At 45.3% G+C, this 121,896-nt stretch overlaps 2 long non-coding RNA genes across 3 annotated transcripts; both read left to right on the top strand.

Moving 5' to 3' along the window:
• The first annotated feature begins 18,760 nt into the window (after positions 1–18,760).
• LOC133281280 (uncharacterized) lies at positions 18,761–56,935 on the top strand. Its single transcript, XR_009747451.1, has 3 exons — positions 18,761–19,067; positions 51,036–51,118; positions 53,988–56,935. It is a non-coding gene; the product is annotated as an uncharacterized LOC133281280 (long non-coding RNA).
• A 4,114-nt stretch (positions 56,936–61,049) lies between these two features.
• Positions 61,050–76,721, top strand: LOC133281308 (uncharacterized). Of its 2 annotated transcripts, none has more exons than XR_009747460.1 (2): positions 61,050–61,158; positions 76,546–76,721. It is a non-coding gene; the product is annotated as an uncharacterized LOC133281308 (long non-coding RNA). The 2 variants fall into 2 exon arrangements; XR_009747461.1 differs by lacking the exon at positions 61,050–61,158 and adding an exon at positions 61,776–61,845.
• The last annotated feature ends 45,175 nt before the right edge of the window (positions 76,722–121,896 follow it).

The following is a 121,896-nucleotide window of genomic DNA, read 5'->3' as shown; positions in this document are numbered from 1 at the left end:
CACCCTGCCCTGGCAGAAGCAGCAGGCACCAAGCCTGGTGGTGACTCTAGCGCTTCACTGGGGATTCCTGAGCCCATTCCCTGCAGCTGGTGGAAGGACAGGCCATTGCCAGTCTTGGAGGGGCTTAGGAGGATCAGATGCACGTGCACTGCCTGGGGTGTTCTGCACACACACATGTGCAGGGGAAGCTCACACTGGCTTTGCCCCCAGGCACAGTGCAGGCACTCCATGCTTGCGTGCTCCTTCAGGATCCACGCTGCATCCTCTCCCTGCTTCTGATGCAAGGGGGGAGATGAGCACTGGCTGTGTCATATCCTTGCAATGACTTTTATGAAGCCACATGCATCCATCTCCTGCTGCTTGCAATTGCCTCAACCATTTCTAACCCCTTCAGAGCTCTGATGTTTCCAGATGGGACTATTAGACTCCCTAGGAGTGCAGCTGTAAGTATGAGCCAAAATGCCACCCGAGCACTGAGGAGCGGGAGCATCACCGACACCAGACCTGCCTTGCTTTGCACTAACACCAGAGCCTCCTTGCTTCTGTGCAGCTCTCTTTCTTCATGAAAGGGGCTGTGACTTCCTGAGGTCTCAAAATCAGCAGTTTGGCAGCAGGGCTTCATAGCAGGAAAAGCAAAGTAGTGGATGCAGTTAGTGCATGGCTGCAGTGGGATGGAACCAGCCTGTCTCTGAAACTAATGCCTCAAGTGGCCATGGCCACTTTACTGGACCCAGTTGTTTTGGAGGTGAGTTCTTGGAGTTTGGGGATGTCTTCTATGATGTGAACAGCATCCAGATGCTGGCCTAATTTTCAGGGGAACCTTTGCCATGATGATAATAATAAGCCTATTGGTGTCTTTTTTCTGCCAAAAAAAAAAGTAGCATCATTGTGCCCTTCCTGAGATGCCTTTTCTGAATATTTCCTTTCAGAGAAGTATCACTTCTTCCACCCAGAATGGATTCTGGTGGTGCTGCCAGTGCTGGGTGCCTGGAGGCAGCGTGCTGTAAGTGAATCTACTCTTTAACAGCAGAAGAGTCATACCCATCACTGACTTCCTGTGCCACTGGGCAAGTGCATGCTGTGGCGGTTTCCCTTCTCGCTGTGGTTTCCCTTTTCTCTCATGCTCTCCTCACCACTGCAATGGCTGCCTATTGCAACGAGTCTCTCAGAAAGGGTGAAACCCCAGACTGCACTCAGTCTGGTTGCAAAACTCCCAATGACTTCAAATCCAAACCCTGTGTTGCCAGCACTTTAAGGAGCTCAGCAGGGAGAGCCAACAGCAGATGCCTTGCGCTGGGAGCCGTTTATCTGGGGGCATTCAAACTATCCTGTTCTGTTTCACAGAGCTCCTCCAACGCAGTGCACACTCAGTACCCTCCCTTCCCTCTCAGCATCACAATGTGCAGTGGCTCTGACCTCTCAATGTGCAGACCAGGGCTTCTCCTTGCCTGGTAATGCAGCATCCTGATGGCAAACATTACTTCCCAGGAGAGCGCATGCTTGTTCCCAAATCACTGCTGCCTAGTCACTTGAAATGCCTATGACCAGCCCTTCAGAAGACATAGGTGTGGCTTGGGAAAGACTCTCTTGTCTACCAGGGCCTGCAGGAGATCAGGCGCTTGTTACAGGATCCTCTTTACTGACAGTGGATTTTTTTAATAAGAGAGAATAGAGGAAGTTACTTGGAATCAGAGTTCTCACATTTCTTTCTGCAACCTGGGAAACAGATTTATTTTAATGCAAAACTTATCACACTTCATAGTTACTCAGAGGACAGATCTTTCAGGAGGAAAGAAGAATTTCCTTCCCTTTTCCCCTTTCTCTTTCCCTTTCCTTCTCCCTTTCTCTTTCCTTTCTCTTTTGTTCTTGGTTTTCACGGTGTGTGTTTATTTCCTCTGGGTTTATCAGGTACCAGTTTGGAAGCAAAGGGACCCTTATGGGTATAGGTTAAAGAATCTCTGGGGAGAACCTATAGTTGGCCCCACCTTGGGGCTGGGGGATAGCGAAGTCCAAAGCACAAGGCCAGCTTTTTCTATGTGCACTGATTCACCTACCGACTAGGAATTGAGAGACCCAAATGAGGACTCCTCACATGACTTCATTTACAGGCAACACTTCTCAAAATAGCCTTTTCCCAAATAAGCCTCCATACATCAGCAGCTTCCTTAGAGCTCCCAGTTCTGTCACCGTGGCACGGACAGCACTGCTATAAGTAAAAATAGCAGCAGCAGCTCTGGCTTTATAAAAGCCAAAGTGAGTTCCTCAAATCCCTGATCCCTTCAGTGAGGGGCAGCAGTGATGACCCTGAGATCTACCCACCTCCCTTGAGCATCTCCCCCTTGTGAATACTTCCAAATAAATAGCTAAGCAGTGAGAAACTCAAAGCCTGGGAGATGTGAGAAGCAGCTTGTCCCCTCCTCCTGGGTACTGATGTGCAAATCGTGTCTGGGATTTCCAGCCAGAGCAGAGTTGTGCTGCTATCCCTCAGACTCTCACACAACCCCAATCAGAAGAGCTGGAAGGAAGAGCTGCTCCACAGGGAGCAGCACAGTTACAGGGACCCATGTGAACTGCCCTGCATCAGCAAACTACATTAGAGATGGGCTTTGAAGCCACCCTATCCCCTTCAAAACATGACTTTGAAAACTCAGACTCCCTTGACTCTGCCGGCTGGAGTCAGGCACTTTGAGGCCTTTGAGAAAATGGTTTATAGTATATAAATGAGAGGAAAATAAAGGATAAAGGCTATTCTCTAGTCTGTCTCCCCCCCCCCCCTTTTCCCTTTTTCTCCTTTCCTTTATTTACCAAAAGTACCTCCAAGGCTAATGGCATTTTCTTTGGCCGCTGGGAGCAGGGAGAGATTGAAGTCTGCAATATGAAAGCTTTTCTCTAGGTCTTTAACAACTTTGGATCACTTTGGTTAACTCCCAGCCTCAGTTCAAAGCAGAACTAGGAACTGAAAGGCTGGTTCTGTTTGTCTATTAGGAGCAAGAAATGATTTCTCATCACGGAAAGAAAGAAAGAGGCTTGAAATGCCTTGTCCCGGATGAAAAGTTAAAATCACTAAGACTTGTGTGAGCTGACAAACAATAAGATATTGCCTGCAATGCCTCATTTTGATGCTATCAAAGGGTTTCATGTGTGACCTCTTTTTCATAAAAAAAAAGGAGTTTTTTTATTATAATCAGCTTAAATTTCAAAACAAAACGACTTGGAACCAAAAGTGAAACCGGGTTGGTTTAGTCTCAATTCTTTTTTCCGACGGCAGAAATTCATCAAACTGGCTCTACAAAACACCTCCATTGAGATGAATCAGCCTTTCTCAAGATGTCTTAGCAAGACATTCCTGCCCAGCTCTTGCTGTTCCAGAAGCAGTGAGTTTCTTGGGGTAGGCGTGCATGAGGATAGAGAGGTTTGGGCAATATTAGGCTAAGGTTCCAAAATGACAATATAACGCTTAAGGAGCCATACCCAAGAGTGTATGGGGATTTCAGCCTTTCCCAGACTTTGAGGACTTGGAGGTCCTAATCAATCCTAAACCTGAGAGCTGACTGTGTTACTGCTGCTGTTCATGCAAAAGCTGTGGGATTCCCAATGCGCCTGCTCCAGTGCAAGCAGAACATTTGTTGTGAATGGCCTTTGACAAGCTATTTTGGTGTTCCCTCTCAAGATATAAAAGTACAGAAACAGCAATACCGAGCAAACTAATCCAATGCCTTTTAGCTCCTGAAAAACTCAGCTATTTCTATTTGAGCTGGCTGGATTTTGCTCTCACCTTCACAAAGCAGGTTTGCTTGGCTCAGGCAGCAGCTACTGAAGGGATATGCCAGTATCTGAAAGAAGGAAGGAGCAGGTGGATAAATCTCGGTGCTTCAGTGAGGAGTCACTCTGCTCCTGTGCCTTACTCGCCTTTTCAACAACAAGGGACTGTAGCAACAGGTCAAGGGGTGATGGGTTTAAATTTAAACAGGGGAAGTTCAGGTTGGATATAAGGAAGAAGCTCTTCCCTGTGAGGGTGCTGAGGCACTGGCACAGGGTGCCCAGAGAAGCTGTGGCTGCCCCATCCCTGGCAGTGTTCAAGGCCAGGTTAGACATAGGGGCTTGGAGCAAGCTGCTCTAGTGGAAGGTGTCCCTGCCCATAGCAAGGGGCTGGAACTGGATGAGGTTTAAGGTCCTTCCAAACCAAACCATTCTATGATTCTATGTACAGGCAAAATCATATTTTCAGTGTTAGGAAGATAGAAATTTTCTTGCCTACCTCTTGATCGTATCACCACTTTAATTGTTAAAGTCTCAAGCACGGAGTGACCTGGGGAGGAGCCACTCCAAGGATTCAGTGAGATGACTGGATGCTCTAATCTTTGTTCTTCTTCTGACCTTAATTTGCTCCATCATCTTGTGCTATTCATGTAATCTCCTTTGGGCAGAAGTTCTCCAGGAGTGGAATAACTACTTAGTTATAGAGAAGAGCAAAAAAGTATCCCTGAAGTTGATGTGTCCAGCCAAATGGTGGCCAGATGAATGAAATTTATCACTCCTAATATACAGGAGTCCTCTGGATGTATAGCTTGAACTGCTTGTAGGAACAGACTCATTTCTATATTACCCTCCTCTTCCAAGTTTCAAATGTCTCAGGATTTCTTAGCTCTGCTGGGTCAGCCTTAGGTTTTCATGAACTTGAGTCCCAGCAAAGTAGGTTGAAAGACCCCCCCCAAGTTCCATCCTGCCCATGACAGGGTGCTCTTCTTCTCAGCACCTACAAGGGGAAGCTGTATCTGGAGTCAGTACGTTTAATTTTAGCTCTGGTTGAATTTGTGGATGGTTTGGGTGAAGTGATTTGAAAAAAGAAAAGGGATTAAAGTACCCCAAAAGATTTGTCAGGGAATTAGTTTCCACTTAAGGGAAGAGCTATGCCAGGAATAGTATGGAGAGTGGTCTCTGGGGAGATAGAAAATAGAAAGGAGAGGAAAAAGGAGGATGCTTAAGGAGATGAGGCCTTAACCTCAGCTTGGAAAGTGGTAATTTCCCAGCATAGACAGGTAATAGGGATGAGGATCCAGGGAGCATTGGAGCTGGGTCTGGGGAGTTTCAGCCTGGCAAGCTGACGCCAGTAAAGAGATCACAAACACTTTCCCTCTTCTCCTCCTTCCCCAAAGTTAAAGTTTACCTGTTAATTCCCTTATCAGAAGTTTGTGCTGAGAACCCTTATCTGGATTTTACAGGCAGCTCCTGGCACCAGACCAAAACTGGAGGAAACCATTTCATTCTTCTCCAGTTGTTAAATGAAAGCTACATTCTAAGCCGACAATATTCTCACTAATGGGAAGGGACTGTTAATGATAGGAACATATGTGTTTGGCTTTCAAATGAGACTTGCCATCTATCCCCGCTCCTGACCCTGGTGCAGCTTAGCAGGGCTAAATCACTTTTTAAAGCTGAACAGAATGAACCTTAATTGAGGCATTAAAACCACGTTCATTTGATCTTCCTGGGACCCACAGCCCTGCTATTGCTCATGGCTTGGGCTCACCGGGCAGGCGAGAGGCACATATCCTGCAAGGCAAGTGCAGTGCTAGAGAGCATCTGGAGTTGTTGGTGTTTTTCCCTCCTGCTCTCCCTCTGTTTCTCTTTCAAAAGTAATTGAAAGTCTTTTGACTTTATTTATTTATCATCATGATCCATTTGAAATTGCAGGCTCCTTCATCTCAGCATTCATTTCCTTGCCCTTTAATGTGAACCTGACTCAATTCCCTATCTCCTTCAAAGCTCTTTATTAGTCCTGCAGCGTTTTCCCCCCACCTTCCTTTCTCCTAATTTCTCCTTCATCCTCAATGGAGACCAGCAGCAAAGAACCAGTCTTGGCTGGATATACCCGGCCATGCTGCTGGGGTGACCTTGGCTATAGCATTGGTGGCATTACCCTGAGTCAATTGTGATTTAGCTGAGGGAAAAGGCAGCCCCAAAACAGCTCTCCCTAGGTCTTGTTGTTGATGAAATCACTACATTGCATGGTGGAGGTGCTCACCTTTCTCTTCCCTTCACAAGGCTTGGGGGGCTCTGTCCCCCCACGTTTGTGTGTCCCTCTTCCCCTCTTACCACTTGTATGCGCCTTCCTCCAGAAAGAGTCTTTTTTATGCCTTCTTTTTGCTAGGAACCCTTCAGTGCCTCACTCACAAGGCTTCTGTCACGAAGGGCAGGCAGTACAGCAGGGAGGATACTGCAGAGAATAATTCAAAGCAAGACCCAAAAGCTCTTTAATTTTCCAACTCCCTTTACGTGGAAGGATAATGTTAACTTTCCTCTCCTCTAGGTGGGGAAACTGATGCATGGAGCAAGGAGATGATCAGCTTCCTGTAACTGGGACTGTAACCCAGCTTTAAATACCTTTGCATCCCACAGCAGGACCAGAGGTCCAGCTGCAGAGCACCAAAGGGTTATTTCTGCAGTGCCTCAGGCTCTGGTCCTGCTTGGCTCTTCCCAGGCACAGAGTTGAAGCTGCCTGCAGAGAAAACAACCAGCCTGCTTTGGATTTGTCTTGCTGGGAGCTGAGTTGCTTTTCCTGCCTTGTCTCAGAGATGTGGTGATTAAAGAGATCAACTGTGGGGCTTGGGCACAGTCAGGGGACCCAGATGCTTTGTAATCTCTCACCTCAGGGTGAGTCTGGTACAGAGGAGAGCTGTGATGAGGCAGCAGCATGATGGGACGTTGTGCCTAAGGCACTGTGAAAGAGCCCATGAACCTCTTCTTACTGATGAAAATGGCTATTTTATTTTATTTATTTTATTTTATTCCCTCCCCCCAAGCCTCTTTTCATCCCCTTATCTTCACTAGTAATTAATAGATTAATGCACGTCTCAGGAAGATAAATGCACTTTCAGATCTTCAAAAGGCAAGGCAGCCTCTGAAACCAATGTTTACAACCTCTTTGACTGGTGACAAAGCAGACAGCGTGACATGATCTTGGGCTTAGCCCCCAAGGTCAAGCTGAGATGCAGATCCTGATCCCAGGAGCAGAGTGGGTACCAGAGCTCCCAGTAGCATGGCTGGACCAGTCGGCCATGCAGTGTTTGGGTTTACCTATATTCTCTGCCAGGGTAAACCCCCTCACTTCTGCCTACTCTCTTTCTTCATTGAATGAGTTTTGGGATGGAGAGAAAAGATGGAGTCAGGGAGAAAAAGCAAGCCAAAACTCTCCAGGATTCAGGACTTTCACTCAGCCCTAAATCCTAGGGCTGGACACTCCAGTTAGAAAAGAGATGTCCAGCTCTTTTGTGCCACCGTTTTTCTCCACAAAGGGCCAGCTCACACAAGTTCTTGCACTCCTTGAAGATCTCAAGTCTGATGTAGTCTGTCTTGCACATCCCTGGATGTCCCATTATGCATTAAGGTAGTCACCATCCATGATTCTGATGCTAGCCTGAGTTTTCCAGGCATGCTTTAGATATGGGGCTAAGCCACATTCCAAATACTGAGTTTGGTAGGTTACCTGAGTGGCAAGGAGCTTGGAATATCCATCCCTGTGTTTGCACCTCACTCCAGCCCCTCAGGAGTGGTTTGGCATCCCTATTGCTAGCCTGATGCTGCAGAGAGCAGGGCTGGGGCAGCAGGTTCTCAGGGTCAGAGGAGCAGCGCTTGTGTATAGAGAACTTAAGTGGTGGCTCCAGGGTGGGAGAAAATGCTCTGTTTGAGCAGTTCGAAGGCCTTTCAAAGCTTGTCCCTGTGAATTAGGGGCCAAGTGAAGTCATCAGACCCTAATCAAAAGCAGCTAATCAGGAAGCAGTGGGAGAGCTCCCAATTGCGGCTGGTGCGAGCGGAGCTACAGCCCTGGCAGCTGGGCAACGGCACTAAAATTAACAGCAGTGCGATATCTTCTGCTACTGAGACACCCCAAGGGGTCTGTGCCAGCTCAGAGGAGCACATGATAGGTGTGGGGATCTCAAAGGGATTTCAGGGACCTCAGAAGATACCTATCTACCCTATGAGATCAGAAGCATGCTTTGAACCAGCTGTGGTTTTGTGGCTGTTCTGCTGACCCGCTGTGATGGAGGTTTTACAAGGCTCCTCTGCCTTTTGGCAGCTCGCACGTACAGTTGTTAGCAGAGATCCATGACCCCACATATCTTTACATTTGAGAGTCTCCAAATGCTTTACGGATTTCGTAGGTAAATGTCAGCAACTTGACTTTACAAGGAACTGAGTGACATGCAAGAAGTGCCCTGACATCCCAGACTTTGCACAGGCTTTGCCTGTAGTCCAGTGAAGATTTAACTGCAGTTAAAATCACTCTTTATGCCCTGGATGTAAAAATCCTTCTTGGCTGCTTTGTGATGCTCTGCAAGAAAGGGCACACTCAGCTGATGTTTTCCTCTCATGCTCATAGCTCAGATGACAACCAGTGTCTCTGGTCAGTCACTGATAGTCAATAACTTCCCACAGCCCTTATGCACTCATCTTCTGATGGGACCATTAAGAGGAGCAGCAACATTTGTGTTGCATGGTCCCCTAACTTCAACCATAGTCGTGGTTTCCCACCATACCCCTGTGATGGATGAGACTGAGACATCCTTCCTTACCCAAGGTAGGGAGACCCCTTACCTGTGACAGATCTTTGGCAAGTGACTGATGGCTTGCTGAATCAATGCTAATGAAATCCATGTAGTTATCGATCCCTTTAAGGGCAAACTGTTGTCCAAGTCTGGTACTAAGATTGGAGCTACCCTCACCTAAGCTCCATTCAGGGGTTTAGAAAGCAAAGGGGGTCACTCTGAACATTGTGACTCAATGGGAGGTTTTCCCTTACCATTTTCTGTCTTCAGTCTCTGTGTAAATCATTCTAAATCGGCTCTAACTCCATTTTCCTTTGTGTGTTTCATCCATGTAGCAAGTAACAGAGTGAACCTTGCCCTCAAGCTTTGGGCTTTTATAAATTCATACTAAACCCACTTTTGCTGATACCTTTGATTGTGACTCTTAGGGTGACCCTAAGTCGCTCATTCACCACAACCCTTCTAGACCTAAAGTCTTTCTCCTCATTGTCCCTGAAGTCAGCAGGCACTTGTATCCCATGAAAGCAGGCAGTGTATGGTCTGGAGAATTAGGGCCTATGAAGGTGCCTGGACCCCTGGACACCTCCTGTGCCATTTTGCCACTGGAACACAATGCCACTTTGTGCTCCTTTCTATTTGATGATAAAACACCTCAAGGATTAGGTACTCATCTCACTGTTAGAAGCATGTGGGGGAGAGCAGAGGTATTCTGCTGCTTTTGGAAATTCCCTCGCTTCCTGCTCCAGAGAAACATCTCTCTTCATAAATCTTATTGTACCTATAAAATCCCTTCCTGTTCTTTAGCTTCTGCTTGACTCCCTCTAACGTGACTGTTACACTATTGCATTCAGGCTGCACGATAAAAGGGACGAAGTGCATTGTGTCGGATAGAGCACGGCTGTAAATCCCTGCCAGGTTGGAGTCGACACAGATTGAATTCTATCACGGCTCTTCTTCAGAGGGTTTGCCGACTACCTTTTACATTTGCCAGGGAGGAGATGCAATGTAGTTTAAGTAACTAAAGTGAAAAGGTGCACAGTATTGTCTTAGAGCATTAGCGACTGAGGTTTGGGTCTGTCGGACCCAGAAATGCACGTGAATGCAATGGGGGAGCCCACCTCCTCACTACACAGCAAACTGACAGCAAAATCTGATATAATCCCCCTGTGTTTGAAGTATTGCTGCACATCCCCTCACCGTTCCTCTGTGGGTTGTAGGGGGGGAGTGGTGTTAGTGAAGGTTTTGAGGTGAAGATGTTAATCTAGGTCCTAATCTAACCCAGTTCCTGTTTTCTTGCATAGCCCCGCGCATAAACACAGAATTGACCCTTAAACACATCCATGGCATAACTGAGGAGATGGTAAATCAGGGATGAGGGCTGCCTGCGGGTCTCTTGTTCTGGCTTTGTGCAGTGACTTTGCTGTGTGAGAAACCTCCCGAGATAGGACCCAGGCCAACATCTTCCTGACTTTGGGCATCTTGGGACTGCCAAACGTCCCCACAACCTGACTTGTCCTCCTCCAAACCTGGGGGCAGCAATGTTCATCCCTGCTGGTGGAGATGAAGGGTTTCTACGGGTCTGAGGACTTCTCAAATGGCATCACTTATCCTGTGCCCTCCATGGCCAAGACTGGTCTCTTACAGCTAGCACACCAAGCAGTATGAGTGAGGAGGGGGGTGTTACCAGGGCACCAAAGTCTTAGGGCTTTTCTTTCTCACTTGGACACATTTTCTCTTCCCCATGTGTTGGTTTCCAGCATCCAGAGGATGACTTGCTGCAATGTGCATAGGAATACTGTGTTTTAAAACTACCCAGGTGTCGTCACAAAGATGGCATCCCTTGTGACACCCAATGTTGTTCTTTTCCCTTCCCTTGAAGCTTGTTTCCCCACAAGGTTTGTTTCCTGATCCGCCATCCTGTCTCTCTGCTGCTTTCCTCATCATCCCTGTGCTGAGCTGTTGATTTTTGCCTTGCTCATTTTGTAGATTTGGGGAAGGGGGAGGGACGCCTCAAGGGATGAATTGGCTATTTGTCTCCGCCTTGGCTTCTGCATCCCTTACTCGAGGTCTCCATTGCATCCTTGTCCCTATTGCAATTTTTCTTACCCTCCTCACGTGTCCCAGGAGAGTTGTTATTTATGGCTGGTGGAACAAAATCAAACGACACAAGCTGGTTTCCAGCCTCCAGGATGATATCCATCAGTGGGGGCTTTAGAGAAAGCCTTTTGTTTAATGACAGGATCGTTCATGTTCTCTCCTGTCTCCTGCCCCTTCTGGCCTCCCCTTGCGTCGTATCAGTGAGAAGTTCAGGAGGTACTTCATCCTCTGCTGGTGACTGATGGTTTACTCAAACCATTTCTACATGTTCTCTATTCTTTTCCTGCTGGTGCAAACCCCTCTTCATTGCTAAGAATACTTGGAAGGAGAGAGCAAAGGGTCATCCACTTCACTGTTAGTTTGGGAATGGTAAATATCACTCTATGAATGTTTGCAAAAGGACACAAGGTTTCCCTGATTTCTATCTTTCCCCTCCTATATAATCAGGATTTACTTTTGCTAAAAAGCAAAATAAAGACCCTAGAGGTTTCACTGAAGGAGGATGAGAATATTTGGCAAATCCTTCCTATTTACTCTGTTTCTGTTATGGTGCATGCCTCAAACAGTGTTTTTTTTTCTCCCAGAACCCAGACAGCACTGTCTGGAAACACATCCTGAAGCAGACTGAAGTTTGTCCTCTGTGGCTCTGACCCTGGTACATCATCTACCAGTGAGAACATGTAGGTAAAAACCATCTTTAGGTAGGTGCCTGCACAGAACTGAATCCAAGACCTCTCACTCTCCTACAGACCTTGTTTATTAGGGTCTGCTAGTTATGAGGAAGAGGAACAGGTATTTCTTGTCTGCACCTTTCACAGTGAGAAAAATGACCCATGCTGAATGGAGCAAGGACATTCAGTTTCTCCGAGGCACTGACATGTCCTATGTGGTGATATGAGGCACCGGCGATGGAAAAGCACTTCTTTACTGGGGGAAAAGCCTGTGAGCTCAGACTGTGCAATAACTCCCCTGGCCCCGAGCCCCAGGAACCCTTTTCCAGCTCTGCTTTGCATTTTGTGAATTGTTTCTAGAAATGACCCGTTTTCATGGGCTTGTCGCTGCGTGATGGATGGCTGAGGACCATCGGGGAGGATATCTGTCTCCGCCGCGGCTCTGTGAGTCAGCTACCCCATGTCTGCCTGCTGCTTTTCTGCCTTAAAAGCCTTAATATTCTCCACTCAGCTCACCTTCCTGCTCTTTCCTGGTCTCCAGATCCATTAGTCTGTCTGGGCTGGTACCCATTAAACTGCTGAACATGGGCTACTCGGAGCAATCTTATCAGTGCTGCAGCTATTAAAGGCAAAAATAGTAAGAAACCCAGCCACCAGTGCGGGCAGTCTGGCACTTGGATTAAGAGAGAAGTTTTGTGAGGGCTTGTTGTTGGTTATGGAGAAGCGCAGAAGCTGCTGTGGGCAATATTTCATTGCCATAACAGCGATGATGAATCGTTTGCTAATGAGAAATAGCAGTATTCCTGGATCCTACGAGCACTGGAAACTCAAGGTTTCCAGTGCAAATGGTCTCTTTGCCACCTCCAAAATAGAGGAAGGCTTGTGGAGTCGAGGGAATATTGCTACCTTACACCCACAAGTGGGGAAACTGAGGCACGGAGTATGAAAACTGCTCAGGCAGTCTGTGATACAAGCATCGCCTAAGGCAAGTAGATCCACACATATGCTGGGAAGATCATACTTGACTGAGATGCATTTTATACTGGCACATGTTTGTGTCATTGTCTTGTACAATTTACAACAAGGATTTCCAGGGTGTTTTTCCTGCTGCTGCTAACAGTATTGAAAGAAAAACCCCAAAGCCCCAAACTGTTGGGACCACTTCTTTGTTAGTGCCCTGGCTGGGATGTGTTATACTCAGAGGAGGTTTGGGGTCTGTTTGGGATGGATTGACCACAGCCAGGGGACATCAGTTGTTCGTGTTGGCTGTCCTACTTTGCACAGTCAGCAAAACTCCTGTTCCACAGTGTAAATGAGGCTGCAGGCAGGAACTAGATGGAGAGGACTTGGTTTCATGTGCCTTAAACAAGAAAATGATACCGAGCCCACCATGATTAGAGGGATGCTTGTACAGCTCAGCACAAGCAGAGCCCTGCAAGGTTTCCTGGGCTGATGGTAATGATGTTGGAATTTCGAGTGATGGGAAGGCAGAGTGGAATCTGCCTTTTATGCTCAATTTTCACCCATGTCCTGAAGCTTACACTCAAGATCCAGCTGGATAGTTTGAGCCCTGAGCCTTCTGTGCCACCTTACTGCTGTTTAGATGCAGATTTATCTTAGATTAGAAGCCACCTTTTCCTAACTGTATTTCTGTGCTTCTTTGCTGGGCTCATCTGTTGGAGAGAAACCTTTCAGAAGGGGATGTCTTTATGTTGTGTGAAAGAGAGAATCTTGGTTCATGTCTGTCTGAAGGCAAGAAAAGCAGCTTTAAAATCCTAACTCCACCTCTGGGTAAAGCACAAAGACAACTATCCCGGAGAGCAGCTCTTTTACCAACTTCTGCCTCTGGAAATTGCTTTCTCAGGTCAATTTGCTCTCGGTTCAGCAAGCAAAGTGTGGAAAAGTGGCCAAGAGTTTTATTGGCACATCTAAGTCATAAAGAAAACAAGAAAATTAGAGAAACTATTCACCCTTTTAACTCATGCTGGCCAAACGTTTAAATGTGCACTTGGCCTTTACCTGGGAGTGCTTTACCAATACGATAATGGAGTGTTGAAATGAAGACGTTGGACAATAGGCGTGCTCCTTGCTTCAAAAGCTCCCAGGTAAGAATTTGCTCACTTGGTGACATCCCATCCATCAGAGGTGCCGAGGTTTTGTCACAGTTCCCAGGAACAAGACAAACGGCCTCGTAAATCAGAAAAGTTGGAGCCAAGACATAGGATCTGGCTGCATTTATTGTAAACCCAGGGGTCACACGCTGAAAAACTCCGGTTTCTGCTGCCTGAGGTTAATTTAAGGCAGTTAATTCTCATTTTGGAGGGGAAGAAATCTGTTCAGTGGATTGTAGTGATTGGGGAATTTTCCCCCCTGCTGTTTGGTGTGTGCACATGATTTAGTTATTTCACACTTGGCCTTTGGGAATTACTGGTATAAATCCCTTTGCTTATGGAAATACATCACCCTTGAAGCCTGAAGATACCAGTTTCCCTGGCTGCCCAGATGGCAGGGGAGTTACCCCTTAGCCCTAAGAGACTCTTACTGGAAAGGATGCTAATTGCTGTAATTGTTTAGCTCTTATTGTTTTTAAGCACAGGGCTCTTTTGGTATTCACTGTTTTCCTTAAATCCCTGCAAAGGTGCTGCTTACAGCTAATGGGCTGCTAAAAGCCCTCCCCACCAGTCAGAAAAGGAGTTTTGGAAGATGCTCGAAGGGCTGTGGGATCAGATATGTTTAGCGAACCCGGGATTGGATTTCCAGGTGCTTAAACCCCATCATTAAAGCAAATTCTCAGACGTGACCAGACCGAATCCAGCATGAAAACTAGCTGGTAGCTGAGAAGCCTTAATGAAGACTGGAAGTCTGCCTGAAAGGGCTACTGTTTGGTGAGTGGGTCTGGGGCTTTTAATTGCTGTTCATTCAAGACCTTTGGAGAGTTTGCATTTGAATGCATATGAGACTTGGGAACTTTCCTATGGAGCAGAAGTTCCCACATTTTTCAGATTCAGAGGAGCCCAGGGTTTCATCCAGCCCGTTTGTAATCCCTTCATTTAGATGGAATGAAGCGTTTCCTTCTGATAAGGTCAAGGCACGAAAATATGAATATATTAAAATACGTGTCAAAATGAAGGTAATCAAAAGGAGAACTGGAGCAAACACTGTTGAGATAATTCACTCATTCCCACCCTCCCCACTATAAATTTCAGTGCTGTGAACATATCCTTATGAAATGTTGGTTTTTTTTTTGTGGGAAAACTCTACTTTGCTATTAGATAGCTACCCTGACCAAAATAACACTACCATCAATCCCAGCCCTGGCTCCAGGCTCACTGGCTGAGGATGCTCTGGCACTGCTGTTGCTGCTGGTGTGACTTAGAGGTCCCTGGTGAGCTTAAGGTTTGTGCTGGGGGATGCACATGGAAATACTAAGATTTGACCCCTAATGTTCCCCTGGCATCTCCGCAGGGATCTACTGGCATCCTTAGACACCATCCCTACAGTTGTGTTTGCTGTCCTCTCCCCTGTAGGGTAAGAAAGTCATTCAAGAGGAGGCAATGCAATTGCAAATGAACACTGAAAATTGATCGAGGCTATAATCATCTTATAGTATTTTAATTGTGGGTCTCTCCCTGCTGATTCCATGGCAGTCAATCATTCCCTGTGGAGTCAGCCACCTCTTCTCCTTCCTACACTTTGCCCCTCTTGGTTTGTATTCAATCTATAAGCATTCCTGTTTCATGTGTGCTCCCAAGCTGCTGTTTCCCCATCAGCACCAGCGTTTCCGTTTTCCACCATGGAGGGGGTTCTATAAAACTTGACTCATAAAGGGAAAGAGATGGGATTTGACTCCTGAAGGGAAAGAGATGGTGGATAGGTGAAGGAAAAGATAGATACCCCCCTCCCTGAAAAACAAAGAAATATGAGCAACAAGTGAAAGAGATTGAAAGCAGCTATCAATCGGGCACTGCTCCAGCTTTAAGAGCTGTTGAAACAACATAATAAAAGGCAATAAAGGAGGGATTTATGACCTACCTGCTGGAAATAGCTTGCTGCATCTATTGTGTGGGGTGAACACAGTGTGCAAGGCTGCGAGGCGGATTGGTGCCTGCCTGCCTGTTGTGCACGCGTGGCCAAGCACGTGCCCATGGCACTGCCATCCAGTTTTTCCACCCTCCTCTGAACCCCCACATTGATGGGGTTTGGCATTTTGTGTCTTAAAGACTTGGTTTTGTTTGGTTTGACTCGTAAGCCCAAGACAATTTGTTGCAATCAATGGCAGCAGGCTGGAATTTTAAGGGCCAGGTATTTTACCACTGGGGCTGGACCCAAGCTAAATCTTGAAGGCAGAGAAGGGGAAAACATACAATCCTGCCTATGGCAGCGTTGGGAAAGGCTTGTAAACTGCTGGCATGTATTTAAATTGCAGGAAAATCGGGGGGGGGGGGGGGGGGGAATAAATCTGCAAAACCAAACCAAGAAGAAGAAAGCAAGCAACTCAACATGGAGATTTCCAATGACTTCTTCAGGGCTGAGATTGCCCTTTTATATGGGAAACAACCTCCTGCCCAAAACCCACAGAGGGTTGAGGCTGCAGGCATTAGCACATAAACATAGTTAGGCAGGATGTGTCTAGTCAGCATGTGTCTGGTGCAGGTTGTGGGCTGTTGTGCCAGTGGTTCGAGGACCACTGACACCAGAGAGCTACATCTTAGGAGATACAAAGGGATTCAATAGCTGGAAGATGGTCCTTTGGGCATGGGGAATGAGTATCCTCCCTAGAAACACACTTGTGGCTGAAAGCATCCTGTCTTTCCCAGTCCTGAATGTGGAGCTCGGTGCTGTTCTGCTTCATTTTACAGCCCTGATGCAAAGTCTTCCCTTGGCATTAGTTTTCCTCTCTTTCTTCCTTCGAGCTGTAATCTCCTGCCTGTCACTCCAGCTTTCCGGCCAGGAGTTACACGCTTTTGTTTTGCAAAGCACAGTAAATCTTAATGGTGACATGAGAAGCTCTGGCATATCTGATGCTGTTTGTTCTTTTGGAGGAAGGTGGGGAGAAAAGCGAGCAGGGTTGAGAAGGGTAAATCAATCCACTTTAGAAACAGAGAGATGCAGCATGGCACAATGCCGTAATCCAATGGAACCAGCGTGTGCCGGAGAGACAGATCTGGGACGGAGAGAGGAGGGGTTGCAGTAATCCTCCATCCCTCTGAAATCCCCAGCATGGAACAAAGCTCTTGTTAGCACATAAGGATGGGGGAGTGGTAGCAATAAGCTGAATAAACACCCTTAAATTCAGCTGTAATAAAGTGATGGGAACCTGCACTGGAATGCTTTCATAAACACTTGGGGACAAGGTTGTTCTAATTATAAAAGCCCAATCAAAGGGACCAGCAGACATGAAACTGTGGATTAGTTCAGTTGTTTGAATGTTTGTGGCAGAATGGCAGTAACTTCCTTCTCCCTCACACTGCCCTGAAAGGTTTTGGATGCTCTTTATCTGGCCATGCTTTGGACTCCTGTTAACAAAAGGAGAAAGGAGCACAAAGACCAGGAGGAGAAATGGATTCAGTGTGCTCGCCCTGTGCAGGGTTATAGACTATGATGTCCATCCATTCCCTTCCCTTTCACTCCTTCCTACCTCAAAATAGTTCCTGTCTCCATAAATGCAGAGAAAGGAAAAGAAGAGTTAATTTTTTGAGAGCTGAAAACTACCAGGAAAGGATCTGGAGCCCTCAGGAGGAAAACCCAGCGATTTCCCTGCATTGCAAATTTGAGGGTCAGGTCCTCCCTAAGCCATATCTCTGTTGGAGAATATTTAAGATTGATTAATAATAACACATGCCTTCTGCTCTAATTGTTGTAATTTTAGGGTTGGTTTTCTAAACCTTCTCTTGCACACTTGAAACGTTAAAAGCTTCCTTCTTCGTAAGAAGCATAAAGAAATGGCATGACGGCAGTGGTTAGAAACTACAAGAACATCCCCCTTTTCTCCCCTGATCATGACAGCATCAAAAAGATCATCAGATCTGTCAGTAGTCTTTGAAAAGATGCTTTAGAAATATGAGTGAGGAGCTGTTTCAGACCTGTTGATACCTTATGCTTGGAGAAAACCCTGCTGATGGCTATTGGAAAGCATCCTCCTTGTTCTCCTGGAGGAGCTTCCCACCAGGTCCATCTTTCTGCTCCCAGTTTCCCTCAGTGTTTCCTCCTCTCAGGACTTCCCTTCTTTCAATCTTCCACTTCACATACAGAAACCAGCCCAAACCCATCTCCTGTCCCAACCATTTCTCCCAGCCCAATTTTGAGGCAAGAATGTGGAGTTAATAGGAATGCTTTACAAACAAGCATTCAGAGGGGAGAATGTGCCTATTCATCTCCTAATACAGTGCCTAAAAAAATGTCTTTCTTTAATTGCATTTGGAATCTATTCTAACGATTTACCCAGGAGAGTGTTAAGATGTCAAGGCTTTTTCATTAGTAATATATCCCCCAACAGAATCTTTGTTAGGATAGGTTAAGGCAGTAAATAGACCATTAATTTACAGGAACATAATTAGTAGCTTGCAGTTAGTCATGAAAATAGTCGGATTTCTTTTGGCGTTATTCAATGGCAAGATTTACAACAAATAGAGAAGCAGCAGGTCAAAAACCACTCAGGCCAAAAAGCAGCAAAAGCTATTGATTGAAGTTGCAACGATAACCTTAACTCTGCCCCAGTGCCCCAAACAAGAGAATTTATGCAAACAAAATACATTCTCCAAGTGGTAAATAATGAACACAGAAAAAAAGCACCTATTTTGAGCAAATATCAATACATGGCTATAAAATAGCTTGTTGTAAGGGCTGTGCGTATCTCACATGTAAAATTGACAGTGGTATAGCATAGAATCGTAGAGTAGTTAGGATTGGAAAGGACCTTAAGATCATCTTGGTCCAACCCCTTGCCATGGGCAGGGATGAGTCTACTAGACCATGTTGCCCAAGGCTTTATCCAGCCTGACCTTGAACACTGCCAAGGATGGAGCATTTATATGAGGCACTTCTTTTCCGAAGGGATTGTTGGTAATATTCAGATTTCCAATGAAGGCATTTTATTAGTTATTATTTATATAATTGACATGTTTCTGTTTGACACCTTGTCATCATTTTGGTGAAAGGAACTGAAATAAAACAGCTTGTATGGTCAAGGTCGTTTAATTTAGATTCTCAGAAACAGGGAAAAGAAAGTTCTAATACTAAAATACATCTCAATTCAAAGTTACCTTTTATTATTCTTAATTTTAGATTATTAACATGAAAAAAAAACCAAACTTAATTTGACGTCAGACTGAGTGAAAAACTCATTTGATGAAGGGTTTTTACACCTCCTTAGTAGGCAGGTTGGTTTCAGACAGTTCAGAAATAGGCTTTGAGCCAATTGTAGCTTTTTGGGGTGTATTACTGCAACTGGCAAAGCACAAAGGAATTTTCAGGGGTCAGGAGCTGTGCTCATAGGACAGTGCCTATAAATCATAGGCATTACTCAACAGGTGAAATAACAATGTATATTAGACAGCAGTTAATGTTGCACTTCTAAATGATAGTGAATGATCAAACTAAAATAAAAGGAACAGTAATAAGGTTATTGTGTGCTGGACCAAGAAGAGCAAAGTTCAGCTGCATCATGAGATGAATGGATTATTGCTTCCCAAACCAGACCTTTTTGTAGCAGTTGAAGTGGAAACGGAACAAATAAAGTCTCATTGAAAAGAAGGTAACAAAAGCCATTTAATTTCTTACATTAACTCCTCTTACTTGTTTGTTACTGCTGGTAATGTTGAGGTGCGGATAGGAAATACTGAGGTTTCCTTATGGGAGTTTTGCCAGGAACATTCTCTTTTACATATATAAATTATGGGGGTTTCTCTAAGTTGGAAAAATATCTGCCAGAACAATTCCTCGAAAAAGGTCCTGGGAAACTAAATATTCATAGAAACAGAATAATTTCCCCATTATTTTCTTGAATTGCTCTTTCAATGACATTTAAGAGGAGCCCAAACTTAATCTTTGCTTGTTAAGGCTTGTAACTTCACACTTTGCTATTGCATGAAACCAAAAGCATAACATAAGAACTGGGGAAACTGAGGCAGGGAGTGATTTCTTGCTAGCTGAAGGCTGCAGAAGGAGGCAGCACTATCACAGCTCCAGGTCCCTGATGGCATCATCTGCCAATGACTCCCCATGGGACCAGAGACCCCCAGGCAGCATTGGCCGGTGGAGATAGGGCGATGTGAATTCTGGCTCTGCTTTCATGCCTTTGTTACCTCTAATCCAGACAGGTTGACAGCAGGACAGACTCCTACTGGGACAGTGCCACAGCTTGACCCTGCAGATGGTAAGGATCTCGCAAAGTGTCTGTGTTGTAAAGCTCTGCTGCAGGGTGGAGAATTTTAATAAGGACAGGAAAAAATAGCGAGAGACGGGGAGAAAGGGATACACTGCACAGAACCTGACCTTATTTCCTCAGAGTGTGCGACTAAATCACACAGCTAAAAATAGGTAAGCGATTTGCTTTGATGCTGTAGGATTTTGCTGACACCACTTTTGTTACACATATAAATATAGAGATTTAATATAATATTTCCCTTACTGCAGTGTCTTCTATTAAGGCAGCGCTGAAGTCCCGAGAGCTGCTCGCTCTGGCTGCTGCTTTAAGCTGTGAGCTACAAGCACAGGCTTCTTGGCTCTGCAACTAAAATCCTGCTGGCCTTAGGGACTGTAGTGATAGGACAAGGGGTAAAGGGTTCAAACTTAAACAGGGGAAGTTTGGATCTAAGGGAGAAGTTCTTTACTGTGAGGGTGGTGAGGCACTGGAATGGGTTGCCCAGGGAAGCTGTGAATGCTCCATCCCTGGCAGTGTTCAAGGCCAGGTTGGACCGAGCCTTGGGTGAGATGGTTTAGTGTGAGGTGTCCCTGCCCATGGCAGGGGGGTTGGAACTGATGATCTTAAGGTCCTTTCCAACACTAACTATTCTATGATTCTATGGTTTTAAATGTCCTCCAGGAGGGATGTTTGGTGTCCAGCATTGTCCATTCCTGGTTCTCAGGAACAGTCACTCCAAAACCAGTGGAACTTCCAGGAGTGACTGCTTTGGGAAGTTTTGGTCCTGGTCTCCGGCATCTTTATAATGGGGAGAACAAAACCAGTTTGTCTCTAGGGGGGGTCCCAGGCATGGGGACAGCAGTGAGATGCCCAGGGTGAGCACTAAAGAGGGGAGATTTAGGTTGGAATAAGGCAGAAGCTCTTCCCTGTGAGGATGCTGAGGCGCTGGCACAGGGTGCCCAGAGAAGCTGTGGCTGCCCCATGCGTGGCAGTGTTCAAGGCCAGATTGGACACAGGGGCTTGGAGCAAGCTGCTCTAGTGGAAGATGTCCCTGCCCGTGGCAGGGGCTGGCACTGGATGATGTTTAGGGTCCCTTCAACCCAAATCATGCTGGGATTCTATGATTCTATGATTAAAAGGAGGTCAGTCACCGGTGGCGCGCTCCAGAGGCTGGTACTGGGGCCACCTTTGTTTCACATCATCAGTGATGACAATGACACAGAGAACACCTCAGGAAAGATGCAGACGATACAACACTGTAAGGAGTGGTTGGCAGAGCAGTTGGTTGTGGCACCATTCAGAGGGACCTTGACAGCCTGGAGAAACAAAAGCCTGGACTCTGCTGTGAGCCCCTTGTAGAGCTTTAGCTGGCTCTCCCCATACCTGAATGTGTTTTCCCTTCTGTGACTGAGGCGCAAGTGTTGTCCCTGCAGCATCTGAGGCTTAAAGTGTGCAAATGGAGAGCATTATTGAATACCAAACATTTATTCTGTTGCATAAGCCTCTTGTCTTTGTTCCCTGAGGAGCCTACGCTGAACGCGTGCCTCCAGACAGGACTGTCTGGGAGCAGGAGAAAAGAGATGGGATCTACTTGAATTCAGAGCTGAGCGTCTCACCAGTGCCCATCTTCTTCACTTCCCTCCATGCTTTCCCTTTCCCTCATTCCCCACTTTTCCTTTTATTAAAGAAACTTTCCACTTGCACATAGAGGAACCAGACTCCGAATGGATGCTGAGGGTAAGCAGTCGATGGGGAAACCGAGGAAATAACTGTGCTGTGAGGATGCTGGTTTCCCAGGCCTGACCTGGGAATACCCAAGGGGATGCTGCTGTTCTCCCACATCTCCTCCTGCCTCCTCACCTTTGGAAAGAGCAGCACATGCTGGGGTGAGCAGTGCTCCTTGCGGAGAGCAGTGTAAACAGAGCTCCAGCTGGGCGATGGCACGGAGGGGACATAACCCCGCTCCTGACAGCTTCTGTTGTGCTGAAACAGTTCCTTGCACTGGACCGAGTTTATCTCCAAGTCATCAGATTTACACCCGAGATCTCCTCAGCCTGGCAAATCTGCCACCGCAGCCCCGGGGTAGCCCTTATCCATGTCCCTTTGCACTGCTGGGGATTCTCCATGCACTGCTCCACGTGGATGTGACTCTGCCCGTGCTCTGTTTGGCTCAGGGGGACTCTTAGCAACCATCACACGTGCAATTAACCCCCCCTTTCCTACTTCAAGCTGTCTCATCAGGCTCCCCAGCGATGCAACCCTTACAGCTGCGGTGTGTGCTGTTTCCAGCCTGCAGCTGCAAGGAAAAGCCAGTGCTTAAAACCAGAGCTCTTCCCTCCTGGCTGCACCCAGCTTGTGCCCACCATGTGCCGTGGGAGAAGGTGCCTCTTGCATCCCCTCTTCTGCCACCAGCATCCCCATCGCTGTTCCAGCGAGCATCTCGCTGCATCCTGGTGCTGTGCAGTTACAAAAGCACTACATTAATTTTCCTACAGCCTTTCGGTCAAGCAGCTGAAAGCCTTTTAGAGACTTTAATTGAGCCTCGGAGTTAATGAAGCCTCACTAACATGCCTGCCGCATAAAGGAGTGTTGATTACCCCCTGTTTTACAGAGGTTGTGTGGAGCCTGGGTGGGTTGGGTTAAGGTTGTTTTCCCCTTCAAAACAAAACATGAAGTGCAAAATGCCCTGTCTTCTCAAGAGCAATATTTCCAGGTGGGTTTATGGAATACAGCTCTCCCCAGCCCGTGATTTCCTAAGGAAATTGCAAGCAAACTTTGGGATTGAAATGAATCTTTAGCCTCTGCAGGATCTGTCCTGCAAACCAACATCTACCTCCGTGGAAAGCAGCAGCATCCCAAGAGGAGGGATGTCTGCTCTCAGAGGGTCCTGCCCGGCCTCTCAGAGCTGCCAAGTCAATGCTGTACCAAACAGGACCAAATAACTTCCAAAGCCATGTAGTGAACTGATGGAACCTTGTCCAGAAGCTGCATGTGGGTGAGGGCTTGATCCTGAAAAGTGGTGGTGGTGAAGATCCCTCCTCCCTTGACCATCTACATGTAATATTCTGGTACCTATAGCCAGGACCACGTGTTTCTGCTTAGAGCCCTGGCCAGATACAAACTCCTTTTTTGCTGCTCCCTAGAACTTTGCTTACAAAATTCCTCTTTCCAGTCATGCAACCCTTGTGCTCACATCTGCTGTGCGTGGGGTAATGGGAATCGCAGCTGCCCAGCATCTTTTAGGTGGAGCCCATTGTATCTATGAGCTACAAGCAGAGACTTCTTGCCTCTGCAGCTAAAATGCTGCTGGCCTTTGGGAAAACACATGAGAAATGTCCTCCCGGAGGGATGTTTGGTGTCCAGCATTGTCCGTTCCTGGTTCTCAGGAACAGTCACTCCAAAACCAGTGGAACTTCCAGGGTTATTTGCTAGGAGTGACTGCTTTGGGAAGTTTTGGTCCTGGTCTCCTGCATCTTTATAATGGGGAGAACAAAACCAGTTTGTCTCTAGGGGGGTCCCAGGCATGGGGACAGCAGTGAGATGCCCAGGGTGAGCACTAAAGAGGGGAGATTTAAGTTAGATCTAAGGCAGAAATTCTTCCCGTGAGGGTGCTGAGGCGCTGGCACAGGGTGCCCAGAGAAGCTGTGGCTGCCCCATCCCTGGCAGTGTTCAAGGCCAGGTTGGACACAGGGGCTTGGAGCAAGCTGCTCTAGTGGAAGGTGTCCCTGCCCGTGGCAGGGGTTGGAGCTGGATGAGCTTTAAGATCCCTTCCAGCCCAAACCAGTTTGGTATTCTATGATCCCATGGTTTCCAGCAAATCCTTTGCATCCATGTAAGTATATAGATATCATATATGTTGAAGCATACATTATATAGATATTATATATATAAAATATAATATATATAATTATGCATATATATAAAATCAAAGCCCATGATGCTGTCCTGTCCCCCCAGGAGCTGCATCCCCCTCCCCGCAGGGTACCCCCCTTTACTCAGCCGGGCCCGGGGGAGGCTCCGGCTGCCGCTGCCCGCAGCGCGCTGCCCTCGGGCCCCGCTGTGAGCAGTGCACGGCAGGGGGCGCACCAGCTCCACGGGAGCGATGGAAGCCGGGTCCCCGCGCCGGGGTCTCTTCGGTACCCGGGTTCGAGTCCCCCCGCGGCCAGGGGAGGTCGGGGTATCGTTATCCCGGAGGAGATGCGCGGTGTGCTGAGCCGGACAGCGCTGCTGGGGGTTATTCCAGCTAAATCTGAGCTCTGGAAAACCATCCCTGCGCGGTCAGCCAGCGTCCTACTGAAACAGGAAAACCTCCCGGTACAAGCATTAAGCTCCAAAGAGTCAGGCACATTCCAACCCCCCAGAAACCTTATTTGCCCTTGTTTTCCTCTTGTCTGTGCAGCATCTGCACACAGGATTTCTATGTGCATCCCGGGAATGCCTTCCCCCCCTTTTCCCTATTTTCTGGTGCTGTTACACACTGTTCAATCTTCAACTTCAGAAGAGCTGCAGGGAATTTGCCAGGACCCCTGCCGCAGGGATTGCACTGCAGCTAAATATAGAAATGGGATTTTGGATGGAATACAGCCTTGGGTGCACTTTGGCACAAGTCTCAGTGTTTTCCTCACAGCACTGGCTCTGTGTGGAGTAGAATATTCCCAGGAATAGATGTGGATGGCACTTGGGGCTCGTGCTTTGGGTAAGTTTGCACATCAGCGTGCGAGGAATTTGCAAGTAGAACGGAGCTGAACTCAGATTTTATGTCCTGTGAAATTCCCAAGGCTTGTTTAATTCCAAAATAGAATTTTTTTTTCTGTTTTTCTTTATTTTTCTCTATAAAACCAGAATAATCTGGAGAGAAATATTTGCATTTAGGATGATTATCAGCAGCGCTGAACTGCTTTGGCTTTAGGAGCTGATAAGCTCGCTCTGACACTTCCATCTTGACTTTTAGAGTCTTTTACAAGCGCTAATGTGTTAAGAGTCCAGAAAAGAAAGCCAAAGTAAATGGCAAAGTAGAACTGTATCAAAGCATCGCAGTGTAAGTGGGATTGCCAGACTCCCGTCAGCCACTTTGCATTCACTGAAGGGCATCAACTGCCTCAAAAAGCTTCTGTGGATCAACTTTTGACCCAGCTGTGCTCAGATCTTCATTTGTGATGGAAAGAGCAGCAGGCACGTGTCCTTTTCAGGTCAGGATGAATTGTGATTTATAGTCTAACTTCTAAATCGAGGTATATTTATATGTTAATATTCGCATATAAACGTGAATGTACTTATAGATTAATTCATAGTTTAATTCTCTCAGCTGCTCAGTGATGCTTTAACAGCCAGCACACCTGTGGGGTACCCTGCAGGGCAGTTCTGTGGCTTCATTGATTTCAATGAAGACAGCAATGTTGGATCAAGTGGAGAAGTGGGGAGCAAATGGGTGCAAGGGGGATGTGGGGATGCTCTGAGGCTTCGCTGTGTAAAGTAAGGAGTTAGAGGAGCCCATGCTCAGCCTTGGTTCCTTCCTTTAGGTACACTGCGTGTCTCATGGCAGGTACAGTGATGCCATTAGGCAAATAAGTCGGTCTGAGACACACAGATAAGGCTGCAAAGGGGCTGTTTGAGCCTTCCCAAGGAGCTGCTCTTTGAAGGAGTTTTGAGGCACTGGTGCTGCTGGCAAGAGATATGAAGGACCTTGAAAATCAACCAAATGAAGTCCCGTCCCCTCATACCCATAAGCTTAATGTTATCAAGGAAGTTTCTTGTGCCTGAGGGCAGTAATAACCATTCCCTGCAGGATGCACATCATAGAATGACAGAGTGGTTTGGGTTGGAAGGGACCTTAAAGCTCATCCAGTTCCAACCCCTGCCATGCACAGGGACACCTTCCACCAGAGCAGCTTGCTCCAAGCCCCTGTGTTCAACCTGGCCTTGAACACTGCCGGGGATGGGGCAGCCACAGCTTCTCTGGGCACCCTCACAGGGAAGAGCTTCTTCCTTATATCTCACCTAAATCTCCCCTCTGTCAGTTTAAATTATGTGATTCTATGATTCCTTTTTCACCAAATTCTCTGCTTTTCACCTCACAATGCCGTTAATTCACAGGGAGGCTGCTGCCACCGCTGCCTCCCTGGGGAGGGCTGATGGGGACCTCAACGCTGTCACCAGCAGCTACCCCACTGATTGCATGGGGACTTCCCTGGGACTGCAACTGCCTCCTCAATCTCATTTCTCTGCTTTCTCTTCCGTACTTCTCCTGCTCAAAAAGCCTGTGACCCAGCTGAACTCACCAGGGCTTTGATACTGAGAAACACGGAATTGAGCACGTCACCCATCCCCTGAGTTTCCCGAGTAGGGAAAATGAACTCAAACTAACTAAAACTGCCGAGGATTCGTGTGTTGCAAGCTGCAAATGAGGAGGCAGGATGAGGAGGGAGCAGCTCAAATCTGGGCTGAGAAGGGAGGCTGGGGTTTGCTGAGCTTCTGTGGCACGAAGATGACTTCCTGCAGTGACTCAGCCTGCTGAGAACTTTTTAGCTTGCGTGCCTTGGTTTTCATATTGCTGTGCTTTTCCTAAGCTCCTTCGCAGCCAACAGGACCAAGGAAACGGGAGGGGTTTGCTGGTTTTAGGCTTCCTCAGAATTAATTGAGCACTCCTGAAATAAGCTACAGGCTTGTAGTGTATTTTCAGCTCCTCCAGGGTAAGTGACATGGGGCCTGATTAGCAGGAATGGCTGAGAAAGGCTCAGTGTTTCTGGTGCGAAATGCAGGCTCCAAGGTCCAAAGCTTGGGGGGGGGCTCTTCCTGATTCAAGGACTTCTTTTGTTGGAAGAGGTTTCTTGTGTCGAGGGTTAAATTTGTGTTAAAGGAGAAGAGAGAAGGAGGGAGCAGAACAGGCAAGAAGCTCTGGAGGGAGATGTTCACCTGGTGCATGAGAACCTGCTTCAAATCCTTGGTCCTAATTAGAGGAGGGGAAATGAATCTGGATCTCTCACAACTCAGCCTACCCCTCTTTATCACAATACACTGGGTTGGCAGCATGGATAACCCTCCCTTAAGTGTTACAAGGAAATTAAAACAGTCTCATTATATTCCACACTGGAAATAAATGTTGTTATTAATAATAATATTATTACTTTATGCATCTCTCACAAGAGAAACAGTTTCCTTCCAACTGTAGTCCAAGGCTTCTTTTGCTGGGGTAAGATGGGGAATCTCAGGGTCATCCCAGCCTCAGCTTGTGATGTTTTCCTGTTCCCTTGAGCCCCTCGTGGTCTGTGCTTGGTGCTGGGTCCTTCATCTCAGCCCACACTGCAGGACAGGCTGAGCTGCTCACACATTCCCTTTGCTTCCAGGGGTAGAAACAGCCCCTAAACATCCTTGACCTATCTTGAGCAGGGGGTTATGAGGCATAATTAATTTCAGTTTCAAAAGAGATTTGAATTCCCAAGAAGAAAAATGTTCAAGAAATGCAAATCATGATTAATCATTATTATTATTATTCCTATAAATCCCCACTTCAGCTTGGTTGGAAAACAGAGGTTAATTTAGTGATGCCTATGAAGGTAGGGAGGATTGAGTGGCCTGACTCTCCCTTTAGCCCATGGGGTTGCAGTCAGCCTGTGGAGTTATACCCGCTTAGCATCAGTGCATGTGGGCAGAGAATCAGACCCCACAGTCGCTTTACTCTGTGCTAATGGATAGCACTAAATTGCTGCTAGTGTCTCTCCCTGAAGCGTGCAGGAGACAGTTCAGAACTCGCTGTTCCTCCCTGTCTCCCTTGTGGAGGGCTTGGAAGGTTTAATTCAATCATAATCCTAAATGGAAAGTAACAGAGCAATGAGGAAAAAACACCACACGATGTCTGTGAAAAGAATTTTGTCTTCAGCGAGTTTTGATCTGGATCCTAAAAGAGCGAGACAAACCCCTGTGATTGACACCCTTGTTCCGCACAAGGTGCCTTGGAGGAAGCTTTCAGAGCTAAAGGTTTCCTTTGCTGGAGGGGGTGCGGGGAAAGTCCAGGTTTCAGAGCTTTTTGTTCTGTTTTGGTTTGTGTTTTCCTCTCTGCTGTGTAAAGATGTGAGACCCTCTGAAGTTTTCTTTCCCTGTAGAGAGCAGCCCACCTCAGCAGCAAAGCAAGGATTAACAAATCGGTGCTCTTCTCTCTCCTGACCACTGATGGCCCTCTCTGAAAGATGCTCCTACCCCAGAGAAAGATGCTCCCCTCCGCTGTAAGACCCCAAAGCACCCAAACCCTGCTCAGCCCCCCTGAGGGTGTGTGAGCCTGGAAGATGAAGGCAGGATGAGTCCAGGTCACCCTCCCGAGGTCTCAAGGAGCCCTCATGCTGCATCCCTGGATTCTTCTCCTCACTCCTGCATCCTGGGATGCTCCTCCAAGCATCAGCTTTGTGCAGATGCTGGGAGATTTTTATTGCTATTCCCCCACATGTCTGCTTGAAACCACAAGCACTTTGCCTTTTGTTATAAATCAGAGATGTCTCGTTTCAGTGATGACAACACTTCCCTGGATGGGTACGTTGCACTTTGCTAAATACCTTCTCTCTGGCTTGAGTTTTCACCTTGGGATGGTTTTATTCCATTCCATTCCATTATATGTTATAGCAGGAGCAGTGGAAACCTTCCCTTTCTCTTGCCACCAAGCACTGGCTCCAAGGGGGAGAAGGGAGGGATGCTTAGCTGGAAGCTCACCCTGTTCATATATCAGGGAGCAAACGCCGCCGACAAACTGCGAGATTCATTTTGGTGCCAGGCGACCATAAATTTATTTGCTTGTTAATGCAGCTTCTCCCAGTTCATGTTTTCCCTAACTAGGAGCATCAAAATGTCAACCTGTCCTCAGGGGTATATCAGCCTCCTGAGCTGAAGTCAGTAACGAGATTAGAGTCCACGCTGTTCAGAAGTGCTGTCTCTCTCCCGTGTGTGCCCTCTCAGTCACTTGCATTCACTTTGGTATTATCTGGGCTTTTTTCCTCCCACTGATGTATTTTTTCCCTTCCTCTCAATTCTTCTTCTCCTCAGCTCCCAATGAAACAAATGTGAGCTGACACACACACAGAGTGTCGCCTCCCTTGTCCCCATTTGTCATCTCTCCCCTGCTCCTTCTGCAGGCTGCCCAGCAGGGGGACAAGGATGGCTCCTGCTTGGGTCATGCTCCCCATGGAACATCTCTGGCTTTCCCCTGGTGAATCCCTTCAATAAGATATAAGAAATAAGACAAAGGGATGCTTGGAGTAAATATGGACACATTCAAGCCCAGGCTGGATGTGGTTCTGAGCAACGTGATCTAGTTGAAGGTGTCCCTGCTCATTGCTGGTGTTTGGACTGGATGACCCTTGAAGGTCCCTTCCAACCCAAACTATTCCATGATTCTATGCAAACATCTGGTAGCTGGGAGAAGGGCAGGTCTGTGGCTGGAGCGAGAGGCAGGGAGAAGAGAACATTCCCACCCAACTGGATGCAGTCTCTGGGGCTTGAGCATCATGAGCACTGGGAGGAGATCTAGATGGAGAGTGTTTACAAAGAGAACAATCAGCCACTGTGGTGGATTCCCTATTTTAAGATTCATCTGGATGCTAGGCTGTCTAGTCTAGGTCATGATTTGCCAAGAAAGGTTGGACCAGATGATCCCTGAGGTCCATTCCAACCTGGTGTTCTACTATCCTATCTATACCTTAACATTTGTAGTATTCACTCTTCCTCAGTATCTACAAAGTCAGCTTGGGTGCGTCTGTTGGGACAGACTCAATAAGCAACCAGCAAATCAGTGCCCTTTGGAGGCATTGCCCTTTGCAAACAGTGGGGACACAGACTCCAGGCCCTGAACAGGGAACTCAGGAATAGAATGTAGCTAAAAAGTTATTAAACTCTTCTAGAAGCAGAACCACAAAAACATTCTTTTTCCTAAGAATTTATTTTCCTGACTTTTTAATAAAATCTTTGACCTTCCAGGATGAAGGAATGAAAGTTTTTTTTCCCCTTAGAAATCTAAAAATAACTTGACATTTTTCATGGAAGAAGGTGTCTTCCATCCAGATCTCATTTGGTCTCATACCTGCAAAGCACACTCATACCACTAATTCTTTGCTTTTCTATGCATGAAATTCCCCATGAAATGAGGGAATTAGGAAATTAACTGTCTCGAGAACTCAGCTTGACTTGGCTCACTCTAATAAGATGAAGGCACACGGTAGGCACCTACATATATATTTAAAGACTATCTGTGCAGTGCAGCTGGGCTCAGACCTGGAGAACTCTTATGCTGCATCTCTTACTTCTCTAACTCCTCCCTGAGCAGCAGTTCTGATGAAAGAGGACATGTATCACAAGAACTCCTCTTTGTAAACCCAAATCTCGGGCTTGGAAAAGCAGCACAGCCCAGGCATCAGCCTATGAGAGCAGGATCCAGCATTCCCCACTGACCGTGCTCTGGAGATTGAGGTTTGGTGTCTGGTCCCAAGGCAATACATGGCTGTTATAGCTCCTCGCCAAGTGGAAGCTGAATTTGCTGCTGCAATAGGATTTTTGGCCACTTTTCAAACTCTGCTAGTGATGTGCATCGTCCTGGATGAGCCTTTAGCATTTCCCCATGCCTTTGTTTCCTCTTGCTCCTCCCTGCCTGTTGAAGCTGAAATCTCCCCTGGACAGATGGGATCTCTGCCCAACGCTTGGCAAAAGGTGGCCCTTAATTCCTGACCTTGTCCCACCATCCCACATTGTTTTCCTCCCTTTTGAATCTCCAAAAGATCCTGACCCCAGTGGGGTATCCCACCCCATCCTGCTTTCCTTAAACACAGGTAGTGCCTCTGGCCATCACACACCATCCCCTTTATAATCCCTTCCTATGCTTGTAAGCTCTAAAGACAATATCATTTGAAGAGATGGCATTAAAGTAACCTCAGCAATGGTGGTCTTGTATATTCAGTGGTGATTTTGGCTATCACCATCACCTTAGAAGCATTGTCTGCCTTTCTTCAAGGTTATAACTGGAAACTGGGTAAGACACAAGAAAGGTCTTCTGCGCTGAGGTTTGGAGGGAGGAGGATAAAGAAAACAGATGCTGCATCTAAGCTGGGATTTCCCTGAGTAAATAAATTACAAAATTACATTAAAGCATCTTTTTTAGTTGCATATAAAAGCTAGGAAATGAATGTCTCCTCCATAATTGCTGCAGAGGGCTTAAACCAGCCATTTCTATTTGCAGTTACTTATTTCAATAAACTTTTATTTATTTCCATTTGAGTTAATGTTCCTGTTCATGAATATTTTGAGGGATTCAGAGCACTGTCCAAAACTAATGCTGATTTTCACTAGGGGAAAGCCACATTCCCCCTCAGTCTAGACTGATATCCCTCCCTCCATGCCCATGGGAAAGCAGCAAGATGACTATAATAAACATTTTGAGATGCAGTTGCTTTAGCTCAAGCACAAAATTAACTTTCTGGTAGCTTTTAAGGAAACAAGTGAACAAGCAAACAAAATCCCCATCTCTTTCCATAGGACGTCATCTCAGTTGTACTTTCCCCCCTCTTTTCTAGTGGAAACATGTCATTTGTGGAAGTAGCCATACGCTCTGTGTTTCAATTGAACCCAAGTCATGCGGTTTACTTAACTAAATTAAGGAATGGAGGAAATCACTTGAACACCTTGTTCTTAAAGCTCAAAGCCAGGAAATGAGAAGGCCTTGCTGCTCATTTTAATTCTTACAAATAAGAACTTGCTCTTTCAGAGTTTTCAGAGGGAAAGAGTTTGGCCTAGCAAGAAATCAGCTCAGTCAGGGATGTGAGAGAGACCCAGTTTAGATTCCTGCTGTGAATCATGCTGTGGATATTACCTAGCTGCCCTTATCCTAAAAAGTTTCTGCTGAGGTTTGAGCTGTAATTCCACTTCGAGAACATTCAGTCTTAAACCTGAAACATGTCTGCAGAAAAAGCTCAGTTTAATACATTTCTCAATAAATAAAAGCAATTACAGACTGACCTACTTGATGATTCAGGCTGTGCTGTGAAATGTTGGACCCGTGGACTTAGTGTTTCCCTTCAGACTTGTTATACAAACACCACTTAATGCAGGAAACTTCCCCTACCCATGGCAATCCCTTTTCTCCCTTCCTTGTTTTAAATCATTACTGCTGGGGGTTGGGCTGAATTGGATCTATAGGACTCTAAATGCCCCTTCAGAGCCCCAGTGATGATTCGGAGTTAGGAAAACTATTTTGCTAAACTGCCTTATCCCTTGGGAGGCACTTCAGTACCGAGAAGCTAAATGTGTGACTCAATTCCCATCAGCCAGCTGACTGAGCTGACTCTGCCTCATTTTAGCCCATTGCCACTACAGAGCAGCTCTAGCCACCTTCCCAGCTTTCCTTGTCAATTAAGCTAATGCATTTCACTTTGCAAGAGAGCAGGATTACCAGCAAGCAGCTACCTCATGGAGGATGGTAACTTGATGGCTTCAAAGAATATACCCCATCTTGGTGACTTTTGATGGGCGGTTGATTGGTTTTGTGTGCTGGAGACCCGGTTTTGGGGATTGGGAGTGCAACTTGCCCAGGAGCAATGGGATGGGAAAGTGCTGAGTGATGGGGCTCCATGTCTCCATCAGTGGGGAGCTATTCTGTGTGCTTTGGGTTTTTTTTAAGGAGATGGTGCACAACTGCTCCTGCTTTTGCTGGCTGTGGTGAGGCTGAGGCTCATTGCCTGCTGCCAGCGAGTGGAGGGGTGCAGGAGGAGCAGGGGCTGCTGGAGTGAGCTCGGTCCGTATGTCCGCAGGCATCCTGGAGACCGGTGCAATATGGAGCGGTTCAGTGTTTGATGAATGTTGTCATTAGTGTTTGTGGCACTTACGGGCTTCCATTTATCCTGAGCAACAGTGATTTATGTGCGGGGCATATATCCAGGTAAAAAGTAGTTTAAAAACTAGGGGAAGGCCTCTCAGAGAGCTTTAGCCTCTTCCCCTCCTCTCCTTCCCCATAAACTAATCACTTCCTTTCTCTCCTCTCCTCCCCAATTCTACAACAGCAGTTCCTCCATTTGAGAAGACATTTTAACCCTAAAAAAGTGGCTTTTAAAGGTTCCTGGTATTTCTCCTTTTCCTCAGCCTGCTTCTCCATCTTTCCACCCTGCTAAAGGTGCATCTTTCAAAGCTGCTTATGCCAGGGTGATGGTGCAGTACTGTGCTTGCAAAGGGAAATGCCCATGGGAATGAGCTCAGAAACCTCACTGACAGCCTGGAACAGGAGGGAAAAAGAAGCGAGGAGCAGGTTTGATTGTTTGGTAAAAGCCCAGGATTTCAGTCCTCCTTGGCCCCAATTAGGTATTAGTTGAGCAAAAAGAAAACTCAAACCGCTAGATTCATTATGACACTAGGAAAAGTTGGCTTACCTACTTTTGTTATATAGGAATAACATTCTGAAGAGGCAAACTGATAAATGCCAAGCATTCAAAACCGAAGTCTTTATTGAACCCAAGTGGCTTTTTTTTCCCCTCCTTCTTTCTGTTCCATTTTAAGGAAAATAGACCATTTTTGTCCTGATTTGGATGGGGAAGCTGATCTCAATCTTTCTTAGAATGGGAGCTCGGCTTTCTGATGAGCTCTGCCTGCGTATGGACTCCCCAGTCAGCAGTTTAATGCCACTCCATTCATTTACACCAGTGTAAATCAGGAGTAATTGTCCTGAAATCAATGTCACCGTGATTGACCAGATTTTCAGAAGAGCTCAGCTCCCAGCTAAGCCCCTGCCACACATGGCCAGATGTATTTATTTATTTCATTTAAAGAGCTCTGTGGATACCTATCCCCTGTGAAATCGGGCACTGAGCGACAATATTGAATGCTGATTGCAGCTTGTCAGAAAATGAGGGAGGGGAGAAAAAGCAATATTTGCAAAATCCTTTGAAATAGGGTTTTTTTTTCTTCTTTGCCTTTTTAAGGAGTATTATGTTTTTCCTAGTCAACTTCCATCCTCCTCCCCCTTTCCAAGATCGCGTGCGCACTTCCTGCTTGCTATTCCTGATTCTCTCTAACTGTGAGATTGCATCTCAGCACAAAATGGATGTGAGACCCCACAGACTGAGGAGGCTGCAGGAAAAGCAGAATCATAGAGTCATAGAAGAGTTTGGGTTGGAAAGGACCCTAAGGTCATCCAGTTCCAACCTCCTGCCATGGGCAGGGACACCTCACACTAGACCATGTCACCCAAGGCTCTGTCCAACTTGGCCTTGAACAGTGCCAGGGATGGAGCATTTAGGACTTCTTTGGGCACCCTGTGCCAGCAGCTCATCACCCTCACAGTAAGGAAAGGTGATGTGTTGCCCCATAGTGCTACTAGGATAACAGTTGCATTCACTGGGTGTGAACCCTTCTGCCTAGCCCAAGGTTGGATCAAGTCTTGAGACATACTAGCGTATTGCTCCCTTAAAGGTTTTGATCTTGTTTTCCTCAAAGCAGTCATCAGGGGTCGCTCTGTGCTAGAAGAAGGTTGGGGATGGACATTGAGATCAACATGGTCATGTTCCAACCCCAGGACAGGGGGAAGGAAGACCTTTAAGGTCTTCCAACCCAAACCATTCTATGATTCTATGCGCTTTGCCCAAATGTGCCATGGTTGGATTCCCTTTTACAGCTTTACACCATCCTTAGGTGTTGCCCTTGAAGCTTGCTCCACACCATAATGGGAACCCAAGCAACAAGAGGATGAGCTTGGGGACAGCCACCAAAGGGAGATGTGGGGCAGGACCCATCAGTTTGGCATCCTGCTTACAGAGTGCTCTTTACTGCAAGCCAGCCTTGCTGCCACCTCACTTGCCAGTGCTGTGGCATTCCCATGCTGGCTGCATGAAGCAGCCTCTTGCTTATAGCCTTGTGTGTGCAGACAGGCTGAGGGGCTGCCCTGAGTGAGGAATGTAATAATTGCTTCTTTGCTTCCTTGCTATTTCCCCCCTCTCCCTTTCTCTTTGGCTTGTGAATGGACGGTAAACACCTCCGTGATTCAGGTTTTCTGTGTGAGGACGTGCAGGGAGCAGGCGGGGGAACAGGGCTGAGGGCAGCATCCTCCGGGAAGGAGGCCGATGTGTGTGTGTGTGTGTGTGTTGAACCACATGTTCTCATTTTGATTCACATTGAATATGAAAGGCAAGCAGAAACCCAATTAGTAACCTCTGAACTAGCCCCGTGTTATCTCTGGGAACACATGCCATCTGCCAGCTCCTCCGCCACCCCACGGCCCCCTCCCTCTTCCCAGCTAAATGAAACAGGTTTCTGGGCTGGAGACACCACACAGGGACCAATGTTTAATAAAACAAACCATACCCACCTCCCAGCTACCCAGTTCAGCCCCCACCCCGTGGTTATCTGCAGCTTCCTCTCTTCCCCTCAGTCTTTACACTTTGCTTCCTCACCCTACTTTCAGCATTGTTACCCCTGGAAGGGTTGAGAGTAACTCAGCACCAGTGAGGAGATCTGACTGCTGATGGCTGGGCTGACAGGGCTCAGCGCATGCCATGGGCAGCTCTCAGCACTTTGCTGTATGCTGTGGTCAGAGAAAGCTGCCTCCAGCCACAAAGAGGGAGATTCCAAGCGGGAATGAAGCAAAAACCCCTTGTAATTCTGGCATCCGAGCTTGAAGGATCTGGGCACTGCTGTGATGAAACCCAGAGGCAAGGGAGAGGCAGAGTTGGCCGCAAACATGCTGCTGACATGAACTGGCAAGAGAAGGTTTTTTCCCCAGTGCTGGCCTTGCTTTTGGGGTGGATGCTGTCACCGGGATGTTTGCATGGATGACATTCTGTATAGCACAAATATGGGCAGGGGCTATAGGTGACTGTGCGCAGGTTGTCCTCCCTGGTGTGACATGGTAAAAAAGGAAGAAGGTGGAAACAGCACAACTTGGCTGCAATGACCTGGGTGCTGCAAATGGCTGGAGTTCCCCACCAGCCCCTGGTTGAGCTCCAGGTTTGCATCCTGCTCTTAGACGCCCAGGGCATGAATGGAGCGGTTGGTGGCATCAACAGCTCACTCACCCTGAGAGGAGAGTGAAAACAAGAAGGCTCCTTCCACCATGCTGCCTGGTGGGACACTGGGAAGGACACACAGCCCAGTGCATCCCTTCCCAGGGATGGCAGAGGTTTGGCCGTGCTGCCTTCCCTCCCAACAGCCTGGATAATTGTGTGTTTACAGTCAAATTGACAGATGGGAGTTTCAGTGTTTCACAGAGGCAGATGGTATCAGAGGAGGGTGGGAAAAGTCTGGCAAGGAAATGCCAACCAGCTCTCCTTGTGCCAAAGCTGTAACATATGCCTGCCTTATGCAAAGCAGCCCCATTTTCCTCCAGAAAAGTTCAGGGAAATAGAGCTGTGAATCAATAACCCGGGTCTCCTGTCAAATGCTGCACGTGCCGATGGTCTCTGTCTTTCCCAGCTAAAGAGAAACCTCCATGTGAGCACAGGAAAGGGAAAGGCATTTAAAATCTGGACACTGGCTCCAGCTTGTGCACTGGGACCAGGCGGAGTTGCAATGGTGTTGACCACTTGATAGGTTTGGGATGGTTAATGGCAATCCTTGAAGTCTTTTTGTCTCTCTTTCATCCTTTTGCTTGTGACTCCAGCTCTAGAGCAAGGATCCTGAATCCCTCAGGTGTGGGTTTTTCCTGTAACAAGTGGTGGGGAGAAAAGAGGGAAAGTCGCCTCTGCACAGAGTCAGCTTCAGAGCATTGGGAGTTGACTGCTTAAAGGAGAGAGAAAGCAGGTTTGCTTGTGATGGGGTTTGGGGTCCTGCTTCTGTACCCTCCTGCTGCTGCTGCAGGGGCTGGGCTGTGCCAAGGAGCCTATGAACACGCTGCATTTGTAGCTATAGCCTCTACTCAGTTTGTACACCTATAGATTTCCTCCTTTACTCCCCAGGTGGCCACTACCATCCCCTTTCCTTCCTCCTCTCTTTACCCTTGTAAGGTAAAATCCCCAAGTTCTCTGGCAGAGGTTCAGTGATGCTTTTCCATCCATATTATGCACTAGCTTATGTGAGGGATGGCAGCTAAAGTACCACTGTTACCACTTCTAGGTCACGGTGGGAACTAAGCATCAGGCAAAGGACATTTAGTGTAGCACCCTTCAAATCCAAATTGCTGGGCCCACCTTGCCACCAAAAAGGTAGTAAAGGAAGTTAGAAACCTTACTGGGGGTATAGACATCAACCTCAGCTTCTTAAGGCCACAAAGGAAGATTCACAAGCCCTGAATGACCAGGACCGGGTTTTAAATCTCCTCTGAAAGCTGTTTTCTCCACTGTGGCTGCTGGCACACCGTTCAGCTTGCTGAGAGACTCCAGGTTTTCAGGATCTTTCCAGGTTTTCAATATCTTCTTCAAAGCCCCTGATATTAAGTTGTCAAGAAGGAGGCTGTCAATGAGGAGGACTCCACGTTTATGAGGAAGAATGGTAGATTTGGGAATTATCAGGCTACTCAGACAGAAGGTAGATCATAGAAAGAGGTGGATATTTCTCTATGAGGGATATTTCTCTATTAGGGACAGACCAGACTCCCCAGCAGTTGTGCCTGCATACAGGTGGAATGATGGGCATGATGAGTGCCAAGGGCTTCCAGCCTGATCCTGCATTGTGCAGGAGAAGCAGAATGAGGTGCTGGGTTCCCTGAGTACGCACCAAGTCCAAGGGGGAGATGGTGTCTCTGTGCCTGGTACTGAAGCTTTTCAAGGCAGTCACAGACAGTTTAAGCTCAATGCTGAATCCTTCAATGGGGACTTCAAGGATACATGGTGTAGAAGGAAAATTGAGGTGAGTTAAGTGATAGCAGGCCAGGAAGAGCAGCCAGCAGTTGGGTAATCAAAGAGTTAAGCCATTGCATCCCCATTGGGACCATTCCCTATAGGCTGTGCTGAAAGCCTGGGGTTTATTACCCAGCTTGTAGGATGCTGCCAAGTTTCTGCATCCCATGCAGGTGACAGGCATTTGAAACAGAGAAAAACAGCCAACCTGAGCCTGCCCCTTCCTCTCACAAAGTATAATTAATGGCAGTGAGATGAATCTCCTCTGCTGGTGCATCACATGCAGCGAGGAGGCTGAGATCCTGTTTGTTACAGATCTGGGCCACCTCTAATGCAGAGTTTGCAGAGGTCCTGAGTCCTGGTAGCTTTGGAGGTGGGAGGTGAGCAGCATGAGGATTCTGTTGAGGGTTTGCTCTTCCTTTCTTTCCCTCTTCCCCATTTCTATTTGGAGGAGTTCATGTGGGAGCGCCAGCCCTTGGGTTGGGACACAGTGTTCTTGGATGCTGCGAACATCCAAGTTTTGATATCTATATATATAGTTTTTATATATGTCTAAAGAAGCAAACTCTTTACCAATGCATCTCAAAAAGTGGTACAGAAATATGCAAACACAGCCTCCAGTGTAAGACTCACAGTTACAGCAGCAGTTTTCAGAACATAAAATCCAGACAAGCTACTGTATGAAATGCTAAGAAACTGAAGCACAGTGATCTCTGGGGAGCAGCCAAGTGTCCTTGTCCTTTCTTCGCATGGGGAGGCAGGTCTTGCAGGCAATGACAAGCTGAAACCTCGTTTCCAAGCCTCTAGTTGTGGACATGGGGTTTTAACAAAGTAAGAGCATCCGGATCCCCTCTGCGGAGGAAAGCAAAGCTCAGCCCATTCCTGCAGAGTCCCCCTTGGCACAGGATGGGACAGAGGGTGGGATTCATCACCATGGACAGCCTAAAACACTGTTAAGGCTTTCAACAGAGCATCTCAAACAAACAGATGCTGGTCTCTCTGAGGGGCAGCAACCCTGCGGCATCACCTGCTGCCCGTGCTCCTACCTTACAGCAAATTCCCTCAGGCATTTTAGCTGCCCTTAGGCACTAATCACAGCTTCTGAGACTCAAAGCTGTTGTACAGTGCCTGGTGGTGCAGGCGAGCAGTGTTCATTCCGCACAGAAGGTGCTGGGGCTCTAAAGAGCAAGGATACAGGCAGGAGCAGGATGGGGTTGGAGGATAGCGGGAGGTCTTTAGATCACACTCAAGTTATAAGGCCACGTTCATCCTTGATGAAACTGCTGCAGTCAGTGCCGAATAACACCCCTGACTGATTGCCATTTCTCAGTGATGGGGAGATGGAAATCTCTCTGCTAAATAGCTACAGCCCAAGCACTTCTGCCTCCCTGGCTGCTTTTGGCATCCTTTGCTTACAGCAGCTCCAGTGTGGGCATCATGCTGGGCCAACTGGGAAGGGTGACTGCCCAGAAACAGTGATGCTTGTTCACATTAGTTATCAGAGCAGCAGCAGTCCTAGCTTTGCTGGGGATGCCATGTGCATCCCATGCTGGAGCAGCATGGGTGAGAAGCCCAGAAGCACAAGCCCCCAGTGCCAGTGGCTGTGGGTGCCAGGGCATGTCCCCACAGGGCAGCAAGTGTCTCTGCTCAGCTTATGGGTCCAAAATCCTGTTCCCCCACAGCCCCGGTGATGGATCTGTCAGTCTGATCTGCTGCTATCCCTTCTGTTGTCTGTCCTTTCACCTCCATTTCACCTCTGGCTTTGCCTCCCCCTTTATTCTGTTTTTATTATCTTTATCTTGTAAGTCCCTATTACCTGCTTTTATCTGCAAAAGCATCTAATCTCTGTCAGCACCTGATGTTTGGATGGATGTGGATAGAACACATCGACTCTATTTTTGTTATTTCTTACTTTAATGTGAGATTTTAAACTGCTCTTCAGCTCTTGGGTTCCCTCTTGCTCCTTCTTTAACTTTGCAGCGATGCTTTTGCAGCTCCTTTCTTGCAGGATGAGGATGAAGGACCGGATTGTCTATATACTGCTCACATTCCTGTCTTTTGGCCTGAGTAAGTGTCAGCCCTCTGAGCCTGGATTAGCTAAGGAGGGGGCTCCAGAGGTGGCTAAGCACATTACATCTGGAGGGAGGAGGCGGAGAGGGACAGAGCACTGCCTAAAACTAGTAGTCCCTGCTACTCAGTGACCTTGGAGAAGGCGCATGCATTTCTCCTTCAGGCTGTCAGTGCTTTGGGAACAGGAACAGTGTCTCATTACCTACGTACATATAAATACATCATTTAGCACAGTGGTGGGCGTCTTTACTGCTATTATAGTAACAACCTGTCTCCCCACCTCCTATCTCCATCTGAGAGGCAAGAAGTGCTTCTCTGTCTGGGTATGAATAGCAGTATGGGGTTTGCTGCTGGATTTTGATCTGAGAAAGGACTCAGCTTTCCCCTGCCTTTAGCAGAGACATCCCTAATGTATATAACCCAGGAAAAAGGGACCTCCTGCTCATGTCTTGGTCCTAGCGCTAAGTGGTTCCTCAGTTTCCCCATGTATAAAATGATATTGATCTGTTATCAAAGCTGTTCAGGACAGATTGACCTTGGGTCTTCAGAGCTGCTCCATAGGACCTAAACAACTTCCCTCTCTACTTCTGACCCCACTGGGAATGCAGCACAGTGAGAATGGGACCAAAAGATGCTGGAGCCCCTGTTCATGGCTGTGGCTGCAGCAGATGCCAGGAAGCCAGGCAGGAGTAAATCTGCCACCAGTGGAGGTGAAGGGTGCATGAGAGAAGGACACTATTGCTCCTTCCCCAGAAATGGAGAAGAAAAGGGAGAGCTGGAAAACATGTTTAGTGATTCCCAACAGCTGGAAGTGGAGTTCTGTATAACGTACAGCATGGGGGCTGTGAAGGAGAGTGGAAAGAGGAGATAGATGGAAAGGATCTGAAATCTGTGGGGTGACTGAGCCTGATTTGATTGACCAGGAAACCTTTCCCTGAGCTGAGTGCACCAGCTCTGACAAACAGAAATGCTGCCCTGATGCATGTAGGACTGAGAGGTCCATGTGCTGGGAGTGCTGGAAACTCCAAGATGCAGGAAGAGTGAGCAAAGAGGGCAGGAAGGACAAATACGTGAGCTAAGGAGGTGGGCAGGCAGGCCCTGCTGTGGAGGAAGGTTAAAGTCACATTGATCTGTACAAGGAAAACATATTCTCGCCGCTTCTCATCCTCTTTTCAGATGATCCTCCATCAAATAAAAAGAAGAGCTGTTTTCCAAGCCTGGCTTTAAAGATCTCTCCATTGATATAGCAGATAAACAGCCGCTTGCTGACAGTGAAGGTGCCAAAGTGATTTTGTGATGATATACGCTGGGCTGGGAGGGAGGAGAGAGAGGAGAGGTTGCTGAACATGATAAAATGTGGAGGAAGGTGACGGGCAGGGCTGAACCAAGGACATGAGGCTGATGGGAGATGTGGCAGCTCAGAGCAAGGCGAGCTCTAAGGGGATGCGTGGCTGGGGAGGGAATGGTCAATGTCAGGGCTTGGATCTGGATTAAAGAGGGGATAGGCATTCAGGCTGCTGTGCCTTTGAAAGGTCAGTTATTTAGGAGCTTGCTGAGTAGGCATCAGGCACCCTTAAAAATAACCAGGACCCCAGTGCATTGCTGTTGGCCTGGTTCCCATCACATATTGGAAGGAGACTGATTATTTGGCTGGAAGTTCACCCCTGAGGAGGCAAATTCTCATTGTTATTCATGGCTCTGCTGCTTTTCAGGCACTTGTCATCCAGCCAGAGGGGGAACCAACACAGGAGGTATGTGGGCACCTGCTCACAGTGATGGAGGACAGTAGCAGCACTGGCCATACCCCATGGGGAGTGGAGTAGGTGCTTCTTTGAAGACAAGGAATTGCCCTAACATCACTCCAATCCCAGTCTCTGGGAATAGAAGATGCTTCGGATGGAGCCTGGAGCATCATGGCTCAACACCAAATCAAGCAGCCCATCAGAAATCCAGCTGCATGGTGTCCCCCAGATGATGGCTTTCATTTAACTGGTTTCTAACAGCAGCTCAGTCTCAAACAGACAAGGGAAAGCATCAGGAAAAGGAAAAGCTTTCAGCAGAAAGGTGGAAGAAGGTGGAATGATTTCAAAGTGAAGTGCAAGAGCTCAGGCAACGATGAAGTTTAAAGAACATTTGTGGTCCAAGATTTAGGGTCACTGCTAAAGAATTAAAAGCATTCATGAAAGCTCCTCTGAAGAGGAAAAGAGACCTCTCTGCTCTGTGCTTCTGGCTGGTTCTCCAAGGAAATCCCAGTCCTACAGAGACCACAAAAGTATTCAGATCTCAGTCCCACAGAGAAAACAGGGTCTTTACCAGCTCTGGTCCAAGCCAGGATCCTCAGCTGAGCACAGACATCTTCATTTTAGGAACAGACACAAAGCATGTTCCAAACCTTGTACCACTTGCAGTTTTGGAGTGTTTTATTCCTTGTGTAATATGCAAGTGCTGGGTGTAGGGTAAATGGGACAGGCACAGATCCCATGACCAGAGGACAGGGCTGCATCTCCTCTCCACAGAGTGGCTTGTTCCCAAGACTCATGTGATAGGAAACAAAGTTGTGAGAAGCATCTTAGGAGCAAAGGACAGGGTTTCTGTGGGGTCCTGGACTCCATTATCAGCCCTATATTTCCCTAATCCATTTAGGCCATTCCCTTCCACATCCCTTACCTCTGCACTCCCAGGTGTTTGATGGAGCTGTGTGCTTCTCTCCATACAGCACTGAGCTATTTCCATGAAAGGCTGTGTATAACTGTGAAGTATTATTATTGCACACCTTTTGGAAAGTGCCTTGAGACGGCTTGGAATGATAAGGTGTTATAAGGCGGAGAAGTTGTGCACAGATAAATTCACTGTGAAATGTGTTTTGCTAGAGACATTTATGTAGCATAGCATCTTATCAAGGAACTTTGCCCAAGAAACAAATTCTCATGCCTGTATAAAGAGACTATAATTGAACTGTTGACTCACAGTTATGGGAAAAAACAAAGTGGGGGGAAATTTCCAGGGCCTTTAGGACCCCAAGGAGGAATATAATTAAGAAAGACATAATTAGAAACCTGAAGCAAGCCCATTCACTGCAAATGAGTGCTGAAGCAGCAAGCCAGAAGAGCTGGGCTGAGGCTAAGTTACAAGACAGATGGCTGAGGATTTGTAGGTCAGTAGCTCTTAGATCTGCTGGGCCAAGATGTGGTCAGGGTACCGTATGGATGAAGGGCAAATAAGACAGGGTAGCCAAGCAAGCCATGCACTCTGCTTACCCAGAAAGGCTCGGATCCCTCACAAACAGGACAAACTTATGCAGTTTTCACATATTCTCAGCAAGACAGTGAGTCCCAGGCTCCTGTGGGACATGGGGCCAGTATAAGCTTTGCTTATTTGAGATTACACAGCCAAGAAGGAAGCAAAGTTCATGAGCAATACTTAACGGACTTCAACTCTGCCCTTGTTTTGGTTAGCCCATGCTTGGTTCTGCCAGCTTTTGCAATAGATTTCATTTGTAAACTGTTCTTCCTCCTTGATGATGATCTTTATGAGCCTCAATTTTTTTTTCCCTATCTGTCACTGGGGTAAAGAAATCTTGAAAGGAATTATGAGGATTCTCTTTATCTAACTTCCAGTTTATGGTTTAATGGTTAAGGCATAGCCTTCAAATGGAGGAAGGGCCATGTTGTGGGTTACTTACACTGGGTTTCTTGTGGTTGGTACCCAAGCTCCCCAGGTTAGCCATCAGCAAACCATTGTGATCAGTTGTAGCACTGCACCCTAAGCCAGAAGAGGTGGCAGAGCAGGTATAAGTCTCCTGTTCAGCTGAGGCCGTGAACCAGTGTTGCAGCAGCTGATGTCTATTTTCCTTAAACTCTACAGACAGCGTCTTCAGAACTTAATTTGATTTTGATTGATTTTTTGAAACTTGAAACACTTCTAAACTAATTTTCAGTATATTACTCTTGTCAACTCTTAAAGATTTTGTCAGGAAGAATTTGCTGAACAGACACAGTAATTTCGTTGCTCATTTTGGCAGATCACCCCTAAAGAGGAAAGTGGGGAGGAGGGGGTGTTATTACAGCTGCAGTTATTAGAATATACACTGCAATTACTCTGCTCCGATTTATGGGGTATTTCAGAGCAGTTTTGGAGAGCAGCCACTAGAAGCTCAAGGTGTACATGTGTGTGTGTAAAGCTAAAACCTCACCATTGGGTTGTTATTCCACTCAGCTTTGAGGGGAGTCCACTTTAAAGGTTGGGTTCTAAGATCAAAGTTCATGTCCATCTCACTGGCTGCATCACCAGGCAGGAGGAGCGCAGCACTCCCTAGGTCTAAGCTCTGCACAAGGGCTAAGGAAAAGAGCTTGTAACGCTGCAACACCACTATCTGGGGACTCCTGAAAATGTCATCTTCACTGCTGCTAGCCAAGTGTGAAATGCTACCAAGTGACTTAGTTGTTTCCCCACGTGTGGATGGCAACACGGGCAAGAAGTCAAGGTGAAATGGGACGCAGTCTATAGGGAGAAGCAAGGAAGAGGTTGTTACATTGGAAATCTTTTCACTATAAAAATGCTGAGTGATGTCGTATTCAATGAGGTAAATTAACACGTTTTTGAGGGTCTGGGTTAGTTTTCTGATAGATTAAGGAGCTGAGCTGGCTCATTGTACAGTCTTGTGAGCTCCAGAGATAAACCAAGGCATGTGCACAGCCAGGACAGAGAGAGGATGTCCAGAACAGCATGGGAAGGGGGTTATGACCATCTCTTTTTTGATGCCAATGAGTTGTTTGTGCAGCTCAACTTTCTTTATGAACCCTATCTGTGGAGAAGCAGCAGAGACATCACCTCACTGAAAGGCAGCCACTTCTGGGGTAGAACCTGACAGCTGTCTACCCACGGACCATTTGTACAACCAGGAGATGTAAAGCGTCTCACTGCTGTCGCTGACAGGATAATTAGGTTTTCTTTCATTTATTTTGCCCTTTCTATATATGGATGTTCTCCTCTGTTTATAAGCTTAATTGCACAGCAGAGACAGAGGCAAAAACCTGATACATCCAGTGACCTCCATGACATGGACTGCATTAGTACGTGTGTGTTCTGCTCTGTGGTGGTTGCTGGTAACTCACATTGTCTCCTGTGTCTAGTGCACCATAGGAGCTGTATCTCTTAGGCTCTTTTAGGATGGTGATACTAAAAATCCATCACTGAGAAGCTAGAGAGGACCAGCATTAGGGATATAAACCAGCATGGTCATTGCAGAAAGGGTTTTACGTGAAGTGAGGAGAGTAACTTAGTGCTGGAACTCTGGATGGGCACAAGCGTTGGCTGTGTTGCAGCAATCCCCATTTGACAGAACACAAAATGAAGGTGGCTTTTCAGAGATTCTTATTCCCCCTGGATGTCTCAGTGCAACCTTTGCATCCTCCAGCCTGTTGCTTTTTGACCTGGGAGGTTTAACTCTTAACCTTATGTCTCTTGTGCTTTCCAGATTACCCTCCCCAGCAGGTGTCTAAGGGGAGATTTGTATTATAGAAATGGTCAGAATCTCTCCAAGCACTAAGCTCAGGGTTTTTTATCATCAACAGCCTTGTTCCCTCCTGCCCTCCATTGTTTTGCTTTATTCTCTCTCAGTGAAAGACTTTTCAATCAAACACTCACATATGCTGATTGGCTTGGACCATTCATGCAAACTAGAACCTGGAAAATTGCAGTGTTCTTTTCCTATTAAAAACAAAGAAAAAGGAAAGACTTCTCTTTCTTTACTTTTTTCCCTTCTGAAATATCAAATGGGAGGGGGAAGATGCACAGCAAGGGGCTTCCTGCCATCTGGGCTGGAAGATCGGCTCAGCGCTGCTCTCTTCACTCTTCCATCACTTGCATTTCTCATCAATTACCATGGAGCTGGTCGATATCGAAATGAAAGTGCCAGGGATTGACAGCAGAGTCACTGAATAGTGTTCTGTATGAATGACATGTCCCTATTTTCATATAATCATAGAATCAGACTGGTTTATGTTGAAAGGGACCTTAAAGCTCATCCAGCCCCTGCCATGGGCAGGGACACCTTCCACTAGAGCAGCTTGCTCCAAGCCCCTGTGTCCAACCCGGCCTTGAACACTGCCAGGGATGGGGCAGCCACAGCTTCTCTGAGCAGGGAGAATGAGTCAGGTTCTGGGGTAGGCAGGGAGACATGGGAGCTGGGAAGAGGTGCATACTAAGATATTTGCCTTATCAGAGAACTTGATAGAGCATCCAATGTAACAAACTACCCCAGGTATCACTGATGTGCTCATGTGGACATATTGTGCTGCTAACAGAGTATTTCTCCTAGCAGTTTGCAAGCCCTCTAGTGGGGTTTGCTGCTTTCTCTGTTACTTGAAAGCTGTCACAACCAGCCGGACCAGATAAATCTATGTCGATAGATTGGGCATTGTGAGTTGAGTTAGTAAACACAGGTATTTAAAGTGCATCTGTGCTTGTGTAGGTTCATTTTTATTGCATAAAGGGTGAAGGCACCATGCCTGTCTGTAGCAATGCGTTTTGCATCTTGCAGTTTGTTGACTCCCTAATTTCTTCCCCAAGGGACGCATAGACCCTGCATAGCAGATGTGAGCTCTGTCGCAACAGACGTGATCTCTGTAGTTACCACTCATGGATCCATTAGCAAAAAAAAATGGAGGGCCTTCCAGGATTCCCCAACTCCAGACTGAAAACCACCGTACACACATTTATAGGGACATCACTCTCCTGTGACAGTGTCTTCACAGAGAGGTGAAAGGGGGGGAATTATGGGGCCAAGGGCAGCTCTGAAACAGCAAGGTTCTGCCTCTTGTGGGCATGTTCAGGTGGGTTTTACAGTGATGGTCCCACAGCTTAGCATAATTTGGACCCTAAAGCTGCAGAACATATAGTTGCTTCCTGTATGCTGCTTCACCCACCAAGGGGAACTGAAATTTAAGTGGAACATTTTCAGGACAGAAGCTGGAATTTCTTTTTCTCTAACTCCATACTTACCTTTGCAGAGCAAGGCCAAGATGTTCCCATTAAAAACCCATAAACATTTAAAATCTGTTTTAAATTAAAAAATTTAAATATAAAATGTGCAGGGCTGTCAGAAACAAAGGTACAAAAGCATTTGTCAGGCTTTTCCTAACAACACAAACGCAAAGCAACAAGAACATTGGCCTCGTTCAGCCTTGCTTTCCACACCGAGTGCACTGCCAGTACACAGTTTCTGACTCAGCTGTTTTCAACGCTCCTACAAGGCACTGGTTCCTAACGTTTCATCTATTTCATTGGGAAGTTGTAACTTCAATCCAGTAATGCTGATCCTTAGAAACCAACCAGCAGACCCCTCTGAGCTCAGTGCTGTATGAAGTGAGACCAGACCTCCAACCTCAGTTAAACAATTCAATGCCAGTTCTCAGCTCCCCCCGTTGTCTTTGAAGAGCTGAGCCATCTCTCTGCTCTTAGCAGGGGCACCAAGTGACATACACCTATCTTGCCCACACTAAATGACAGCTCATGACCCAAATATCTGTTATAATATTAGTCCCTTACCTGCTGCTTATTACCTGGTGCTATTGGCAATGGAAAGAAGGGATTTTGTTTTAAACACGAGGATATTTTCATCCTTGGCATTATTATGCTGACCTCACCGGAGCTGGAGCCGCTTGGAACTTGTGCTGCTTTGAAGCTGATGGTTTGCCTGGCCTCCCTCCTGCCTGCTCATCCTGTGTCCCCAGTGAGGGCTCCTCCAGCATATGCTACTTCCCAGCAGGATGCTTGCACAATGCAATTATTCCAAGCCTTCTCCTCCAGTGCTTAGTTTTCCATTGTTCTTTATTTTGCTTCGAAGGGCCCACTTCCTCCCTGTTTTGTTTTGGTTTTTTTTGCCTCTTCTCAAGAAATCGGGTGCATAAAATGATTCCATCTCATCCCTAGGCTGCATTTGAAGGATATTGTCTATTTGCAGAATCCTCAGCTGTGTTTATGCTCCAGGCACCAAACCTCTCTTTCCCTTGGAAAAGAGGGAGCAAATCCTCCCTTTGCCTCCTGCCCTGCAGAGCGTCTGGCTCAGGGATACATTGTTCTAAATAACCATTAACCTCCCCAAAATGTGGTTCACTTTCTATTGCAGTGACAGATCATTCTCTCCATCATTTCTGCACTCTTTTCTCTCTTCCTGCATGTTACAAACACATCTATACACAAGTCCTCGTGAGGGCACTCTGATGAGGGCAAACAAGTTCACTGTGAGAGGAGAGGTGCTTTGTGGACCACAGAAAGTAAGAACATGCTGACTGTGGCCACCAGACTGCTCCCAGTCAAAGTCCTTGTCCCATTGGAATGGGAGAGGATGGAAGTATATAACCTCTCCTGGCAGACCACATGTAGGCAAAAAGCTGCAGGTTGGCTCTCTGCGGTTCAAAGGGTGAGATAAATTATTTAAGGATATCTGGAACTGTTATTTCAGGGATGAGGGTCTATGGGAAAGTCTCTGCTAGTGGATCCTCAGCACATCCTGCACATGAATTTCTGTTACCCAGATGTGTGTAGTTTAGTTGCTGTTCTCCTCCCCTAGGGAAACCTGCACTGTCCCTGCTCCTACAGAGCATCAGTACCTCTTGGGTTTAGCTGCTATATTTGTCCATGGACATGAATGGGTCCCAGTGGATCTGAGGGTGCTTTGTTCCCTGGCTGATTGGTTGATGGGAGACCTGGGGCATGTGGCTTTCCACAAGACCCCTAGCTGCATCAGTACACAGTGAAGAGTGTGAATCCCTCAGGATCACACCAGAGCAAGAAGACCCAGTTCCAACTGGGTGTTTATTTGAGGTTAAACCAACCCATACTGGTGGATGTTGGATCAGTTAACTGGTAGCCTGGAAGGTCAACAGGAGCTAAGTGACCTTCCCCTCTGCTCCTTGGGATACCTGCAGGCTCTGGAGCAAACCTATCCCCTGTGTTCATTTGCTCCCTGCTCCCTGAGGATGGCAGGCAGCCATCGCAGTGCTCCAAGCAGATCCCAGCCCCTCACGTTAATTCTCTCTCACATCTTGAGAGGCGTATGACAGCAGCAAACCCTCTGAGTGAATCCTAGCCCTATATTAATTCACTTGCAGGTCCAGCTCTCTAATCTGCTGTCATCTGAAAGTGATACTAATGCCAGGTTTCCATATCCAGCATCCCGCTGTGTCTCCTGCTGCAGTCAGAGTCACCCTGGGAGAGATCAGCTCTGCCTGAGGAGGGTAAACCAAGTGCTTGATTTCAAACAGCATCAAGTCAAGATATATTGTGGTGGGGGGAAAGGGAGGGAGGAAGGAATGAAGGGTGAGGAACATATTCCCTTAAAAGGGGTGAGTGGAGAAGAGCACAGACAGGCTTATTTCTATCTATCCCCAGTCTGTCCATCTTTGCTACCCACACTTCACTGCTCCAGTTGTCACAGTACTCTCTTGCAAGACCAGTTTCCCTGCCCCACTTGAGCCTAATTAGGCTCTTTGCACTGCAAAGATAGACAGTCTAATAACCCCAACCTATATGACTGTCCCTATGCTGAGGAGTAAGGATGAGGCTGCTTGCTGTAAAGCTTAGTGTGCTGTCAGCTGCCGAGCCAGTTTCGTGCTCAACTGCCCACAACACTGCAAGGCACAGGACTTGCCAGGGAGGTGTAAGGTCCTGTTCACCATGAAAACAACAGGTAGTGGATGGGTTAGGATGGGTTCTCCAGCTCCTTCCTTATTAAACAGCTTCTGTCAACCAAACCTCCTTCCCCTTCATCATGTACTGCTCATCCAGGCAAGGGGGAGGAAGGTGAATGCTTATTTAATTTAGCACTGCAAGAAAAGAATAAAGATACCTCAATTCAGACATGATGTTTCCTTCAGAAGGTTCCTTAAATATTTTACTGGCCAGCAATGCTGTGATATTTTTATGAAGGTCAGTAAAAAATACTTAAGAAAGCCAAGGAAAAACATCTGTAACAAGCGCCAGTCACTTCTAAAAAGAGCAGGAAAGAGCTTTCAACAGATCTGAAGTGATTTGTACTAATGCCTGCTTTGGGCTGTTTTTTCCCTCATGTGTTTTATTTACTGTGTATCTGAGGTACCTTCAGAAACCTAATTTCCTGAGGTATTTTTCCCAGCACTTTTGGAGAATCAAGCTCTTGAAGGGGATTGGGAAATCTCAGTATAATATCCTCCAAACCCTCCTGTCATTTCTGACAGTGCTGGCTGCAGACAAGCAACGCACCCTGCAAAGGTGAAGCACTGAGTCAGGAACACGACTTGTGCTCCCAAAGGGTCTGTCAAACAAAGACTGAAGATCTCTGCTGAGTGGATGTGGAACAACTCCTTCCCTTTGCTATGTCTTGGCAATTCCCAGCACAATTGAATGGGAAATGTGGCTGTGTGTGAGCTTCAGTGGACAGTTCATCTTACACTGAGGTCCGAGGGCTTGGTGTAAGCCATTGGAGGAAGGATGCTGCGCGGGGCTGAGGTTAAGTCTCCAGCTCCTAATGGATGTGGACACAGCATGTAACGTACTTTACATTCATTCATCTTTCAAGAGAAAATAGCAACCTGCAGGATAGGAGCAATAAGAAAACAGTGGGGAGATATCTTACACATCCAGAGTCATCATAGAGGAATTCAGTGGAAGAACTGAACCCCACGGCAGGGGGGTTGGAACTGAATGATCTTTAAGGTGTCTTCCAACCCAAACCAGTCTACAATTCTGTGTTGCCTTGCCTGTGACTTCAGTTCCTGAAGTGCTCAGGACTTGAGCCTGCCAGCAGCCATTCCTAGAGGGAACCTCCTGCAATCCTCCATGAGAGCAGTCTGCAGTGAGGAAACCGCCTGTCCCTGCTTGATGTTTATGGCAGCATGGCTCTCTCCACTGGCTGCTACCTTATGCTGTGCCACTTCATTTGCCCTTATGCTCCTTTTGCTAAATGCTAGGAAATCAGTACTTACCAAGTGCTGGCCCAGAATTTATTTGACTTTAATTTCCCTCTATGACCCTGTCTGCTAATCTCTATTGCACAGATAAAGAGAGGTAACCCAGGCACCATTACCCGTGATGTGGAGAATTTTCTGCAATTCAATTATAATCTCTTTTTTTTTCCCCTTGAGCAATAAAATCTCTCTGTCTCTCTCTCTTTCCCTTCCTTTAAACTTGTTCTCATAATTCTCCCTCTCCTGCTCTCAAGATGAGGTTAGGTACTTCTCTGATGTCTTCTTGGCTGGCTTGTTTGTGGAAGTCAAAGCAGTTAGCATGGGAGCTGAAGGTTCAGCAACGTGCACATGTTGTTTAATGCATTGCTGGGAAATGTGCAGGTGAAACACATGAAGTGAATGGAATCGATTAGCACATGGAAAGGATGCTCAGTTCTGCACAGACATCTCTTTCTGGGTGGTTTTCAACCTTTCTTCCTCTAGAAATGCCAGCATGATGAGTAGCAAAGTTGCTGCTGAATTGATGGTTTAATTTGACTTCTTTTTCCTCTTGCCTTTAGAGGTATTTTGAGGAAGGCATCCATTTGCAACCATGCTGCCCCTGCGAAAGGCTGTGCTCATTTGTCTGCAGCTTCTTTGGAAGGTGAGTAATTCTCAATGCATTTTTCTTGGGCACCACTTAGCCTGGAAAGAAGATCTTTCATGTAAGCTTGTAACCTTTAGGACAGCAATGCTCTCAATGCATCATCAATAGATATATTGTCTTTCTCACATGGTGATTATTTGCAACTGGGAAACAACTTTGATTTCAAAGTTTGGGTCCCAGGAAAAAGTATTTCCCTATTTCTTCCTTTTTTGTTACAAAGTTTCTAAGTTTTTTTTTTCACTTTTATTATAAGTTTATCTTTTTTTTTGTCATTTGTTAGTTTAATTTGACTTAAATTTAAACCATAAAGGACAGAAGATGAACAACAATGACAAAAGTAGATCGCTGAGTAATGGTGAAGCTGGCCTTAGAAAGGACATCAAAATAACTGACTTCTGGATTTTATTATTAATAAGAATAGTCATTGGTAAAACAGATCATCAGTACTGGAGATAGCAACTAGACCTCCATAGAACAGTCTGCTTAAGTCTCTATTTACAATGAAAAATGCTCTGCCCATTAGCAAACATTGATTGCACCTAAACTCAATAAGGCAATTAATGACTGACTGGAGGTGGGGTCAAATCCATATCCCCAGGTTCAAGCTAAGTCTCTCAGAAGTCCATCTGAATGGCTGCTGCACATCTCAGTTGCATATTATAGGGGTCTGGGTCAAAGGCCAGTATCTATGTGACTCCAGACTTGTGGAAATACAGTCTGGATCCAGCAGGTCCTATTGCATACGTAAGAAGACAGATGGTGATTGAGCTTGCCTTCTTCTGGTAAGATGAAATGATTTATCTCTAAGTTAACTCTAATAAAAACCCCTTCGAGGGCAGTCTGAAACACAGACACCCTGTCAGCGACCATTTACACAGACCAGGATGTTTGTATTTTCCCATGGGTATGCCTAGTCATAAAATGCATGTGTATTTCTGCAGTTGTCCTACAAGTCTGCTTTTTAAAGCGGCAACGTTTTACCATAGACAGCGCAAAACACCCATAAATTGATCCCTATCCTCAGGCATTTTATCTGATTTCATTGTAGGGTTAACTTCTTTGCCACAAGATCAGCCTATAGCATTTATTTCTTCAGTGTTACTGGGAGGTTTTTCTCAGCACAAGCAGCAAAACAATGACTTGCTGTGCACTCTCAGGGTATTTTAATGGTCCTATCTCCATATCTGTTACAATTTACAATAGAGAAGAGCTCTGACTGGCATACGGTTGTCAGCCAAGAGAAAACCATGCGACTAAGAAGCAGATCAATGTTGACATTGTGGAGGCACCTCTGGAAAGAATTAATCGAGTCTGATCTTTGCATACCCTCTTGGTATGGATTTTCACTAGACATGGTGCTGTTTCCACACAAAGAATGTCCAAGGTGCTCTCCTCAAGGTCAACCCATTGAAGTTGATGAACACTTTATAGATTGCAGGCTTCTTTGGGCACAGACCTTGTTTGTCTCAGTGCTGCAGTACCACCTTCTATTGGAGCTATGGCATCTGGGCAGGCCCCTGGTACTTAGGCTAGGTGTGGAAGTTTAAAAGAGCCTTTGCATGTATGGGAAGTAGTGTGTGGAAGGAGAAGGATTGGGGTTTGAACTTGTTAATAAATCATAGAATAGCTTGGGTTGGAAAGGACCTTAAGATCATCCAGTCCCAACCCCCTGCCATGGGCAGGGATGCCTCACACTAGACCATGTTACCCAAAAGCTCTGTCCAAACTGGCCTTGAACGCTGCCAGGGATGGAGCATTTACCACTTCTTTGGCCAACCTGTTCCAGGGCCTCACCGCCCTCACAGGAAAGAACTTCTGCCTTATATCCAACCTGAACTTCCCCTATTTCAGTTTGAACCCGTCACCCTTTGTCCTATTGCTACAGTCTCCTAGGAACAATGAATTCCTCTTTTAATCAGGGGGTGAAGGGAGCCACCAGGTTCAACCAAAATTCAGGTCCACGACCTAAGATCAAGGTTGCCCTCATCTCATCAGTTGGTTAATTCAGGCTAGCCACGCTGTACCATGACTCGTCAACATTTATTTTGGCTGGTATCACAGATATGTGTATGTCTGCAGCTCCATTGCTCCTAAAGGTAAAATCAAGACCTTTATTACTGCTTGTTATTAGTAGCTGTTAGTAGTAATGGAACTTAATGATACATCCACAGTGGAGCACAGAACAGCCATATTCCTTAGGCAGAACTTAAACCACCCTAAAAGGAGAAGGCACAATGTATCATATTTTACATATGTTCTATTTCAAGACAACACCAGAATAGGCATCATGGGCTTGGGATCTAAGAGGTAATCTTATGAATTAACAAAAGTAAAACTCTCTGGTAAACAGGTTCGGAATTTGTGATGAATAATTAGTCACTACAACATTTTCTTAATGGTCTATTAAATGACTTCGGGTGGAAATCTCAGCAGCTGACTTGTGAATATCTAAAACAAAACCCTCTCTTTTCCAAATAAATAATAGTCTAATTAATATTGAAAAGAACAACCTGCTTTCACTATTTCTTGTGTCTTTAAGAACAGAAGAGGCTTATAAAAGAGAAACCTATCCAGCATGTGCTGATTGCTGCCAGAAACCAGCTCTTCAAGAACTGTCACTGAGAGTCATTAATTATCTGCAGGTCCCATTTGCTCTGAATCAGTGGCAAACTTTGTGAGGTTTGGGATAGTTTTAATTAATGCGTGAATGAGATGTAATATGCTCCTTGTTTGAACAATTGTCCTGGCACAACCCTGGAATTAAAGGATTGTGGGTAAAAAATGAAAGTAAATGGGATGCTGAACACATCTAAGGGAGGAACATGGGAGTCGTGTGGGCTCACGCCATGCTCCCCTGCTCCTACAGCCTGAACCTCATGCTGGGACTGCACACACAGCTACACCATACCGAGGCCTGCTGAGGAAACCACGCAGCTAGACAAGGACAGCTTCTCTTTTAGATGAGTGGATGTGAAGATGCAATGCACATTTTTGTGAACTAATGAGATGAGTAGCTTCCATTTCAAATCTACTCAAAATATTTAGAGTTTTTTTCCTTTGTTATTTTAACACAAGCTGCTTCTTTTCCCTTTTTCCTTTTCCCTTTTTCCTTTTTGCTTTACCCTTTTCTCCTTTTTCTGTTTCCCTGTTTCTCTTTTCCCTTTTCCTTTTTCCTTTTCCTTTTCTTTTTTTAATGCTTCACTGGCATAATTAAACCCTAAATGCATTGGACCAGTGATCAGGACAACCAGAAAATCAAAGTAACATAGACCAGGCTACTACCACTGTACAGGCTGTCCAAGGCCACGTGCCTATGAACAGATCTCTCAGTGGTGATTTTATACTGCAAGCTCTGTCCTAATACAGCTACCTGGCCTCCAGATGGGAGTTATCTTATTTCTGGCCAGTTCAAGCAGACATAAAGGAATTTGGGTCTTCCATGTCACTGGTTTTAATGGGTGGGGTTTCTTATCTCTGTCAAAGAAGGCATATACTGCTGTTCCAAGCAGAATTTGCTCTGTATTTGATAGGCACAAGCTGCACAGTGGAACAGACAGCAAGTGCTGAGCAGTGCTTAGCATTTAGAGAGACAGATCAGGAGGGTGTTGAGTCCATCAGGTCTGTGCTTTTACACTGGCACAGCTATGCTGTCAGGGAAGCAGGTTTTTAATTCACGGAGTTCCTTTGCCTTCATGGTGAGGAAAGAAAAACCGTGTTTGGGTGTTTGCCTTTGATTTCACAAGGACCACACTTTCACTCATAATTTCACTCCAAAGAGTAATATTGTTCTGCTCCAGTAGGATGCTGGCTCCTATTTAACTTTCAGACCTTGTCTTCAGCTGCCACATTCTCATGAATATACTGGCACCATCTGAATGCTCACGAATAAGGGATAACATGACTGTGCATAGCAGATGAGTCAAAAACCCAGAGCTTTTGCTTATGGTATTTTTTGTTGTTACATTTGCACCCTGCCAGCTGTTGATCTTTCTAATGTGCTGCTTAGCAGTCAGGCTTTGCTCCCTCTTGCTTAATGAACTATGTGAGAAATCACAGGCCAGGGGCTGCTTTTAAAGCTAGTAGTGATGGTCCGTAAAGAAGAAATCCCCTGGACCACTAGAGCTGGAGACCTAGCAGCACTGTTGTCAGAGATGATAGAGAAAAAAAGGTGATGGAAGAGTTCTTGTTTCACCCTTGATGTACTTATACCTCTTGGATATAAGCGTTGAAGTTAAATCGCGAGAGTTATTGCACATGCTGTGGGACTGAAAAGGATTTGTGCTCTTGTGAAACAGGCCACTCTTCCCCCAGAAAACCTTGTATCCCAGTAAACATCACCTAATGGTGAGCATATGGCAGAGCACAGGCACATGGACATGCTCTCCACACCCTGTTGTAGATGATCCCCAACTATAGTGCTTGATGAGCATGGCTTCAGGTCCAGGAAAGGTGTTTTAGGTTTGGAAACCACCGTTCTTACTAATATCTTGGAGAATGGGCAGTGTGAGCTGCCCTCAGCTCTGCATGCAAACGTGCCTATGAGGGGGTTCATGGGCAGTCAACATGAGTCTGTACCATTGCCTGCAGGGAGTGCTCACTGAGCAGCGATGGCTGGGTACGTGCTGGATGATTCTTTCCCTCTGGTAGGCAGCTACAGCTTTGCAGCAGCCAGCAGCTTGCTGCCAGCAGACTGCCTCATTCTCATTCAAGAGCTGAAGCCGAGGATGCTGCCAGCTCACTCCTGTTGCAGGGGCTTCAGGAAGAGATGCGTTTCCCCTGAAGCCCTTTCTCAAACATGTTAGCCCTCTGTTTTGTGGAGCCAGCTCGCTCCATCCTCTGCCTCCTGCTTCTCCTTTTGTTGGCTTTGGGATTTCTCGTGGACCCTCCGCTCCCCCTTCCAAGCACCTCTTGGTTATTAAAATGCAGCTCAGGATAGTTCACTTTGCCTGGTACATTATCATTCCTCGTTAGAGACCCCTCCAGGGCCTGTGATATGCCTGCACTGACTTTATAATTACAAAGTCAATTTCTAAACAGACATTTGCAAATAAGTCAATTTAAATACCGAGATTTGCAAACAATAATTAAGCAGTAGCTTCTTTTTTAATATCTATATATATAATTAATGCCCATGGGCTTTCATTTTACCTTGCGACTGTGTAGCTTGCAATTGTTTGTTGAACTGAACCATTCTCAGAAAGCAAATCAAATCACTGATGGGTTTTAAAGCTGTTTTAAGAGAATGCCCTACCTCCCCCTACCTCATTCCACTCCAGCTCCATGAGCCATTTCTTAGGCAGTCCCCAGTCCAGCCAGCAGCTATAGGGAGCAACTGAGCTGGGGCTTTTTCCCCTTCAGTGTAAGGATGGTGACCTGATCTGCCAAAATATATTCAACACCACAACAGACTGGGGAAGACTGTGTTAAAGAAGCTGAGCAATAAAAGTAGTCTGCAAGAATGAGGAAAAATGCATTCTGGAGCAGAAGATGAGCATAGTCTATCTGGGGTCTCCTCCAGGGTTATGCAGTGAGAGGGCTCATGCTATGAGCAGTGTTAAGAGAGGAGCAAATGGGTCCAGGAGAAGGAGGAATCTCTCCTTTACTTTGGGACAGGTCCTCACATTGTTCCATGTCACCGTGCTATGGGACCACGGGATGTTGAGGCATGAATAGGTGATCCTAGACATAGAGAGGTGAAACAGAGGGTTGGTTGCATTTCTTGTTAGGAGGCTCCCAGGTTTCCATCCTGATGCTCTCCATAGTTGCTGCAGCACTGTCCCTTGGTAAGCCTTGTTACCTCCAAGCCTATTCCCAGCTCTCAAGAGGAAGCTTACCCATTCTTCCCACTCCTTTTCTCTGAATCTCCTCTGTGTCTCTATGTGGTTTTTAATCTAATGCCCTTGAAGAGGTCTCAGCTTCTCTCTGGCCCTCATTGATTTCTAGTTCCCTTTAGCACAATGCTGCTGCATCTGAGGACAGAGCTCCCCTCACAAGCAACTTGGATATTCTACAGCCCCCCCCCATATAGGTTCCTCTTCTAAGCCTCCATCCTCTCATACCACTTGATCTATGTTGATTTCAGCTTTGTTTTGCCACAGATTGCTTTTCACAGCCTGCCCTTCTTCCAGTCCTCACATCAGGAGATCTTTCGCTTTGTCTTCTCTCCATCCCACTTGATCCTGTGCTGATGATTTCCTACCCTGTCCTCTCAGAGTTGTCTCAATAGGTAATAGGTATGTGGTCATAGCACCACGATTCCTCAGGGGAATTTTGGAGAGCAATAGATCTCCACGTGGTCCTGCCTAGGAAACAGTAAGAAAAGGCTTAGAAAGAGTGCAAACGCTTTGCATGTGTGTTATGGTGCATTAAAGATGGATTGCACTTGTGCTTGGTGATTTCAAAGGGCTTACTCATTATTTTTGTGTTGGTTCCACATTTTTGAGCGTGTTCATATCTTAGCTCATCAGAGTTTATCCAGCTGGGGCCAAAAATATCCCTAGCATAATGAGTTCGTTCATCCAAGCCCAAAACCTTCATTTCCCAATTCAAATACATATCCACCATCAGCGTATTTGAAGGGAACGTGGTCCTCGGTATCATTTTGGGTGACACTGCTGAATTCAGGCTTCCTTGCACCCTGGCACTCTGCATCCAATCGCTATAAATATGAGCAACAATTATACATCCTTTCTTTTCCCTTTTTATGGGTGTGCAAGGACAATAACTTAAAGCACTTGCTGCTATTCAGCACAAAAACAAATAACAGAACAACTTCGGCTGTGATGCATTTCAACAGCATAACTTAGACATGACACTGTTATATTAAGTTATAAATATCTATCACTTGACAATGCCAGGGAAAAGGAGTATTAAGAGAAAAGGGAAAAAAGCCCAAACCCTGACTTGTGGTTGCTATAGCAATTAACAATAGGCGTCCTTCTTCGGGAGCCAGAGATGCTGATGCAGCTAAAAGAAATGTTGTGTATGGCCATGGTGGGGACGGTGACAGATTAGGGAGTAGTGGCCTTGAGCCTTGGTGTAATCCAATTCTAAATAAATCATAAATCTAAGTGCAGACTGGCAAGCTGGAGGGAATATCAATGTGAGGAGGGTGAGAGCAGGGTAGTTTTAGTTTTGGATGGGGCAGAGGTGAGGAGAGAGGAATAGTAGGATAGATGTGCAAATCCAGATGGAGAGGGCTGTGAGGTGGATTTTTTTGGCAAAGGACACAGCTAGCCTGCAATCACAGCCTCTCCCTGGTCCCTTATGGGATTCCTTCCTGTAGGAGCTCTTGTATCCTCTAAGCACCATGGTCCTCTTCGTTTCAGGGCTGATTATAAGCCTTAAAGCTAAAGGAAGAAGAGATGTACTAAGGAAATTCATAGCTTCCTTTCCATCGTGGGATGTGGCCTGTGTAATCCATCACCTTCCACCTTAGGCCAGTCTACGCCGTTACCAGGTTTGTGAGTCCTCTGGGCCCAGGCCTTTATGGAATCATGCCAAGATCCCCACGGGAGCTCTTGCTGTCACGCAACGCAGGGCAGGACCACACAGTTTGTGCTTACTGTTGGGCTGAAGAAAATCCTCTGTCCTGTGGAAAATATACCAAACAAGGCTAACAGTGATCCTGTGTCTTCAATCCCAACATGTAGATTCAGCCTTGATATGGAGTGGAAAATAAAAATGAAGACAGCTCAGTCAACAGCATGTCTCAGAAATTAATGAGCCCCTTTGCCTCCAACACCTGATAATTACATCTTTCAATTAAATGAACTCTCTCCCTGTCCAAGTCCTTATAAATTAACTTCAAGTGATACATCTTCGTGGGCTGCCAAAGCTTCCTTATGCCAAAATCTGTGCAAGCTTCCAGGCCCTTGCAATGATGGAGAATTATAGGCCCAGATGAAACTAAAGGATTTAGTCCAGCCCAACTCCTAGGTTAATGCCACAAGCAGAGTCCGTGGCTCTGGTTCAGCACCTCGTCTCCCTGTGAAATAAAGAACAAAAGAGCTTAGAGGCCAGCCTGGGAATGACATGTATGGAGATGTTTCAGTCCCATCATTTGCTTGGGCTTCTTATGGGAAGTCTGGGACTTCTTTGACTCAAAACACAGCTTTCCTGTGCCTGCTTAGAGATGAGGACCTTCAGCGAGGTGGTGGAGTGATGGACTCCACTTTCAGGGGGGGAATTTGTGCCATTATAGACAAATGGTTACAGCAAAAGGCACTTGCTAGAGAGGAGAGACTCCTGTCACTGTGCTGAGGCCTATTTCCATACTCTGCAATTACAGTTTGGGTACAGAGGTGCACTGAGTTATGTGTTCAATTTTGTGATGAGATCACGTGTGCTCAGAGCTGGGGAAGACAGATGAGTTTCCGTCTCCTCCTCCACTCAAACGTGTCCTACGGTATTTCTAAGGCTCCCAGTACCCATTTCATCACCTTCAGCCTGGAGAAAATCCATGCATAAAGCTGGGGCTCCTGGTCTGATTCACTTTGGTGCACACACAAAGACATGCTGAGTGTAGGGAGAGGGGCTGCCGATAGAGGGGCTGCCGATAGAGATCCCACCCCAGCAGGCTGAATGCTACAAACCCAGACAACTGCTCCTTTCTCTTTCTGTTCTCCCCTTCCTTTAAGTAACCGAGTGCAATCAGCGCAGTCTAAAGCCAGGTTTTTGTAAGCTAGCAATAAATCCAACCAGCTTTCCCAAAGCACAGCAGGCAGGTGATGCAGTCACCTAATTCAGCCCCAACTCACTGGCCAATGGCTAGGAACGCTGAGGATGTATTCCCTCTCAAACCCACCCAGGCTTTTATTCCTGCTTGCGCAGATGCGCGCCATTTCAGTTAAGGCAATTAGCAGTGACCAAGGGCAACTGCAAAGCTCCAATTAAGCCAGCACAAAAGCTAACACGATCTACAACGTCGTGGAGCAGGTTGGAACATGTATCCCCGACAGCAGCTATCTGCCAGATTAAAGGTTTTATACACTCTCTGTTGTCTCCTTCCAGACCTACAATCTCTCCTCTTTCAATTGACCAAATGCTAATCTCCAGTCTTTGTGTCTTCTCATTAATTTACCCCGTGATAGGGGCCTCAGGGGAAGATCCTAGCTTTTCTCCTATCTTTCTGTCCTATTTAAACTGTAGCCTGCAGCCACAGTGCCACTGTGCCCTATTCCCCTTCATTTCCTTAGGGATAACCTCTGAGTGTGATTTAGGCTTTGGTGACCTTTTCTTAGCCGTGACTGGTGCTAGACTGAATGTTTGCTGTTTGCTCTGGCAGGCTGTGAAGGAAAGGAGTGGGAATGGGAACAGACTGCAGAAGAGCAGTCAGGGAGGAAACTGGTCCTTTGCTCAGGCACAGTGATTTCCTGCTGGGATGATTTGGGATGGGTCCTACTTTGGGGGATGTGTGTGTGGAAGGGGCTGCCTCAAGCCCTCCAGCAGAGATCCATGGATATTTGGGGGGAGAAGGGATTGCTTTTTGTAAGATGTGCTCTGGATTTCTACACCTGTGAAAAGTGGGAAGCTCCTTTACCTGGAGCCTGAGCCTGGGGTTTCTTTCTAATGGTAGTTAAGATTCTGCTAGTAAATATACAACATATACGTGTACGTTGAGCTCAATCATTTAGTGTTGAGAGACATAGTAAAGGTAGGTACCAGCAATGGTGTCTGAGCTCTGACTTTGACTAATTTTGTCTCAGACCACCTAGATGTAGGCAAGGCACTCCCAGCTCCTTCTCAGTGATTTGACCCATGTGTTTGGACTCCATCCCATCCATACTTCATATCTGGCAGCTCTGAAACACTCCAGACAAGCTGTTGCTTGCAGCCTAAAAAACGCTTGTATTGGGATTTGTCATTAACAGGACACTGCATCAAAGCGAAGGCAGAGACTGGCACAGATTTCCTCTTTCAGGCAGAGACTGTGGAAGGAGGGACAGCTAATGGCAGGGAACCTTTCTGAGGAGGGGGGAAGACTATTACAGGGACATGACTGCACCTGGGTATTGGTTCACATCTGGCAGAGACTGGTAATGAGTCACAGTGATAGGCCCCTGGCAGCAGTTCAGTGGCCTGAGCTAAATGGTCAGGTCAGATCCTGATGCAGTTTGACTTTGGTTCTTACTTGGACCCCTACTTACATAGCAAAAGCCACTACTACATTTAGTGTTAACTGGTGTCCTCCTTAGCAGTTAAGGATGAAAAGCCACTTGCTGTATAGGCCCAAGCAGTGAACTCATTTCCTTAAAGGTGGGTGCTCTAATTCAGGGTTGATAGGCAGCTGAGGTAAGGTATTTGCTACCTGCTTGGAGGATATGTAGGAATTTCAAGGCTAGAGTCCAGAAACCCTCCACATATTCTCTTAAAAAGAACATCCTTTGTTTTGGGTATGATTGTGAAGGGAGAAAATCAGAGCATGCATTTAATGCAGAGAAATGTCCTTCTGTAGCTTTTGCACCTTTTAGCTGTGCTTAGCTTTCCCTTACTGTATCAGGTTCTCTTGTGTGTTAGCACTGAGGATAAAACCCATGAAATCCCTCTCTTGATGTTTGTACTTTGTCCCAAGTTAACGCAGACAAAGCGGCTGTCACGAGCTGCTAGAATGGAAATTAATTTTAAAAGCATCATCATTTATCATTTTTGTAGTAAAAAAAAAGCGCAACTACTGAGATTGGAGCAGTTGTGGCAGCAACTTCCTGCACAAGAATTGGCAGAAGGTTCTCGCAAAAGGGTAATGATATTAAAGTACTCAAAGAAATTCCAGGCAAAAACCCCAAGGCCCTACTGCAAGTAAGCTGCACTGGAGCTTTTACTTGTGGTGTGGGACTTGCCTCTCACAGTTTGAGCCACCCAGAAGTCAGGCATTGACAATATGGCATGGGGGTTGGAACTAGGTGGTCTTCAGGTCCTTTCCAACCCTAACTGTGATTCTATAATGGCTATCTGATCTGTATTTGGAGTCGACTGAGAGAGACAGGTATGTTTAGAGGGCAACTCTCTGTATCAACAAGTGATGTTTGAAATAGATGGAATGGGTATTTTCTTTCTTGAGAGCCGGAAGGATGGTTTCTACAGAAATGCTTTGATTTGCAACATTAGCAATGGTAGTATTGATATTATTGATAAATGCAGCTATTCCTGATTGAAATAGGGATCAATTCAAGAGCAATGTGGGTCCAACCTACCAAGTGTGTCAAAGACCTACCAGAGGCTCCAGCTGGGCATGGTTTGAACAACATAGCCATGAGCTGGAAGAGCAAACACCCACCAACATATGTGCACTGTCTGCAGGGATCAGGAGCAGCCCACGGGTCACTTTGTTCTGCCACAAGTGGCCACTGGCAGAGGCGATGCTGTGAGCTGGAGCCGGTTTATCTCTGATTGAGCCAGGAGCCTCATTTCATTTCTGATCTAGACTGCCACTCCAGAGGAGCTCATTAAATTGAGCATAACACATCTTCTTCCTTTACTTACTTGCTTACTCTTTTCCCCCTGTGTGGAATGAGTTAAAGGCCCCTCATTTCTCATCCATTCTTTCTATTAGAATCTTATCTCATTCCAGTCCTCCCCCTCCTCTCACACACTCCTCCTTTCCTCACACACATCTACTTGCTCCCTCCAGGAAGCCAGCTAATTATTTCCTGAATGCCCCCAGTGTTATTTTGCCTTGAGAACCTCTCCTGCTGGGACTTCTCACACGCTTATGATTCTCTGTGTGACAAAAGGTTTCTCAGTTTAGCTTTGAATGGGTATTTCTTTAATTTCGACATTTAGTCCTTTTGCCTCCTCATCTGCACTTGGGCTGAGAATAGAAACTTCACTTGACATTATCTAAACCATTATCAATTAAATCCCTTCTTAACTGCCCTTTTTTTTGCCTTAAGCTGTGTAAGTTTGGGGTTTTTCCTCTCCTTCTTCATTCCTGCATACCTTTCGTTTGTAGATAAAGCCCTTTGCCCTTCTGAATTAACTTTTTAAATACAACACACCTTTGGGTGTTTTTTTCCTTATTTTTTTTTTTTTTTTTTTTGAATACCATTGCATTGATCAGACAAGAGCACAGGATTCCAGTTTATTCCACACCTGAACTTTGAATTTGTGCACACATCAGTATATTTGCTGTGTGTAATAGAGGTTCTCCAGTTGGGCACGGAGATTCTACTGACGCTGAGTCAGCAGGAGAGTAGCATCAGTCAACTGATGAGTCCTGTGGCTCTAAGTTACCTACAGGCACACACAGAGTGTAAATCTGTACGGAGGCAAAGAAACCCAGCAGTGCTGTGCTCCTCTGTACAGAGAAATCAAAGCAGGCACTTGTCCATAGCCCCTGTGCTAGAGCAGTTTTGACCCGAACTGGTGAATGACGATGCAGGATTTTACCCAAATAATTTCAGATGTTGTTTCACATATTCTCTGGGATGCAGTGACTGCATCAGAGGTTATATGGAGATAACAAAGAAAAGCAAAGATATATCCAATGTGCTTTCACTCGCTATTCAGCAGCCTGCACCACCACTGCACTAACATCAAGATTACTCCTCTCTACATGGAAGAGAGGAGTAATAGCACACATTACGTATTGCATATATATATATATTAGATCTGTATATAGCACAGAATGTGAGGGATGTAATTGTCTGAGTAAGACGAAATATGATCAGCCACGGTGGACTGTAATGGGGAATGCTTGGTCTGGTCATCAAACATGGGCCAGCCAGTCATGACAGCTATAGCTCCGACATAACACATCCCAGCTTACAGTGAAAGCATCCAGCTCATAGTGCAGAGCTGGTGTGGGTGGAGGAATGCCAGAGGTAATGCAGAGTGAGTGATTAAGATCATAAATGCCTCTAGCAAGATGTCTCTAAGGGAAAAATATTGGGGGTGAAACAGTGACAAAAATACACAGAAACCAGGATCTATTAATTCTTACTGAACAATCTGTCTCTTTGACCTTTTGTAGGATATTTTCCCCCCACTGGAATAGAACCCATGCAGAATTATAGTTCCATGAGTAAAAGACATCCAGGTCACATTGCTTTGACCCACGCATGCTTGTGACAACTGGAGGCATGCCAAGTTAAAAGTAGAAGCTACTGAGATTTAACCTAATCATAATAATTCTGCAACAGTTCATAACCAAACACAGAGGGGTTCGGAAGTATCAGGAATTTACGACTTGGAACTTCTTTAAACATGAACCAGCTCCACATTTGTAGAACCAAAGGAGTGGAGAAAATGCAGGTAAGCAGCTAAAATCCAAACCTGCATCTCTCTGTAAGTTTGTCTTTTGGAGATGGCACAAGAAGGAACATTAATTGGTTGCTGTTTCACCTCTTTTCTTTGTTGTATCAGCTGCTAATTCAAGGCCTGTGGCCATGTCATAACCACTTTTATCCAGCTGCTTCAAACCCAAGTCCCAGTGAACCCTTTTGTCATTCAAGCAATGAAGGAGGCTGCCTCCCAGCTCGGCAAAGGCTGCTCAATGTAGCCTCAGAGCACCCTGAAATCTATCAGCGCTAATTAGGGCCTGCTTAAAGGCTCCCAGGCTGCCTTTACTGGTTTGAAATGCAGAGTGGCATGTGAAAGCCCTTATGCTTGGCTCCTGACAGGAGCAAAAGCAAACAACAGGCCCTGCTGTGACCTCCATTTAGGAGACTCATTTACTGCACTGAAGGCATCAATGTCTTGGAAATCAAAAGGGCAAATTAGTTTTGAACCCCGACTGGTTAAGATAGACTTCTCACTGGGACAGTGCTCCTGCCCACCTGGCTAAATGTTCCCTTAATCTTGGCATCTGTGGCGTTTCTTCAGGGAGGTTGGGTAGATGGAGTTTGGAATTGATCTGGGAGTAGGGAGGTAGCACACTGCAGCACTTCTCCAGTTGCCCCTGGTCTCTAACACCAGGTAGGTGCCAGCTGCCAGGTGACTAAACCACACAGCCCTTTTTTTAACTAGTAGTAATAGTTTTCTTTAAGTAAAGGCAGAATCTTGTGCTCTGACCCACCATTGCACTGCCTTTTTCAGCACAACGTGAAAGCTCCGTCCAGTGATGCTGTAAGAGATGTGTTCCATGCCTCCTCCCATGATGCATGCTCATCCCCATAAACCCAGCTTATAGCTGTCCTTAGGGGAAGAAGAGTTCTCTAATTCATCCCTCTTCTCAGCTCCACAGGATCCCAAGACCATCTGTCTATTTTCAGTCAAGTCTACCCAAATTCCCTGCCCACTAGGCATGAAGCCACCAGAGGATCCTTTCCTCCCAAAGTTCAGCCCAGCCATAATTGCTCCCCATGTAAGCCAGCTATTGGAAAATGTGGGTGGAGAATTGGGAGCCTTAGCAAACAAAACTGACAGCATCTTGCCCAGGAATAATAATATGTTTAATGTGTCACCCGTGGGATCTTTTAGTCCTTATGGCAGAAATACCAGCGAAATACTTCCTCTTCCCCATCTGCCCCACTGCCATCCGTTCTTTTCTCTGCCTTTCTCTCTTAATCTTCCTGAGACTCAAGTGCCTATCTCATTAGGAGATATTTATATTTTCCATTCCACTGGCATATGGTTCTGTGAGCCTTCTCCAGTCTTTCAAGGGGAATCTTAGTTTATTGTATGCTTCTCTCCTCTTGCAGCTCTGTGTCCAAATTCCAGCATTGGATGCTATGAGGTCCTGCCTATCCCCTGGGACTTCTCTCCTGGGGACCCACAGTTCAGTCCAGCAGCGCCAATGGGGAGAGGCAGTGAAGACATTAGGACATTTAGTGTAGATCATCCTTTCTCTCGCTTACCAGAAAGCTGGTGACTGAACAGCCCCATATCTGCTTGGGAAAGAAGTGGGTATTTACCATTAATAATGGTAGCCAAATATAGCCATACTTGACCTGGAAGGGAATATGGGAAGGAAGGGTACCAAGAGGACCCAAAACCTGAAAGATAAGCAGAGCAGAAAGGTTTTCCTCTTTGATACCTCAGTGTGAATGTTTTAAGCTATTACTTGTCTTTAATTCCCACCTGAAACAGCACAGCACTGCTACACCCAGAGATGCTCTGGGACTGTGCAGCAATGTCACTCTCAGTTTGCAGCTAAGAGACAAGGGAACCTCACCCAGACTGCGCAGTAAGTGACTGTAACGCACCAAATCTGTTAGAAACCCAGACTTCTCAGTCTCCAGAATGATCAAGCAGCTCTTTTATTGCCTGGCCAAAGGGACTACAAGCTGTGAGACCCCTCAGCTCTCTTTTTCCTCCTAGGGTTTGACCATGGCAGTGATGCCATGTAATCACGGTCACGACTAGCACTACCTGTACCAGGTATCAGACTGAATCCAGACCCCTCTAGACCACTCTGAACTCCTGTTTTTCAGCAGCTGGCAGAAGCACCCTGGAAGGTGGTGATGCTGTTTCTAAGGTTGTACACAGGACAGAGAGAGCGCAGGTTTTGGAGAAGACTCTTGCCACTGAGAATCACAGCAGGGAAGCTGATGAGATGAACTGATTTCATATCTGTGAATAACATCTCTGTAAATACTACCAGATGCTCCCATAAACCCTGCTGACATGGCAGCGAGGTTAGGGGATCTAGCTCCCCCCATCACTGTTCCCAGCCTAAGCCCAGAGGCCAAACCAAACCTTGGGTGCCCCCATGCTCTTCCAGGCCCCTCTCGGTGCACAGGCACGATCATGGTTGTTGCACACGTGGTAGCACCACCAGCAAGCTCTAATGTGCACACATGATGAATTAAAACACAGACCCCAAAGTGCCTCCCACAAGCTATCCCCTCCTACATCAAGACCTGGCCTAAGCCACGAGGGAAGCAGGAGTGAAGCAGATGGCAGCCTGGCAGAGTGATTAAAGCCCTGGATAACTGTTTTAATGAATTGCCACCCAGCAGATTAAATATTGCAATAGTCAGTCCTATTCTATACCGTCAGTAATCTCAGCCTTATTTACAGCACTGGGGAAATGCCATGCTCTCCCCTCTGCTGCACTTTGTCAATGCAGGCTGAATTACAAGTCAGGATGGAAAAGAGACCTGTGGGTCTGGTCTGTCACCCAGAGTAGGAGCCACTGGGTACCACAGCTTAGGTAAACACCTTGCAGGAGGAATCAGTGAAGGAGATGGGCAATGGGGGAGCTTCTGACTCATGAGGATATATATCTGTGTGTCCTGTTCAGATTTAGACCTGAACACAGGTATATACATCTCTCCTGTTCCCCTCTTCCCTTTCACCCCATTCAATGCCTCCAGCTAACCCTCCATGTGCAAGACCTGATTTGCAAGCGCAAAATCAAAGGCTTCCCTTGCTGTCCCCCTTCTCTCATTCCTTTACTCTGTACTCTTTACTGGGATATGGGCAGAGGAGCTGATTTGGATTTGCTCTGTTAACAGGACTCCTGTCAGTATATTTTATACAGTTACAGGCTTAACAAGCACAAGAGGAGCTCTGTGAGCACTGGTGCCAAACACTGCTACATCCATCACCCATATGGTGGAGGCTATGCCAGAGTTGTGGTGCTTTCTCTTGTGTCACTTCTACTTTCAAGCATTCCCCCCTGCAGGGCTGGCAACCACCTTTCCATCTTTCCCCAGTGCCTTGCAGGATGCTGAAGAGGAGGTGAATGTGTTGCTGCTATCAGGAGGTGAGCAAGTCCTCGCTGTGCTCTGCTTCTATTTGCAGGCAGTTACCTGCTTGCTTCATCCCTGTAGAGGGATAAGGAGTTCTGAAGACACAAGAACCACTGAGTTATGGTGTCTTGGTGTCTAATAAGGCATAAGCTCCAGCTGAAGATTTCACGTGTTTTAACAGAGTGCTGTTGCTGAGGAATCTCTAAGCAAGGCTTGACATAGGTGTAATGGGCTTTGAAGGTATTCTTGAGCCTGGAATCTGGGGAGAAAATTTATCTTAGGGCATCCTGCTGGCAGAACTCAGTGTCTAAAAGCAGAAGTGACTGGAAGTGAAAAATAGAGCCAGGATTTTCATCCAGGACTTCCTATGTGCTGTGCTCTGTGAGGTTCATAGAGGGAGTGCAGCCTGTCCAGATTTACACGTGCAGAGGGACAAGCACATAATCCAGGTCTTGTTCACCTCTATTGCCCGGGAGGGTCTGGTGAGTACATTGGGTTTTCTGGCTGATCCCCAGACCCACCAAGGCTACAGCATCTCTTCCAATGGACCAAGACCTGGAGAACAGGCCATGAAGCATCCCTTCCCTTTGGATTAGTTTTAGAGCAACCTTCCCAACTAAATGCTTCTCAAATCTGATGCCTTTCTTCAAAACCTCCAGGTGCCAACAAAAGCACTGGGAGGTTTTTTGGCTGCAAGCAAGCCCAGAAAGCTTAGATGGTTGTTTTGAGACCAGCTGTGCTGGTTTTCCATTCACTCATAACTGTTGTGAACAGTGAGACCGGTTGCAGAACACAGGAACCAGTGTCCATTCCCTGCACTTCAGCTGCATGTCCAGTGAAACCTTGGGAATAGTTCCATGCCGTGGTTATTTAGATTTGCCACTGGTTCTGAACTTGTGTGTGCTGTTGCTAATACCCCATTCCTAAACTGTACTTTACATGGGCATCATTTGCATTGTTGAACAGCTGTTAACCTCTCTCAACTGCTTGCCTGCCATATTGCATAGATAATAATAGCTAATCCATATTAATTATAAAAACACAAATTGCCTCCTAAATCAGGCAAAGTTTTGTGAGCAATACAAACCAATGGGTGCCAAGAACTGTTAGCGTTACGCCCGACACCTCATCCTCTGGCTGTCATGTCATGAATAAAGAAGAGCCCACAGCACAAGTTAAGGCTGGCATCTGAGCTTTAATAGCCTGCAGCCACTGCCATTAACCCTCCAGCTATGATTTCATCACATCTCACAAGCTAAACGGTGCTGGGTCAGTAAGAAACCTCTATGGAGAGATTGCTGCAGGAAGTGGGACTGCAATTATTAGTCACTACCTGGTGTTTGTTGGCAGCGGATCTACGCTGGACTAACCCCATCTTGTGGTGCTGATGGGCGCTGGCTGACCTGGTTTGGAAGAAAACACTGATTTCCACCCTCTTTTGGTTTGAAGGCCTCTAAAGCTTTGCCTGCTGGAGGTGGAAGTCTCGAATAGGCCACTTCGAGTTGGCTCACTTTGCTCTATTGCTTTTGTCAAAAACAGCCTATGGATGCTCCAGCTCCTGTGATCCAGGCTGGAAATTTCTGCTCGAAAGCTATCTATGTGTGGTCATTCATTCTATTCCACCTCCCTATTAAGGAATTAAGTGTTGTTCCTGTATCTGACTACTGTCTGTCTTCTCCCCAGTCTCCCCTTCACAATTTCAGATGGGCATGTTGTTTCTTTCCTCCTCTGTGCTGTAACACTGTGTAAAACAGTCATCAGAAAGGTCTTGGGTTTCTTTCTAGAGATGACTGCATTTCCACGCAATGGCTGGAAAGTTTTTAGGGCAGTTTCTGCTTTTTTTGGGGGGATAACATCTGAAAAATAAAAGTAACATTAATGGCAAAATATCTGGAAAGCAAAAGCAACATAAATGACAAAATTCTCAGCTTTTTTTTTCTGCAGAGTTAAGGGATAACATGAGGATGCTGTACTGCTTCCCCTCCAGGCATATCAGTATAAATGCCAATGAGATCTTACCTGTAGGTAAACTGGTATACTGTGAAGTCTCCTGCACAAAGAGGGCTCTGATTGGAAAAACAACTTCATCACAATAATTCTTAAGCTGGGGATAGCAATTTTGATTTTCATGATGGCTAAAAATGATCATATTTGCCCTTTCCCCTGCAAATTACGATGCCTTTTTCTTAACAGCATTGATTTCCTTTAACATTTCCAAAAAAGAGAAGAGTAATTTCTGGAGAGTCGAGCCACTGAAAGACCCTAATAGTTTGCAATACAGATGATCACAGGACTGAGGGCTCATTCGTACAGATTTCATTTCATTCTCGATGCCCATTCTTACAGGTTTCAAGAGGCAGATTATCAAGCAGAAAGAAACCATCACTGATACTGAGAAAACGTTTAGGATTTAGACAATTCAGCCCAGATTTGTACCAAAGAACCCCAAACCCAGGCTTGCTGTGTAGGTATAAATATTAGCAGTATAATGCAACTTCAGTGTCTCCAAACGCATGAGGACAGGGATGGGAATTGCAGGTTGTCTCAGACCCTGATGCCATCTGTAGTTTTAAACTGCTCTAATGAAGATTTTTAGTTAATAAATCCTGACTTTTCCCTCACCCCATGCACACGTGGAAGGTACAAGGCACAGAATTCATTTGGGAATAACACATTACACAGAGCTTCTACGGCTCCATCCTGAAATCAGATCCACGTATGTGAGTGCTCTTTGCCTCTGCTTTTCTTCCCCTCATACCAAAAAACACTGAAGGAAAACTCAGCAGAGCCTTCCTTGCTGCTTCTGGTCAGCTGAAATTCTTCTTCCTGTGAGCCTGAGCCCTGCGTTAAGGCTTTGGAGGGAACACAGGAAAGATGCTGCACACCAAATTGAAGTAGTTCTGCAGGAAAGCTGTTGGGCAAGGAACAGATTTATTAGACAGAGGGAAATCTATAGGTGGGATTTGAAAACTAGATCAAGAGGATCACTGGGAAATATGCAGTAAGGAACAATCTTACCTTGGGAAAAGGGGGAGGAAAAAGGATCTAGTTACATTCTGATGCTGGCTCCTGCTTTCCCGCAATAATGAACGGGAGACATGTTCTCTAACAGCTCTTCAGCCTGTTCCTGCTTCTCCCAGAGCTCTGTGCAAGAAAACCCAGGGTAGTGACTGGGTTTGGTGCGGTATTTTCCTCCTTAAAACCGAGTGTGACTCCTGTGTGCCTTGTTTGAGGGCCAGTAGAGGGAGACAAGCCTCTGAGCTTAATTCCTGCCTGTTTTCTCCAAGTTCTCAGGTTCTTTTTCTTCCTCCTTCTGCATTATTATTATTGGGGTTGAAATTTTGTTTTCATGAAAAAGAGCTTTAAATGACCCTCACCTTGATGTTACCGACAGGATCAGATCCCAAATGCTACGGGGAGGTTTGGGTGAGTGAACACATGGCAACAATCCTCCTGTGGCAATAATACAAGGAGCAAATTGGCCCATGCAGGGGCTCTGAATGCAGCCCAGTATGAGTTTTCTGTGTGAGGAAGCCTCTTCTGCATCCATGCATATGTATAGGCTTACCAGAAGCCTGGGTCTGATGGCAGATGCACAGGCATCAAGTTCCTCAGGATCTGGTGTAAAACTGCCAATTGGATCCTTAAAACATCATTTCTTCCTGGCTCACAGCAGCTATAGCATAACCACAGGACAAATGGGAAGCTGTGAAGATTGTTGGGAGATGGCGATCACCACAAGGGGATAACCCTGGGGAGGGATGGGATGTCTGGCCCAATTTCAACCCAAAGCTGTCTGTTCCTATTCCTTTCTTTTTCTTTCCTGTTCTTCTAAGCAAGTGTGTGTGTTTGGGGGGGGGGGGGGGTAGAAACACACATCATTGCGTGCATGGGTGTTGTATGGCTTTTGGAGTGCCACATGGAAGTGACTTGTCTGCAAGGACGGGAAGGCAGTGCTAAAAGCAGCACGTCCCAAGACTGGGGCTTGCATAGAGAAGGTGTTTTGCAGCATGAAAAAGCATGTGGTGGGGAAGCAGAGATGGTTGTCAGTGCCCAGTATGTCCCAAAGGGCCTTCTCTGAGTGTTGCTACGGGTGGCCACACAAAGCTGGAAGCCCCTGAGCATATGTGGGATGTGCATCCTCTGCATCTCCATGCACACATCATAAAATCAAAGAATGATAGAATGCTTTGGGTTGGAACGGACCTTAAGATCATCCAGTTTCAACCCCCTGCACGAGCAGGGACACCTCACCCTAGACTATGTTTCCCAGGGCTCTGTCAAACCTTCAGCATCTTCAGATGAAACCCTTTCAGAGCATGTGATGGTGGCAACCACAACAGTTTTGTGTGTGTGCATGTGAAGTCCCATTGAGTCCCTGTTCATTTGAGCTGGGGAGTAGCAGATTTCAGCTTGGGTATCACACGTGAGTTTTGACTGTGTCGCCTCCAAGTCCTCAGCAGAAATTTGGGCAGATAAGGCTGGGTATCAGCTGGGAGTCCAACACAACCAGGGACAACAAAGGATGAAAGGCACCAAGCAAATGAAACAAGCTTTTGAAGTCCTTGCAGAAACAGCCCTTCACTGTATTTAGTGAACCTCACGACTCCAGCAGAATAAAACTGTCGTCACTGGAGGGAAAAGAGGAGAAGTTGCCCTGAATGAAAATAATACAGAGAACAGCACAGATGAAGAGAAAGAGGGAATGCATGGTGGAGAGGACAGCATCTTAACAGCATCTCTGTGCCTGTCACCTGCTAAAATCAGCCTATGTTTCCTCATCCCCTTTGGCGGGTGTTAGATCTGCTGGTTGGGTGCCCCTGTGAGCTCTGGGAAGCATGAACCTCTCACCTATAGTGGCACATGGCCCTTATAGACTTCCCTGCAGCTCTGAGATGCTTTACACTCGCATAGCTTTGGCCTCTGAGGATGCTGTCCTCAACCCTGTTGCTTCCGGAAAGGGAGCGAGAGTAGAAGGGGGTTGCTTGGGAGATCCTGCCAGGAATATGCTTCAGCAGGACAAAATCCAGCATTCGTTTGGCTGCTTCAAAGGGTGCAAATTTGATGAGAACCTGGGCGAATGCCTACTTCATCTTCATCTCCTCTTCAGGGGTGTTCACACAGCAGCCTTGAGGGTTCCTGCTACCTGTGAACATTGTATTATCAATTACCCTCATTAGAGGTTGGCACCTGCTTGACACCAAGTATTTTTCAGTAATATTTAACCTTTTTCTTGCCAGGCCCTGGAGCCAATGCTCACAGAAGCTTTCCTTCAACGGACAGCAAAACAGGAAAGAACAAAAAAGAGAGGAAAAAGGCACACAAGGTTAATGCCAGTTTGATTGGTGGCTGGCTGCAGAGTCTGAAGGTTGCTCTCCATCAGTGCGCGCACGCGAGGACCTGTGTTTGCATGGAAGGTATTAAGCACAAGGGAGGTGGTCAGGCCCTCACCTTGTGGATTTAATCACTTCTGTGCCTGAGTGCCATGCAGGGCCTTGGCAGCCACATCTCCCTCCTTTCAGCTCACAGCAGCTCACCTGCTTAATATCACTTGCAGCGTGATATGCAGAATGAGGTAGGAGTAGCATAGATAAGCATATAACCATAAGATTAGATTTGTTTCCCACAAGCATGCAGACAGGCAGCTTCAATCATACTGGTGTCTGCAGAGAGTTAAAACAAAAGGGGCAGCAACACTGTCAAAGGCAGCTAGTGTTGAAATAGCTAATAATGACAATAAGACTTTCAATTTATCTATAATCTTTTCAGTAACAGTTATCATTGTACTATCCTGCCACCTCCCACACATTAATGGGTTTATCTGTACAAGCCCACTATGATTGGGAAGGATTATCCTCCCTCCTGACAGATGGGGAGGGAAGGCTTTCGGAAAGGTAAGATCACACATCGCAACCACAGCCAGACAGGAAAGGAAGACCTGGGAGCTCTGAGTCAACAGCATGACTCCGAGTTTCTCAATGCTTTCCAGGTCAAACACTGCTTATTCAAAGCACAACCATTTTGCTACCTCTCCTCAGCTGCAAAGAGGAGTAAAAAATCTACCCCTGATAAGCTCATAGCGATGCGCGGCGAAGATGGGTTTGTGTTTGTGAATGTGTTTGCTTGTGTGTGTATGCATTTGGAGAGGCTGACGAAGATTACTCTGGAGCATTAGGCTGTTTTCTCTGGTTTAGATTGTAATCATATTTTCCACACTTTCAGAGGCCCCTGACTGTTTATTGTGCCCCTCCTGGGGGTTGTGACGTTCTGAAAGGGAAAACTGATCCAATGTGTGCATTGCACAGGGAAGAGAAGCTGTTCGTAAGGACCATGAGCTGCTTTAGAGCAGAAAGAGGCATTTTCTAACACTTTCACAAGGTATTTGAGGCTTCTCCTGGCCAACAGGCCACATACGTTGCAGAGTAAAGTCTAAACTTAAGCCCTGGCATCTTGAGAAGCTGTTTGTATTTGCCACGCTGCTGTTGACTTGGGTACATAGGATGCATCGCACAGGGAAGTGAAGCCGATCCTAAGGACAGTGGCTATATGGGATGTTTTAGATCAGAAAGAGGCATTTTTTAACACTTTCTCAGGATATTTGAGGCCTCTGCTACGTTGGCCATATATTTTGTAGAGTGAAGTCTAAACTTAAGCCCTGGCATCTCAGGAAGCTCCTTGTATTTGCCACACTGCTGTTGTCTTGGGTACATAGGATGCAGCCCTGGAAAGGCATATAGACCTCTGAAAAATATCTGTTCAGGAAGAGGTTTTCCACAGCATCTATAAAACATTCATGACACCTCCATTGTGCTGTAAATCCTTAGCAGGAGTTGATAACAGTGCATGAATTTTTAATGTAACATTTATAAATGGTTATTAAAACTATCCTTAAAGTAAAGTGTCAGTTTATTTTTAATTAACTGTTGGCTATTTAAGCTCCTGATGGCTCCAGGGCAGATCAACAGTCTAACAAGTTAATATTCCACGTTAACCCTTCGTATGTTGCCTCTTTGTATGAGGAGGATGAAGATGCATATACAGGATCAACAATGAGATCCTCACTCACTGAAGAGAAATGTCATAATTTCATAGAATGGGCTTTCTTAGTGTTCTGTTTAAGACAGTTTAGAAGCTGTGGAAGGATTTATTTCCTGCATATTGACCAGATATAGATAAATAGCAGAGCTGGGTGATTCTTCTTAGGAAAAAAACCTACCTATTTTCATAGCACTGGTGAGAAGAAATTTCCATTGAAGTCAATGAGCTTGGATCAAACACTTCGAATTGCACCAGCTGCAGTTTCAAGCAACCCACGTATGAAGAGCTGCAGCACTCTCAGATGTGTGAATACAGGTTCAGTTGCAAATGACTTAAATTGACTGTGCAGTTCGAGATTTAGCATTGTGAAACCTGGAACAGTTTACATAGCAAAAAGTGTGCTGCTCAGAGGGCTTCATCCTCAAGAGCAGCTTGGAAAGTGTGAGGATGAAGCTGATGGAGAGTTTTCATAGAAGCATAGAATCACAGAATGGTTTGGGTTGGAAAGGACCTTAAGATCACCCAGTTCCAACCCCCTGCCATAGGCAGGGACGTCTCACACTAGACCATGTTATCCAAGTCTCTGTCCAACCTGGCTTTGAGCACTCCCAGGGATGGGGCATTTACCACTTCCTTGGGCACCCTGTGCCAGTGCCTCAGCATCCTCACAGTAAAGAACTTCTTTCTTATATCTAACCTGAACTTCCCCTGTTTCAGTCTGAACCCATCACCCCTTGTCCTATCACTACAGTCCCTGACGGAAGAGCCCCTCTTCAGCATCCTTGTAGCCCCCTTCAGACACTGGAAGCTGCTCTGAGGTCTTCATGCAGCTTCTCTTCTCCAGGGTGAACAGCCCTGACTTTCTCAGCCTGTCTTCAAACAGGAAGTGCTCCAGCCCCCTAATTATTATTAACTTTTAATTATTTCATATAATTTATGTTACTTAACTGACGATTTTTTAAGTTTTCAAATTAAATTATTCTTCAGCATGTGACACATGTTTTGCATTTGTTGCTGTCATTGGAATTAGTGACAGATTTCACAGATATTATGTCTTCTGTAATTGTTGATCTAATTTGTGGGAAGGCTCCTGTGTTCTTCTTTGAAAATGAAGGTCAAGCCAATGCATCCCCACAAAGCAGATTAGTTTCAGTGTCATTAACATGCAAAAAAGGTTCAGTTCATAGCAGTTTTGTCACTTAAATGGCAATTTTTAGCCCCAGTCTGAAGCACAGAGACATTTGTGGGGGCACCAGAGGGCTTTGGGTTGTTGTGCTCCTGAACAGTGAAGTCCTGGTGCATCTCTTTGCTTCCTTTTCCTGCTCAACTCAGTTATACTCAAGGCTTTTGGGGGCAAAGAGCCAAAGTCTCTCCCTAGGTGGGAATTCATGAAGCTGAACTTTGCATTGCTGGTGTCCCTAGGGCCACCAGCGAAAGGTCGGTGCTTCCAGACACCGCTTCAGAGCTTGTTTCTCTTAGATTTATCAAGATCTGCACCTGGGTGATACCAGCATTAGGTCCCAAAACCTGGAGAGTGTGGATATCCCATACTTTGGCTCAGCTTCCCATGTGGAGAAGCTGGGCTCTCTCTTCATCCCCTGCTTTCTTTGTAAAGCCCATTCTGATCATCACTGCTGTCTCGGTGCCATCTATCACTAGCAGCTAACCCCTGCAACACGCCTGTTGATTGAAGGCTAAATCTCCCTGGGCAAATAATTGTTATTTAAAATAATATTCTATTTTCCTCTCTAGATGCTCCCTTCCCACATGATCAGCCTGAGCTTTGGGAAAGCATGAACTTCAGATCTTCGGAGCATGTAAAGCAACAAGGCATCAAGGCAGCAGTGACACAGGCAGCAATATCCTTCGGTAAATGCCGTTCAATGCAGCAGAGCTTCTTAGCGATTAAAGGAGCCTTGGAAATGTCATTGCCCTGACCAAATGAAATCATTTGTATCTTCTGTCACTGGAATCAAATCCTCTTTCTTTTTATATATATATATAATTAACTTGCGACTGTGGGAAGGTGGGAGCAAGGATGGGGGTTGAGAAGGGAATTTCATGGGTATTCCAGCTGCAGTATGGAAATGATGGTTGGGTAATTGTGCTCTCTAAATGAACTTGACTCGATGGTTGGTGTCAGGTTTTGTTAAGTGCCCTGGGCCAATGGAGACTAATTAGGAATGCATTAAATATTAAAGCTCTCTGACACTGGGGCATTGACAGTGACAGAAGAAAAGAAATCCCATAACCTAATCTGCACCCAACAGGAGTAATTTATGTTCCCTTCTTTTAACAAAGAAAAATCCAATTATTTGGCCTGCTGGAAAAATGTATTTAAAGGAAAAGTTAATTTAGATGGGGGGGAAAGTATATATGAAAAAATAACACAGATGCTGTCAACACAGCCTGTGAATGTCAGTTCCCCTGAAGTTTTGACTTGGTCGATTGCTTTCATTTATGAACAGGGAGAGTATTTCCCTGTTATGAGGTTGTTGGCTGATTTTGCCATCCCAGAAGCGAAGGGAAGATTGTACTTTCCCTCCTCCGTGGCTTAAGTCAGCTGGATGCATCCAGAGATGGTCCACAGGGGATGCCTGTGGCTATGCAGCAAGGGTTTGGATTGTGCATTGAGGTTTTAGGGTGCTGGCATGGTATCCCTGTGCTGTAAGGGGAGCACTGCAGTGTGCATGCTGCAGTATGGGTGTGCTTAAGCAGGGCACTTTGGAGGTGAGGCATGTACAAAGCTTTCAGAAAGTCTAGCAATTAAATTCTATTCCCATCTCTGTAACAGAAACCAGCCCTAACATCTCCACCTCCACACTTTGCTGTGCCCACCAGTTTCCAGGGCAATTTTGTCTGACCTTTAGTTAAATGTCCTGCTCTACCAGGCAGCTCATTTCTGCTGGTCTGTCTACTTATGCAATCTAATCAAATCCAGAATGGAATATAATCAGCCTCATCTTGTAACAGCAACTTGCACAAATACCCGTCTCGCTGTCTGCCACCCTGTCTATACGTCTATCTAATCTCATCTGCCGGCCCGATGCTGTCACTGGGGGTTTTAGCAGTTGCCTGCCAGATTTGAAGGAAACTGCTGGTTGGATATCCAAGCCCCTAGACCCTAAGTAAAGTGATGGGTGGGAAAATAAAGGTGGTTAAAGCACATATTGTCCACCCTGCGGATGCAGCGGAGCATCCCTCTCTGCAGCATGCAGGGGTGTGTATGGTACTTGGTCACACGTGTACACAAACACAACTGGTGCCTTCCTCTAGTCCCTTGTCCTCTGTTCCCCCCCCCCATTTCCAACAACAACAACAAAAAAGCCCATTTATTTATGAAATTACCAGAAGCCCATTTTCTAAAGGAACTTGGTTGCCATGGGTTACCTGATGCTTATCTGCCACCGGTGTTATTTTGCTAACTGCAGCCATTACTGCGAGAGCCTAAAGAAGCAAAGCTAGGATAGCTGAGCACTGCCTGCTATCCATGGAATAGCAGGGAATGTGTTCCCTAGGGGAGCTGGAAGCCAGCTTCTCCAGAGCCTGGAGTTTCTTGTGCCGTTGGGGTTCAGAGTCCATCAGCAGCACATCTCTGCAGCAGGCTGGTGCTGAATACAAACTTACTTTGCAATGGGAGCAGAGAGGACCGAGCTGGGGAAGGGAAGGCAGGTGGAGCATCTGAGATGCCCAAGAATTAATTTAGGGGGTTTATTCAGATAGTAGGAATACTCTGAAATGGGCAGGGAACATGGGTAGGAAAATCTGCTGTACAGACCAATGCTGTGACTGTGCTGCACTTGACATTCATGTGATACAAACAACACTGATGAAGAGAGGAGAAACTTCACTGTGGAACTGTCTAGGAAGAGTATTCCTCTTCAGTTCAGGAAGAGCACTGAAGAAATCCAGCCCTGGGGCCTGGGGGAGGAGGTAGAGAGGGAATGTCTGTGGCCTTGTGATTGGCAAATAGGCAATGCATTGATATCCTTCATTTGAGCATCTTCTGGGGGTTCCTTATCTGTGCAGACCCACGTCCTTAGGGAATCCCTGATGCTGAGCCTGTCCCTTACCTCCCTGCTGCCCTATACACCAGCAGGACTTCTGGAGCTGATCAGCATGACAGAGCTACTGATTATCCCTGTTTTCCTCATTCCCTTTGCAAACCTATTTCTTTGTCCAATGCCTTCAGTACTGTGAGTCCCCACATCCCTTTTTTCTCTCTGGTCTATCCCAGCGCTGGGAATTTCTGAGTCCCCTCGGTCCTGCAGCCCTCCTTACCTGTGGCAATTGCAGCCTCTCCATCAGCACAGACAAGAGTCCTTTGCTGCTACAATAATGAGCGAAAAAGAAGCTAAAAACAATACTTTACATTTCAAATAACTCCTGACACATCCCTTGTCTTTCTCTAACAGAATGACAAGTGTCTTTATCTTGAAAGAGAAGGCAGCCTCCTAGAGCTGTCTACATTGTCAGGGAAAAGGATCTGTAAATCCTCTGACTGCCTCTGTCACTGCTCGACTTCTCCATCCTTTTTCATTTCTCTCTTCTGCTAAAGTCCCTTTTTGTGCTATTTCCCAAAGTGCTGCACTTCCTTTGAATGTTCTCAGCCCGAAAGAAAACTCCCTCTCATCTAAAAGTAGGAGGAAAAAAAACCCTCCCTGCCCAGAATGAATTAACGCGGTGCTGGGTCCTGCATCTGGATCTCGTACAGGATGTGCATTTGAAAAATAGCCAGGTCTTTATCACTTGTTCAAATAAGGGGGGGAAAGGATTTTAATGAGAGAAAAAAGATGCACAGAGGTCCGGAAAGGAAGATTTGTTCAATGCTAGAATAAGTAAAATATTTGCTAATGAGAGGGGGAAGAGAAAGTCATTTAAAATGTTTAAAATAGTCGTGTAGGGGTTTTTCTTTCAGTTCATGCCTCCTTTGGTTTTCATTCCATATTTCAATATTTGCCAAGCTTTCCAGCAAAAGATTTACCTCAAGTGCGTACAAATTACCTGGCATTTGGCTAAGGACAAAATGTCTAATTATGGCTCTAAAGACCTGAAATATTTTCGACTTAAGCTAAAAGTCAAACTCAAAAAGGAAAAAAAACAGAATGAAATTAATAATCCTTTTAGAATTCATCCCCATGATCATTGTTGGACCAAACACCTCAGTGCGAGAGATTAAAAGAAGGGAAATGAGAGATCGGGGAAGAACAAGAGAGAGAAGAATAGGGTTTCTGATGTTACACCTTGATTTTACCCTTGCTGAAGACATAGGGAAAGTCTTGTTTAATTGTCTGGATTTGGGTTGTATCCATCCCATCTGATGGGAAAGATGTAACCCTTTGCCACCATGTTTCACCCCTTGGGCTCCCCATCACACACACTGTTTGGTGCTGCATGTGTGTCCCCTGGCTCACACAAACACTCCTGCTCTGCCATTCCAGGTGCAGCCTGGCTGTTGGAGTGCCAGTGCCCAACCCTCCATCCACCCTGTACACCGATAATGAGGTTCAACCCATGGTGACAAATGGCTGTTCACTCCTGTAGCTCCTTGTCACTGCTTTTCCTCAACCTGAATAAGTAATGAAACTCAACTGAGCATATTAATTATTTTCCCCTGGAGGGCAGGAGAAGGAGGAGCAGTAGCAGCATCTCCAGAGGGGTGCAGAGCTCCAGCAATTCGCCTGCAGTTTAGAGGGCAGAGTGACCCATCCGCAGGAAGAGGCAGAGGTTGCAGGTGTGCTAATTTCATGGAGAAGAAAGGCATTGCCAAATAAAGAACAGATGGCTCCAGTCACTAGTTATTTATTTCTATAATTAGCCACAAGCTGGGATCTCAGACCTTAAAGAAGTTGGCGATTCCTATGAAATTCCTTCTTGCATCAGGCAGTGTGGAAGCATGCATGACACAGGCTGGGCTACAGCGATGGATGTACCCAGCTGGGGTACATGCTGCTTTTGGCTCCTTAAGCAATTGCAGTGTGTTAAAGAATGGTTTAGGCACTTCTGTCTCGGTGGAGCCCAGATGAACATCAAGGACAGTTTAGTCTTGTTATACAGGAAAACATTTAAGTGTGAGTTAAATTCCGCTCTGTTATCACCTTGTGTTGCTTTCTTCCCGTCGCTCTGGTTATTTCCTCAGCTTGTCCTCTTCTGATCTCACTGTTTCTTCTTCTTTTAAACTTTCTTTTTACTCCTTTTCTTACATTACATCCTGTCAGGGCTACACTCAGACTCCTTTTAATCTGGGGGTAACATGATCAAGAGCTGCGAAGACTCATTCTGGCAGCAAGGAAGTAGGAGTCAGACCATGAGTGTTTAATGAAGGGTGAGTGCCGGCTTCTGCTTTGACAACGTGACGTGTGTTATTGCAGTCCCTGTTATCTGGCCTCGCAGAACGTGGGTTTGCTAGCTCCCAGTCGTATCGTTAAGCCTATCTGTTCTCAAAGGTAGGATCAACAGAGCAGGGGGGAATATTTTATTTCCTTCTGGAAGCATCAGGTAGGAGAAGTGTTTGCCAGCCCATCTAGGCATGTTTAGTCTATTTCTTTTTATAGATGATAGTTGCTAAGCTAGAATTGTAAGTAAATGCAGGCCTGCAAGAGTCTATGTAGGTAAATAATTTGCTGGATTTCTTATAAATGTGCCAAAAGCATCTTGTGACAATACTTTTTAATGACACTGGATAGTCAATAAATAACAAAAGAATAACAGAACAGCTTAATCTATGCAAAGCTTGTGCTTTTGACTTTAAAAAGACATGTGCTTTATTTTTGTTTGAATAGCTCCATACAGACAAATAGAAGAATGTATTTTTCAGCTATTTAACAACAATAACAAACCAACCCCAGATAACCTCAGAAGCACTCAAACTTCAACCTGAAGAAAATTATCTGCCTCTATTGCAAAGAATCTAATGAAATCCAATCAAATCTCAGCTGGAAGAACGCAGAATGGTGGCTCTAGGCATAAATCAGACATGGAATTAATTCTGTGCTTTATTACATACCTTAAAAAATAAAAAGAGGGCACCCTAGGCCTGGGAGTGCTGAACAGATTGAAGTGATGTCCACAGACTGCCAGCCCCAGAGTTCAGGCAACCAAGACTGGTTTGAAATCAATATGTATCCTCCTGTTGATAAATATGCCCAAAACAGCATTGATAGTGGTGAAGCCCTTTGTCTTTAGCCTTATTCTCAGGGTGAGGAAATAGATGTGTGCCATGGATAATACATAAGGGACCATAAGGTAACAAAGACTATGCAGATGGGGGTGTCTGGGGTTTCCTTGGAGTCACCAAGAAATGAGAAGCATTATATTAGGCACATCTTAAGCAGTCCTGTAACCCATAGGAATCACTGGAGTGGGTCAGATTTCTGTCCCACCACCATGGATTTCTGATGCAGATGCCAAAACCTATTGGAAAGGTAGAGATACACCTGGGCACAGTTAAACTGTCACACTGGTTTTCCCTAGGTTCCAAACTGAAAGCACATTTTACTTTTGAAAGTTCCATTGCAATTAGTTCCAATTTTGGAAAAATAAGAAAAATTTGAATCCAAATCAAAGCAATGAAACAAAATATTTTGGTTTGATTTGTGGAATTTCCCTGAATAGTTTTCAGAGATGTTCAGTGTTAAACACCTACTTGTCTTTAGTGATGCTCTCCATGCTGGAGTTGTAGAAGTGTCAGCTTGCTGCAAGCATAGGGATAACAGAATTGCAAAGAGCATATCCAAAATTACCCCAGAGTCCTATAATGAGCCTGAAACACCATGAATCAAAAGTACAAGAGGAATTCTTCTCCAGAGAGCCCAACTGCTAAAGCAGAAGGGTCCAGCTTAAAGGTTTTTATGAGGCAGCATTTAGTGTGTCGTAAGTAAAGTATATTTAGTGTTTTGTTGAACTGTTTTCAAGCAAGACACTTAATAAATGGAACTGTTTGACCCACGGTTCTATTTTTAATCAGCCTTTTACTGGCCAAATACATACATTGCATGTTGAGTTTTAAAACAAACAAACAACGTTTCAATGTTTCCCAATGTAAGTTTTCCCCTTGGGAAACTACATTTTCCCTTTGTGTGTTTCCAATTCATCTCAATGGGAAGTGCCTGAATAACTCTGTAACACATAAAGAACTGAAGGTAAAGAAAAAAGAAGTGAAGCTTGAATGCCATTTGGCCAAAGCCCAGGATTAGGCTAGGATTATATAGATGAGCGTGGAGTGATGCAAAGCCTCTTAAGTGAGGCCTAATGATTCACAAATGACACAAAATGCATAGGTTGAGTCATTTGTGTCCCAAGTTCAGACAGCAGGGGATTTGAAAAGTGTAGGGAAAGAATTATTGGCCTAATAAGGAAAGGCACCAAAATCAGTTCTGTTTTACTCAGTATAAGTCTGGAGGACCCGCACAAGAGGTAAGCAAAGCTCTCAGCCCTGGAGGTGACTTGGTGTGAAGACAGTTGAGGTGGTGATTGGGCTCTCGTGGATGTGTGGGATTGGACACGGGTGCTCTCTGTGAGATGGAGATTGTAGGGTACCTTTCTGGGAAGGGAGCAGGGAACAGGGAATCAGTACAGAAGGTGATTTAAAGGTAAAATCCCTTTTGAGACTGACATTGCCTTTGGGAGCTTTAACTGGGCTTTAAGGCATGGATGCATGCATTTTGCTCCAAGAAAAAAGGGCTATGGCATATCCCCACTGCATGAGGGGCAAGGACTAAAAGCCATGCACAAGCATCATTTTCTCTCCTTTTCTCTCCTTTCTCTCCTGCTATTGAAATCTGCACATTTTAAATTTTAAATTAATTTTCTGAGACAAGGAGAAGATGCTGCCTTAGCTTTGTCCTTGGGAACAGCAGATCATGCCTTGATTGAAGCATTATTTTCATAGCCTAAATATGCAGGTTCAAGTCATTCTTTTGACAGGTGAAATACTTAACAGAAGCTCCCAGTCAATCTCTCCCCCTCTCTACTCTGCCCTCTAACTGTGCCCTGCTTCTGCCTCATCAGGAGGTCATAGCTGCTTACCTGCCAGAAGACAGCACTCCCAGCTCTGCAGCTGGGCATAAGTGATGAAACCCTGGGCAGGTAGAGAAGGATATGGGGAAACTTCTTCCAAGCTGCCCCATGAGAGAGCCAGCAAGGACAGAGCAATGCCAGGTATAAGCCACCAACAGCTCCTTAACACTTCCTCCTGCCAGTGCTGCCAAGAGCAAGCTCTGCAAACACCAGTGCCACAGGGGCCTCTCTGAGCCCCATCCCAAAAACACCCTCTAAAACACAAAGGCAAGACAGGAAAAGAGAACATCTGTGACCTCCTTATTCGTAGGCAAGGCAGAGAAGCCGTGTAAATAACACAAAGATGTTATTTACTGAGAATAAAACTTTGTTTGCTGACTAATACTTGAAGAGGTGAGAGGGACCCTGCTCTGAAGCTGCTTGTCCAGTGCCACAGAGCCAATCTGCTCTTGTGGGGTGAAATGTAAAGGACAAGACCAATATGTCACCAATATAACTGCCATGAAATCAGAGCTCTCCAAATTACTTCAGCCAAGACCTGGAGATGTGACATCAGCCTTGTCACCTGCTTTAGCCCAAGACAAAGCAGCTCAAGGTAAGACGAAGGTCATCATTTGTCTTAGCTAGGCTGAGCTACACAAACATCTGACCCTGCTCCATCATTCTGCCACCCTTTGATAAGCAAATCTACCAGCGCTGAAGCTAATGTGACAGTGGCATGGAAGAACACTGTTATCTTCTCATCAGGAGATGACAACCACAAATACCTTGGCCTGAAAGTCTCGCCTGCTATCACCAGGGGTGAACATCAACGTTCTTCACAAATAATCTGATTTAGGTGGATAACAGAGGACTTGAATGTGGGAGGTAAAACTCAGTTATGAACATGCACAGGAATTTCTCACCTGAATGCGACGCTGGTACAGCAAAACCATGCAAACTTACTTTCTCTGCTAGCACATCTGATGTGGTTAAGACAGTGAACAGGTCAGCAGGCAGGTTCCTATGCAACAGATACATTAATCATTAATGGGGCATTAGTATTTAAAGTCTCCAGATCTTCCTCTAACATGAAAAATAATCCTTCCTGCCATGGATGGCTTGTTTCAGCGAGTAATCCACTCATCCTCTGCTGTAATCACAGCAGGTATAACTTCCACAGGGACTTTTCAGTGTCAACATATTTTGGACTGCGATGTCTTTGAGACAGAGAGACTTCTTTTTTCTCTGTTCGTGTATCTCTCAGGTAGTTTCGGGGGGGGATGGATGACTATTAGAAATACCATGTAATGAGTAACTGCAGTTAGTCACTCCTCCATCCTTCTCTCTCCCTGGAGTATTCAATGTCCTTGTGCCTCTCGCAGACACATTTAAAAGAACAATTTTTCTTGTGACAAGTAAGGCAAGAAGTGTGAGTTTGTGTCTGACAGGTTCAGGGAGAAGCTTGCAATGAGGCAATTAGACAAGGAAAGTGCTGATTAGAAGCACTGTCACCCATAGCAAGGAAAGCAACAATTTTAAGTAGCAGGAAGAAAAGGGAGGGGATGAAAAATAGATATAAAGAAGAGTTTATAAAGCAGCAGGTTGTAATAAGAACTTTGTGACTGACAAGGTCTGATACCAGGCCCTAGGGTTGCTCAAGCCTCTGGAGGTACCTGGGCCTGGTTACCTGCATCTCTTCATTCCCATGCTGTAGTTGCCAGTCACCAGGTCCTTGGAGAGCTCCCCTCTTGACCAGACCAAATGGATTTCTCTAGATCTGTCCATCCCTCCCTCTGGCAGGAGCAGCACAACTTCTCAGCTTGCTGGATACCTGCGGTCCAAGCAAGCCAACGATGCTCGCTTTTCACACAGTGGAGATGCTCTTTGGGGCATTGCTGGAAAGTCAAGAAAGAAAGGCACTTTATGCAGATCCACTCCATGCCCATTTGACTGCCTTGGGCTGGGCAAGAGGAAACCTGTGGCCTTCCTGTCACTGTGGCCGTCATCTGCGCTGCAAGAGGTCAGCAAAGAGCAGAGAGGAGCCACTGAGACAAGGCAGGCTGCTGGGGCGTGCAGCACTGCTCCAGACATGCTGATTCCAAAGAGGGCTTTTTAAGGGTTCTTGTAGACCCTGTAATTCCCCCTCAGCTGATGATGGAGGGAGAGAAATAACACAGACCAAACCTTCCCTGAATCACTGCTTTTAAACTGTGTTTCATCCACTTTTGTGTTTCCAGTAATTTTACGCAGCATCAAATAGCTGTGACATGAGCCTTAGTGTAACCGTTCCAGGGAGCATACAAAGGGTTGCAGACCACCCAGATCAGATATGTGTATAACTGGATCAGCCTCACAGGGTGCTGACAACAAGCAGTAAAATATTAACAACAACACAGTAATAATAACATCATAAAACACATTAATCTCTAGGACTGTCACTGCACGGGGAGCCTGGCTGCAGCAGATTTCAGCAGATGCTTGCTTCAGGTGCAGGCTCCTCATCTCCACATCAAGGAGGTGGCTATAGTGTGATCTTGATGACCTTTGATGGGGCATTAGGCAAAAGGCTCTGTGTGCACTGTGTATAAAGCAATGCAGCATCCAAGTTAATATTCATTGCACGACATTCATCTGTCCGCTATGAAACGTTCCCAACCTTTGCTAACTCCATCTGAAGAGGTGAATCCACACGACCTGAATGCGGACCATAAGGGGGTGAATTCCGGTGCTTAGAGCAACACGCAGGCAGCAACCAGCAACACACAGTGGCTGTTTTAAGGACACCAAGTGAGCTCTGCCTCTTCTGGAATTTAGGTGAACGGACTGTAATTACCCAAATATTTATGGCTACTCTTTATTGTATGAGTCACTGAGGGCTTGTGAGGGGGCAGACAATTTCCATTTTGTTTAGGGCAGAAATATCCCTGGAGACCAGGCTGATCTATGGAGCTGCCATATCAAACCCTCCTAGGAAAGGGAAGGGAAAAAAAAAAGATAATGCATTTATTAGTCAGCTCACATTGGACTGCTCTGCGTAGAAAAGGAGAGAACTCAACTGAAAAATGCTTTTAAAACTGCAATTCCATAAGCATCTGTCTCATTTCAAGTACGGCTGGGGCCTTTCTGTCTCGCAGAAGGGAAGGAGATGGCGAATTCAAATGATCTGTAGCTCTGGAGTGCTGAAGGGGGGAAAAAAAAGTCATTTCCAAACAGCACAGCATCCCTGCAGTCAGTGACCAGGCACAGATAACCTCCTCCGGGGAGCCACGCTTACTCCCCAACACACAAGTCCTTCCACAAATGACTTGTTCTGCTGTCCCTCTGCTGTCCCTGAGGCTGGGATCAAAACTGCGAGAAGGAACTAGAAAAGCAACAATCATTCTTGGACATCAGGCAAATGGAGATAGAGATGTATAACTGATAAAGGAGAAGGTGAAGGAGAAGGAGAAGGTGGGTGAGTGATGCTAGTCACCATCAGCCTCCTGTTTGTTGCATTTTAGCTATCAGCAGCTTGTCCCATAAATGCCCTGGTTTCTGCAGGGCTCCCTGACCCACACAGCAGGTGTGGGGAGCTGTGCTGGATCCCAGTATCAGCAGGGCAATGGAGGAGATGAGGCACAGTGCCTGTATATGCTCCTTCCCACCCTGTTGTCTGCAGCCCCTGATACAATGCTGGGTGATGCTGGATGCTGAGAGGTGCAGCCCTCCAGTGCCACGTCCACCCTGGACCTCATGGCTCCTGTGTCTGTTAATCTGGGAAAAGGAAAGGGATGAGGGAAACCAGAGGAGTCAAAGAGGAGGCAGGAGCAGAAACTGTCCTGAAAATTCCTCATTGTCCTTTGGGTCACCACAGCAACCTAGAGGCTTTGTCCAAAATAGGTCTTGCCAGCAGCACCCGTAGAGAAACAGTCTCTCTGATCTGCTGGTATTGATGGTAGGAAGGACAGTCCCATTTCACAGCTCTTGGTGCATCGCTGAACTTGTCCTGAAGAGAGTTTGGCTGGAGAGCAGGATCCATCTAACCATGGGTGCAACCAGACCTCAGTACGGGCTCATTTACCTGTGCAGGAGCATCCCCAGGCCCAGGCTGTGATTTCTTATTGCTGCTGTCCCCAGCCCTGGGCAACATTCAGCATGGCAGGGCTGGAAATGGAGTGAATGGGACACACCATGGGAAACAAGGCACTGTGGGTCTGGCACTGTTGAATCGAAGGATCAACATGAGAGGGAAATGGAGAATAAAGAGCAGTAAATGAGCTGGATTAGAGGAGCTGTTTTACACAGCCATTCATTTAATCCTTTGCTTTCCTTTCATTGTTTAATTGGTTTAGCTCTTGTACTTTTAATGCTGCAGGCAGGCAGAGCCAACCTCCTCCTTGCCTTTCCTTTTCCTGCCTTTCCTCTCTTCTCTTTGCATCTCACTATCTAATCCCATTTCTCTCTTTCTCTCTCTGTTTCTGCCCCTATCCCTTGTTCTCATTCTCTCCTCCAGCTTCTTTCTCTCTCTCTCTCCAGGCCCCATATTACTCAAGCAGCTTTTGTTAACGCTGTCAACTGCATCAGCGTGTAAGTGAAATTGTACTGTAAGTGAAGTTAAAAGTATTTCTATGCTGGGATATTTAATCATTTGAATCCTTGATAGGAGCAGCTCTTTTTATTTTCACTAGCTATAAATCCAGGCTCTATCTAATCTCTGATCTCGACGAGGAGAGAATTAACCAACTGAGTGTGTGACTAGAAAGGAGAAGGCTGGAGAGAAGGGACCACTTTATCTAAGTGTGGAGTAGAGTAGCATAGGAATAAGGCAAGGAGCTGTTCCCAGCTCCCTGCCATTCTTCTCACTGCCTTTCCCTGAGTCTACCTTTGTTCCCTCTCCCCAGACACTTCAGCAGATTGAAAATGCCATTTTCCATTTGCAGTTCTTTCTTTTCCCCATTCAGTGATTAACCCAGCCTGTGGTAGTGGGCAGGAGATGTGTTTCAGACCTAAGAGCCCTGCATCTTCATCCATCTCCAGCTTGTGCTGGGCTGGATTGGACTGGCTCCTGGTGTGGATGGTAGCTGTGGGCTAAACCCTACCTCAAAAGAACCCGTGATAAGTTTGGATCTCAAGGTAACTCTTTCTGTGGTCTGCTACAGGAGCAGTCTATACAAATGGAGCCAGTAATTATTCCTCCTCTCTTCATCTTGGTCTACTTAGAACAGGTAAGAGCCTCATAGAGCGTCATATCTCCAAACCACGGTGACTAGTGCCTGTCTTCAGATACGCTGTCAGGACTCCTCCTGGTGCACTGGAGCCATCTGACTGCTATAATTAAAGACTTTATATGGATGAAGGCATCAGAGTCATATCGCAGCATCTTTCCTTCCTTAACCTTGTTTTACCTCCAGGTATGTGTAGTGTGAGGTGTCCCTGCCCATGGCAGGGGTTTTGAAACTAGATGGTCTCAAGGTCCTTTCCAACCCTAACTCTTCTATGACTCCATATAGACAACACTATAGCTTATTCCCTTTTCCATAATTCTGTTGCTTGTATCCAGCACATCTCTATCAGCTAAGGATTATAATGGAATTATGAAGATTATAATCAGAAATGTGTTGACTGATTTGGGACTTTCTTATTTTTCCCCTAAGAATATACTGATTTGGTGAAAGAGAAGCATTCTGCTGAGATGTGCTAATTGCGATGAAGCCCCTGACTTCATGACCATGGTCATCTCTGGAAACTTTCCTGCTGGGTTACAGGGATAGAGGTTTTGAAGAAAATGGGCAGATCCGTAAGTCTGCTTGGAAGGAGTGAAGTTCAGTGGCAGGGGCAGGATTGCATGGAGATTTGGTGGAAGAACAAAATATTTCCTCTTACCTAGGGCTGAGTTGGGCCACCAAGTGAGGTAGTAGCCAATGACACAGATCAAGGAAAGGGACAGTGCAGAAAGGGGTGGGAAGCCTGTGCTGGGTTTTCATACATTGCTTAAGTTTTACCAACATTTTAAGCTCCTCTTAAACCCCCCAGTCTCAGAGCTCTATGCAGAGAACTGCAGTCTGATTACACAGCATATTGGCATCAATATTCACCTTGAGCATTTGTCCGAAAGATGACAAGGATCATAGAATCATAGAACAGTGTGGGTTGGGAGGGACTTTCAAAGGTCATCTATTTCCAACCCCCTGCAATGATCAGGAACACCTTCAACTAGATATTTAATCCAGTTCCTTGCAAGAACAGCTAGGCCACCATTTCTCTTTCACTTCCAATTCACCAGCACTTCTCTTTTAGTTCCACGTCCTGCTTGTTTGCAAAGTCATCACAGGAAACAAAACTTGCCAAAGGAGTCCAGCAACTCTGATGTGCTGGGGGTTAGGTTCCCCCCCTTCCGCTTTCAAGAGGTGCAGGGAGTCATGCATGCTGCTGGGCAGTGCGCTGCAGAAGTGGACCATCAGTCACTGTCACCAGGCGGTGGGGGAAGATGCAAGGGGGATGTGAGTTTGCACAGAGTACTCATTGCACAGTGAGATTCACACAGCTGTTCTGCTCCCAATGTAAATATAGACAGCCCCATTCATCACCAGCCTTACTTTCTCAGCACACGTCCAGGGCAGCGGGATGATTTAGTGCCTGCAGCTGGAATGAGTGCTATGTTCCTTTAAAACAGCAACAGTTGAAAATTGGGGATGTTTTGCATGCGTGTTTTGTGATTCTGGGGAGAAGAGAGGAGGCGATGTGGGAAGCTGTCAGCTGCAGAAGGGCTGAGGGCTTGCAGGGAATCATTAACCTTCTCTGTTTTGCTCCTCTCCACCCTCCATTCACACGGATCTACATGACAGTAGCACTATGGTCATGGAGCAGGGTTGCCCCAAGCTGCTTGCAATCTATATGGTGAAATGTAACAGAAGAACCTAATAGATGAAGTGGCAGGAGAAAGAAGAACCAGCACAGATGGAAATGATCAACAGGCATGGAAAGATCCATTGAAATTGAGGAGTGAGGGACAATGGTCCCATCAAATGAGCTGTGTGAACGATGGTGGACACCTTCACAAGGAGCCTTGCAGACCTGCTGTCAAGGAGTGAGGCTTCCTTCTATCAGTGAAACTCTGATGGGCTCCACCTCAGTGTTCCTTGCCAAGGGGTTCACTTTCATGACAGCAGAGATGTCATCACCCTAAGAGATGGGAATATGGAACGTGGGTTGTTGGAGGTCTGGAGTGCTGGCTGCAGAGGTGTTGGGAGCTCAGGGCTGGGCAGAGGTAGCAGGGACAGTGGAACCCTTCTATATGACAGAGAGAGGTCAGGTGAAGTTCTGTCACCATGCTAACTGTGTGAGAGAAGAAGGTTGTGTCCTCTGAGCATCAAGAAGCTGGAAATGCTGGATGTCCAAGCCCATTGGGTGCAATGAATACATACTGAGTTTCCTCCATCACCAAGCTGCTCCTGCCCCTTGACATCTCCCCAGGGAGCGAATCTACCCACCTTTGGTGGATGTAGCCTCCCATCCTTACCCTGCAACTGCAGACAGCAGATGTAGGGAATGGAAAAGGGGCAGCCCTTTCCCTGCAGCAGCTCAGACTTGCTCCTGCTACACTACGTCAGCCGTGCTCACCATCCCTGTCCATGGCTGGCTTTCACTTCTGTCCATCTTGCAGTCACGCTTCCAGTCTGTATGTGTGGTTTGCTCAGTCTGTACTAATTATGCCCTTGACATATGCAGTAGAACTGCTTGTGTCTATAACAGCATGGAGGTGAAGGAGGTTAATTAACTCAGAGGAAGGAAGCTGAGTGTCCCTACACAACACCCCCTTCCATATGCATTAGTTTTGAAGCCTGAAGACACTGTTTAACCAAACACAACCTACGACTTACTAACTTTGTTGTTTCCTGCCTTTCTTCCTTGTATTATTAATGCTGCCTAGGATGGATGGCACTAAAGCTAAAGAAAAACTTCACAGAAACGATGGTCTCTACAGAAGACAGAGCCCCATTCACAAGATAAGCCACCTTTTCCCATGGAGTGCAGGTAGGGTGCTCCAGTGAAACAGGCACTGGAATGCTTTCCTGGCTGCTCTGGCTGGATGTGAGCCTCACTGCACCCACTACAACTGGATTTGCTGTACAAGATACCCATCTATTACCCTTGGCTTGCTGAGTTCCACCTCTCCAGTGCTCCCAGACTGCATCAGCATCCTCTTGTGCTATCCTACTCTTGCATGAGCCACAGATATGGATCTCTCACATTTGCCTTCAACTTGCTGGCCAGGAGCGAGGCCCCATTGCATGGAATCACAGTGCAGAGCCAGCACACTGCAGGGACCTGCCTTGGAGCTGCACTTGGTGCACAGGAGATTTCACTAGCAGAGTCCACTCTAAATATGCATCGCTTAGGGGGTTCCTTCAGTCAAGTGGGACCTGATGCAGCTAAAGGCATCACTTTTATGCAATGGTGTGATCACATACATAAATATAACATGGATATGCCTGGGTCAAGCCACACTTGTGGTTCTTGGAGACTAAATCTGAGAGGTAGTGGCTTGTTTTCCTGTGAACACACAGCCTTCAAAGACTCTGTCCTTCCTCCTCCTCACCCCTCTCCGCAGCCACCCCCGCTCAACACACTTTATCTCTCTGGTTGTAAATCCTTCACAGCAAGCCTGCTGTCTGTTTGCACAGCACCTTGTGCAGTGGGTCTTACAGGTGCTGCTGGAATATAAACAGCAATATAGGCTTAATTATAAACCCTGCCAGGAGATGGACAGCACAAGCCCAGAGATTTGTGTCTCAATCAAGTGACTCCATAGGGGCCACCTTCTCCATGCAGCCCCATTTTAGTGTGTATTGGGCAGCTGGTAAGAGAGGCTAGTTATGCTCCTTTCTTTCCACTCTCCATAATTATAGGTCTCCCAGGAAAACTGGCCTGCAAATGGAAATTTTATAAAGGTTTTAAAAGATTTTATTAGAAAGGATTTGGTTCCTGTGCAATTATTAGTTTAACAAGGCACTTTGCTCGCCTTCTGCACTAGAACTGTTATTGATCACACTGCAAAAGGAAGACCTAGTTATCTGGAGAGCAGCACACTGTCTCTATATTTATGTATAATAGGTATGCCAGCATTTATTTACATGTAGGCACTGAAAAGGTCCTGAATGTGTGCACAGGTGTGTCTAGCTCTAGATATGCACACATGCACACAACCCATGGGTGGGAAAAGCTAATAGGTACTGGCTACACAGGTGTGCTATCCTCTCAAAGTTTATTAATCCTATTCAGATAGCCAAAGCTATCCCTATTGTATCTGTTTCCCCATCCATTAAGTGCCTGGTGCTCCCAGCTCCGCATCTTTCCCCTCTGGATGGCAGCCTGGTACAAGCAGTCCATCTCAAAGGCTCTGACTCATGGCTGCACCAAGCACCTGCATGGTAAAGGCAAGAAGGCAAAAAAGTATCTTAAGGAGAAGATAACAATCGCAGCTGTTTGCTGATGTCAAACCAGCTCCATTTGCACAGCAGCGGGACTGGTCCAGGTAGGCTACGTGAGCACTATGCCCCTTCTCATATGAAAACTGGAAAGATGGAAGGGGAAAATGCTATTAAACCCACTGGGATGTGCTTGTGCAGAGCAGGGAAGGAAAAGCTGCAGCCCCTTCCTCTCCTCAGGATAATCTCCCTTTCCAGAGTTATCCCATTCCCAGCTCAGGAGGCACAGGCAGGTTCAATTTTGTGCTTCCCCAGCCCTGCTGCAGTCCAAAGACTAAGAAGGGTATGGCATGTACAGCAATCTCAGCAAATACAGGGGAAAACACAATGGAGAGCAGCAAGGTGAAGTTGCCGGTGCCCTGATGCCCAGGCAAATTCTTGATCTAAGCTAAATATACAGGTTTTCTGCCTTCAACTTGAATATGTGCTGTATGTGGTTACCTGAATAAAGAGGCTTCCCCATACCGGGATCACAAAACAGGACCCCCTGGACTTTTCTGTGCTGGATCAGTCAGCTCCTGCCCTTTGTTAAGTCTGTAGCCTGGATGCTTCATGATGTACACACAGCTCATGAGGTCCATGGGGAGCTATAGCACCCCAATAACCACAGTTGACAGGGAACAGGTTTGATTTCAACCGACTGATAGGAAAGCTTTTTTTCTTTCACATTTTCACTAGTATAAGATTCCCCCTTGGGTGTCTCTGGGTCTCTGTTTTGCTTTATGGGATGTTAATCAGGATGTACAAACACCCTTTGTATTTCTTTTAGCAATGCAGGAGACCTTTCAAATTCATGACATTTTGGGGCTGAAAACTGCAGCTAAACCTGACTCTAAGACCCAGCAACACATCATGAGAAATGAGGAAGGAGGCAGCACTTTGCACAGCAAATCCATTGCCACCCATTTGCATGGCAGCAGGGTTTTTGCTTTAAACCCATGTGCCTTTCCCTCCCTGCGCTCACACACCTCTCCTGCAGCAAATGACTCAGTGTGTTTACAGAGAAGGAAAGCTAATAGAAACCAGGCAGAATTCGGGCCTCTCTGGGACTGCTTTACACACTGACAAAATCATTCTTTCCTCTCCACGTTAAATATTCATGACACTAAGGTTTTTAGATACAAAGGTACATTTTGTTTCTAAATGTGTTGTTTCAGAATAGGTTTCTTTGGCGCAGGAGTTCTCTTTCCCACCCCCTTTCACAGGAAGAATAAAATCAGAAGGGTGTGTGCCCCAAAAGTAATGCAGTCTGACTTCATTTCGATCATGTCTCTTTTGGGGGTTGTTTTGATCTGGGAGCAATTTTACCATGATATTTATGGCCTGAAGTGCTATTTGTACAAAGCTGGGCTTTTGTGTACACGTGAGTGTGTGTCCCTTCTACAAATAACACATCAACAGCTCCATGATTCCCAGCCTGTAGTTAAGCCCATAAAACAAGATGCTTTAACAAAAGCCCCGTATATTACTGCCATTCTGAATATTTGTAATTTTGAGACAATATTTACATAGACTGTTAAGGCTAAGCTCCTGGGCGCGCTGAGACATCACAGGCAGCTGAAAGCACAGCGCGTGTGCCGCAGTTTAGTGATAAAGCAAGGAAAGGAAGGCAAAAAAGCCAAAAATACAAGCAAGAAGAGGCTTATGCATTAATAGACACATAAAGCAAACAGCAGAGAGAGAATCAAGTGGAAAATCACATTGGATAAAGCAATGCTGGAAGAGAACTAGATTGGGAGTGGAGCTTCCAGAGAGGTGTTTGGAAGTGGGGCATCATCTGTGCGCATCTCGCCACCTATTTATTGCAAGCTAAAAGCTAGGTTTTTCAAAGACCTCAGCTCCAGAGTTGAGATTTAATCAATTTTTCCCTCATGAAACTGTCAATAAGATTTAAAAAAACAAAAACTCCAGAAATCTGGTTTTCTATTAGGATTTTTTTTTGTTGATTCTGTTCTTGTTGTTTAAAAGCACAGCAATGTTACAAGTTCACGTTGGTTTAATTCGCTGGAATTGATCTGTGTGTACACGGTGAACAAATTGAGTTATTACAGAAACCTGGGAAAAATGTCCATAGTTCCCCTTCTCTTTTTAAATAAGAAAGCTGTATGGAAATATAGCTGTGGCTTAGGAATGTTGGCTGTATCACAGTGGTGCATGCTATATGCCAGACTGCGCATGGTCTTATCTCACCCATCCACAGGCAGAGGAGCTGATCCATGCAAAGAAGGGTTAAGGCAATAGCAATGCCAGTAGGATGAGGTGCCATTGATCCTCCTTGTCCTCTCCTGCATGGATGGTAAGATGCTTACACGACCACCTAGAAGCCTCCTGAGATCTTAAAATAAGCCATCACTGATTGCTGTTTCCCTTGAGCATGTTGCGCCATTCACGCAACGAGTTGGACCAGAGAGGGTACCTCCTCAGCCACCCAGAGCTGTGCTATACCACTCACAAATCACAGCTCTCCACTAAGTACTATTCCAAGGGGTTTGGCCCTTCTGCTGACTCTCCTGCTTTCCTTTGTGCCAGTTTATAGTTTTGGTGACATTATTTTGGTGGTATCTCACACATTCAGTGCACATTTAGTACATGGAGCCAAGAATGTGGCTTTGGGGTCTGGAAACAGAAGTGTGGAGGGAATGGATGTTAATCGGAACACCTTCAGAACCAGGTTAACCAGGAGCTGGGTCTAAGCAAAACATTCAAGTAAGGTAGTTGAAGATTCTCAAATTACTGTCCATTGGGAAGAATCCACCAAATTGCTGGGTATGAAAGATCATTGTGATCCACACCACAGAAACCACAATCAAATTAACACTAATTGGAAATTGTAGCTGAGAGGCCAAAGACTGAATGGGCCATGAAAACTGAACTCCACGCTCTCCTTGGGGTTCTCAGATCAGTACTAAAGTCACTCCCATTAAAAAGAGAGTAACTATTCTCTCCAAGTTCTTACACATCTTAAAATCTGATTCAGTCACACCACACTCCCTTGCAGGAACAGTGTTTCATCAATATTATGCATTTGCAGTGTGGTGGAAAGCCCCAGTCTGAGGCCTTATTACAGTAGATGCTGTACAAAGTCTTGGTTTCTTTCAACACAAGCTCACAACCCACATATAGTACCAAGTACACCTCACATTAGCAATGGGCTTTTTTTATGGTTTCCATCAAATGTGGTTTAAAGCAAAATGCCCCCAATGAGTAAGGCTACAAAAAGAGTTTTCCAGCTTCCAGTACATGTCTGACCTCCGCTTCATAGTCCCCAGGCTTATAAAAGGAGGGTATGACCCCTATTAAAGAGACACCATTCCAGAGACAAAGACTTCTGAGGACATAGCTATTTGATTTAAGCTGACTTCCTGCTCAATATAGTCCACACCATTTTACTGGGTTATTTATTGGCAGTAAACCACTATCCAGTGTTTGAGGTATACCTTTCATGAGTCTTTGAGTCTTTGGTGTGATTTCCACCTACACATACCCTTGTTGAAAACCTCATTGAATATTTTCTTTCAGTGGGCTGAAAAAAAAGTGGATCTTATTTCTCCTTTGACTTTCTCTGGCTTTCTCTTCTAACCCTTCATTCCTTGTGTACCTTCTCCTGAGACAACAAGGAGGTTGGCCATTTACCAGTCTGGATTTGTTCCCTATGACTATGCTTACATACCAAAATCTACAGTTTCACTTGCTTCACGTTTCAGATCTACCACATAGGAGATCATATCCCCTCTAATGATCACAGCTTCCATGGCTCTCATCCCAGACTACCTTGTAAACCTTTTCCTTAATGCCAACTTATCTCAAGCCTCAGAAGAGAATTCCAGACATGTTTCCTTTCTTACTTGCCCTCATGAAAGGTTGGTTCTGCAGTACCACCACACTCATGTTTCCTTTGAATACTCTGCTGGTATTCTCATGTACTGGGAAGTGCCTTTATATACTAATGTTAGGGCTGCTAAGCTGCAAGTTACTCACATGAACATCGTTGATGGGTCCATTTCCAGAGAGAAAAGCGGTAGATCTATTCTAACTTACAGAGATAGAAATGAAACTGGCTTCTGAATGAGGAAGGTTTCACCATAAGGGGGACTGAAGACAAAATGAACTCATTACTGCTTTCACCCAGTGCCGGGTATTAAAACAGTTTAACTGGTTTAGTGCAATTGGCCTCTTTCGTTATGTATACGGGCTTCATGATGGACGAGTCGTTAAAAAATAAATACAGAAGTAATGATGGTAGCAATCACAGAAAGCAATTTTCACATATAATAAAGAGTCTCCTGGATGAGTACAGCCTGTGCTACGCTATTGATTTCTTCCTTTCTTTATTGCGCTTCACTCCTCTCAGTTCACAGAAGCCCCAACCCTAGTGCTGCCTAGCCTGCCAGCCAACAGCTCTGACAAGCAGCCATGAATTATTAACGTGTAGGAGGCCTTTAATTGGATGAGCTGCAATTAATAATTCATTGGAGGTGCTTGCAGAGAGAAGGAGGGAGGGAATGTGAGGGAGATGTGGTGGCTGAGAAATGGACCTATGGTACGGGAGCAAGTGGGAACCTGAGATGTTCCAGCTGGAGCCCCCGGAGTGATTACTGTGTGCCTGGCAGCAAGAAGAATGAGGAGCAGCTAGCAGAGACCTTCCTAGGAATGAGAGAGGCTTTTGGAAGTGTGACCTACCATCTGCAGGTGGTGTTCCCAGCACACCGTGCCCAGAGCTTGCCACATGAGGAGCCCACAGTAAGGTCCAGAGCTTATCACTGAGCCCATCTCCCACCTGTGTCCTCAGTGCCCTTTGAAACAGCCCTGGCATCTCATCCCAGTTGTGGTTTCCCTCCCTGTGAATGATCCAGGAGCAGAGTGGGGTGGGCATGTGGGAGTAAAGCCTCTGTGCTCATCATACCACCACTCTCTGCTTTCAAGGCTCCAACAACAAATTAATATTACTCGGCCATGCAGAGTCTTGCTGGCTTCCAGCTGACAGGCAAGGCCACATACCATTAATGTTAATTAATATTTACATTACAGTTGTGCCTGGAGGGCTCAATTCATGTCTCCATTGTGTGATGCGTCCTACAAACATATTGAGGATCAGGTCCCCTTTTGCGCTCCTGAGTACTCAAACGTATATCGAGACACGTTCCTCTGCCTCGAAACAGCCTTTTTCTTTTGCTTTTCATAACTTGTATTTTTTATGGCTTCAGTAAAAGAGCCTGGATGGCTATTAAAGAAAAAAAAAATGAAGAAAAGAAAATAGGAAAAACAAAGCAAGATTTAGTGCTTGTAAAAGAAGCAGGAACAGCAATTTCATACCAATTGCTTTGCCGTGCCCCTAACGTGTGGATAAAAGAGGCATAACAGTCCTGGCATACAAAATCCACTAATGTATTTGAGACATGGGCAAGTTATTAGGTCATTTAGCCTTCCTTACTATACATTGCTGAGTTTCCAGCTATTGTCCCTGTTCTGACCCTAGGAACAGAAGGTATGTGACTGAAGCTTGTCTTCTAGAAACTCATCCCATGCCTTCATGATTTCAATATGTCAAAAGACTGGAAAACCTGCTAGATCATTTGTGGAGAATGAGATTCTTTTTGTCCTCTAGGACTCGTTAACAGGCTGTGCATGGCTGAATAGGGAGAGCTGATTTTGGGGAAAGCACACACTGAAATTTGTCCCAGTTTTCCCATGTTACTGAAGTTGCGGGAATAATCAGCATCGACAGTGGCCGTTCCACTTTTGCACCAGTTCTGCTCAGTGCTTTGGTGCTGTGCTTTTCCTCTCATCAAAAAGGCAAAGCTCGTTTGTGGTGTCAATTTTTCTCTCCAGGAATCAACTCGGGACTTCTCTCCTCCGTCTTTGCCACGCCACTATTGCTTCATCCAATCTCTGCACCTTCCCCATACTCTCTTGTGTCTTTAATTAACCTATATTGTACCTCCAAGCACAGGCTGGAAGCCAGAGTAATAAGTAATTTGCATAGTCTTGTGAGTATAGATATGCTCTAAATCTCAAATCTCCTTCCACTCCTGGCTTCCTCTGTGAAACAGAGGTAAGCATGGCAACATCTGTATTCTGGCTCCATTAGCAAGTTGGGCAGGTAGGGCCAAGCTTTCACCTCTCCCATCTGCTACTGGGATGTAACAAGCCTTTGATTCACTGAAGGACTTGTTCTTCAATGAAAAACACCTTAAAGTTCGTGCATCTATGAGGAATCTTAAAGATAAACAGGGATTTAAATCATTTTCTGACCTAAAAGGTAAACAAATGCATGGCCCTGCCAGGCTTTTAGGATCAGGCCAGGCAGAGATTTCTTATCCATCCCAAATGGGCTAGAGTAATAATACAGGTTTTATTTTATAAACTTCTCCCAAGCATAGGCCAGCCTGTACTATATGAATACAAGACATAAGAAGCACCTTGCTTTTGCATTGCCTCTGATTTTCCTGTTCCTTCATTTTAATTATAGCAGAATTACTGACCATACAGATGAACAATTTAGTTAGAAAATATTCATTATCTTTAGATTTTTCCAATGATTTTTTGAATATCTAATCCCACAAACCTTATCAAGTGGAAACATGCCCAAAAGTTGGAATGAGAGGCTGGGAATAAGGAATTTGAGACCAAAAGAATCTAATCCCTTTGTGTCTCAGTTTCCCCAGTTCTTCAAGGGCCTGAAGTAAGTCAGCTCCCATCCTCACAGTGGAAGTTTGAGTCTTAATGAAGAGGTTCCACGCACTGCAAATGAAAGCTGCTATATGGAAACTCGGAGCATTAACGTTATTATAGGAGTACCATGGGGACCCATTCGGAATGGAGTATCATCTTTAAGAGAGAGATGTGTAGTCTCTTTGCTTCTGCAGGTTAACAGCTGACCTTTTAATGCTGCACGTGCACAGTTTGATACGGTGCTAATGTGTTCATCATTTAATATGGTAAACATAGAAAGAGGTTGGTAGAAAATGAGGTTCTTTCAGAGCTGACCCAATGTTTATTTCCCGTGTTTGACTAACTCCTTTCTTTCTTTGTGGGAAGCAGGCTCAGGATCTGCAAGGCTGGGGTAAGGATTCCCCTGAGCTAAAAGTGTGGCCACACAAACCTTTTATTCCTGTGTAAAAGCTAATTACAAATACCTTGCCTCTGGCTGCCCTTGTGTTGTGGCTCCTCACCCCCCCACCTCTGCCTTTATCTGGGGGTGATGCTGCAAATCACATCATGAAATAATCCATGCTTAAAAACAGAGAGACCTGACACTCATCTCCTGCTTGATCATTTCAGGAAAGGTACCCTTTTAATAAGGACGCTGCCCATGCACAGTGTGGGTCTAAGCACCAGCGCACTCAGCACCTTTCTAAAGTCCTGCTCACCTCCTGTTCTGCTCCTGGTAGGGAAATCTGCTCAGGTAAAGATTTCTTAATATGTTTGTGTGCAGAAAAGGAGCAAGATATGTTAGTACACAGACTTCTTTGATGGACATTTTCCCCATCCATACACAGCGTTGATATTCCTCAACAGCTTATGGCTATGGGGGATGCACTAGGAGATAAAAAACGAGTTTACCTCTGTGTGACAGCATACAGGATCTATTCCTGCTATTGTAAAATCTGAGAGATAATGAATGGGTCTAGCATGGCTGATCCATCACTGGCCAGAGTGCGGCACTGTCTCTGGGGCAGCAGTCAGTCTAACACAGGTGAGCTTGAGCGGCTCAAGGCTCTGTTGATGCCTGTTTGGACAGACTTCATCAGTTATGTTTAGCTTATGAATGGGATTCCCAGTACTGTCCAAAGAAGATAAGGCGAATTGACCTTAAGACAAAAGCTGCGCTCCTTGAATTGCAAGTTCAAGGTGACAGAAATGCCCATAATATATCTGTGCTCCATTGCAACTAGAACTAAGCAGGGCATGAAGAAAGCTGCAGCAATTAGTGGGCAGAGAGAGGAAGAAACAGAGAAAGAAGCCAAAACCTCCCAGACAGATCCCTTTCCCTCTCAGAAACTGTAGACACCAGTAAAGAAAGGGACCTATGGGAGAGGTTTCCCACCCCATTGTAAAGAACAGCGAGAAGCAGAGTCTACAGATTGCACAGTGCTGCTCTAAGCAGCTTTAACTGATTTAAGTCAAGTGGAACAAATCCCTTAAGGAAAGCCATTTGTCCCAGCTCTGATCTAGATGTCCCATTATCTAAGGTCCAACTATCTTGCTTCTCACCCCAGGATACCACTTTCAAAGGAAGAGGTCCCAAAACACTCCCTGGAAATGGGGTGGGAATTGCACATATACTTGTATACACGGAAGAAGTTTCAGCAGCTCATTGTAATGCTGAATATGGAAAAGATATACATGAAAAATAATCCCATCCAGTGGTGCTTCTGCAGCAGAAACAGAGTTCATTTCTCTCCAGCTCTGGGGAGCGAAATGTATTCAGCTCACACAGGCCACTTCAGCATCTTTTCTTTTGGGTTGTTTTTTTTTATCTTTCCAATGTAGGAGAACAAATTCAACAATGAGATTCCGTTTCTGTTTCCTACATGTGGAATAATTGAATTTGCATCTCACTCCATAGTGGGATCTGCTGTTTGAAGAGGAATGTATCAATTGGACATGAGCCCAACGCGTTCTGCTCTGCAAATAAGGCAGTTTGCAAAAAAACAAGGCATAATCTCTCACCCAGGCAATAATCACAGCAAAATCATCCCTCACTGACAGCTCTCTTCAGGGCTTGATTCATATCCTTGCCGGTGAAAGAGCATGAGGGAGGGGCATGAGGTGAGCAGACTTTTGGCATCTCCTTGTGGCAACCTTCATCAGAAAAGATGCTGGTTCTTGATGTGGGATGGAATGTTACTGCTGCCACCAGTGGCAGAGAGCTCTGATGTTCTGCAGGCAGGTTTCACAACAAGAAATTGTAAACCTGGGGACTTGAGACCTTTCCAAAGCCTGCTGAAGCCATAGGAAACTTTCCTGAGGACTTTGATCCACTTCCTGTGAGGACTGTAGTTACAGGACAAGGGGAACCGGGTTTAAACTGAAACACGGGAAGTTCAGGTTGGTTATAAGGAAGAAGTTCTTTACTGTGAGGGTGGTGAGGCACTGGCACAGGGTGCCCAAAGAAGTGATAAATGCTCCATCCCTGGCAGTGTTCAAAGCCAGGTTGGACAGAGCCTTGGGTGACATGGTCTAGTGTGAGGTGTCCCTGCCCATGGCAGGGGCTTGGTACTGGGTGATCTTAAGGTCCTTTCCAACCCTAACTATTCTATGATCCTATGATTTAATGGAGAAGTACTTTCAGGGGCAACTACATGTCTTCTTTTCAGGGGGTTTGTTAGCTGCTACAGAACTGGGTGCTCAGCACTCCACTTGCTAACTCATTCAGAAACGTCCATCCCTTTCAGCTTGGTTGGGCTGGATGGATACCCCTCACTTCCCTGATCAACAAGTCTGCTCAGATAGATAGCTTTCAAGAAACATCCTCTCTGTCACTGCCTTAATTGCCTGTAAGTAGTGTAATCCCTTTGCCTTCTCCACATCCAGCATGTGCACTCTGGTATTCCCTGCCTGAGACAATCACTTTAACCATTTCCAGAAACCAATGTCCCTTTTGAATCCCATCTGCTATTCTGATGTCCAGAAGAAGGAAAAGAAAACATGTCAGGCAGAAGGAACAGAAGATGGAAAAGAAAACACGCCAGGCAGAAGGAACAGAAGATGGAAAAATGTTGTGATCTGGCATGGCTGGGAATGAATAGAAGTTTAATTCAATTAATCAGAGAGTCAAACTGTACCTGCCCCAGTACATCTCAAACTCTTCAGATTAAATACCTTATTCTAAGTGGAAATTAATTGAGTTTGTCAAATGGTTGCTACTGCATTAAACACACTCCAGGTCAGGAAAAGAGCAGAAATAAAGGCAATACCATTTTTTATAATTAAGAGGCTTTTAGTGGAGCTGGCTGAAGCTTTTGATTTTTCTCTCCCTAATGCCCTTTCCATAGAAGCCTTCTATTGAAAAGTATCTCATGGGGGAAAGGTTTGATTTGGTTATTCCTAGGGAGCTCACACACACAGCCACAGTGATTCCCTGGTCCAACACATTTCCATCAGCCCAGCAGACTCTCTTACTTACCCATCAGGTGCCATTCCCTGCCTAAAGATAGACTGACATGTTTCTCCAAACAGAGCTGTGGATCTGTGGAAAGGATAATTATGTTCCAACCCATCCTATGTTGCTGGTCACAGACCCTATGGGAGGTCCTTCAGACCAGAGGACTCAGCTTATGGGAGTGTTTCTGTCTCTTTTCAGTTTAGCAAAAACCTTCTCTAACTCCTTAAGCCAGCTCAGCTACCAAATAACTGAGTGGAGTGTACTCCACTGGGTGGAGAGTAGCAGGCAACTGGGACATCAACCCTTCCTATGGCACATCTGGAGCCCTAAAAAGCCATATCAGTGTGCTTGGGTGGAATCACACACAGGTCCAGAGGGGAGATGGTGAAGAGCTTTCTAGTCTGATACATGCAAAAGGAGAGAGGGCTTGGGAAAGAGAGGTGGTGGGGTATGGAAAAAGGAGCCTCTCTGATGAATTTGGCATAAGATTTCTGCTTGACATCTGTTGGAAGCATCACCAAAGATGCCTGTGTGTATATAGGGGCAACATGAATGTTGCATGAACTGACAAAGTCAGTGAAAGAGGATTTATCGTTACTCTCACGCTGGAGTTCTCTGTCTCATGCTTCCTCCCTCATGTGCTCTTGAACACTAATTTTTCCCTCTCCTTCCCCCCTCCCTGCTTCCCTACCCCCGTTTCCTTTACATACATGAGCTGAATCTAATGAAGATGCATAAAAACCGCTTCCATTCCTTGAAATGCGATCCATCAACACACACTTCATACATATTGTGCAGAAATGAATCCATTTCAGTCGGGAAGGCTGATAAATCAATTTAAGTGGAAGACTTTTGACAGTTTAATTCAAATTAAGTCCACTTCTTTCAATTAAAGGGTAGCTGGAGGGGCGGTGGCAGGAAACAAACAGCATTGCTAGAACAAAAAACTGCATTTTTCACTCAGTCTGAAGCCATCTGTGGACCATTTGTCTTAAAGCAGAGACAGAATGATGCTAATTAACGCACAATCAGTGACCAGTGAATTACTTTGATTTTGAAGCCTAATCCTCATTTTGGGCCACATCCCTGCCTACCTTTGAATGAGCCACAACAGTGTTGGGAATATTTGAAGATGAATGGTGAGGAGGAGGTGGAAGAGGTCTTTCTGCATTCAAGGGTGGTGTTTGCTGCAATGCCTCTGAAGTTCTCTGGGTGTCAAGTATCTTAGAACAACTACAGTAAAATGACCTTTGAAAAAGCCCATTCCCATGTCAGACCACACCATGTGCCTAAAAGACACATTCCATAGGTCAAACTTCCATGTAGCTTTTGTTTGGCTCACAGGAAGAGTTGGTACACACAATCACTAGTGCGTGCTAACTCTTTAATTGCCCACATAGTTCCCCATCTACTGCCATAGACAAGAGTGCAAACAGAGTTTGTTTTATGGTATGTTCCTGCAAAACATTGACTTTCCTTGCGCATGCAGAAGAGCTGCTTGCTGACAGTTCAGATCTATGAGTTCAAGCTGGTGAAATGTGGACATTCAGCCGATGGGAGTAGATTTAGCCAAGTTACCTGTTCTGTTTGGTGAAACTTAGTGAATCAGTTCAGAATTCCCAGGGATGTGGGTTAAGAGAGATGTCGAATACCAGATGTTTTAACACCTGAGGAAGCTGTGTTTTAGTGATTATTGAGCAATACATTGAACAAGTGAATGACAGACCTGGAAAGCAGCATCTGCTTTTTCACTTTCTAACATATTTTCTCAGCCAAACTGAGGTTTTCAAGTTCACGGTGCAAAATGTAACTGAATTCCATCCAAGTTTGCAGACTCACTAATGCTTTCAATGTTCAGATTGGCAAAAAACTCCCAATTCTTTCTTTTTTTTCCAACAGTTTTACAAAACTGAGTCCTTGTCACTGACAGATGGAAAAACAAAGACTTTGCAATTAGAAGGGTAAAGTAATTCATGGGATTTGGGAAAGGTTTTCTGCTACTTTCTTGCTCAGAGATGGTGAACAGCACAGAAAATAGGCTTTTTCTTTTCCTTTTGACAGATCTCTTTAAAAAAGTAGGAATCCTTTGTGCAGGTAGCAGCAGTTGAGTCCACAAAGAACAGTTAGTGCTAAGAGTAAAAATACTAGCTTGTTTTACTAAGCAATTGAGTAGATGTAGCAGCTTTAACAGATAGAATTGAACTTACAGTATCCCAGACCGGTTTGGGTTGAAAAGGACCTTAAGATCATCCAGTTCCAACCCCCTGTCATGGGCAGGGACGCCTCACACTAGACCATGTTACCCGAGGCTCTGTCCAACCTGGCCTTGAGCACTTTGCTTCCTTATTACCAGCTGACTGGTACACAGCTAATACAGGCCTCAAACCAGCGCTTTTCATTTTGGCTTGTATAAGACCAAAGGAAGGAATTTGGGGAGGCAAAGTGTCTTAGTGCAAAACAACTACAGCATCGAGGTTTTCCATGGGCAGTGGCTGCCCTGTAAAACTCATGAGTTAAATCCCATTGGTGCTTCTGAATGTTGGATGGCAACTTTCTAAAACCTGCTTCTACCAGCTGCCAAGGGAACAAGAGCAGGAGAAAACAAGAGGATGTCTGTAATGTGTGTGATAGAGCACTTTTCCCCACCTTTCTTCCCCCTCTGAAACTAGGTTGTTTGCAAAATAGACCTTGTTTTCACTGGAACTGTTTGCCTTTTTCTTGTCTCTATGTGTGTGGAGGGGAAATAGGTGATCAAAGCATGGTAATTTAAACCATTTCTCAGAAAGGAAAACAAAGAAACACCTAAAGTGGTAAAGAACTGCTGTAAGAAAATGAAAAGCTGACTTGGAGCACCAAAAGTCAGAGAAGATGCTGCGAGAGTGGATAAGAGAGCAAAGTGAAAAAGAACAGAGAGACTTCTGGCCCATGAGCAAAGTCTTTATTTCCCTGCACGTGTGTCTTTCATCCCCTTTCAGCGCTGCTCTGGCAGCCTAGGGTGGATGCAAAGATGCTGAGTGCCTGCCAGAGATTACAAATCCTGAACAGGTCAGAGGGCCTCACATCCTGACCCTTGGAGAAGAACCAGTCCTTACAGCTTCGCCTTCACTTCCAAACCTCCGCAGCACGTCCCCAGCCTGGATTTGCCATACCTTTCTCAGATGAATTTATTGCCCTATAAATAGTGAATCATTGTGTATAATAAAGAGCAGAACAGATTTGAATGGTATCCAATTTAATAATTACTTGGGTAACTCAATCATTTTCAGATATGTGGTTTCAGTGTCTACAGACCTTGAAGACCTGCTTTTTACTGCTCTGTTACTAAACCAGTCCTTCACAGACCCTGCACACACCTAATCTGCATCTCAAAACTTCAGAATGAATGTGATTTGGAGTGTTTGTGTGAGCCTGGACTTGGAGAGGGATGCACAGAGGACTTGTACCTGCACTTCCCCACGTTTGAGGACCTCTCCTCAGGCCAGTGATGAGAAATGGTTGCCTCTGCATGCCAATAAATGATGAATTTAAACCCTCCAGTTGGCAACGGTTAAAACCAAGCAGCCTACCTCCCAGATGAAACTGTGCAGTGTTTCTTGATGGGCAAGATAGGCCCCTTCTAGCACGTATTCCATCAGATTTTAACAAGGCTGTGCTGACCTATGGATCCACAGCACCTGCAGATGCAAAGCAAGATTTGATGGTTATTTTGCCCTATCTCAAAGGTGAACAACACTCAGATCCCAGTGGAGTAACCTCAGTGGTGCAGGTGAGTCCTTTTGCTTGCTGGCAAAGTTTCAACCCTGCAGCAAAGCTGACCTCAGGCTGAGCAAGTGAAGGAGATTATTAGACCCTAAACATGGTCTTTTCAGAAGTCTTCCTGCCTCTGAATAAAACAGAGGATTGTGAGGACTGTGTAAATCAAGATGTTTCCACAACCCCAAGGGAGCAGCATTAGTACTCAGGACTCTGGACTTCAGGGAACACAACCATCACATCCTTTAACCTAAGGACAGGGAAGGATGCTGAGCCATCTCTGTAAGCCTGGGACAAGTGAGGCAGCCCCACCACCTGTGTGAGAGCACCCTTCACACCTGCACCACACTTTGCAGTGCAAATTCCAGTTTCTCATCACAGGACTGTCGAAATTTGCTCTGTCTTGAAATTCATCATGCAAGATGTTAGCTTTAGGATGAGGCTGGGGACTTGGTTATTCACAGCAGCTTGCAGCCTGCCCAGGGGCATCGCCGGAGAAGGGCAATTTCCCCTTTGAAGGCTCACTTTGTTGGTGCAGCATTCACACCTGCACTGGGATCTCTGCAGCTGAATGATAATTATTTAAATACTCATATTTTTAATCAGCAACTGACAGAGGTTAAAAAGTGAGTCACCGAAGACAAATGGGCTTCCATTCTTTTCTAGCACTTCTAAACCACACATTTGGGTCGATTAAATGCTTTTTTCCAGTTGTCTGGGCTGGTTTGACACAGATATTTCCGTAACTCAAGAAGCAAATCTCAGCCTTCTCACAATTTACATTTAGGTATGTATGAAGACAGGCTGAGAAAGTTGGGGCTGTTCAGCCTGGAGAAGAGAAGCTGCGTGGAGACCTCATAGCAGCTTTCCAATATCTGAAGGGGGCTACAAGGATGCTTCATCAAGGACTGCAGCAATAGCACGAGGGGTGATGGTTTCAAACTGAAACAGGGGAAGTTCAGGTTGGATATAAGGAAGAAGCTCTTTACTGTGCTGAGGAGCTGGCACAGGGTGCCTGGGGAAGTGGTAAATGCTCCATCCCTGGCAGTGTTCAAGGCCAAGTTGGACAGAGCCTTGGGTGACATGGTCTAGTGTGAGGCATCTGGAACTGGATGACCTTAAGGTCCTTTCCAACCCTAACTATTCTGTGATTCTGTGAAACCTTTAGGTTCTTAGTGCTTCCTCTTATAGCAAGAGCATGCTGCTAGTGTCCCTGTAACTCATCCCCTTCTGTTTTTAAGTGGATACATCATCACTCTTTATTCTATAATACACACTAATATTTTAGGTGAATAAATTTCAAAGAAGAGGTTTTTTTCTTCTGGAAAATGTTGTTTTCTGTATTTATCTATGTGGTTTATTGAGGCCCAGTGTGTGATAAATGGCCAAGTGGTTCTTATCTGTGCATGGATCTTTTTGAAGCAGGAATGAGCTGTGTGATAGTAGTATCTGGTATCTGTTGTGAATACAATCAAAGGATGCTGGTTTAGATCTTTGTATTAAATCTCTGATTTTTAGAAACTATAAGTTTTAATAAAAATTGAATCAGAAGGAAAAAACCTACAACAATTACGTGATTTGTGTGACTGAGCATCAGGAAGAGTTTATTTAGAACAGACTTAAATCCTCTTCTAGATCTGGGAAAAGCACATGCATAACTTAAAACCTTCGAGTCATTACCTTGCAGCCAGCCTTGAAAGCCACTGGAATACACCATGAAGCCCTTCTGCTCCTCTGAAGCCCAAGGACATTGGGACTTGGCCTTTCATGCTTGCATAGTCACACTGAATTCAGGGCAAATGATGTGCCCGTAAGGACAGTCTTAGCAAACAAATGGAGGTGTTAGCACCAAAAAGAAGTTTGCATACTCAGAGCTTGCATAGGCATTAATTGATGTCTGTGGTGTTCTGGGGTAGTTGAAGACATGGCTTAAGTGCTCAGGACTTTTTCTATGGTGGTCTGCCCAGTGAGAGGGTATTTTAGTCAGTTTTACATCATATGAGAACTCCATTGGTCTTCAAAGCGACCCCACATGGGCGTGCAGTGTAAATCAAGGCAGGCTCATGGGTTATCAGTACGTGCACTGAGCTATTTCACCTTGTCAAAGGTACGCTGGACACCTGTAGGGCCAGGCATGGTGGGAGGCTGTGATGGTGGAGGTGGAGAGAGGGCTTTCCATAGGGAATATTTTTCACAACGTAAGTACTTTAGTGAAAATTAATGTGAAACATTAAAAATGTTCCTTTTTAAAAGGGAATCCATTTTTTAGGCACAATGAGACACTTCAGGTGGTGTGGCAGTGTTGAGTAATGCACATCGGAGTTATTTAACTTCATCTCATGCCTCACTATTCCCCAGGGGCACCCATTAATCAGCGTTACTAGGCAGTTTGTCATGTCCTTTTGCTTAAATAATATCCATACCAAAATACAAGTAATGCATGCACCTGCAAGTCAGTGGGAGATCTGCCTGTGTCAGGACAGAAGGATCTGTGCTGGAGGACATAGGGAAGATGAAGGACTCCAGTTGTCTTCCATGGGCTTTAGAACAGATAGTTTGAGTTAGCATGTGTACTACAATGGGAAAATCTACCAACCACCACTAAACTGGAAATCATTCTGAAAAATAAAGCTGCATGTAAGGAAGATGCAACCACAGTCTGCAGATACCACATTGCTACTGGGTACAAACACCAACTTTTCTGCCAGATGAGGAAGGATTTCAGATGTGTGTGTTACGTGTAGTTGCATTGCATGTGGGACAACAGCAATACACTCTCCCCGCCTGCCCATATGGCCAAAACAGCCATGAGGATACTAGTTCTTGGGCCCATCATGTGTTTTGGATTTTGTTCTCATCTATCTGCTGACAAGGGTGCAGACTCACACTATTGTGTGCTGAGGAGTTTGTGAGATGAATACATACCTGCCAAAAGCCTGAATAGTCAGTATGATGCACCAGCAACCGAAAGCATCTTTGATTTTACGAATGAACTCATAATGGGGGGTTGGAATTAGATGATCTTAAGGTCCTTTCCAACCCTAACTAGTCTATGATTCTATATACTACCAAGAACTCATGCATTTCACCTGGGAAACAAAGAGCAATAATTGCCTGCCATCATGCCTTAAAGATGACATCAGGAGTTCCCCATTCCTAAGGATCTGTGGGGACATCTCTCTTGTCTAATTACACACCCCTTCAGCCTGGCTGCTCCAGAGACCCCAGCTTGCCAAAGCACAGAGCCAGCACATCTATACCCAGCTTCCTTTCTTGTTTGTCAGCTGTGTGTTTAAACTGGCTACCTGAAGGTTAAATCAAACCAGTAAATCACCTCATTTCCTTACCTCCCCCAGCTAAAATGTTTCCTCTAACTTGTTAAGCAAAACACAGACAGCATGGCCTTCCATTCCTGCAGAACTCGTTGGCCTTCTGATGCCTGAAATAACAGGCAGACCTGTCAAAAATGACCTTCTTTCTTTCAACAACATCTCTCTTTTTTTTTACCAACCCCCTCCCCTCCAGGTAGGCAGTGGGGGAGGAAGGAAAACTGTAAAGATCAAGTCACAGCTGCATGTGGTACCTAATTAAACAAGTGTAAGAAAGCAGAGAAAGGCCAGGTTGTCAAAAATCATTGCTGTATCTTTACTGGATTGTATTTAGAGACTGATAGCAGCAAAGAAAATAACTCAATAAAGTGAGTGAGACCAGAATAACAAACTGACTCCAGGGACAGGCTCGTTTTGAAAAGGCTAAAGCAGCAAGATTTATGTATATACATATATATATGTATGTATCTGTATGTGTGTATATACATGCAGAGAGACACAAATTGAAGGGAAACAAGTGCTGGAAATGAAAGGAAAAGTGTTTGCAAAGAGTAAAGTAAAGAGGCAACATTAACGTGGGAAAGGAGATGGAATAGGAGAAGTTCAAACAGGAAACGTGGCAGAAATTAGAGGCTGAAAATACACAGGTACAAGGAGATAAAAGGAGAAGAAACTGAGAAAATAAATTAAGGTCTGGATAGGAAGGGGAAAAGTGTAAGAAAACAGAAAACACAATCACAAAGAAAGAGGAGGAAGCCAACATTGCGAGGCCAGGAGGTGATGCATAGAGGTTGTTAAAGTGCTCTAATTACCTCCTGTGGTTGTCTGTGCCTTGTAAGAATCATCCCCTCTCACAGCACCTGAGGTGAGATGGGGACATGGCCATTTCCTCTGTTCTTTGAGAGTGCTGGGGAACTTGTGGAGTAATCAGCCCATACAGACAAGATCTCTTTCCACCTGCTTTGCCTTTCGTGCTGTCTTCCCACTGTTGTCCCTTTCTTACCAAACTACCCAGGGTGAGATGTGCTGGTGCAGGAAGGATCCTGGTGAATCCTGGGCTTGTGTCTCATTGCCTGTCTTGACGTACATCCCTGCAGACACCTAATGCCAGGATGGATATGTTTCTGGTTAACCTGATCTTGATGAAGATGTTCTTGCTTATTGCAGGGGGGGTTGGATTAGATGACCTTTAAAAGGTCCCTTCCAACACAGAATATTCTATGAGGCTATGTGGCCTTTGCCTATCGGTAGGGTGGGTCAGTGCCACTGCTTTGGAGAGGAATATTAAGAAAGGAAAAGGGAAAAAGGGAAGTAAATCATCTATTTGTGGAGGAGGAACAGAAAGCCAAACAAATCTCACTCCACTGTATTTCTTGGTGATATGGTTTAATAGCAGTCTAAACAAGATAACAAAATCCGATAGGTTTTGAATGCTTTCTGTTATTAAACACATATCTTCATTTGTTCTGCCAGGGATGGGCTCCAAGCATTTGCTCCTGCTAGTTATATCTGCCTTCATATGACACCATTTGAATCTTTTATGAAGTCTGCTCTGATAGCATCTGGAAGAAGCTGTATAGGAGGTGAAGGGGAGGAGGAGAAGAAGATTCTCCTCCTTTTGACAGATAAGATAAATTTTCCTCTTCTATTCCCCCATAAGCAACCTGGAAAAAAATACACATGGTGCCTTGCATTTAACAAATTGAGAAGGCATTTAAACAGTGTACCACTGCAAGTATAATTGCAATTTGTTGTAATTTCTCCTCCAAATTCCACCCTGACACAGTTGATTTATTTTGCAAATCAGTGCATCTGGAGCGTGTGCCATGTCACATTATGGGCCTTTGATACAGAACCTTTGTTTTATAACAGGGAAAATAATTAGCTTTCGGACAAGCTTGAGCTGTGATGTCAGAAGCTATCCATGGCTCCTGAAAGAAGTTATTAGTGCTGATCTAATGAAGGCTCCTTGGCAAAGCTCTACCTCTTTCCTAATTTGTCTCTCTGGGATTTTAGCAAAATTAAAACAAAAATGAGTTAAGTGTAAAAAACAACCTCCATTTATTTATATGTTAAAAAAAGATCTGCATTTGGATAGCATAAATCTCAGTTCTAACGCTGCTAAGAGCTACAGGCAACTGAGAAAGAAACAAAACAAAAGGCAACACTTTGTTCCAGTATAAACCCCACTTCCCTCCGAGCAGAAAAACATTTGGGCATTTGTTTTAATTAACTTTTTCCCTCCCTCCTCCTTGAAATTCACAGCACTCGTTGGCAAGCCTGGAAATGATCCATCATTACGGGTGTCAGCTTCCCTCCAAGTGGCGTCAGCAGAGCCCTCCTCCAGTGTTATGTTCTCTGGGAGGACTGATCCTTCTCATGCTGTCCCTGCCTGACACCAGGAGTAATTGCACTGAAGGCAAAACTGTTTCTCCCCTACAAAGTGAGAATATGCCCAGGGAGAATCAGACCCTGTCGTTTCCAAATCCCTAAAGTGATTGTACTGCGTGATGGTAAATATTATGTGAAGATATGGAGTGGGATGAATTAAAAGCGCCTGGCTGGATCTATGAAGGGTTTGATTTCACCCAGGAGGAATGAATGAACACAGATCACTCTGAGTCTTGAATGTCCGAGGCATAATCTAATTTCTCAATGTAGTCAACCAGTTGAAATTTGCAAAATATGGACTCTATAGGGAATCTGGCTGAGCTGTGTCTGATTAGCATGTGCAACTGTTCAGTGGCAGGGTTTTGTGAGCATTTAGTCTCTGCTTTAAACAGAATCATCACCAGCTGGTTATTTTTTACTGTTATTAGGTTAGAAAATAGCACTGAGGTATACAACAGTAATCATGAAGCTGTGATGCCAGGGAAAAAATAATCACGTTAAATTGACCTTCATGAATAAAGAGTGAGGTTCCATTTCGCCTCATTTCTGTTCATTTTAAAACCAGCATTAGCTTTTCTGGCACATAGTTTTTCATTGTTTGCTGAGCATGGCTCGATTAGAATGATTCACTGTCTTTAATATTAGTGATTATGGTCCATTTCAATTACACAATGTGTTGTAGTTTGTTGAATTACTCTCCTGCCATCTCTCCGTTGACTTCCATTGGAGGAAGCAAAAAGAGAGAAAGATGTAGATGCTGAAAAGCAGGATCTGGGGAAATGATACCCCTTTCGCTAAACAGAATCCCAGCAGACAAGCAGCAATGTCTGCTGCCTGTGCTTAACATTTAAATAAAGAGTTTCAAACCCAGATTAAGTTACATTCTTCAACCACCACTTGAGATCCTGCCTGTTGGTCACCTATCTGTCTGTTTGGTGTATTTAAATAGAGAAAGCAAGCAAGGCAATGAATGAAGTGTGCTCTGAGCATCCAGCTTGCATCAAGGTAGGATTTAAGAGATTCATACAGGTGACAGACTAAGGATTGTTCCTTTATGTTGTGGATGTCTGTCAAACCATGGACTTCAGAGCAGATGGCACCGTGCACCAGCGTGCTCAGGGCATTGCAGCCCTGGCAGAAGCAGTCAGCCCCTTGCCCAGCTAGCCTAGTGAGGAGCTGGTCTTGCTGGAGCAGAGGGCTCTGCTGCCTTCCACACTTGGGTGGTGAATCCTCATGGAAGGTTCATGCCTACTGTTGGATACGTGATGGGGCTGAAAAGCCAAGAGGAAAGGGGTTATACAAGTTGATTGCCCTACTGCACTGATAAAGGGGACCTCCATGCTGCTCCACTCCACCCGTGGATCATGGGTGACCCATGGACTGCTCCAGCTCACCCCTCTGTCTGGCTGATCCTGGCGGCTAGACTCAGAGTGTTTCAGAAGATTTGCAAAATATAACTGAGATATGAAGAGAATACAGCTTGGACTTTCAAAACTGCTTTTCACTTCAGTTTCACTATTGAGCTTCCAGGAATATGGAGTGATGTGTGAACACAGGATTTGGCATTTTATGTATTTTAATAGAGAGTGATGGAGCAATAGGGAGAGATGGATGCTAGCAAAGTCACAAGAACTCAGAAGATAAAGGTGAATAACTGACCTATATTTTTAGGTCACTGACCACGTAAACCCTGCAGCATGAGGTGTCTCTGTAGGTAAAATTCAGAACCTTTTTCATTAAAAGATGCTATTATCCCTCTAGTATTTTACCATTCTTTACCTATAGAGCTATTTCCAATCAAAATCAGAACTGAGTCCTTCATGAGATTAAATGAGCAAGGCTCCACTGAAACTGGTAACTACAAAAAAGGCTTCCTTTCTTCAGGGTGGAATCTGTTGCATTTAAAACATCATTACGGAGTACTTGTTACTCATTCAAGCATAAGGATTTGAGTGACAGGGAAAAACATGCCCTCTTCACGTAACATCCTTTTTTTCACGTTTTGATTTGGTTACACTTTCTCACTTGCCAAGGAAATTGCATGTGTGTGGAGGAAAGGAGGAAGGGATTTGACACATTTAATGGACATTTATAAGGGCTGCAAAGCACTTATTATAGTAGTAAATGAATTAACTAATTATAGGTGACCATTAAATTGTGGCTGCACTCTGAGAAGAAACCCTATAAAATTAATTCAGTTTTATTCCACTGATCTGCTCCCTTGATCAAACCATGTTCCCAACGCTGTTGATGTAAATTACTCTGACTTGGTGGACTTAAGTCTCCTTGTTCTTTGGGGTACCCAAGAGCCCAGTGTGGCCACTTTCCACAGTGAAAACAAGTGGTTGCTCTCTTAATACCACACAGTCAAGGGAGCTGTGGGTAAAGAGCTGGAGATAGCCTGTCTTTTTAATCAGCAGTTACGTTATCAGTTAGGTTCTAACTGTAAAAGCTTAATTACTGAGGATGATGAAAGAGGCAGGAGAGACCCAGCTCAATGAACACATTCCAGATGGAGAATGCAGCACTGGACCTAAGGGGAAAAACAATGATGCTGTTAGCTTGAAAATTGTGTAGGAAGTAGGAAGAGCTTATGACATCAGGTGTCTCTGGCATCTTTCCTTAGTTATCACGCTTCCTTGCTGCAAGTGGTTAGACGTTGTTGAGACTAGAGCTCTAAACCAGCTATAGATTAGAAAGAGAGCAGAAACTGATGGCTCTTGGGTATTTAGACAGGTTTGAATATGGAACTGTTGCAACTAATACAGTGAGTTTCTTGCTGAAGCCAAAGAACTCCATGTGCTGACAGCCATAGTAAGATTGCTAGCCTTTGATGCTATGTATCAAAGCTGTAGTAATAAACACATCCTCCTGTGTTTCCTCCTCTCTCTACTTTGCTCTCATGGGCTGCAGATGATATAGAAATGTATTGCTGAATAAGAATAACATGGTATAGTGGCTGAAATAAAGTAGCGGGTTGGGCATAGAGGGGAGAGATGCTTTTGCAGAACCATTTCCCTTTGGAGCTTTGCTCCTGTTTTCCACAAGCCTGGCAGAGCCTTGCTTATGCAGGGAGTCTGTAGGTGCAGCTCTCACAATATAGGCATCTGGGCTTAACTATACCACTCTTCCTCCATGAATATAAACTGAAATGAGGTGATAAAAATCATTAGAGAAGCATATTCTAAAAATACCCCCCAAAACGATGAAATCTGTAAAGAACAGCATGGCCAGAACAGAAAGTGAATACTTTTATCTGAGACAAAGATTCTATGAGCATCAGGGAGAAATTATAAGAAACAGAGAAATTGGGAATGGGAATTAGTAAACATTGGTTTCAAATGAGTTCCCCAGTGAAATAGCATAAAACACAAACCCATGGTTCTGACTAGAAGCATCTTGCTATGTCCCTGGTTTTGGCCAAATCCCTGTAAAGCATATTCCCAGTCGCTTGAATGGGAATGGTGCAAGTGCTAGTGATGGATGGTGTTGTGTACAATTAGGAAAAGGGTCTCTGATGTAGAGCTCATGTTTGGTAGTGGGATATGTGTCTGCTACAGCACTGAAGTCATTTCCTTCAAGCAGGGTTGTCTGTTCAGAGACAAAAATAAAGAGGACATCAGCGAGGGGAGGGAAATGGCCACCATCTCTGATTGAAATCTATTTTCATCTCGTGAAAAATATCTTAATTTTCACTTATATTCCATGCCTGTAGCTAAGGGCCATTAAAACTAATAAAAGTAAATCATTTGTGACAGATCTTAGAAAACAGTTTCTGCAATGCACCGCACTCTCAAATGCTCATTAGAAATAGTGGTTTTCTTTTCGGAAGAATGCTTGCTGAATGCTTAAAACGTGTTGCCTCCAACTTTTGACAACCAGCACAGGCTACGAGAAGCTTTGAAGCAAATGTTTGACATAAAAAAGATGGTCTGATGCGATATCAAAAAAGATAGGGGAGGCAGCATCAAAGCTGAAAGCATTCGGATGAAATGCAGTTGGAGGAAAGAAAATCAACACTCTCATTTCTGGTTTTACATTTTCTGGCATCAGTATAAACAACTGATTTGCATTTGCTGAGGACACTAGATCTAATTCTTAACAAATTGGCATTAAACAGAGCCTTGTCCCCCAAATCCTTCTGGACAGCATAGGACAAAGGGCAGAGAAAAATTGTTGCCTATACAATGATGGTCCCCAGGAAGACAAGTGAGTATTTGTGACAGGGGGACAACAAGTGTTTTCGTCTTCCAGCCTCCATCCTGGGTGAAAACCAAGGATATCCCATCATAACACAGTTTCTTGGTCCATTCTGAACAAAACCCTTGCTGGAAGACATCATGGGTTGAAAAATACTCCCAATCCACTGTAGATAACAAGTATGTCAAACACCTTGGCTTAACTCCTTAGGGGGTTAGTAAAATAAATGTTTCATTTATTTCACAAGGTATTTTTGTTAAATACACTTTGAAGTATCTTGTACATTGATCTAAGTAGAGCACTGTGATCTTAACCTCTAGAACAGAGGTGAGCCACTGTCAATAAAACCTGGATTACCTGAAATACCCTTGAATTTTGTGAGCAAGGTTTCATGTAGTGGTTCTCCTAAAGGGAAAGTCAACTAGCTGGAGTAAACCGCATGAAAACCAGGTCCTGTCCAAATATCTCTATAGACAGGAAGATGTAAATACAGGGTTCACAATGTGATGTTCAGGCAGGTGTCCCCTGGAAAGGTGCTCCTCAGCTACTCATTTCTGGCTCTGATTTGCTCAGATGCTGCTCAGACACTTGGATATGGCTTGGGAGAAGAACTCCAGATGGTCTTTTATTTAACCACTATACTAATGTTTTAAAGGAGGGTTTAGAGTTGGTTCCTAATTTTGGCATCAAGAGAAATGTGCAGTATGGTTATCAATGGAAAAGTTACAGGAACAGTTGTATAAATGCAGAGAAGAGCCTTCTATATACTACCCTAGTCAGACACTAGGTTGGCAGCCTCCTGCAGTTGCAATATGAATCAATTTACCTTGCGTTTTAAGTTGTAGTTATCCCACTTCAGCTATACTCTGCAGAGCAAATAATACAGCTAAGCATATTTGAAGCCCTGCATCTTAGGTTTCCCATCCATATTTTATTCCTTCTGTCTCCCCTTTGGCCCGCAGTCTCTCTCCATCGCTCGATCAGTTTTCATGGTCATTCAAGTCGTAGGGGTGATTTGTTCAGGTAAAATGGCAAATTGAAAAGGAACGGGTGCTGGATACAACCTCATCTGCTTTTTCTATGTTGTCAAAGTGCCGTGGATGTTCATTTTTTCATGGTCATGAGTTGAAATAAATTAAACTTCCCAGAGGCGAAACTTTCTGTAAGATCAAATTGGAATATATTGATTAGGCTCTTTGAGGGCTGATGGATTGGACTCTTACGCTTTATAAACACATTTACCAACACGCTCTCAGAAACAGTTGCTTAGCACTAGGCAAACTGATGGTGTTTATTTAAAACTGTGACAGTGGCGTACACCTGTAGCCCTCATCCTGGCCAATAAAGTCTCACTTCCTGATTGATGGAGACAAGTTGAGCTGTCTGGCTGCCTGACTCCTAGGACTGGTCCCAAAGGTTGCTAGGCTGATGGAGTCCAGCATAATGCATCAATGTCAGTAAAACAACTTAGCATGTCATTGAGAAGATCTGATCAGCAAGCACCCAGGAGGGAGGATGAAAGCAGTAAAGTGGAAGAATTTTTGAGTGCTTATGATAGCAAAGGGGACAGGGAGTCCCAAAGCAAGGCGAGTTTTGAAAGAGCATGTATACTAATAGCTTTAGATGCATGACACTAGAGATGAATGAATGCATTTACTGGCCAAAAATGCCCAGATACAAGAGTCCCAGAAAGCAAAGCTTGGATGTAACTCACTCATATGAATAGCTGGGTATAGAATCATGGATTTCACACGATTAGAGAGAAGGGCAGAATTGAGAGTTACATCCCATCAGCCAGGTCCAAGTCATGAGCAATGCATGATCCAGAACAACCTCAGCCTGCCTCTCATTTTCAAGTCTCAGTCTGCAGCTATGATTTAGGAATTGTCTTCAGAATAACAGATCGAAGAGAAACATAAGGAGAGGTTGGCAATGAAGGACAAAGATATGGAGGTAAGAACTGTGAACTGGAACTTCACCAGATGGAGATGAAGATTTAGACACTAGATTTGTAGAGACTGTGTCAGGAAGTCTAATAGTCCAATAAGAAAAATTAGGTTTCTAGTTTCTTCTGAGAAATAAAGAAAAAGACAGGTTTTTTAACATAAAAATGTGGTCTATTGCTCTATCAAAAAGAAGTAAGAAGACTCGTAGCAGAAACCCTTACATGAAAGAAGGCATCTTTCTCCCATCACTCTTTAAAGGTATCTGTAGCGTTTCCAATCTCAGTTGCTAGCCAGAATCAGAAAGAGTGGGTGGCACTTGAGCACTTTTCTTCCAGACTCTCGTTGAATCTGCGTGGATTAGACCATGTGGGATGCCAACCTGCTCAGGCATGTCTCGGTGACATCTCACAGGCTGTTTTATGCCATAGCCCAGAGCAGCGTGGGAGAGAGCGTTAAGGGAACATAAGTCAAAGAGGAGAATTTTGCCTTCAGGTTTCTGCCTACAAACAACTTGACAGGGCGTGTGCTTTCCAACAGGGAATAAGCAACCACATGGAGATAGTGACATATATAATTTCCCCCTAGTTCATCTTGGGTAACAACCAGGATTTGTGGTCTGCTTAGGTATATTTTGACTGCCAGCCAGTGTGCAGATATACTGTGTAAGTGTACATGGAGCTATTCTCTGCATTATCAAGGCACAAGGAGCCAATGAGGAAGAGTTTCAGCAGGTCAGCATCTTCCACACAGTCTAACAAAGTGTTCTTTACTGCGTTATGGTCTGAAGTGCTTCATTTCAGTCTAGCTTAAAATGACTCAAAGCCATACATTTTTCGCCAACTGCCTTTGTAGACTGTCTCCCTAAATCATACATTTTGCTCTTTAAAGTTTCCACCATCTTCCTCAGAGACTATTCCCCAGGCTAATAGCTTCGGAGACAACTTCTCAGCCTAACAGACTTTTTGCTCTTTTATTCTTGTAAGTTGGCCTAAATTTTCCCTTCGCTTAATTCAACCCAATTATTTCCAGTGATACCCACTGGAGCACCCTTAACATTTTCTTTTTGCTTTATGGTGTTTTAGCTCTTCAAAGGCTTGCAGATATTTGTCCTAATGGAGAGCGGATAGAGAGTTATCTGGCATGTCGGGGAGGAGAGGTTGCTCTGTTCTGATTCCATTACAGCAGGAAACATGCTGGATATCAAAGAGAAATTTATGTAATGTATTCCTGCATTGTTCACAATACAGCATCATGTTTTATGCAAGCAGAAGCGTGAGGAGAGAGGGGAAGAAAACTCCGTTTAACTGGCAGTGAAATGACAATAAAACAACAAATAGGGAAACCGGCAGGAGATAAACCTTCACTTTTATGGGCAGATTCCTCAGTTCATACCATGAGTGGAGGGCCACTGAGCACATCTGAGGTGGTGAGGAGGAAGAGAGTGATGCTGGGAGAAAACAAAGGCTCTAGGATGGATTTGGGGTTACAAACAGCTCAGAGCTATGTGAGGATCCAGCCCCAAGCCATACATCTGGTGCAGAGACGGGGACCTGAAAGATCCCTTGCGTCACATCCTTGCCCAGCTCTCAGTGATAACCTGGGCAATGCTGAGAAGAATCCAGATGCTATGCACAAGCACATACAAATCCTGTGCAAGATGTTACGTTTGGTTGTGGTAGTTTTGCCCTGATATTTCTGTTTGCAGGCATAAACTGGAAGCAGAACATTGCCTCTAGAAGTGGGAACTGCATAATCTTGGCTCCCAGGCTGTACTTGTCACCTTCCCACTGCTTTCCTCTTGTCCTGCTCAAAAATCATTTGGTCATCAAAAAGAGAAAATTCAGGTATTTTCATCTGAAGGTTGGGTCCATTTGCAGTGTGCTCAAACAGACATCTCCATATCTGAATGAAGTCAGAAGTGTTTACTCTCCAGGAAAGTGATAAAGTTTTGGGGGAGGTTGGGCTTTTGGTTGCATCATTGATTTTCGAGCAAACTCTGATCACTGGTGACAGAGTGAAAGGATGAATCAACAGATATAAAGATATCGAGCATGGTAGGACCAAAGAGGTGATAGTCACAGTCACAGGGAGACATTTGATTTGCTCTTTTGGGTCAACAGATCATCTTCAGTTCATCATGTTCCCAGTCTACAGGGACAATTAGATGTTAGTCCTCTCTATTAAAAGGCTGTTAATCTGATGGCCTAAGTACTAATATTCACTTAAATCAAACCCTTGTGAAGTTTTTACTTTGATGCAGGACTTTAAAGACTGAAGTAAAACTTCAGAGGCTGAGAAGGTGACTCAGTTTTGGGAACCTACCATGAGATCTAATTCCTTTTATTACTTTTTTCGTTGTTGAAAGAAATACACACACACGTATATATAAATAAGTGAACAGACTTCCAGAGACAAAAGAACATTTCCATTTTGCAGCAATGATCACAATGTAAAAGGCTCCATCTCCATGGAAACGGCCCTAAGCCTCATCTAATGGTGATTTTCCAAAGAAGTCCTTGAAACATCTTTTGTTTCTTGCTTTGAAGTCAAAAGAAATGGTTGAGTGCCAAGAAGAGGGCCATCAGCTCCAGATCTCCAATCACAGGCCTGGACTCAGCTCTGCAGGCAGCTTGCTTTCTCTGTACACTGCCCAAGGCTCACTTCACATAATTGCCACACAAAAGTTAGCAGGAGGAGGAAAGCAAGAGGAAAACAGGAAAAAATATATACATAGATATATAAAACACAGGTGGCTTGTGGAGAAAAATTCCCTCAACAAGTGGCAAACACTAGATTCCATTCCTCAGACAGGATCCTCCGCTGAGAGCTGTTACATTAGCACACAAAGAGGCTGAGGAGTGGTTACTGGCTTTCCATGCTGAGCCCACTTCTCCCTCATGGCAGGGACA

Source organism: Pezoporus flaviventris, unplaced genomic scaffold (genome assembly GCF_033815535.1).
Source record: "Pezoporus flaviventris isolate CSIRO_AGI_PZ_B2104156 unplaced genomic scaffold, CSIRO_AGI_Pfla_v1 ptg000097l, whole genome shotgun sequence".
Classification (NCBI taxonomy): domain Eukaryota; kingdom Metazoa; phylum Chordata; class Aves; order Psittaciformes; family Psittacidae; genus Pezoporus; species Pezoporus flaviventris.
The sequence above is the reverse complement of the archived record's forward strand: the minus strand, read 5'-3'. Positions and strand labels throughout refer to the sequence as shown.